The sequence below is a fragment of the Falco peregrinus genome, chromosome 3, assembly GCF_023634155.1.
Source record: "Falco peregrinus isolate bFalPer1 chromosome 3, bFalPer1.pri, whole genome shotgun sequence".
Classification (NCBI taxonomy): domain Eukaryota; kingdom Metazoa; phylum Chordata; class Aves; order Falconiformes; family Falconidae; genus Falco; species Falco peregrinus.
Genome location: NC_073723.1, coordinates 53378889 through 53493922, shown reverse-complemented (window position 1 = coordinate 53493922; position 115034 = coordinate 53378889). Strand labels below are relative to the sequence as shown.

Here is a 115034-nt window from a genome sequence, read left to right as displayed (position 1 = left end):
GGATGAAGACATCCTTCTACCAGCACCTCTGGCTAAAGCACCACTGTGTACTGAACGGCCTGGGCTCTTCATTTAATCTGAGAAAAAGCTTCTCCAGGGGAGAAAGTAGCAAATCTTACAGCCTGATTAGGTTAAAATGGCATCAGGTCATTAGGACCATGAAGTTCACCTTCAGTTACTCCTGTCTGACACTGGGGTGTCAGTCTAGCTGGACTCCCTCAGTCAACGCATGAAAGCTGGACAGCCCCCATGCCCTCCCTTAACACTCTTTAGCCTGCACGGCCTAGTCACTCATTTCCACCTCACTTACCTGCATTCAGACTAAAATCCTGATGTCTGACAGGAATGACAACCAACCTCTCCGCCTGAGCGGGACACATAATTCATACTGGCAAGGTAAGCTGCCCACCACGATATTACTGAATTCATATGAGATCTGATGCCTCCCAAGGGGTCAGATTTAAATGGATGTACACAATATATTCCCCCACTTCCCAGAAACACAGGTCTGACACATATGGGATGTGCAGCATGCACTGTCATGGGTGGAGCCCTTTCCAGAGGATGAGGTAATTCTCAACAAAGCAAATCATTATTTGTAGCACATCATTATTCATGCTACAAATCTATTGCATATACTAAAAGCTCTCAGATTCAACTCCTATAATTCAGTTACCTTCTAGTCAGAAAGCTTCAATTGTTCAAAGCAAAGCATAAACAGCATTCAGTATTCAATTGTAGGACAAGGTTAGTAAAAAGGAATCAAAACTTAATTACTGGGGTAAGATGAGTAAGTAGAAAAGCAAAGCTAAAAAGAGGGGAAATCGTACAACTACTGTTTATGTTCTGAACTTGGTTTCAGCTTTGACAACAACCAAACTATTCCCACTGAATACCTGAGACCACTCCTGGACATCAGAAAACAGAATATTTACAAATATTTACAAAGAACGTAATTCAAACTGTCTACCTTGCTGAAAAAAATTGCATAGTTTAATTCCAGTATTTCTGTAATTTTACAGAAATATTTCTATCTGATGAATGGAGGACTTATTTAACCAGTCAGTAAAGAGAAACTTAGACATTCATAATACTCCACCAAACTTTATAACATACAGTGCACTCGTGAGCAGGGATAGGTTTGTGAAAGCTGATCAGATCACAGGCTACAGTGGTGCAGATACAGAACAAAACAATGACAGTTCAGTGAGAAGTTACAGCAGTAACTGGCTAATTTTATCTCTCCAGAGGTCATAAAGACGACTATTTGCTATACTGCCATGTGTTCTGATCTGAACCATCTTTCCAAAGTTTTAAAAATAAATTATTGGTGTATACAGCGGGAATGTTACTGCTTGCTGGAAAGAAAACTGACTAGTAACAGAGAACTGAAGGAGTGAAACAGTATTGATTCAGGTCCACAGGACATAAATGCTGATTAGGTCACAGGTATCCAGGGAACATCTGAGTCCAACAGAATTCATTTCATCCCTACCTAGTGAAATGGTAGTTATAATCCACACAAACATATGCTGCTCCTGTTATCATTTATGTTTTGACTTAGCAAACCTGGCTATATTGGAAGAGAAACAAAAAGCAGAAACTGATGAGAAAAGTGACCTCATTACAATGGGCACAAAATCCTATCCTCAAACTAGATCTGTGTGAAATGTTTTTGATAAAATTTTATTAAATGGTCTAGTTGACTTCAACATGTGTTTTTGTAAAACACACGTGGTTTTCCTATTGTCCTGGTTCTTAAACCAAAAAAAACCTTAGCATAATATTTTAATAAAATATGTTGAATTTAACACTGTTTGATACATTGTTTCAAGATTTACTTCAATTATATTTTTTTAATATTTGAAAGCTGAACGCTTTATTTCATTAATTTTTTTTAACAACTCAAAATTTTTCAGCCGTTATTTTCCATCACTACAAATATAACTGAAAAAACACTTATTAGGAAAGTTTTTACCTCAGTGTCTGTGACTCACACAGGTTACCCATTATACTGCGTATGGTTTTGCCACTGAAATCAGCAATAAGACAACTCCTTAACACCAGTGTAGCATTAAGAAACATACATTCCTTTATTGCAGCACTGGATGTGTGGGGGATCACTCCACCTAACATGCATGCCATATGTTACATTCAGGCAAGATTGTATAGATCATGCATATGTTTATGCATTATATTTCTGAGAGAAGTCATGCATATTCATTCATTTCCCAAGAATAGGTGATACTATGTTAAATAAGCATCACATATGCTCCTTACAGGTATTCAAGAAAACTTCTGGGGGTCTCAAAGAATAGTCAACCCTCTAGTTACAGCTGACTGAGAACTAAACCTTATTTACCTTTCCCTATATAGGCTTGTCTTAACCACAGTTCAACTTCTTTTGGCAAGTTTGGTTTCAGATCCAGCTTCACAAGCAGATCTTTTTTTTTAGCTGCTTCTTGGAATCATTGATTAACCTTCCCTTAAAAATATAATGTTGCACAACTACTGTTTGATGGTAAGCATCCATTATACTGAAATGAACAGTACATGGTCACCATTTTATACTCTGTGGATGGCTCAATATTTGCTATTTGATTACATGAAACGTCCCTTCCCTCCCTGCGAGAAAGACTTGCCGTAGCAGTGGACTGCTGTTTGTTACTGTCACAGATTGTGTTGGGTCTGGCTGAGCCCCACAGCAGCCCTCCTAGTGCTGTGCTTGTACCGGTAGCTAGAAAGGTGGTGATAACGCACCAGTGCTCTGGCCGTGCGGAGCAGCTCTGGCACAGCACCCGGGCTGTCTGCCCAGCCTCCCCCCTGCCCTCACCAGCAGGCTGGGGAAGGGCAAGGTCTTGGGAGGGGACATCGCCAGGACAGCTGACCCAAACTGACCAAAGGGATACTCCATACCCTATGGCACCTCTCAGATATAAAAGCCAAGAGAAAGGATGAGGGGGCATTTTTTATTACAGCGTTCGTTTTCCAGAGGAACTGCTACATGTACTAAAGCCCTATTTCCTAGGAAGTGGCTGGACATTGCCTGCTAATGGGAAGTAAAGAATAATGCTTTTCTTTTCCTTTGCTTCCACACATGACCTTTGCTATTGCTTTATTAAACTGCCTTAATCTTGACCCACAAGGTTTTTTCATCTCCTCCCCCACATCACCTTCTGCTGAGGAAGGGAGCGATAGGGTGGCTTGGTGGGCACCTGGCATCCAGCCAGGGTCAACCCAGCACATTACTCCAGAGCAGATAAAAGTTGCCAATGTGTTTTGTGTAAGTGGGCTATGACTCTCAAATTCATTTCCCTGTCAGTCTGCCAGCATTCTCAGATAATTAGCCTCTTAGCAAGTTTTGGAGACTTAGAGATGCATTTTGATTGTTCGCCTTTTCCTCCAGACATTTATAGATTAAGCAGGTTAAACAAGATGAACGGCTGCTCATTCCATAAAAATAGCTAATGTGATCACTTACTTACAGTACTAAGAAAATCTAATGAAAATACAGACACTTCCAAAATATTGCATTGTCAGAAGGATAGTAAAAATATCAAGCATTATTGCTAGGCCCTTTAAAAGTAAAACACAAAATGAACTTTCATTTGCCTGTTCAGTGCAGCTATTAATGCTCGCGATAATTTAACTAATGAATTGGTCTGCATTTGCACAAATAGTTTTACTTATTTCAAGGCAGAAGTTTGCATTATCCACATTTAAGATAAAGAATTAGGCTTTGTACAGAAGTTACGGCTTAAGCATCATATGCTCTCTATATCATATAAACTCATGTTAGAAGTGATAAACTGATAGGATGGGACAAAGAAGGTGGTCTGGTCTAGAAGAGTCCCATTTCTTTCTACTTTCTCTTCTTCAGGTAAGGCATCCCCCTAAAGCATGGTTATTTCTCCCTTACCTATTGTTTCTTCTCCTACTTATCTTTTTTCTTCTTGCAGTCAATTTATAACATAGAGTTTACCAGGGAAATTACATATTCCTATTCTGGAAGTTATCACTTTCAAAATTGCTTTATAAATCTTGCTTGTATATGCAGCCAGAGCACAATGAGAGGGGTTGAGACATAAATGCTTTGTTTGTGTATTTCTCCTTTATGAATCAAAAGATAAAGCACTCTCAGGGAAAAAAAAAAAAAGAACAAAAAACCCACAAACAAACAAACAAAAAACCACCACCAAACAAACACAAAAAAAACCAACAAGACAAACAAACAAACAAACTTCTTGGGGCAGCACTATAGGAGAAAAAAAAACTCTTAACCTGTGGCAGGGATGTTCCATGCTCAGCCTAAGAATGCCTTTGAATATCAACTAATATATAGAAGATAATTACTCATCTGATTAAATATTGAGTATCTCAAATACTGTAAGCAGTGAAGGGGCCACCAGCCTCCAGGCTAACCTCCTGAATTACAAAGTGTAAACTTATTATAATTTCTGCTTGCAGAAACTTAGTCATTAATATTGTTAGTCAACATTGTCTAAGAGTTAATTATTCTCAATACATATTTTTTTACGTTTCTTTTCCCATTTATAACCTGAATTTGTCTAGCATCAACTACCAACCACTAACTCACATTGTACCATTTTTCACTGAAAAATCCTCTGGTATCAGGAATGTACTCTCCAAATACATAGTTGCAAAGCATGACATATTCATCACTTGCATAAAATAGAGTTAATAATCTTATGATGGAACTTTTTTTTTTTCCTAATCGCTCTTGAAGTGATTGATTCACTTCACCCTGGCTCCTTCGCAGTTGTTCAGCCTGCATTTCTCCTGCTGTGGCACAAAGCTTATAATCCCAAACTACCTTCATAAATGCAGTATCTAACCTCTCAAACTCAATATTCCCCAACTGAGATATGCATAGCTAGTCACAGCTTCTCAGTCACAGCATCACAGTGGGAACTCATTGGTGAAGAAGCGTAAGTTAATGCTACTGTTAAGCCCTTTATTTTTTCCCTAATATTCTGAGCTCATTCATGCTACACATACCCTTTTGTACTGACTGACCCAACCAACTCTTTCTTTATAACAATGTGAAGACTTCTTCTAAATAATTTTTGAAAAAAAATGAAATATACTCAGCCAGCAAACCTATTTATGATGCTTTTTCCCTTTTTTCCTCTATTTCTTTTCATGTACTTCTAGATAATCCTTTTAGAAGCCTAATGCTTTCTACACTGATTATTTTTTTTAATTCAAGCTAGCATTCTTCCTAGCAAAATCACCACACATATACCACATTATACTACTAAAGAACCAAGACCCTAGTACCTGTTGCTATTAACGAGACAGTTCACTGAGCAAGAAATAAATTAACCTCTGCAAAATTCTGACCAACATGTATTTCTGTTGGAGTGTTTTCTTTTTCTCCCCACAAGCATTAGAGTACTGCAGCGTCTGAAACAAATTCTTAAGAGAAGAAGCATATGAGCTGCTTCCTCAGATGACAATTTCTATAGCTACAGTAGATTACTTCAGTATATTAATTTACCTGCTTGCAGTAGATCAGTGGCAGACCTGGTCAATAAATAAGTTATGAAAAGAGAATTTTTAATTGCCATTTAAATTACAAAATTTCCATTTTATATCATAAAATAGGTATTCCCAATTAAGAATAGGAAAATTCTGCATGGATTATATATTTAACCAGCACAGCATGGACTGTTCTTCCACTGTACATTGACCAAGAAGTATTAGCTGAAGAATTCTCTAAACTAATCTCAAGTAGGAATTTTTATTTTAATATCTTGCAGTCTCCTAGCAAGCAGGAGGAAAAAAATGTCATTTGCCTTTCTAATTATTTGCACTTTGCTGTATCACAAAATGCTAAAAAATTAAGTTTAATATACTGCTTATTCTATTGTTATTTCATTGGGATGGTATCAAATTATGATTTTATTTGTTCATCTGAGCATTGTAATTAATGACAGAATCTATTTGCTTGATAGTGAGGCCTAAAATGATTTCTCTTAGGAAATTAATCTCTCCTGTTTGCCTTCAGGGAAAAGAGGAATTGCTGTTAAATTGTTAAATAAGTAACACTAAATCTTGTTCATTGAACACATGAAATCTTAAAAACTCTTTCTGTTCTAATCAGCAAGTCTGGTCTATTAATGGCTGTGTATTTAGTAACATTTAGAGAAGATCATCAACTCTTGGAAAGATATATAGACATGATCACTGAAGGATCTCTGCCTGAGGAGGAGCGCTTCCCATTTCATACCCACAGCACTTTACATCATAGATGAGACATATGACAAGAATGTGTGAGGATTTATGAATCTATAAGAACAACAAAGCAACAGGCCCTTTAACAAAAGCATTCCCTCAGAGGTCTGATGGAGCTGGAAGAAGAAAGGGCATGTTTTAACTAGAAGAAAAGCATATATAAAAGCTAAAACTCAAGCTGATTAAGTCGTCTGTCATTTCTAGAAGTGAGCTGAAACAATAGGAAATCATTTAAAAGCACAAGATTGTCTGGGGGTTGGTTCATTGCTAAAACAGAAACATCTGTTGAGTGACACAAAATTTATTCAGCAGATAAAGGAAAAAAATTAATTACAGTATTAACAGAATGTAAAACAGCAGGAAAAAAAACCAACCAGACATTTATAATTAATTTTTCAACTCATCAGTATTGCAGTAATATTCTGGAAATGCTAAATGCAGTTATGGCTCCAGCTCTAGAAAAAGTGAGTAGACACCCTCAGCCCTTCGATACAAAGGGATGCTTAAGTGTCTCTTTATAAAGTGATTCACAGAAATAATAGAAATACTGTTGCACAAGCAGCCAGGAAGGCTTCCCTGGAGAGTAACTGCACACACAAGGACAAGTCTGACAGTCCACGTATAAATGAAAGGAATGAAAAGGTGAAGACAGCTGGAAAGCAGCCAGGAGTTGCACCATCTCTTGCACAGAGTAAGTGTTGAAAAGACAGACTTGGACTTTGGAAAGAGAAGGTCTGTCTTCCAGCTGTGTGCAGTCCTCTGCATGCACACTTCGCAAATGTGCAGGGTCATACACACAACATACTCCCAGCCCTTGCCTCCCTTTCCTTCCTTGTGCTGGAAACAATCTGGCCAGATGTCCACATCCAGCCAACCATGCAGCCCCAAGACAAGAAAAGGTTGGAAGTTAGGACACAAGAGTGAAACATCACAAGAAAAGCAAGGCAGCTCCACAGCTGAAATAGTTGAAACACCACCTACCCAACAGAAAAAAATTGAGGCATGAGTAGTTCAAGAAAGATATGTCTGAAAGGGTCAAAGTTTGTGTTTTAACATATCAAAATGTTTCAGTCTTGCCTGTGATACACTGAACCTAATCTCTGCTATCACTAAGCTATCAGGAAGCCTTACAGCAGTTCTCATTCGGGTGTTTCCCGTCCTGCTTCTCCTCTGGCATCTGACTTCAGTGATGGGGACATGCCAGAGCCCAGTCACACAGTTCCTGTAGCTCAACAGGACAGCCATCTGATGACCAAGTCCCAACAGCTGGGGAAGAGTGAAGCACCTGGATATCACCATGTGCTCAAACAAGGAACTTCATTTTGTGATGAAACATGAACAAATTCCAAATCAGTTTTCCATTTGGGTTGACTCTGGAATGCTATTTCTATCTCTATAAAATCAAACAAAAGTTGATGTAAAACTATCATTATATTAGAAGGTTGAAAGGTTCTACAAAATGTGCAGAATCAGATTTCCAGCTGGCACTCTCAGACAGTACAAGAAGGGTACCATGCTCTCTCTGGCAGCAGTGCTGACAGCAAGCAAGATGTGAAAGGCACTGTTTGAAAGGGACCCAGTTACCCTGAAAATACCTTATCACAACTCAGTCCTTTCTAACATCTCTTCAAAAAGGCATTCTTAATTTTTATTTCCCTTGTCTACTTTGTTTTGCTTATTAACATTATACAACATTGCAGCATGGGACACAAAACATAATAAAAAGAGTTCCAAACCCGAAGAATTTACAGTAGGTCATCCAGTGGAACAGTGGCATCGCCTAAAGCATTTACAGTTTACGAGAAAAAAAAGTAAATTATGACAAGTTTATTTCTGTCACTAAGACTTCAGAATGCCTGGAAAAGCATTTCATATATGTGACTAGATACAGAAAGCACGTGCTTATTATAAATTTCTGTAATCATTCCGCAAGGCTAGAACAAGACTAAATTATGTATGCTTGGAAAATGAATCCATTGTCAATCTTGAAAAGCCCTAGCAAGAATAAACTCAGCCTTGTGCTGAGCACAGACAATGCATGGTTTGCTTCAGACACATTAAAACATAGTACAGTCCAAAGGCATATCTATGGGAGGCTGTTACTTGTTAATAATAGGTGCCCTTGGAACAAAGATGATGTTATAAAGTGATCACATAATTTAGTCTTTTCCCTGCCAAAATAACCAAAGAAAAACTTGATCTATGGATTCAATTAATCTAGGCACACTATAAAGAAGCATATTACTATATTGTTGAATATATGAAGTAAATAACCAGCTCTGATTGTAACATTATCGTTGCAAGCCACCAACAAAGTAAGCTGAATATGCAAAAGCTCAGAATCACATAACACAAAATACTGTGAACTGGTGCAGAAATTTTATTCTGCAAGCACTGTTCCTCCAGGAGAGTTCAAATCAAAATGAAATAAGGAGAAAGACAGTAGCTACACGTTTGGAGCTGGGATAATCAAGGCACTCAAGGTGGCTGACAAAGATGCCTGCTGTAGGGACATTAGAACATAAAGTCACAGAATCTATTAACAAATTGACAAGGAAACCATTTTCAGGGGATTCTCTACTCACCTTTACTTTTGTAAAAGCATCAAATCCATATTGTCTCACCGCCCATCGAAATCTCCAATACCAGAGCAGAAAGTGCATCTTCAGATAAACACATTAAATAACAAAAACTAAACCAAATGTTTAACTACAATAAATGAAGAGGGGCATCACTTCTGAAAACCACAATTAAGGCACCAACTACAACCAGAGGACACAGTTTCTGAACTATTTCAACACCACACGTGACATTACCTTTGTTTTCAATGGAAATTCTCTTAGCAACTCAAAAACCAAAACAAAATGCAAGAACAGAGACTAGTGTGTGCCCAACAGCACAGAGCAGAGCATGGCAGGTCAACATGATAGTCAGTTCCCAGAACAGCTGAAGTTCTCCTGTTTTGGCTGGTTATAACTGCTGGTCTTATTCGTTGGCTTCATACTGCAGTTTTGCACCTGAGAAGAGGGGAAAGGAGGCTTCCAACAAATGGGAGAGCATCTTCATCACACAGTTCTGGTTTCATTAGTTAACTGACTATATTTGCCTTGGCTTCCAATTTATCCAGTGAAATTGCTAGAGCATTTGTACTTTTGTTCAACTTGTTTCAATAACTGAAACAGTAACAAGACTCTTTATTTTATACAAATCTCCAAATGTTCTCAAGTACTCTGTTTTGCATCTTATTTGTAAGGCAGAAAAGGAAAGTCAGATTTTCTGTTTTCCATTCAGTTATTTATTACAATGCCTTTGGGAAACAGCTATTTTCCTCTTTTTAGTTTAAATAAGAGCCCTTGTTTGGTTTTGAGAGTCCTTGCCAAAACGAAACCCAATAACGACTGACTTGAAATACAATTTACTTCCACAATGTAAATTCAATGGAACCCTACGTCAAAGTAAGAATAGGGTTTGTGGCCTGTAGGAGAAGCTGAGAGAAGGCAGTTTTCCCTTTCAACAAGAATTTAGTAATAAATGAAGTCTGTTTTCAGGCTTAGGTGCTGCCATAGGAACCTCCTTGAGGCCATAAAGTTCAGTGAGAGGAACTTAGTTCTGAAAAGAGGTGACAATAAGAATTAGGTGGAAATAAGGTGCCTTGTTACTCTTGTGGGAGCTTAGTGCTTTGATTTCCTTCCTTGTGGTGGGAAGGATAAATACACCAGAAATTTCTTATTCTCTCCCTGTGCTGAAGGCTCTTCTGAATTATTCTGTTACTGTTACAGCACCCTTTAAGGAACACAAATGCCATTTTAAGAGACCTATCAGTCTATTACTGATGGATCATCCTCAACTAAGATTTCTGTAGAAATACAGCAGTATTGGATGTTAATTGCCAAATGAAAAAAAGATACCTAGTCTGAAAAACCCTACAAGCAACCAATTAATAACACAAGTGCTGCTTTCTTCATGAAAACATTACGTATCTTATACTTTGCATCTTACAATACCAGTTACACCTCACTCTGATATGCAAATGACTGCATACATCCTCACCAAATGTGGCAAACCATTTCTTAGAAATCAAGAGTTTAAACAGATGAGGAAATCTCTTCTCTGACTTCTTACTGCTGGTCTCTCTCTCACGAGAAGAAAGTTGCACCACTTCAAACCTATGTCCTAGGCTGCCAAAGCAAGACAGGAGGTCAGTGACCAAGCCCACCAGGTCAGCTAGCTAACTAGCAAGGAGAGGATCTGATGGCTGAAGGGAATAAACACGCTGCCAAAGAGCAAAGGTGATACTGGAATGACGGGCTCCAGAATGGTGCCAGCTTACCGGCTCTGAGCCATAAAGCCCCTGTCCATGGCACTGCAGTGTGAGCCTGTGCTTTGATACTGCCAACACAGAGCCACAGTGCTCGCTGACTCTTTGCAGACTGATGCTATAGGATGTTCCATTTGTCCAAGGCAGTGGTGATAAACCTGATTGAGATATCGATTACCCTGATTAAGATATCCCCCTCTGTCTCATACCGAGGGTGTCTAGGTAACTACTTCAGACTAGATTGCTGAAGTGTTAGTTAGCTAAACCGAAATAATATGACTTCATTCTTAACCACACAGTCTACTGTTAAGACAATTAGTATCATCTGAGCCTATCCCCATGATTTTTACTGTCTATGAGATTACTAACTGTGCCATGTTTATAAACCGCAATTCCTTAGCAGTTTTTCTACAGTATTCTGCTGCAAGATATGTAGATGCTCTACCAGTTTGTCCAGTTACGACACACCCTTTCTCAGACTGAAAACCTGCCGTGGAAAATTAATTTATAAAAAAAGAGCAAAGCAATCAACCAAGTTATTACACCACAAAGATGGTGCATTTTACTCAGTATTATTTCTCCTCAAGGCCATGAGAAGATAATCCACTAGGCAGTAGTGCTGGTAAAACGTTGGTATAGTAGAAGTCAAAGTCAGAAGTATATGCAACTATCCTTTTCTCAAAACATTAAGAGAGAAAGTAGTTGTGTGAGGTGCCACTGACTTAAAAGAAGATCCTTTAAAAGGGGAGCAATGGAGGAAAAGTCTGGGAATTATTCCCAGAGAACACACATTGACTACTTGTATCAGTAAAATAATCCATAGCAAGACTCCAGCCTAAATTTTTTAATGTCACAAGAAGCCTTCCTTACCAGATTGCTCTTTAATGCAACAACAACAACAAAAAAATCCCAAGAAGAAAAGCATGATGCAAACACAGCAGGAAATCCAACGAGGCTAATCAAATGTCGCCAACATAATCGCTGTGGCTGCCACTATTTGGCCCTTTCACAGCAGTCATTTAAGGAGCCATAGCCAGGATCTGAAGTGCTGGAGAGTGATCCACAAACACCGAGAGGCTGAGCAAGCTGAAAGGCCAGTGAACATAGACCTGGCTATGAATTTTACCTTTTCTCCAGACTACGGTGCCTGCCTCAAGGCTGTGGTTCGCCTACATGAAGCTCAGAGCCCAGGTGTCTCTCCTGGGTTGGCATCTCAGCTGAACAGATTCCACATTTAAGACTCCACAGGAAAAGGGTGAGAGTACCGGCAAAGCCTGTCTTCTGCACCCCTGCCACACGGCTGCAGGCATGGTCACACTGCAGTGTGCAGCTTAGCGCCTGGGGACTTCTTGTCTTAATGGGAGTCAGGTCAACATCTCCCACTTCCGAGGGGAGCACAAAACCCACCAGGTTACAGCAAGGTGGAAGAAGGGTCACTCTGCTGAAGCTGAACCACAAGCAGGAAAGGATATGACCCATGGAGCTGCAAAGAGCTTGGCTGTGTAACTCAGTGGTTGGGATGTTTGCCTGAAAGAGATGAGGATGTCAGTTCAACCCTTTCCCCACTTAATTCTGCTTACCCTACCCTGATATCTATGCTATCTTCTTTATTTTTTCTTTCTATTTAGTTTATATCTTTCTAATTAAATCCAACGTCGCCCTGGAGTCTGCATAGCTGAGAGATACTGCATCAGATGGCCCTGACCCTAAGAACAATTTAAATAAACACAATGAGCAGAATGGATACAGCAAACGCTACATGGCTCCCGTATACAGAAGACTGTCACTATAAACCCAGTACTATTATTGCTCGTAATGATAACAGAAAGAGATCTCTTTGGTTTTAAAAGTCCACCTCTCCTCCACTTACTGAGACAAAGTTGTAAAGGGTCCTGAGATATCGCAGAGGAGGAAAAGAGAGAAAGGGCTTGTGGCAGACAGGTGCTTGTTTCCTTGCAAACACTAATCTTGTGAAAAAGGGCCAGTGGGTAAGTTCTCTGTTACTAAACAAGCTTTCCTCACAAACATGATGCAATACTAGCTCCATTACAAGAAAACGCTGACAAAGTCTCCGGTCTTGATCCAAAGCTTGACTGATGTCTGGAGTAAGCACCGTGGCAACTCAAGCTACAGACCACAGCCCAGCACAAATGGACTAGGAAATGTGCTAAGCCACATAGCTTTTATGGCCACTATTCTCCAGTGATGGAGCAAAACTGCCTGTAGAAAATGAGAAACCATGGTGAAGGTAACCCTCAGTCTTACAGGGACAGAGGGAAGGGATGATGCAGGTCATTTTCTTTGATAAATGTCAAAACCGATAAGTCCCAGATAAGCTAAATTTCTATAGAAACTAAGAACACTGAAGTAGAAACAGAACCAATTCAAACATATATGCATGCCCTGAATGGGCTTTCAGGTAGTATATTTTTTTACACAGTCCAGCCTGTAGACAGATGAACTTTCCACAGACATATGGAAGGATTTTAGTCCTTTAAAATTAGAATTAGCTGAGAATGGATTCAAAGTATTTCTTCAGAAGTGTTGTTTATCTCCCTGATGATCCCAGTTGCCAGAGATAAACTGGCAATGGAAAACGAATGAAAAATATCTCCTTGCTATTGTTTTAACTTCTCCTCTGAAAAATTAAAGTGGACTGGGTCAGCCTTGTAGCTGCTGGTTTTCTAAGTTGGTGGGGCTAAGATTACATACCTATAAACACTGTCATTTTGAAAGTATTTTATGTTAGAAATCATGACAGAATTTTTCTAGCAGCTAGGAAAAGCTGCATGTTTCTCAGACTAGGACCCTGAGTCTGAGTTAAACAGTGGCTTTAAATTCTTCCTTTATGTACAGCCTTCAGAAAACATTACTGTACCCAACTAACCTACCGGTCAAGCCTGAAGAAAAGGGGGAAGCTATGCTGGGAACATGAATCGGCAAAAATAAGTTTGGAGGGGTTATTACTTCAGCGCACAAAGAGAAAGTGGATAGAAATCAAGACTTGTGGAGCTACATACTGGGACTAGATATGATTTTGTGACTTATGCCAAAGGGATTCTAAAATTATTTTAATACCACAGTTCTGTTCCAAAAGCTTACAAAGTTGATGGGTTTTGCCAAACATCAAAGAACAAAAGCAAGATTACTTTCCAGGAATTTTTATGGCTCCAGATTCTTGCTGGTGTTTGGAATGACTCCTTAGAGGAAAGAAACTAAACAGAAAAGAGGAGGAAACAACCATTAACCAAAAAAAGAGAACACCCAGCAATGTGCAGGGGTGGGGGTCTTCGAATGAAATAGATTCCTTGTTCCTGAAGGATCTGGTAGCATATCTCAACACTCCCAAATCATTCTTGTCAAAGAAAACTTAAATGGCCTTCTCCTCAGGGACAAGGCATGATCTTCCAGCTTGACTATAATGCCAATCAAGGAGCTCTATCACCTCTGTTATGAAAACAAGAGAAAACAAATGGTCACTTAGAATCACCTGGCCCACGTTTTCCCTTAGGCTTTACAGGTAATAATAAGCCGATTTCTTCAGTCCTGAGCCATTCAAATGGAATAGGATGAGAGGGAAAAAGCCTTTGGTCCTCCCACTCCATCCAGATGAAGTGGTGGCAGACCAGACTGTGTGATGCCTGTTCCATCACTCTGCAGCACTGCCCTTTCCCAAAACCTTGGGCCAAGAAACAAGAAACTAAAAGACACACAGGAGCAACACAAAAATATGTCTATGTATTTCCTTACTAATTTAATTTCATTAATACCCTTCTGTGTTTGAGCCACCTGCAGTGTCAGAAGTCTTCCTGGATACTGCTGTGCTGTTTCACACACCACTGTGGCCTGCTTCATGCTACACATTACTTCCTGCTGGTTTTGAATAGTTTGTTTAAGTAAAACCGCAAAAATACTGGTAGCTGCTTGTCAAAGGCCAAGCAATATGTAACAAAATTTCTTCTTCCCACCCTGAAAGAGTAGCATCCTAGCTGCACGTCAGGTCTTGCTAGTATGGCTTTTTACATATATGTAGCTATTTTGTTCCTAATCAATATTCATTTATTTATTACACTTTAGAACAGATTCCCTTCATAAAATGCAGATTTTGCTCCACTGTCAGTTCTTTCCCATTGCATGTTTATCTTTGCTTAACAGCACTACTCTTCCAAAACCTCAGGAAATCTTCTGTCAAACTACAGCTGAACTAGCAAGTCCAGCATCTCTTTTGCTGTTGCTACTATAGCTTAGGCAGAAGGTCATGTCAAAGCAATAAGAAACTATTTTACTTCCTTTTCATTCACAAGATGGGAGCTGGTAACTCATACAGCGCAGCCATTTTCTTCACTCATTGCTCTCTCTGGCCTTACACAATGCATGCCCTGGAGTTACAAAGTGTCTGAGTTTTTATTTATATCTTTACATTTGATCTTTTACCCTAATCCTTTGATGTCATGAATTACGTTAATATCCTGAAGGGGGTTACTTACGTCAATCCAGTTACCCTTCTGCACTGTGAATCAATCCCAGCTTGCATTTCTTATGGGAGTGACAAGTTTCGACTTTCCACTGGAGTTTGCAAAGCACTCTCCCAGGGCTCTACTCCCTGTTTTGTAATAGTCTTGGCAACTGAAACCTGACACACAGTTACAAGGGGAAAATAACCATTTGAATGAAACTACATTTGTGCTTAAATTTAACTTCATTAATTTTCAATTTTGTTTGTTATGTGCAATCCCATTCTGTTTCCCTGCAATTCAGTTTTGGAAGGTGATGGCAGCAAAGAGTCCTTCAGACTCGCAATGCGTAACCATTTTTCCCAGCATATAAAGACAACATCAAGTAAGTTTGGCAAATCTATACCAAATTTGGGTTCAAGTAGTTTGTGTTCAAAGCCTGTAAAACAAACTATTTTTTCAGCAATATTTTCTTTCAAAATCAACTACAATTAAACAGATTTCAGATCACCACAGCCAGTTAACACCAATTCCAGTGAGGTTTTACTGTTTATCCTCTGAAACAATACACAGAAGAAAAAAGTGCAGAGTTGTTTATCTGAAACTCTTATTCTTGTCACACTTCAGACACTGTTACAAGAATGTGGGGGAAACAGGACATTTGTAAGGAGGATTTCAAACTTGTGTCCTCAGACTATATTAAAAGATTTTGTGTTCCTTTGCCTTCAGCAGTTACTGTAATGAATTAAAAATAACAAAAAAAAAATCCCAACCACCCTTGTCCTATTCTATGAATAAACAAACACAAAATTCAAAGAACATTTTACACCAGTAACATTAAATATTCCTTTTTTGAACTCTCTCTGAGGTGTGTAATTCATGCTGCCATTATGATTAATACAGCTGATTGTGTGTGTGTGTGTGTGAATTATTCAGTTCCTTTAAGCAGAGGTTTTGAGGGTTTTTTGTAGAAACGAGCACTGAGTATAACATTTACAAAAACTGCTGCATATTCTTGAGCATCATCTACCATCACATATCCTACTTCATGTTTTTGTTTTGTTAAACATAGAGATCTCAAGAAGTTTTCTTCCTCTTTAATGCCGTAAGGACTAAGACATAAGTAAAGGCAGCACCTTTATTCTAAAGAACCAGAAAACCCACACACCAAGAAAAAACAGGAGAATCAGAGCAAGAATTAGTCATAACTCCAGCACTGGGGAGCATTTGAATCTCCCAAAGTCTGAAAGAGCACATTCAGATTTAAAGGGTGAGATTCAGCTCTTTTTATCTCTTAGGAGAGTAAGCTCTCTTGCCAGGACTCTTACAGAAGAGCTAAAGAGCTGGTGTTTTAGCTCCCACTACACTCGGTGGAGATCTAATGAATGTAATCAGTAGAGCCTTGAAAGCTCTTCATTTCACCCTAAACCAGGCGGGTCAGTAGTTTTCTAGATGCTACTGACTTCAGTCTTTAGATCTCCACTGCCTACCAGTGGAGCTTGTGTACCTAGCATGTATGTAGGCATTATATTTAAGTGTTTTCATTTGGAGCTGCATCCCAACTCTGAGCATGAGCCCACCTCCTCTGCTAGACTTGGAGAAGTTTTAAGGCTCATCAGAACTGGTGGAGAGGATCTGCTTTCATCTGCAGCTGAATCTTACCACAATTTCCTGAGGCAAATCCTACAGCAGAATGCTAAATTCCATCAGGAAGCAACAGCAGGAATTGTCTCTTCCTTCACACATCCTTGTTTTATGCGTAACAAGCTGGGGGAGTCCACAAGCCTACAGCTTCACAAATTCTTGTAAAGGAACTTGAGCATTTCAATCACTGTTTAATCAGAAGACCTGAATAGGGCTCATACAAACTGTGCCTTAAGAAAAAAGATTAAGCCAGTAGCCCAGTATCAGTATATTCAAATAATTATTGACAAGATGCCTGGAATAATCAAGAGCTCTCTTAGTTTTTCCACACCATTAATCTTTAAAATCATTATCAGAAAAATGCTATTGCAAAGGTGAAATATGGTGGGGTCTCATTAGGAGTCTCTGGAGCTAAAAGCATAGTCAGTTTAAAATGACAGCGAGCGGGCTGTCAGTATAGCAGGCATCTGCAGCTCTTCTGCAGAAACACAATGAAAGGTGGATTACACTGTCGCCCCTGTAAAAAGACTGCTTATGAATTCCTGTTATAATACGGATGTTCAAATAAGCAGTATCAGTCTTAGGCAAGTTACATATCTATTACCCTTTGGAAACAGAGTCACTACTACAGCTGAATATTGCATGTAGCTTTGGACAAAGCTTGCTAAATTTTCTGTGATCTTCTGGCTGGCTACTTTGAGCAGGCTCAGACTCAAAGCTAAAACCAGATAATGTCAGGATAAATACAAGAACCTCTGCACTATCTTTATTTTAGCAGGGAATCTCCTTGCTCAGAAGCAATTTTTCCAGGCCGGAGATGTAGAGAAAATTCTTGGTCCCACTGCAGTGCATATTACATTGTCATCATCAAGTCTAGAACCTCCACCTGCCATTTAGCTGATGGAAAACAGCACAAAGTGATTTTCCTTCCTATGACAGTCAGGATTACAACATGTACTTGCTTGGCAAATCCCAAGCAATTATCTAAAAGTTCTATATCTGACAGAAAGCTGGATTTTTGAAGAAAAATAGCACATTTTAAACATGAAATGTCTTGCTTATCAGCAAGAATTTGCTATTGGGGTTTGGGGGATGCCAAAAAGTATATGTGCCATGCATGAATCCAGAACAGTACTGACAAGAACTGTTCCTGACAGACCTAATACTTACTTACTGAACTCATATATTCAAACCTGATAGGCAAAAGGCAAACCCTGACTCCTCAGCTTCAGATAACATAGAAAATGCCAGCATCATTCAGCTATGAGCAATCAAAGGAAACAGAAATACTGCCAGACTTGGTTTTGTTGTTACCCACTTCCAAGAGATGCCACACATACAGTATCAGCACAGCATGACATGTATTGATGATCCCCCTATTCATTACAACATTCCTCTGTAAACAGCCAAACTTTTCAGTTTGGGAAGATACCTATTAAAATCTGGCCAAACACTTCTTAATGTCATAGTTGTCCCTGCTTGTAACCCAGAAGAATTACAATTCAGTCACTTAATACCTTCTTAAAAGCTTCAATTCATTCTAACACAGAAACCCTCAGTATGACTTTACATAATAGCTGAATAGAATATTATCTTTTTTATGGAAAAAAAATATTTTTTCAATTTAAAAAAAGTGTTTCTTGTTTAATTAAAAGGGAACCTATCATTTTTGGTCAGCTCTGACAGCAATCTTTCTTATGCAGGTCAGAAGTACCCCTCAGGCAGAGAAGCATCTCAAGCAAAAAGACAAAAGCTCTTAGCATGAAATTTAGCATGAACTCCTCCTGTTAACCCCCCAGTCCCTTGCACCCCTTCTTAAGATCTCACACATCGATAGCACCTTGGCTTCTCTGTAGGGAAAGATGTGCTCCAGTGCTGTACCGCAGCTGAGACTGTGTGTCTCTGAACATACCCCCCAGATCAGTAATTTGGTAGCTGAGATAGCAGAGAGTGGAAAAAACAAAATTTGCTTTCCACAGTTCAGTTCTTTCAAAAAAAGGCTGAATATTGCAGTTTTTCAGGTCAAACCTGGTATTTTTCTGTGTCTGATTAGAGGCAGATCATCTGCCCCGCAGCCCTATTGCCAGGGCAGCTAGGCCATCTCTAACATAAAGAGCCTAAGCTGGTCAGCCCAAACTGGCTTCCAGCTTGCATGCACCAAGTCATCAGCCTGCAACAGACTCCTTCTCAAAGGCTCCACTGTGCTTGTTCTAGCACATGACACATTTACACATGCAATTAGGGGCAGGAAGAGGTGGTTGAAGGACCCTGGGGAAAGACAACAGCCAAAAGCATGCTTCTTCTGCAAGGCCAACTCTTCTGGGCCATTCCCACCCACTCCTGTGCATGCCTAAGAGGTGCTTGGGAAAGACGCGGTTGCGAAGTGAGTCACAGAATTAGGGTCAAGGTGGGTAGACCGATGGGGGCTGTTGTGGTAAACGTCTGCTACAGACTCCTCAATTAGGAAGAAGTAAATGAGGCCTTCTTCAGACAACTGTAAGGGGTCTCACGTTTGCAGTACCTGGTCCTCATGGAGGACTTTAATCATCCCAGTGTCTGCTGGAGGGCCAATACAGCAAGGGCACATGCAATCCAGGAGGTTTCTGACATGAATTGATGGTACCTCTCTGACATAGGAGACCAAGGAACCAACAAGAAGAGAAAGCCTGCTAGACCTCACACTTGCAAACAAGGTGGAACTGATCATGGATGTGAAGGGCTGTACAACTTTGGCTTCAGTGACTATAAGATGGTGAAGATCAGCTTTGAGAGAAGGGGACAAGGCAAATAGCAAGAACACAGCCTTGAGCTTCAACACTATATAGACCCAGAGAGAAGAGAGGTTCAGAACAGCTGGTTGATTTTTGAGGATCATCTCCTCCAAATTAATTTCCTGAGTAGCAGGAAATGAAGTGTGAATGAACAAAGAGCTCCTGACTAAACTAAAATGGTAGGCATACAGTATGTGGAAGCAAGGACTGGTGATCCAGGAGAAACATAGAGACACTGTCTAAGCATGCAGGAATGGTGTTAGGAAAGCCAAGACCCATCTAGAGATGAATCTGACAAGGGACCTGAAGGGCAACAAGAAAGGCTTCTGCATGTACATTGGCAGGAAAAAGAAGACTAGGGAAATACTGGGTCCACTGCTGAATGGGGCAGGGATCTGGTGACAAAGGTCCTAGAAAAGACCAAGGTACTCAATGCCTTCTTCACCTCAATCTCTACTGGTAAGACCTGCCTTCAGCAATCCTAAGTCCTGGGAGACCAGAGGAAGAGTCTGGAGCCAGGAAACTTGCCCTGCATGGAGGAGGATCAGGTTAAGGAACACTTACACAAACCTATGGGCCCTGGTCAGACACAACCATAAGTGCTGAGGGAGTGGAAGATGTTACTGAGAGGTCACTCTCTATCTTTGAAAGGTCATGGTGATGCAAGAAGATTCCTGAGGACTAGAAGAAAGCAAACATCACTCCCATCCTTGGGAAGGGCAAGAAGGAGGATCTGGGGAACTTCAATTTTATCCCTGGGAAGGTTAAGGAGCAAACATTCTGGAAACCGTTTCCAAACATAGTAAATACAAGAAGATAATTGGGAGTAGTCAACATGGATTTACAAAAAGGAAATAATATCTAACCAAACTGATGGTCTTCTACAATGAAATTACAAGCTTGGTTAACAATGGGAAGGCAGTAGATAATGTTTACTTTGACTTTAGTAAGGCTTTCAGCACTCTGACATAACAACTTCATGGACAAACTGAGGAGAACAGACTGGAAAAGTGGACTGTAAGGTAGATTGAACACTGGCTGAACTAATGGACTGGAAGTCCAGCCGGAAACCAGTTGCTAGTGGAGTACCCCATGGGTCAATACTGACGCCAATACAGTTTAATTATTGACCTGGGCACTGGGACAAAGCAGACCCTCACTAAGTGTGCAGAGTTTGCAAAACTGAGGAGTGGTTGATGCATCAGAGGGTCATGCTGCCATTTAGAAGGAGCTCAGCAGGCTGGAGAAATGGACTGACAGGAACCTTATGAAGGTCAGCAAAGAGAAATGCCAAGTCCTGCCCCTGGGATTGAGTCAGCAGTTTGCCTTTGTGGTGAGGAAGGCCAACAGCCCCTTGGGCTGCATTTGGCAGATCATCATCAGCTGGCTGTGGGAGGTGATCCTCCCTCTCTACTCAGCACCAGTGATGCCACAGATGGAGTGCTGAGTCCAGTTCTGGGTTTCCCAGTATGTGAGAGACATGGACATACTGGAACAAGGCCAGTGACAGAACAGGGAGGTGATTTGAAGTATTGAAGCATCTGGCATATGGGGAGAGGCTGAGAGACTTGGCACTGCTCAGCCTGGAGAAGAGAAGGCTGAGGGATCTTATCAAAGTCTATAAATACATTAGGGTGGAGAGTAAGGAGAGGACAGGCTTTTCTCCGTGGTTACCAGTGACAGGAAGAGAGGCAAAGTCCACTAACTGAAATGCAGGAAATCTTTAAACACAGGGAAAAAAAGTTCTTATGGTAAGGGTGTTCAAACACCGGAGCAGGTTGCTCAGAGAGCTTATGGAGTCTGTGTCCTTAGAGAGATTTAAAAAATAGACACAGCCCTGGGCAAACTGCTCTAAGTGTTCCTACTTGGAGCAAGGAGTTTGAGCAAACCTTTTCCCAGAAAGAATAGTAAAATCCCTTTCCTTGCTCATCCTCTGTATGCAAATGCATAGAGTCTGGTACCTGAAGAAAGATCAGGCAGGTAAGAAAGGTGCAAACAGACTTAGTGTGCTCTCCAAGTACAATTCCATGGCAAGGACATAAGAAATATTCTCCAAGCCTGCTGAAAGAAACATTTGGATCCCAATTTTGGCTCCAAACTTCAGATAAACTGAGTGCCACTAACTTAGTAAATGAATTATGGCAAGCTGTTCACAGAACATAAGTTTTATTTTGCTCCATGCTACGAAATCTTCCACAACAGCCTAAGCAAGTTCCTCATACCAATCAAGCAGAGGCCTTCTTAGGTGAATCTGAGTCTCATCCATCCAAGAAAGTGCCTCAAGCAATAAGCCAAAGACTGTTCTGGGAAAGAGGAGGATGAATGAGAGCATCTTCTCTATTTTATTCCATCGTTGTGAAATCCCAGGCATGAAGAAACTCTCCAGTTAAACAAAAATAGTACAGTTCCACAAAAAAAATCTGGTTTTGAGATTTTCCAGGACAAAAAAAAAAGGGTTTTTAAACATTTTTTTCTTCAGAAGTAAGTCCTGTAGCTGGTAAGTGGGGAAAACCAGTGTTGAATCAGTCCCTGTGTTTTTCCTTTACTTCTTTGGTGCATTTACCTCACTAAGCAGAATGTTTAGCTCAGATTTGTTTTCTTTGGAGATATCTACAGCTTACAAAACGGGGCCTATAAAAATTATTCTAGCTCATTAGCTGCAGATAAGCATTAGGCACCCACTCATGGAAACAAGAATCACAATGCCTATACTTGGAAAAAAGTCCCACTAAAACCGGATGGTAAAAAATTGCCTTCCAGTATGATCTCAGCTAATACGCCAAGTTCCCAAAACTCTGCTTTTGGTATTTATACAGTCTTATGAAAATACTTAATGCTAACGTTAGGCAACATTTAGGAAGTTAGCAGTTAGGAAGCAATGCTTCCATATGATCTTACGGTTGTACTTTAAAACACACTGTACTCCTATCCAGGAGAGTGCATGCGCTGAGTTTGGCAGCACTGTCTTTCAGTAAGTATATTCCCTTGTAACTGCAGCGGCCTAAGACCACTACCTAGGCACATCCTATGAAGTCATCAGGAATAAGAACAAGAAAAAATGTCTTCCAAAACTGTTTATAAACATTTTTTGCACAAATTAAGACCATTTCAACTATTTAGCAGGCTCTGGCTAGACTTGACTAACAAACTCAGAAAGGGTTAGATATAGTTGGAAATTTTTTATTTAAGAAGAATGATCATTAGACAAAAATCGAGCTCTGGAAAAAAAAAAAATCCAACAATACCAGACTTGTTTTCAACTAATTCTTTTTCTTGAATTCCCCTTTCCAAAAGGATTAAAATTACATACTTGAAAGACTTTTTGTGGGAAAAAATCCTGTTAACTGGACCATATTTAGCATGGGTATGAGAAAATCATTTGTTTCCCACCAAAAATGTCTTTGCAAAGAAGAAATAATTTGAAACTTTTGAATTTTGAATAAGTTGGGGGGAAAAAAAAAGAGGAAAAAAAGCATATATACTCTTTAAAAAAACACGCTGCTGATTCACAGCACTAGTTTTGTGCTGTGACACACTGCCACTACAAAAAGGGATTCAGGAGACCTGGTCAGCTCTTCTGAAGAAGCAACCAGGTACCACATAAGTTTCACCCCCTGTTAAAAGAAACTGAAGTACCCCTATCCACTGGAGTGGCCAAATGGAGTGATCAGACATTTACATACCCAAAGTACCTATCAGCAAGGCTGTCTTGGAAAGTATTGCTTTCAGGGGAAACAGCTTTTTTTGGGTTTTCTTCACATCAGAAAGTGCCAGCTTGACTAAGCTGAGACACTGGAAGGTGGTGGCAGCTTCAACTGGAAAAGCAGCTCTGCTTTAGATGGCAATTTTTTATCAGAGTGAAGGAAGGACTGCTGGTTCCAGAAGAACCAACAACCTGGTTATTAGCCCCTCTGAGCTCCCCTTGCCACGTCCAAACCAAGCAGCAGACAGTGCCATTTTGCCAATAGAGACTCTTAGAAGGGTTTTGAAAGGGTCTGAAAAACCTTTTAAGCCTGTTATGATCCCTTCCAGAGTGCTTCCTTTGACTTCAGTCTCCTCTTCTCATTTAATGTTTCCGAGCACTGACTGCAAACACTGTAAGCAACTTTAATGTTAACGTTCATTGTCTTTGCTTCATCAGGTGTCTTCCCTACACCTGGCATCTGTTGTCTAATACTTCCAAACAGAACAGTGAGAGACCGCATTGCATTCCAGTGAAAAACAGCTAGGCTGGAATAAACTTTTGATACTTTTACTACCGGTGGAATGTTAGTTAACACCAACATATAAGCATAAGTGTTGCTTACTTATTTTAAAGCAAATTCAGTTTTCATAGCTAAAACCATGATGCTCCATACAGTTTTCATAGCTAAAATCATGATGCTTCATGTAGCATGAGCATCTTAATCAGATCATTTGTAAAGCAAAGTACATAATAGGAAGAGATGATGGAAGAGTGTAATTGATTCAATCTGCATCACTTATTTAAGTTTCTGGAATGTGCTTTTCCAGGCCCTTAAAGCAAAGATGGGGGTCTCCTCTATGCATTTGGACTTATCCTACTTATATTACTAGGAAACATGATGATAAAACTAACTGCAAAAGGCATCCCTAGCACAAAGTATGACTTCATGTATACGTATACATAGATATAGATATCTCCCAGTCAGGATATCTTCACCTGATAGACATCTTTAAGTACCCATTGTGCTCTTCCTTCACTTCTGTGTAAGAAAGTCTTTCAAAAGACCCAGAAGGGTCACATACTCCAAGACTAGTCCTTGAAGCGCTGGAACTGACCAGAAACAAAGATAAGGAGCTTTCACATTACAGAAAACAGAAAGGTATGATATCAGACCAGCGTTTGCTCAGCCAGCTAAGTTCTTTCCCACATACTCAAGTGAAACCTATATGCAATGCAATGATTACTTATTCTACTTGGAAGGTCACCACCCACCCCATTCCATACACAAAACCTTATGGTTTGGGTTAATTGGGTTTTGTAGCAACAGTCCTAACTTCTGTTTGTTCAGTACGGATCTTATCCACAGGATGACAAAGCATGATCAGCTCTAGTTTGCTCTTCCTGCTAGATGCTTCTGTGGCCCATTTTTAAAGCATCACACGAGGGAGACTGCAGAGTCTCCTATGGCAGTGCTGACGTTCTACCAGGCTCAGAAATAGGTTACTGTTAGAAAGTTTTTCCCAACATCTTCCTGACCTTCCAGCATGGCTACCAAAACAAATGACCCTTCCTCTTTGCAACAGCCTTGAAATAATAGATACAATGCTGTTATATCCCACTGCCACTTCTACCTCCGAGCTAAACAACTCATTTTTCAGTACTTTTAATTCCCTCCTTTTAGGTGGTATTTTCTCCAGGCCCCTAACCCTTCATTTTCTTGCACACTGTACATCGTCCTTCAGTCAATACTCTCAAGGTTGTGGCCATGACCTGTGCAGCCCACAGGCATCCCCTCTCTGCTCAAGCAACTGGACCCCTCAACTGGCCAGGGCAGCACAGAGGGTCCTGACCTCAACAAGGAGCTTTTTGGGGCACAAACATACAAACCTCTGATATCAGTCAGCTATGGTCTCACCACAAGATACAGAATATAGTTTCTCTCAGTCTTTAGTATTTCTCTAACCAACCTACCATTTCAGTGTGGCATCTTGAAGACTCCCATTTATTGCTAAATTTATTGCACCTCTGTCACCCACCAGAACGATCTGAAATTTCAAGAGAGAGATGTGCACAAATTGCTTTACAAGTAATAGGATATAATTCACCTTTGAACCATCATGATATTGCAGGGAGAAGTGATATGATAGATTTCAGGTCATTCTTGCTGAACCACTCCCCCAGTGAGATCTTCCAAGAGAAATTTCACATATTTAACAGTTTGCTCACAAATGTATTTGGCATAGCTGTGACTTCTCCCACTTCAAGAAGACCTCTCCGTTTTCCAGAATTTCCTCAAAACCCAAGAGATAGTCATTATCCACAGACTTCTTTGTGTCCTTCCTGAAAAAAAAATAATGACAAAAAGGCATGGGAAACAAAATGAATTTTCATAGATTTTACTCCATCCAGGCACGCAGAATCAAGCAGATAGAAGAATTTCAGTCCATAATGGAAACACTTTCATAACATTTTTGAAAAACATCCCTGCACATGAGGAAAATAGTGTGTTTTTACCAATTATTTCACAAACACTGGGCAGATTTCTGTAGTATGTACTTACACTCTTCCTGATATGAACCACTAACAAAAGCAAAGTCAAAATGCAGGACATGCTGTGCTTTCTTGTTGTCAACCATTTAAAAAATAACCTGGAATACACAATTGCTTTTTAAAGATGCCAGGAAGCAGGAGCTCCCAATTCTGCAGATACAAAATGTTAATTTTGGAGTTAGTCACCTTCAGTCAATTGCTCTTTTCATTTTACTGCCTTCATACTACATCCATTTGGTCTCTTTGTGCACTATAAAATCCTTGTTACACTGGCACCACTCCTTAACCAGGCACAAATTCAGAAAAAGTTCTGCTTGCTTTTTTATCCTGTTTATAAAAACTGGAATCTCTGGTGGCTTTGGAAATGGGTAGTTTTAGAGATTTTCCACTCTTTCATCAAAAGTTTTTTTCCCCCTTGTTTAACAGAGATCATTAAACAACACAGTGGGTGATAAATGTTAGCACCTCATGCACTGATCAAGTTGCCATCCCTCTCAGCAGTTACACTGCTGACAGAGAAACACCGTGGAGAGCTCAGAGAACAGGCAGAACAGGTGCCTATGGCCCCAACAAACAAGTCCACTTTCTCTGAACAGCAAGGGTTTTGTTGTGGGGTTTTTTTAATCCTTGTCTAAATGAGCCATTAACTCACAGGCCCCACTGGGCTGGTTTTTTCCTTCTATATCAATCATGCCTCAGGAGTGACTCTGTGCCAATACTACTGGTGAGACAAAACTCAACTCTGCAGTCAGTATTGCCTTCTGTTTTTTACCCAAATGGAATATAAAGGGCATGACAACATCCAAATCACCCTATTTACTAACAATGTACACACACCATACAGCCTCTGCATACCGCTGTTCTGTTCTGCCAGGGCTGGGGAAGCTCCAGAAGTGTGAGGGATGGGAAGCACCACAAGAAAACCTAACCGTTCTGGACAGGGATCCGGTACCGTCTCTGTACCATTGCAAAAGGCACTCTTTGAGGACACTTGCAGACAGCACAAATTAATTATGAAGCAAGCCCAGCTCAGTGGTCCACAACCTCAAACCGATGGTTCTTTCTAGAAGCTTCTTTGTTCTGGCATTTTGCCCACGGAAAGCAACATAGACATAAAATATTGAGAAACAGGGCAGAGACTGGGAGTGGAGTTACAAATTCCTTCTCCTCGTAGGGAATTTTTTTTTTGTACCTTTGGTGTTTACCGTATCTTTTCTAGTTCTGCTACACAGTTTTGGGGCCACAGAGACTAGAAAGACAAACAGTACCAATACACTGTGGGACTGCACAGTGAAATAATTAATGCTCTATTTCACTTTTTCCTTTTGATTGCAGCTAAACACTGACTGGCCATTAGAACTACCAAACTTTTTTCCTGAGCTGTGATAGCTACCTAGAGGGTTTTCAACAAGCTTGTATAATTACTTGCTCCTAACTCCACACTCAAAATTTTTAGATTTTAGGTGCTAGTTTACCACCAAGTCTCTCAGTACCATGACATCTATCTACACCTCTTCAGAGCCAGTTTGATTCTCACCATCTACCATTTCCAAATGAAAAGACAAAAGGTTTATTTTGCCTGTCTCTTTTTCTCTCACAGTCCCCTCCTAGGATTAACCTATTTATGAAGGTTGTGGAAATAACCTGTCCTCCTCCCTAACCAGTCAAACTCCCACTCCCATGAAAACATCCTGTACTTCACTGGTTAGCTCAGTGCCAGTATTTTGTCAGAAATTCTGTCACAGTTTAGGGTCACATCTACCTCCTTTGTATCACCACGAGAAACACATTATGCATTCTCTTTCACAGAAGGAAAGGTGTGAATTTATTCCCAAGAAGCAAGGTCCCAACTGCTATCCATGCACTGTCATCACCAGGCTGGTAGCCATACCCAACATAGCTCTTTTTCTCCCTTTACATTAAACTGCAGGCTGGTTTTAGATGGTTAAAAATTAAGACCACTGTCCACAATGCCATGTCACTCTAAATTGAACTTCAAAACTTGAAACACCCATTGGTTCAACCTCAGCAAGGTCTCTCTTTTAAGACCTTTCCTGTCCTGTTAAGTAATTTTTCACCACATAACATCTGTTTTATCCTTCTGATTTTTCCTCATTTCTTTGGAGCTTGTAGCTCTTTTCTCAGAAAAGGTGTTCTTCACGCATGCTTTCACATCTGTCTTTATTGACCCAGAAATACCCTTCCCTGCCTGTAGCTGTGTCACACTGCTCTCACATCCAGTCTATCAGCCCTTCAAAAGACTTGCTTTCACCGAAGACTTAAGACACTCTGTTTTCTGCCTCAAGCTCTTAAGTTAAATAATCAAGGATTTCTTTCGTCTCGATTACTTTGTCCAGCTTCTTGAAAGGACAGGTACAATCCTTTCACCTATTTGCATTATTTCTGTGTCTGTCATTGTCCTCAACTGTTTCTCTTAGCTGCCCCTTATTCTACCTTCTTGCCCACCTGACACATTTTGCATTTTTTTCCCCAGTTGGCACCTTTTTGTACTTTAAAGCCAGATGTGGAGATTACACAACACTTCAGCTTTCTTCCTCACTTTTATTGGCTGTAGTAACTTGACATTTTAGGAATTGCGTCAAGTCACAGGACAAAACCATAAAGAACTCTCCTTCCAAGACCTTCTTTCAGGGCAGCTCTAACAGACCTCCCAGACCTTCTTCATCGTACCAGGCTTAGAGGCATTCGCTGCCTGAAGACTCCTTACTGTACTGAGTCTAATTCTCTGTGACTTAAGGGAGCATTTCTTTTGTCTTGCATGATATGTTCGTTAGTCCTGAGATCCTCCCGGGGTGCTTGGAAAGCTGCTTCGAGGTTTTTCCCGTAAGTAGCAGTTTCCAGAGCTCTAAGAGGCTTTTGAGACTTCAGTGATTCTAGCTACAGTGCCATAGAGAAATGCTACAGGGCACTAAAGGGAACATGCCACAGACCTACATTAAACCACACAATAAATGTTCAGCAAAATTAATGCCATCTGGATTATATCTCCTCCCAGGTATTTCCACATTTATTCCTTGAAGAATTACTTTAACAGTTTTGGGGGAAAAAGAGGATGATGAAGCAAAGGAGGGAACAGCTTGACATTGGGTTTTGTCTCCTCAACAGGTGTCTTTAGCTGCCTCAGCTAATTCTCCTTTATATAGTGGTTCCCTTCCATACCCTCTTATACAAGCTAGGTTCTCTCCCAGAATGAGTAATTTGCAATTCCCTAGCCTAAAGGAAAAAAACTGCTGACAGAACACCCCTGTGGCACCCCGAACCTGCCTGAGGCCATGTGTACCTTAACCAAGGCAGTCAAAGGCTTTGAATCTCACCTCCTGGCAGTTACGCACTTTGAACTGACTCCCTGTCTATAATCCTTTCTAGAGCTCTGAGAAAGTCTGCCCAAATGTGCAAGTAGTTGTGCACCACCGCCATATTTCTCACTCACCCAACAGATCTTGCTTCTCTGTGCAGAAAAAGGTTAGTACTCATTGCTCTAAAAAGTGACATTACCCCTTTACCATATGATAACTTAAAGCAAAAGCCAAGGCAGGCACAATTGCTAGCACTCACACTTTGCTGGTCCTCATCTTTATCAGACGGTTTTAAAATACATACATTGCAGGCCCCTACAGATCTTGCCTTGCTCCAAGGATGTAAACGCCGTGATGACACCAACCTCAGTCAACTAAAAATGGTTGGATTTGCCATATTCCCCCAGTATCTCATAACTTCTGGAAAATCAAACTAGCTCAGAATCACTTAGCAATATCACTGTTAAACGCTCTTGGCATACAGAGTATGTCCGAATCCTGCCAGTCGTTCACAGGGAAACAACCACTTGTTCCAAAGCAGAGATAAGAGAGAGGGCTCCACAAGCCACTAATAATTACAAAGACTGTATCTCACAGCGCTACATAGTGGCTGTATTTAAAAAATTACCCATTTCCCAACTCCCAGTGAAAAACTGAAGCTGGACCGCAGACAAGTAACAGAAACGGTTATCTATTACTGTATGAGAATAAAAGCACACTTCCTGGTGTTTAATTTTCTTTTCATCAGAACTCATCTGAACTGAATTTACATTTTTCCATTCACAAAAAAGCAAGTTGGAAACCCACAGCCGAGATGTTTCCCATAGCTAAGAAACATTTTTTGTTTCAGGTCAAAGTATAACTAATTTATGAGGTGCTGAAGGAACAAGGAACAAATCCACCTCCTGTAGCTTCACTAATCAAATCCCAACTTCCCTAACAAATATTCAAAGACTCAGAGAAACGATTTTCTAAGCTGTCACAAGCAGCAATACATTAAAAATATCTATGTTCAAGGCCACTGCAAAAAAAAGAATAAATTGAACTGGCCCTTCCACCCACCTCAGGAGCACTAAACTCACGCTGGTTGGCTCCCAAGAATAATTTAAATTTTTATAGATCGTGGGATTTTAAGAGAATAAATTCCAGATTTTCATTCTTTGCCTCACGTTTTGAAAAACTAAGAAACAATGCATTCAAGCTTCTGGCGTTGGCTCAGTGGACAGCAGCCTACGGTTTTCCTGCAGCTCCCTGAATCCCAGATCTGACGTTCTGAACACGGCAGGCGCAGCAGCATGGAGCGAACGAACGGCTCTCGGACAGAGAAGACGCGTGGGATGAGCGACCGCTCCAGAGCTCCGTAGCTTCCACACCTACACCGCAGGCAGAAGGCACCCGACGAGCGGCGGGAATGTCCCCCGACGCCCCCCGGCAGCAGCGCCTGCGGCGCCGCCAGCCTGCGGACCCCGCGCACGGCGGGGGGCAGCCCGGGCCCGCCGCTCCCGTCCGCCCGGCGCCCCGACGGCTCCGGGCTCCCCGCCTCTGCGAGCGGCCGGCTGGCGGGGGCTGCCGGAGCTGAGCGGCTGGCACCGTGCGCGGGCCGCGGGGCGCCGGGGGCGGGAGGGGAACGGCCCCCCGCCGCGGAGCCCCTGAACCGGCGGGCGCCGGCGTCCGTTCCCCCGCCGGCCCCGCTGCCCGTGCGGGCGAGCCGGGCAACCCCGCCGCGCACCCCACACCTCCGCCCGCCGCCCGGCAGCGGGACCTGTGCCCCCCGGCCGCCCCCTCGTCGCCCCTCACGCGTCCTCTCACCTCGGCGAGGCAGAGCCCGGCTGCCGCCGAGCGGGACGGCACGCAAAGTCCTGCCAGCTGCTGCGGGAGCGGGGCGGGGACGGCAGCCCGGGCAGGGACCCGCCGCTGGCAGCCGCTCCGGCCCCGGCTCACCCCAGACGGCCGGGGTGCCCCGGCTCCTGCAGCCGCACGGTGTGACACGCGTGGCACAGAGCTGTCGCTGCTTCTGCGTCACGGGGAAAAATCTCGACCCGGGACTCCGCAGCACTGGAGTATAAAAAAGCCAAACCAAACCACAACAAAACCGCCACAGTACCCTTTATCTCCTCCATAAAAGCTGGTGTGTTGCCATTACTTCTTAAAAGCCCATCCCTCAAAATCTTCTGCGTGTGTGGAGGTGGAGGCAGCCTGTCGGGTTGTAACCACCGAGGCAGATCGAAAGCGCTGCGCTCAGGCTTGGTCTCCCTGTTGCCACAAACAGCTCCGGGGCTCCCCACATCCCAAGCCCACTGCAGCGGACCCAGGGCTGCTCCACAGCCCCTGCGGGGATCCAAGGCTCCGCAAGCACCTAAGGAGCAGCAGCCCGGCACCTGCTGGAGCCAACCTCTTCCAGCTTTCCCAGGCTCCACAGGAGGCCACCGGGTCAAACACGAGAAAGCTGTAAAAGTAGCGCTCACGCATACCCACATCTAGCACCCTGCGTGGCTGGGTTTGTCACGCTTTCAGCACAAGCCAACCCCAAAGTGTCCCTGCAGACAGAAGCTGCCCCTCAAAAAGCCATGCATGGCTCTGAGGCACAAAGCAGTGGAGGGTAGGTGTCAGCAATGCTGCCAATCACCCAGCATCAATTTCTGTGTGTCTTCTAAGCCACAATTCACAGGCACGGAGCTGAAATTCTTGCTCCTAATTAGCCATATAGTTCCAAGAAAGAAAAAAAAAAAAAAGGTCCAAATAAAAAACCTCTTTACCTAAAACCATCCCTATGCAGATTTTTGTCTGCAAAAAAGAGTTTTCTTTACAGTTCACGTTTTTTCCCCAACAAAATAAGACAGTGAAACAGGGGAGGATGCAAATCAAAGCCTTCTCTCCATTCTTTATTTTCCCTCCACTGAGAAACACATTTATATTGATTTATTCTGGTTCCTACAAAACAAGAAGTCACATAGACTCCTGATGTTACAAGCATAATGATGGCACAGTATACAATTCCCACATACAAGCACATCTCCCAGAAAACTTAAATGTTTTTTTCAAAGCTGATACGTGCCTGGAAACTGCTCTGACTTGACCAACTCTGTCAACCGACCTCCAAAACATAACCAGTCTCTAACTGCACCTTGCAGATATGCAAGCACTCTTTAGCTGCTATTTATAGAATACAGGCATGCTAAATTTTTCATTTCTGTACCTCCACACCAGTTGTCACCAGAGCCTTTCCAGATTTCTTGATCTCCAAGACTACTTCTCCTTACCTTAGTAACCCTTAGTACGTGCTCCTGCCACAGAGAACCACGTAGCTTCCTCCTCAACCCCTGCAGCAGTCACTATGTGCCTCTCCGTATTAAACCTCAGCAGGCAGAAGGTGAAGTGTGGCTGCTCAGGCTGTCAATAAAGGACAACTGGATGGAAATCCCTGTATGGCAGTAGTCCATTCTTGCTATCCAACAAGTGGATTAGCTTCTGAAAAGCTCTACCAGCATTTTCCTTAGGTTTTGCCAGAAATGGCCACTAAAGCCTATCAGCCCCCACTGTTTTTTCCTGATATTTCTACAGGAATCTGAGGGAGAAGAAGCACAAGCCTTTTATGCTCATGTCCTTTTCCCATCCAAGCTGAAGAATGATGGCTATATCTTTGTTTCTTCCATTCTGATAACAAAGTGAGAATAAGTAATATCAAATAGTGAATCTACACCATTTTCAGATACCATTTTCCAGCCTTTTCTCTTCCTAAGATGCCAGATGTGACCACTGCTCAGAGTTCTCATTTACCTTATCATTTCCTCTTAGATCCAGTATCAGAACCTTAATTGATTTTTTTTTTTTAAATGCAGAATAAATATTTGTTTTCCCCCAGACCCTTTTCAGTTGCCTAGTGACAACTTGCCTTGTCTCAAGAATCCACACACTAAAATGAGAATTTCAGGAGTGGCTTGAAGACTGTTATAATCACCGACCTATACATACTATAAAAGAAACAAAGAAAGTTACTCTGAATTAAAAATATACTGTGTTTTAACTAAAATATGTCACATTACTGTGTCTTTGCAAAAGTTAACACCAAGTATAAACAACTATAATCACATATGAACTAAGAATTGGCAAAAGACAGGTCTGTTTCAGGAATCATATGTCGTTAGTTGGACATTTGTATGTTTTTAGCAGTGTAACATTTAATAAATACAATGAAGTATAAAAATGTGTTTTCTTCCAAAAAGAAAAAAGGCAATTAGGGATAAAAATTATAGTCTAAGCAATAGATTTGTCTATTTTATAATTTATGTGCGGAATACTTTGTGTGCTTTGTTTTAATCTTGCACAGACAAGAACTTTCATACGAAAATTCTTGGTTGCAACAACAAACCACTTTTCCTCCAAAATCTTATAAATACTATGGCTGATTTTTTCAGAGAGACTCATCTGCTCACAAAGTTGGATCCCCATACAACATGAAGAAAAGTGGTATAAGCTGGTGAAAGATTAAAAGTATTTGACTGTGATGATCATCCTCCTTGTACATTGACAAAAAGAAGGGCTGTTCGTATTGTTTTGCCACTTAAATCATGGATTGGAACCATGACAAAAATTAAAAATATAACAAAAATGAAGAATTATGAGCAGAAAAAAAATTTAAAGATATTAGGGAAAGAGAAAGACAGTTGCTGGAGGGAGGAGAATGATCATGTCTGCTTATTAGTCCAAAACCTGAAGATTTTATTCCATTTTTATTCAATCAAATCTCCCCTTGACTTTGGCAAAATGTGAACCCAAAAGGACTTGGGGATTTTTTCTTTGCTGCTTCAAGAAATGTGGCAAATTTCAATTCATTTCATACACACAGAGACTCTACTAATCAATGGTATCCAGTGTCAAAGCACAGTAGTGTGTCAAACAGTTGCTTTTGTACTCCTCATGCATAAAAGCAGCATTTTGAAATGAAGCTATTGACTTTTTTTTCTCCTGAGCCAGGAGCCAGTGCCCACTGCGGTGCTGTCAATGCTGGATCTATTTCTTATTTTGGGGTCTTTGGAAACGCTACATTGGTCAACACATCCATCATATAGCTACTGTATAAGTAATACCATGCTGAAACTGTATTACCATTCTTAAATAGCCATCCCCGACTAAACAGCCCTGATGAGAATAATTGCCCATTTAACAAACTTCACTGTCTACAGCAGCATATAGGATTGTTACTAAGACAGTTGATGTAGGACATTCATAATGAGCAGGGCCAAAGTCCTTCAGGACTTTCAGGAGACAATTCTGATCAAGAATATAGAGAGCACAGTCCCTTTTTCATTTACCACCAGACAGCATAGGAACTCTTTCAGCAAGCAGGTGTTTCTGGATTGCTGTCCCACCTGATCATGAGGATGCTAAGCTGGTGTGTTGGTCCCACAGCTGGCTCTGGGATTGTTTCACATGATGAGTGAAAGAACAAAAGCTTGAGGTCTTGTTCCAGTCCTCTTCTTCCAGAGCTGCTCAGCACTGCAGGGATTCCATGAGGCTGGCACCTCCGCGTCACACAGTGCCCTTATTCACACTAACATACAGAGCACTGGCAGCTCAGGCAGAGCACCAGCTCACAAAGGCTGTTGGTTTCAAACCCATACACTTAAATTTACAAGTTGTCATTGTAAAGATTCTGTTTAAGACAAAAAAAAAAAAAAACAACCCAAAAAAACCCCAAAAGACAAAGTTACTCTTTCACAACTGCCCCTTGTTTCCACTAGTGCCTAGCAGCCAATGTGTGGAAGATGGCAGCACAGTGAAGAAGGCTTCCATTACACGCCTACCTCTCCACTGTCATCATAACACATACATTCTCTTTCGTCTTGTGTAACAGAAGCATATCATTGTGTGAAGCCCTTCAATGCAAGGTGTTTAAACATTCCATTTTTAATGGGATTTTCTCAATTGTAAGAAAACAAATGTATTCTCATGGCAATCTTCATCAACGTTAGGTTTCACAGCCTCAAAGGGTATTGTAAAAATGCTAAAGGTACCTATGAAGTCTTCAGAAAAATTCTAGCCAGTAGCCAGTTTCATAACATACTGAGCAAAACTACAGTATTGCCTTGGACAGAAGAAAACTTTTCTGAGGAGTATGTCAGCACTCACTCCTGTTCTCTGAGCCCTAGCTTGCAAAGAAGAAGAAAATCTTCTCTGTTAGGGAAAAATATGGCGACAAGCAACAATAAAACATTCCTTATCTCCTTGTAATCTTTTACAGCTCTGTTACTGAAAAAGTTCTACATATTACTCTAAGAATACATGTATTTCTAAATGGCATTTCAACAAGTTAAAGAAACATTCTGCTCTAATTTGCATCTATAAAATCATAATTAAATTTAATAGTGCTTTTGTGTAGCTGAGGATACAATTAATCCAGAATGCTTAGGGCTGCTGCTTTATTAAACTGCCTTTATCTTGACCCCCAGAGAGTGGATTTGAAAAGCAGTCAGAAACATAGCATGAACCTCTAAGGCAGTGACATCTCCCCTCTGTGGTCTGGAGAATACAAACTGTGATCCTTAAGGACAGATGTTAAGATGAAAAATGGTATTAGCTGTGGTTCCTGAGCCTTGTCCCCTTAACTCAACTGATGTGTTCAGTTGGTTCTGTCACAGTAGGAAAGCTTTCTGGGGTAGTCTTACCCTCAAAGACCTCCACTGCTCCTCCCAAGCAGAGCCAGAAGTGCTCTGAGCTGCCACTGCCCTTCCCTTTTATTTAGCATTCCCTTCAGTTGCCCATGGCATTGCAATAGGGAGGGATTTTTTTAAATCCTTTTTTTAACTTGCATTACGCTGCAGAGCCTTTGGCACACTCAAATCACATTTTCAGTGATTTCCCTGACGTCACGAGAGCTAGCAGTGTGTATTACAAAAAGCTGAGAGTCTCAGAGTATCATCTGGGTCCAAGAGCTCAGGCTTTAGCTGCGACAGCAAACATCATTAACACAACCCTGGGTGTCAGCAACCACAAGAAGTGGAGCTCATGGCCCAGGCACATGCTTGTCTCTTCCTCTGGAATGCCCCTGACAATAGCATCCACAGGGAGCAGGGGAAAGCTGGGCGTATTGCCTGATGGTTTCTTCACAAGGACAGGGAGAAGAAAATATTATGCCTGTGAATTTCAAGTAGTATTTATTTTCTTGGTCAGAAATGGCTGTCATTTTCTCTGCAGTCTCCTCAATATACAGAAATACCTCCTTCATCCTAGCGTTTCAAAATACTTAGGGATCATGAGGCACCTGTTTAAAGACTATCAGCGAGTTATTTCCTTCAATAAGTAAAAATCTACAGTTACAGTCTTTTATTTGAGCAACATTTTCATCATCCTGGAGGAAACAGGGTAAGGACCTATGCCACAGTTATCAGGAGGAGAACACCACATCTATTCTAACTTAAAAACAGGAAGACCCAGAGGAATAACGTTTGCAAACATCAGTTGAATTGATTTATATACTGCTATAGTTTATAGGCACCATTTTTTTTAAACAATGTGAATTTTTCACTTTTTCAGCTGCTACTAAAGCAATTAGCAGAACTCATTAACTGAGTGACATTTTACAAATTAATGATTTACTCCTGTAAACTGATAGAAATGCAGAGTATATAAATCTTGACTTAAATGGGATCAGGAAATCACTCAGTCCTGGAATATGTTTAATCAGCATGCATGCTTTTAAAAACAGAAGTGCTGAGAAAATTATTATCTTCTGTTCCAGTCTAGTTTTTACTCTATAGAAGTAATTTTGTCCATGAAATTATTCAAGAATAGTTTTGAACAGACAGCAGACATTAAGATTTCAAGTGACTAAATAATGGCAATGTCTGTATGAAAAAAGGCTGAAGCTCCCTTGGTGGATTTCCATTACTGCAGACATCTTTATATTTTAATATACTCAGAAATAATCTCGTATTTCACTGGAATAAAAGCAGAAAAAGTAAAACACATCCAGAAGTGTCTACTGCATCCATTGCAGTTCAGAGACCTGGTTTTTGATACCTGGGCTAGGTGACAACTTAGTGTAGACAGCTCTATATTCACAGTAGATACTGAATTAGAAGATGAGCTTTAAATTTTTTTAATTTTTTTTTAGTAAAGTTGGAATCCTGACTTCATATTTCATTATTATCTTTGGGAATAAAACTGAAGAGAAATTCTGTCCCCATTAATCTGAACATAGCTATGATTGTACCACATATGATTCCATTCTCCTCCAAGCTGGATGGATCAGCAAGGCAGCCATACTTGCATTTTACAACTGAAGAATAATAGAAATGTTGATTTTGTTGTTCAGTCAGTGGAGGGAAAACTTACTTTGGATCGGTAAGAAAGCTTTGGTATATTACTGAGCCTCCTCACATTATGTAGCTATTGTGATCTGAAGTTTAAATATTGAAAACCATCAAAATGTTTTTTCCATTTCCACCATATTATTTGTACACTATCCTCCTCATCCCCAAGGCACATACATACAAGAAAATACAAGGTATTTTCTACTCACTCTAGCACTTTGACAGAATGTTTCTCAGAACCTAAAATAATGTATTGTATTTCACTTTTTGTCTTAAAAAACATGTTATACATAAATGACACTGTGTTACACATGGAAAGAGCATCAATTTGATAACAGCTCAAAATACAACCTTATGGAGTGGGACCCACACAGGCCATGGGTACTATTTCTACTGGACAGAAGCTCTCCCTCAACAAATCCAAACACTAAAATTCTTCCATTTTTATATTGGCACCTAGCGCATTTCCTCTGGAGCAGCATGCTGTATTGGGTCTGGTTCAGATAGAATTAATCTTCTCCACAGCAGCCCTCCTAGTGCTGTGCTTGTACCGGTAGCTAGAAAGGTGGTGATAACGCACCAGTGCTCTGGCCGTGCGGAGCAGCTCTGGCACAGCACCCGGGCTGTCTGCCCAGCCTCCCCCCTGCCCTCACCAGCAGGCTGGGGAAGGGCAAGGTCTTGGGAGGGGACATCGCCAGGACAGCTGACCCAAACTGACCAAAGGGATACTCCATACCCTATGGCACCTCTCAGATATAAAAGCCAAGAGAAAGGATGAGGGGGCATTTTTTATTACAGCGTTCGTTTTCCAGAGGAACTGCTACATGTACTAAAGCCCTATTTCCTAGGAAGTGGCTGGACATTGCCTGCTAATGGGAAGTAAAGAATAATACTTTTCCTTTGCTTCCACACATGACCTTTGCTATTGCTTTATTAAACTGCCTTAATCTTGACCCACAAGAGTTTTCACCATCTTATTTTCTTGCCCCCTGCCTTCTGCTGAGGAAGGGAGTGATAGAGTGGTTTGGTGGGCACCTGGCATCCAGCCAGGGTCAACCCAGCACACACACAATGTAAGTAACTGTCAAAGGACAGTCACTTTGAACCTCTGCATTCTGCTGCTGAACTCAGCAAAACCCTATCTCAAAAGTGAAAGCAAAGTTCTGTTGAATTTATGTTTCAAAAAGTGGTATCACTTCCTAACATTAAGACCTTTTCCCAAATATCAAGAAATTGTACTCATAGTTTGGAGACCTTCCTTGTTCAGAGGGAAGGCATATAATTCCATGAGGAGTCCAAAGCTACTCAGCAAACAAAGTTAGGACTAAAGTTTTTAAAAAGCCTGTTATCCAAGGAACACATAATCCTTCTCATTACAGAAAGGCTGATGCTTCAAAGCACAAGTCACCAGAGAAACCAGTCACAGTCAGAACTGAAAACGAATGGGTGCTTGTTTCCTTTGTTAGCTTCAAGTCTTGAATCCTAAGTAGCATTTATCTATGACACGAAGGATAATAAAGAATACTATTCAGCTTTCTGTGTAAGGACTCAGTGGGGGAGAAACAGATCTCCAACACTTCTGTTGCCAAGTTTCTAATTCTAAAACTGAGATCTCCCTACATCAATTTTCCCCCTGCTTCTTTTACCTGAAGTTTTGAACAATACTGAAATGATGTCAGGAGGTGCTGAATCTGTCCTGGTAGAGGTGAGGCAAGGCTGCTGCCGCTCTGTGTTGTTGGCTTCAGTCAGCAGTGAGGTTGGGCACGTTTTTGCTCTAGGCACGCACACGGGCACGCGCATATAGTGCATATATGTATGGCCAGCTCCACAAATCAAAACAGGAAGAAAACACAGCAGTCGCGCGAACGGCTGATAAGGATGAAGGTCTGCCTGCTAGTGGGAAATACACGCAGCGTGGACCCCTCCAGCAGCTGGCCTCACACACTCGGGATGCCCAGTAGCTGCCGCCTGGATCCCAGGTCTCCCCAGTTGCTGGCACAAGAATAATTACAAGCCCCAAAGGCCACAGCCCCACTCCACTTGCCGATGCAGACCTTCTCACTCCCAACCACATGCACACTCCCAGAGTGACACTACAAATACTGCAGCAAGTGTCTTGAGACACTTGGTTTACCCAGTAGCTGGCCTTTGCATCCTTGGTGTCCCTCAGCTGCGAGCATCTAGGCAGGTGAGCACCCAATGCCTACAGCCCTACACTCCAGCTGCCGGTACACAGGAGCCCTCTTGCTCACACCAGCACGCATACAGACACACACGCACACTCTGTGGATGGCTCCAGAAAGTGGCTGTCCCAGTTTCAGCTGGGATAGCTAATTTGCTTATTAGTAGCTGGTACAGTGTTGTGTTTTGGATTGGGTGTGAGAACAATGTTGATAGCACACCGGTTTTAGTTGTTGCTGGGTAATGTTTATACTAAGTCAAGAGGTATTCCATACCATGGGATGTCAACGTTTGGAATATAAACTGGGGGGATTGGCCAGGGCTGGCCAACCATTGCTGGGGGACTGGCTGGGCACAGGGCAGTGGACAGCGAGCAGTTGTATCGTGCATCGCTTGTTTCCTTTCCTCCCTTCTCTTTGGATTTCGTTCCTCTCCCCCTCACCTTCCTTTTCATTATAACTCTTGTTGTTGTTATTATTGTGCTTGCATTTTTATTGTATTTCAACTATTAAATTGTTTTTATCTCAACCCTCGAGTTTTACATTCCAGTTCTCCTTCCTGTCCCTCTGGGTGAGGGGGGAGTGAATGAGCAGCTGCGTAGCACTTAATTACTGGCCAGGTTTAAACACGACAGTGACCTTAGCCTACTCAGAAGCTGACACTTAGATCCTCTCACCTCCAGTTGCTTTGTGCACAGAGACAGACAAACGGGTCTCTTGGTCAACTTCCAGACCCTACTGTCCCCACAGCAGCAGGCCTGGAACTCCTGGTCCCTCCAGTAGCAAATTCACGCAGGTGTCTCACACACAGAGGTTGGCTGAGACACTCCGACATCCCACAGCCTCTCCTGCAGCTGGCTTGGACCTCCAGCGTCCAGTTCTGAAGACTTTTAAAAAAAAAAAAAGTGATGTCCGCCTACTGATGAGCGCTAGGTGGCAGCAGCGCTCATCTCGTTTACTTAGGATACAGACAGCGGTCACCTACATTCAAGCAGTGCAATTTCGACGTATCTCCCATGGCACCTAAAATAGGAATTCAATGCTAAAAGCAACATGGATAAATCTCACAAAGCTGTTGATAAAATGCTCAGTGAATACAGTAGGCAACAGCAGACTCAAACAATCTTCCAACTTCCCACTATGATAAGAAAATGCGTGAGAAGTAATAATGTAACAGAACTATATTTCTCAGCATCAGAGAGAAAAGTATTACCGGACTAGAGGGATATACAGCGCTCCTGCCGCATGTCCCACCGCCTGCGGGGCTGGGCAGTGGCAGTGCCACCCCTTTCCCCTGCCTGCCACAGCACTGGCCTGCTACTGCCGGACAGAGAAACACCCACACTGCCACAAACTGCCCATACCTTCTGTGCCATTAACAGCAATAGCTAATGGTTAATTTGGGCAAGGCTTAAGCTTCAGATGGTAGAAGAGCAGCTGACATCATAAGACCCAGTAAAAAGGTGTGGTTGTGGGGCATTCCCTTCCCCTCCCCCAGTAATTAATATCATCTAGGTCTCTAAATTGTATCTGTTCCCTTGCACTACCCGAGCATTAGATACGATCAAAAACGGCTCAGCCTGCCTACAGACAGCGAGGAAAGGACACACCCCAGGCCACCTCATGAGAGCCCTGGGATGCAGACCCCAGCGCCCCTGGTTAGCAGCTGTCCTGCAAGGGCACAGCGAGAACTCAGCCTACACCCAAGCTTGGATGGCATATTTATGCAGATTTAACTTCACATGGAAAAAACCTGCTTACCACCACCCAGAAACGAAGCCATACAGCACAGCTGCTTAATGAGAACACCTTCCCTGTGCTCAGGCAGTAGCCGAGAAGGTCAGCGAGGAAACCTGCCTGCTGACAATGGCCCTTTTGACAGCAGCCCCTCTTCACTGGAAGTTTCCTCCCCTCAGCACATCCCCACCCCAAGCCAGCCATGTGCCATGGCCAGCTCTTCGGCAGCACCCCAGGCAGCTGCCATCTCTTCCCCTGCCTTTGTCCTCCACAGCCATTAGCAGAAAAGCCTCTCAGACAGGTGACAGCGGGCTAACCACCATGCGGCCCCATCGGGGGAAGCCCCAGTCCCAGCCCTTCCGAGTGGCCCCCAGCCAACACGGATGTGATGCCTCGGCCCTGCCGAGCACTGGTGGCCAAGCTGTGTCTGTGGCTCTGCTCCTGGGGCCACGGGGGCGGCTCAGGCGGCAGCCACACACAATTGGCATGTTCAATGAGTTTTGGCCACGACACAGTGAGCAAGAGGCATCCACGTGAGCTGAGGCGGTGGCAGCCCCGTGGTCCTACAGCACCCCTGGCAGCCACGTAGCTGGGGAAGGATGTTTTCATCAGCCTGGATGCTTCTGAGAACAGCCTCTCCCTGCTTTCCATCCCAGAAGAGCTGGAGGTGAAGGAAGCCACTGTCGGTGCCATTGCCTTCGTGCACAATGACAGGGTCTCGATGGTGATCAGCAGCTGGGTCTGTGTATTTCAAAAGCCTTGACAGGTGGGTCCTATCAAAGGGAGTCACAACCCCCACGTCCAAACTCTCAAACACCCATTGCTGCTACAGAGGAGCAGACCCCCAGTGCAAGGAGCTCAGCTGAACCCCTTTTGCATATGACACCAGGTGCTTGGTCTCCATCAGCCCCCTCTTCCCTTCCCAGGAGAGGGGTTACACTTTGGCACTCAGTGAGACCAGTAGAAGAGAGCAAGGAGTGCTGCTCAGGGGCTACAATTTCACCTTCTTTGCCGTGATCAGCCTGCTGATGGGCAGAAGCAGAGGAGATGGGGCAGGAAAGGCAGCACGGGCCTATTTCATCTTCAACGGTACTGAAAACAGCCGTATGGCCAACCATAGCTCTAGCACCTTCCACATGCTGCCCAAAGGCCCTGCTAAGCTTTGGAGTATCCGGAATCTTGCGCCTTGAGGAGTTTCATCATCCTCTGAACAACAGATACATCCACCAACAATGGTTTGATCATGAAAGAAGTGACAGTTGTGCTGTCAGAGACCTTTCAAAGCACTACCTTCCCCGACAGCGGTTTTAGTTGCGACTGCTAGCGACTCCCAGGTTGCAGCCCTGATCAGAGACAGACACCCCCTCCATGGCAGCACCAGCCAGGTCACTAGCACAGTGCACACTGCCAAGGATAAGAGCATAGGTATGAAAGACAGAGGGGTGCTGTTTGAAGAAAGGGGGTGGCTGACCTTACTCAGCCCTGTGATTAACAATTTCACTCAGCTGTATGACTTCAATGAACACAAGCTCAACTTGCAGTTAGCAGGCTGGAGATCTCAGTAGTCCTGCACTATGGAGATCCTTACAGGAGACTTCCAGAACAAGTTCTATTGCATTGACATGCATGAAAGTCTGATTTTGAAGCCCATATTTGTGCCCAAGCCAGGCAAAAGGTGACAGTGAGCAGCCCTCATATGCTGGCTTTCAGCACATACGTAATAGAAGTGGGATTTACATATGATGGCAATACCATAAACCTCTTGCATATAGTTCTGGAGCAGCAATATTTCTCTGAATTCACAGATGCTAACTTCTGCAACGGCAGAAGTACTGAAAGATGCCTGCTGTCACAACCTGTTTTATGGATGTGACCCCCTGGCTGCACTTGTTGCACTGTCCTGCCCACCTACAAAGCACATCAGCATTGTAAAAATAAAAAATAAAAATAAAAAAATCAGTCTGTGACAAAGGCCTCATTCAAAAAGCAGCACTGAGAAGTAATTTCAGTTATACAATCAGCTGTAACATAGACTACTCACCCTTTCTTGCCAGAAAACATATATGGCAGGACAGTCTACAGATCAAATACAACTTTACGAATCTGGGATGTCCTCTTCTGGTACATTATAAAAATCTTTGTGTCCAAATTTTTGAGTTATGGGAAAACAATAGATTTTGTTTTCTAGGAGCATGTCCCTGCTGAATTTGTTCTGTTTGAAATAAATGCATAACTATGATTATCTTTCAACGGGCACGATGCCAACTGCATCTCAACCTCAACATTGCACTCCTTTGCTAAAGGAACGGGAGTCTCTAGACCCACATACTGCATGGACCAGAAGAAACTGTATGAGCTGTAAGGATAGAAATGGACCTGAATTAAAAAGTGGCCTTCAGTCAAGTATCAGGCTCTTGACAGAGATAAAAATAGGATCATTTTTTTCCCCTATAATGGACTATGCATCTTTAAAGCCATTGTAGTGGATACATTTTACAGTTCTTGCAGTCTATCCATAACCTTCTCAGTACATGTCTACGGTGCTTTTCCCAGGAGCTACCTACATTATTGGGCATCCCTGACAGTCTTTCTGATTTTACTTTTGATTTTTACAAGATACTGTCTCATTTATCACTCTAACAAGTGAGACGCAAAAGTTAAAACGCGGAGTGGAATTTTTGAGAGTCTCTGGGAAAACTAAAGAAGTTCCCTTTTATTTAGGAAATTTTATTTAGGAAAAAATGTTGTTATAGAAAAGTGACCAAGAAACTAGCTCAATGTCCTTTTCCTTAGTGAAAAGTTAAAATTTTATTATTTTGAAATTTTAGAAGGTAGTTTTACTACACACACACCCCTTATCTTTCAGCCTAAATTTCTCACTGGCCACAACCATGTGCTAGTACTACTTGTTTCACTGTAGAGACAGTTTAAGACTTTCCAGGACAAGTGCATGATTTCAGAAACATGGCATCTTTCAAACTTTATTTTAGGGAATAGCTCTGAAATAAAGTGGACTTCAGAGGATTTCTTGCTATTTAGTATCAAACCAGGCTGTGTGACAAAGACCAATTATCACCAGACTTCTAAACTTGAAGTCGTAACCAACTCCTGCAGGGAGTACATAGCTTTTCACTCATGAAGTGAAAATATATGAATATATGAAGAGAATATCACCTCCCAATAACCAGACTGCAAAGGCCCAGCATTCTGTAGAATTCTAAACCCCTTGTATGGATGGATTTTTTAACGTATTTAAAGTAATTTGGCAGACAGTAGCAGTCAATTAAAATTAAACCAACCACAAAAGTATAGAAATGGCCATTTTGTCTGCAAGTTAGACAATTAGTACTGCTTTTGCTATGAACTATTTCAGACAACTATGTTAGAACCCTGTGAATTTGCAGTATTTATGACTTTTAGGTATTTATTGCTAGTTAAGTCCTTACTCCACTACACAGAATGTTTAAGCAGGATTTCAATAATGTAGTTTAAGAGACATTAAAGATGAGTTTGCCATAAATAATTTAAACTTTAATTTAAAGCTAAGATTATTTTTCCCATTTTGATGCACAGAAGAGTTAACTTTAAGTTAAGTAACTTATAAATTAGGATGAGGCAACAAGTTCTGTTGTTGTAAAATGCCACAGCTTTATCAGAATAAGCAATCCTCCTAAAAAAGTACACAATCCAAGGGGAATACTGCATTTAGTATGATTTCCACTATTTCTGAGAAAGTAGATTGAAATTGAGACCAGAAAAGGCACAAGATCTTGCTATATTGTCATAGACATATTTTATAACAGCAAGAGGAATCAAAGAAAGCTCTGTTCAGGTAAATACTACAACCAAAACACAAAATGGAATCTCTTCATGAAGCTTATGTAGGAGATTCTGGGCATTCCTCCTTCTGTTATAACAGTGACCAGTCTAATTATGTACGAGTCATTAAAAGCAGTCTTTACTTGCTCCCGGAATAATTAAAGGTTTCATCTCTTTTAGCAACCACCAACTATAATTACTCCAGAATTTGTGGCCAAGAGCCTGAACAACAAATGGACCTTCAAGATGCACACAGACTTTTACCATTTTTTGTGAATGGGCATTGCCTGTGGTCTCCTGGTCCTTTCCCTTGTGCTGCTCTGCTCAGCTTCTTCCTTCGTCTGGTTTCAAACTGTGAGATCCCATCTCTCTCCTTACCATAGTTTCTCTGCCTCTTCCATTTCAATCCTTCTACTAAACTTGCATGCTTTCACTACGTTTGCCTGAATCACAGCTATCATCTTTTTTTAAAAGCCAAATTTTGCTCCTTTTGGTTCAAAAAGAGCAACAGTTGAGTTTATTCCCTTGACAATCACTCTCCCTACAGGCACCATCTGGACACCATCATAGTTTTTCGTCACAGTGAAGGCCTCTAGTTTTCATTTTGAAAGCCCCATCCTACTCTGCTCCTCCCTTACTCCTTGCCCTCCCAGTGGCAGAGTTTCCTATCCGGAGGCACACAGCCCATTCCCTCCGCACGATTTCTACATCCCTCTAACTCTCCGTGGCATGCAGCTTTCTCAGCATCTTTGTCGGATAGTGTCATAACCAACTCCAAGTGCTCTGGAGACATGACAGTTCATACAAGCAGAATGCCGCTAGATATCACCTGACGTCACACATACTAATGAATGCATACAAGTTCTGTAAGCAAACTATAAATATATGGAGCACTAGTCATCCCACTCCAATGTGCACAGGAAAACTAAACAAGGAAGATTATTTCTGCTGCTTTATAGGACAGACCTAAAATGAGAATAGGCTGGCTGAATTACAACAGAAAGAAGTAGCAGCACGCAAATAAACAATTTAGCTGTACATGAATGTCATTACAGACTGATAATAGAATTCGCTCTCAAAGAAGTGATGTAAAGCGTAGAAGCCATCAGCTGCATGACTGATACTACCTTCATTCTCAAACTATGCTTTCACAAAACTTTGCGTGCTTTCTACACCACATTCACGGCCTACTGAAGACGCTATAAAACCTTATTACTACAGATTTGCACTGCACAAAATAGCAGTCAGCCAGTGCAGCGTCCCAACAGTTTTTGGCAAAGCTGCCTAGAACCACCAGAATTCCCATAGCACTGGATGGCGTAGTGCACGCCCTGAAGAATGAAAGGGATGGCAGAATTCACCAGAATTTCAGGAACAAGGTCATTGGTGACACAGCTCAAATAAAAAAGCCTTTTTTCAAGTCTACTAAAACACAAGTAATTCCATACATTAAGTAATACAGGATTAAATTATTCCCAAATTTCCCACCATGCCCAGAATGAAACTGGGTATTTCACTTTACACCAAAACACCCAGCTTGGCAAGTTTCATAGTTTTATGTTACAGAAGTAGTAAAAAAAAACACAAACAAAAATTCACTGGATTCCTAAAAATGACAAAGATCCCCTGGATTTAGTAATTTTTGAGGGCTCTTTCTAGCCATCTCAAAGCAAGATGTGATGCTTTCATCTACTCTGGGCTGTAACATTCTTGTGACAGACACCTTAGGATGCTCTTGCACCTTACAGGAGGTTCACAGGATTCTTCTGAAGGAATATCGTTCTGCAGGTAGTAGAGTTTCAGCCTTTGCAGAGATACTTATTTGCTCAATAGCAAGACCAGATTAATTTTCATTTCAACACAACTGGTTTTCATCCTTTGTAGGTCCACAGACGGGCACAGCCTTCCATATGAAAACTCATTAAGGAGCCAGGCGTAGCTGCTAACTCCTCTAAGTAATCACATCGTAAATGAACCTCTGTTCTGACATGCCAATGATTACCTTTCAAACCCATTTTGAACAGCTCCATGCTTTTTAGACAGCATAACGTGCATAATCAGCAACACACCATGAGAGAACCAGTGCCAATATGGAAATAAAGGATGTTAATGATTACAAAGATAGAGTCACAGGAAGACAGCGGCCTCCTCTAACAGTATACCAAGCTTTAGAAGTTCGAATCACAGATACTGTTTTTCAGTAAATGGTCTTAGGATATGACAAGTTACAAACATCAGCATTTTTGGAATCACCATGTAAAGAAAGAGAATAAAGGGGAGATTTTACTTAAGTGTGAAGAGAAAGCAAATTAAGTTTGTTGGTTGTTTTTTTTTTGTTATTTGATACTATGTCCTTAGCATAATCAAAGTCTGGCTTATCGTTGGTTTGACAGCCCATACTGCTGAGCTTCGCAGAACTCCCTGGGAACACTTGGTATACATACAAAAGCATCATGTGTAGAGACACAGACATAGAAACATATCTCAAAACCGCATGCTAGGGAGGCTGCTAATTCTACCCATGCTGAATAAAACACTACTCCCACTCTTTTAGCCTCCTGTCACGTCATTAGCTCACCATAATCCTATGAACATCCCCAGAAACATAAGGGTCCATGTAGACAGAGTACTTCCTTCAAGCCAAGCTACATAATGTGTGTTACCACATTTTTTATCTAGATTAGTACTAACAGACATGGCAAGTGCTGGTTTACTTCACATAAGAGTTAGTATCACTGACAAGTAATACACCAGCCAACGGGACAGCAGTCTGGGAGGTTCTGTAGTTAGTCAAGCTTGCAGCAAGCTTGCTCTTTATAGCAGCGCAACTTCTAAATCAGAGGAACCCATTTCTTACCAGTTTCTTCTGGTAAGGCTGAAAAGCAGTTAAACTTCTGACCCATCTCTCACAAAACTCTTGTTGAAACATCTGCTATCAGAATAATGTGGCATTGTGCTACTCAAGTATTTGAATAAAAGTCTTAAACACCAACCGTGATTAGAACGTTACAGCCTACCTGCTGGCTAGCTGAAAGGCATCAGTAATGACTATTCCCCTAAGAGTACCAAGTCAGAAAGAGGACTAATGACATGGCTTAAAGAATGCCAAGAATCATTTAGAAAGATTAGTAATCCAATCTGCCTAACAGCAGAAAAGAACAACCCCTGAAGCAACATATTCATTGTTAGATTACAAGCATTCTATTGATTTACCAACAAGATCCACAGTCATATATAGTACAACTATGAAAGGCCACATGCTGTGAATGGGTTTTAAGACTTCTCAGGAAGTCTTAAGTCTTGTAGACAGTCATACAGTAGTACTGAATACGAGTAAAATTGGAAACCTTACCTAAAAAAGAAAAAAATCCATCTGAAGGCAGATGTACCTTTTCATAAGCCTATTGTTGCCCTATGAAAAAAAATTTCCTTCAGCCACAAAATAAAGAAACGTAGGACTTCAAGCACCCAGAGCAGATTGCCAGATTTTCCTTGTACTTCACTAACTCATCATAAACCATAACTCCTTACTCTTACCTGGTTTTGCTGCACTTGATTGTTTCACATCGCCTTCCCCACGTTCAGAAGCTTTTACTCAAAATTCCCCAGCACGTAGCCAATAAGTGAGATCTCCTACACAGCCGAATTCTGCGTTGCTCCTGGAAACACTGGACAACTCAAAAGGCAAATACAGCTGCCACTATGAGTTTCAATGCACACCAGCACTACACATAGCAACAGGACAGGAACTGCACCTGAACAGAGAGGGCCACGATGAAGACAGTACAGAATATGTATACAGAATCAGCACCTGTAGATTGCTATAGCTATATAAAAAGGAAAGAAAAGGCCACAAATCCATACAGTGAATATGGTGTATGTTTTATTCTATTTACAGTACATTTGTTATAAATATAATACATTTCTTGAAAATCTTGAGTAGATTTTTTTAAAACAGATCAATTGTTATAGTTACATAACAAAGTAAGTGACAATTTAAATGACAATCTCATGGTTGTGAAATAGTGCATTCTGTGTTGAGATGAATGAGAAAATACTCAAACTGGCTGAAGAAATTATTTTTTAAACACCTTAGGTGGGACTTGTATGTAAACCTCGAAAGGTCACTAGTTTCCATAAACATGAAAACTCAAAACTTTAAACTAAAGAACTGAGAAACAGAAACAGATTTGAGAGACCTTACTGAGCTTCACAGTAAAGTTGGGGTTTATCATGACTAATGGCTTCAGACAGGAAAGAGCCAACGAGGGTTTCTTCCTGAACCATATCCTAATACAGCCACAAATATTAAACACACCATGCTGGAAGTTGTAACAGCTGTCAAGCTGCATTTTTGACAGGGCATAGGGCATACAAATATGTTCAGATCTGGAGCTGAAGAGTATTTTGTGTTATGAATATCTTAGTTACCAGAGAAGAAATACATTATAAAAGGATAAATGTATTTTCAGTCCAACGTGCATTGCATTGAGAAACAAACTGACAAGTCACCTGAATATTTTGCTATTTTCTTTCCTACACAATCTTTAGTAACAAGTTAGATGTCTGAGGTGCTACTTCCAAAAACTGCAGCAATATGTCAACCAGCAATATCAGAAAAGAATCCCATTTTATTTCTCATTAACTGTGATTTTTTTCAGGAAGCAGTCAGATATTATTGATAATAATCAGTGCAGGCATGGAATTCTGCTGACTCGTTTCGAACAAAGTAACTTGGTCCACTAGCTTGGCAAATACTCTGGGGGTTCCAAGATTATAGACACCTGTATGAACAAAGCAAGCTTTCAGCTGCAAGCTATAGACCTCCTGGCTTTTAAGTTGAAGCTTGTACTGTGTTTGCCCAAGCCACGTAAAAGATCCATGGATTTCTAGTGCTTCTGGGCTGAAAAAGAAGGTAGCATCGTTATTTCTCTGCATTCGAAGCATGTATTACCAGTTTACATGATTCCCTCCAGCCTCAAGTTTTCTCAAGATTTTAGAATGTACTATGTCTGTCACCAGCCCATAAAAATATACATTTGTTTATGATTTCTGAAAACTTATTTTTGAAAAGTCAGGAATTCAGAAGTCCAGTTACTACTCTGGCAGTCTCTGGATGCATGAGTGCCTACTGCCATTTGTCTTTGATGTCTTTGAAGTTTTTAAGTCTTTTTGACTGGTTGCCTACAATAATTTCCCTAAAGTCACTGCCTTTCCCAGATTCATCATGCTCTTTGTTTCACATACACACCCACCCATTAAGACGTTAAGGTTTTTCTAGCAAGACAAAGGTAGACTTTGAAAGGACAACAGTTGCAATCTAAGATACTAAATGCAGCTTCAGAAAAGGTCATGTCTATATGTCCTCTTCCCTACTACATCCACACACATGCTCATCCTTGCAAACATACACACACTGAGAGTAGCTAAGGTATCTTCACTGATCCTTATGTCCGACTATCAGCTCAATTTAACTTTGGGTCCTTACTTCCTATCAAATATGTTTTAATGTTCTCTGACTCACACTTAACACACTCTTTACAGTGGTTCTCCCCTTGGCTCAGATCCATCAGTAGAAATCTTTAAAGCATTTCTTTGGTTCCTAGTATACTGTACACTATATACAGATCCTCACTAAACATATGGATAGTGAGGAATTCCAGTGTGTTCCCAGCTTCCTACAGAACCTGCACATAACGCTAACAACTGACATAGTAACAAAGATCCAGAAAGTTTTAGGAATTCCTACATAAGGTATTCTTAGGCCTGCCCCATGAGCTAGAATCCAATCAGAGTGCATATCCACAGAAGTAGTCCACCTACTTTAGAGGTACTGCATTAATAAAGGGGGGGGAGGGGGGAGGGGGGGGAGTTTGTTTTTAAGAAGTTTCAAGGCACATGACTACACTGTTCTTCCAAAGACATGTCATACAATGCTATTACAAAACATGGCCATCTTGTGAAAAGACCGGACCAATGAATAGCTTCCTAATGTTAACTGATAAGTAAAACATATTTAAGTCTTCTGTCCTCTATTTGTGAACCTGTTTCCCATGCCTAAGCCTACCTCAGTGTCTTCACAATCTGCTATCTTGCCCCAAGAATATACAAGTCAAGAATCCCAGAGTCTATTTTGTGGTAAGCGGACCAAGTAGCATTATACCTGGTGGCAGGGTGGTATTTAAGGCAGGGGAGAGGGAGTGTCACCTGAATTACACAACCACTTCCGTTAAAACACTACTATTAACAATGGTATACCACGGTACTGAATTATCTCTCTCCCACAGAAATCCTTAGTAAAACTTTTAGAAGCAATTCACAAAACATTTCCTCAGTGCTGATATTTTTGCACATAATACTACAGTTCTAAGCAAAAAGCTAGTCATAGGAATCAGTTGATAAACCTAGGGGAAGTCTTAAAAATACCTAAGGTTCTATGACATTTTATACTAAAGCCAAATTGCAGGAGGAAGTACTTGTTTAAACTTCAAAAGTGTTTTCTACAAATTACTTTGTATTTTAAAAATGACAACGCGACAACATACGTTTAATAAAGTAAGGTGGCTGAAGCTTGTATTTCAATAGTTCAAAAAGAACTTTTCCCTAAAAAAGATCTGCAGAGTTTAGATGCTCAAGAGTCACAATTCAAGGTCCTGTCTTAGCAACAGTCAGAAGCAAATTATAAATTGAGCACTGACTGGAGACTCCCATTTGGCTGTATGAAGCCTTTACCACCTTCCATTCTTTCAAAGAAGCCACTGTTGAGAAAATCCTATTCTAGATATTCAATACAGTTAAAACATTACATGATTCCCCAAAACTAGGAAGCATTCTCAGAAAATAGTTTTATTAACATTCACACATTACCTTGTTGTTTTATGCCGCAAATCAATCATCACATCTACAACAGCCTGGGAACAATTGGAAAGTAGAAGAGTGACAGGTACCAGACAGAGGCTGCAAAGAGAAATAGTTCCATAGTAAAGGAGAAAAGTCTTACTTTGAGTAGTCTTAATTATACTCTTAAATAGTTGAAGTTAATTTCAAGAAATATTAATATGTAGTTGTCTATTATGCAGTCAGTGTACACTGCAATATGATCACTTACATTGACTAGAGTTACTTATAATAAAAGCTATTGAGGCAAACAGCATTGGCTCAGTTGAGCCAAATGAGTTACCACCTTCCTTCATCCAGCTGAGACAGGCCAGCAAAAGCATAACTAATGCCTTACTTTACAGGAAATCCACCGTTATGACAAGAGACTCCTCAGAATGCGGTAACATCATCCAGTATGCTACTCTTAATAACCACTGTTCAGCAAGTTTTGTCTACTTTTCTTCTGCATCACCTCCTCTAGAGGAATTGCTAGCACCTGGCCTGAAGTTTCAGCCAGAACAGTGCCCCAACAGAACAGATAGCACATACATGTTTGGTGTTAATTTAAGCCTTTACCCTGAATAAAACTAATACAGTTAGTTGATATTCTGCTTTTTCAAAATTAGTGTAATTGTTTTTATAAATAATGCTGCAGAAAGAAAGACCCCAAGATATTCACAGGCAGGTACAGAAAGTACAGCAGCTGAAACCACTTTGTGTGCACAGTAAGTGATTTGTGTCACTGAAATTCCTTGACACTGCTTAACAGTTTAATTATCCTAAACTTGAGTAACAAAAAAGAACAATCAGCATTATAACAAATAAGATATGAACTTGTTACTGGAATAATGCATGCTTTGTAACTGTCACTAAAATATGCCACCTTATAAAATGTTTAGATGTTTGATTTTATAAAGAAAGAAACATCTTTCTTTCGGCAATTTATATTAACTGAAATTTTAGGGAAAAAAGTGTAGCAGTTCTCAGATAAAACTACTCAAACCTGAACAGGTATTTATGTTTCAAGTACAATTCATTTCATACCTGGAAGTTAATCCAGAGGGCTTTGTTAGTATTTTAATTTTGAAGATTCATGGATTTCACAGGCTCCAATCAACTCACTCTAGCAGTCTGCTTTTTGGCAGACATTAATTCTGATACCCTTCCAGGAGACAAGCCCCAGTGATCTAAACTTACCACCTTTCCTTCTGACATAAATCAGAACCACAGGCAGCTAATCTTGGCAAGTCAGATGCTGTAGACATAACAGTTCTTTTGACTTAAAAGTACCTCTTGCTTTCTGTCTAGCTTCTCAAAGTAGTAACATTGTTTACTGACACCAAAAACAAAGGCAGCAGAGTATTTACTTTTCTTTCAGTGTGTTTGATAACATTACTAGTTAACATTAAGCCTGGAACTCTGGTATTACATCCTGCTTCTCTACCTGAAACTTTCATTTTACCTATGAAATTCTGAAGCAGTGACTTCAAGAATCGAGCAAGATTTCACCCTTGCCTAACAGACTATCTTATGTATCATAACCCACATAGCATCTCTCAATAGGATTCATGTCAAATTGACAATATTTCAAAAGTTTCTAAAGAAAACGTTGCACTAACCTTTTTTGATGAAAAGAATGATTGAAAGACTCTGGATAATGAAGACTTGTCTTGATAAGATTAGAGAGCTGCTCTGGTGTTGGTCTTGCAGGTGCTGGCGTGTTTTCTGGTCGAAAAAACTTTAAGAGAACCACTTCTGGTAATTCCTGAAACACAAATTCAGATCAACATTTAAAATACTGACATTAGGTGCTGTGCAATGCAACAAGAAAAACCCATCACAGAAGCTACAATTTTCCATTATGAACTATAATGCCAGGGAAATAAGTTTACAGCATCATGAAGCTTAAAGTTCTCTCTGATGTGCTCTGTATTTAAACATGCTAGTGAAGAACTGGTATGACTTATTTATTACCTTCTTCTGAGACACTTCACAGCTGCTTATGAAAACACTATCTGTACAAGTTTCACAGAAGCAGCTATTGTCGCAGTGATTTGTTAGTGTTTGTTCTTGTTTGTTTCTACAAAAAAGGGACAGCTTTTATACAATTCCCTATTGAGCAGCTGTACAAAAAAAAAAAAAAATCAAAAAATCCATTACCTGCCCTGGGAAGTTCACAACAGGAAAACCAGTACCCAAGTTTCCCAAAACAGATCCAAAGTAAAAGCAAAGAAGTTTATAGGAACATGCTAACGATGATGGAAGGATTTAATAATGCAGAGAATCTTAAAAATTGTATAGCAAGCTCTTGCACATATGAAAATTACCTTTGTACCCAGCTGAAAGCCCAAGTCAAGCACTGACACACTACCTGGGATTCATCCTAACCCTGTGGGGAGAATCAATCTCTGAAGCAGAAGAAATTAGATGATTCACAAAGATTGCAATGCCAAATGAGGTAATAAGGCTGCATTTGGTCCAGCATTACAGCACTACTGTAACACTGTCCAACATCATCTAATCTGTTTTGCGAGCAGGATTTATTCAGGAAGGGGCTGCCTTTTAGTATTCCCTTATGAATCTATTCTGCAAAAAGTCCACCTTTAGAAGAGAAAGGAATTTGCAGCAATAAGTGAGACCGACTACTAAAAGCATGTGAAAGAAAATTTTTAAAAGCCACCAATACATCAGTACAGTGTAGCAAAGCAATACTTGTTCATTTAAGGGTGATGGATTGCACCTTCTAAGTTGAAAATAAAACTACAGGCAAAACCTGACTCTCAATAACAGACACACTAAGCATTCTGTAATATGTATTAACATCTCAGTCACTGTTTGCCTGTGCTGGAAATACAACGAAGACATCACATGTTTTATCAGCCTTGCAATTCTCTCCTCTCAAAAGGAACGGCAGTTTTCTTAAAAAGTAATGTGAGAAGAAAATAAAGATATTTGACAGTAACAATGAAATATATTTTGAGCATTGAATGAATTTGGAATTTCCACCCTACCCTATAGGTATCCAACTTGATGAAAATTGACAGCATGAACCACACCACAGATGAGATTATATGTTTTCATTTAAATTGATCTTTCCCCTCAGATTATAATCCAACCAATTATTCAATGCCCTCTGCAACATACCGGTATCCTACACACTGTAGTTTGCCCTAGAGTCAATTACCTGTTCCAAGTCCTCCCAATCAGAATTCCCGAGTATTTTTTTAAAACCCTACAAAAGACAAATATGAAGGTTTATCTCTACAAATAGAAAGAACATCATGAAATGCAGCAGGAACATATACTGGTGAAAGTGCAGAGTGCCATTAATATTTCAAAACTTTAATTCTAATATTACACCTCCATTGAAGGACTTGTAATTAGTAAGATTAATCATTTGCCATCACAGAGCTAAACCTTAATTCCAGCCAGCCTTTGAGTGTCGGATTCAGAAAAAGATGTTTAGGTCTCCAAGTTCAGCTGCTCAAAGTCTAGGGGCTTTTTTTGTAATTCTGTACCTAGAACAAAGGCTAAGACATGACATTTAGTACATGATTCTCATACCTAATGGTTCAGGACAGAAGTAAGCACTTCCAAAAGGTAACCAGAAGATATGCATATGGATTAGGGAGCTACCTAGAGACAGCTAATATGTGCTAAGTTTAAGGATGCATTAATCTCCTGCCCTACTCTAGAGCTTAGGAAATTGGATCAAGGCTACAGAAAAGATGCCCCTGCCCGCTTGGGCATCTGTAGCCTTCCCTTCAAGAACATGCACCAAGCAGATAACCTCAAGACTTTTGCTTATTTACTCTTAGAAACAAAAGCAAAACAAAACAGAGAATTGAACAGGCCGCATTTTGTTGCTGAACCCCTAGAATATCAGCCCAAACTGAATATTGTCTTTCAAAAGGCAAATATGAAAGTTCTGACACTTAAAAGTCTACTTGTTGACCCATTACGGTTCCTTCAAAGCCTCCAGAAGTGCCATGGGCTCCAGTGTACAGCAAGCACCATATATTGCATACAAGAAGATAGTCCTTTAAAAAAAAAAATAATCACAATATAATTTGAAGGTCTCATCCAAACATACTGGTAGAGGTACAGATAAGCTTGCCTGGAAGAGCCTTTCATCAAAAGAAGAATTTGGAAGAGCTGTATGGGAGGAAGTATTTATTTTTATTTTTAGGGTTTTTTTTTAATATATTTTACAGCTGCATTTTTAAGCTTTTTGGGTTTTGTCTAGAAACATGCAACAGGCAGTAGGCACCAGAACCATGCTGCTCCCACAGTTACCTTTCAAGAGCTACAAATTGTGCAATTTGTGCTAGGAAAATTGTTTCTATTTTTAGAAAGCTTTTTGCTGCCCAAAGCCACCTACAAAGGCCAGCTTCAACAAATATACTTAAAACTTGACAAGCTTGCTGTTCCAAGTAGAATAATCTCAACAGCTTCACTTATTTGGTAGTTAGGAAAAAGCCAGAACCTTTGAAGTCTGATGTTTTGCTACGTTGAAACAAAGTTTATATCATCCCTTCTTACACTTGTGAAACTGGGTATTAGTCATTCACACTGGTTTTAGGTATCTCTTGCAACTGTACTAAGCTAGAAGTTGAAAAAGTCAAAATTTAGACCACTCAAAGCATCCTTTGCGTTATCTGATAGATGTAATAGGTCTGATCACAATATATGTTCCTCAGTCTCTTAGAACACACTTTCAAAGTGAAAACTTCTTCCTTTCCATCAGACAGGTGGAAGTGATGGTATCTTCACATGCAGTCATTTTAAATGATTTTTTCTATGTAATATTAGACAGTTTCCAATTTCAGAAACAATCTCCTCAGTGAATGAGTCAATGTGCTCTTAAACAAACTAGAAAAAGCTCAACATCACAATTTGATTTCCAAGTTGTATGGAACTTCAGCCTATTCACCCCACAAATCACCAGTTACACATAGCCAAAAGGATTATTAACATGCTCAGTCAAGTATGTGGGACCAATACGCACAGCACAGAAGAAAACCTAAACAGGAAATTTACTTGTGCTTTGAGTTGTTCAAAAGCAGAATATGAAAGCAACAAAAAGTGAGACAAAGGAAGATCTTAAGCGATGTTTCTTTCTTCCTTCCCCATTTTAGATCAGAGAACTCCCATTTTAAAACCTCTGTTTTAAATTTGTTTCCTTCACCGTGTGACTCATCTATATTAATTCTAGCTCCTAACATCATAGAAATGATGACTTCAAGAGCAGTATTTTACTAAGACAAGACAGCAGTAATAATGCATTTGAAAACTCAAATGTTATCATCAGTTCTGCAGTCCATCCAATGGGTAAAAAAAGCAAATACAATTTTTCAGCTATTTGGAATATCTCATTCATGATAAAAACATAAGCCAGTCCTCCCAAACTGGCACAGTAACTAGGACATTGATACAAGAGTGAAAAACATACACTTCAGCTCTTTATTTACCCTTAGAAATTTTGCTTTCCCTCTATCAATCTGGTTTAAAGAAAGTCTTAAGCCCATTCCAACAGTCTGTGTTTGACTCAAGTACCCCTGCCCAAGTATTCTGTAAAAAAAAAATCTGAACTAGCGCCAAGATATCACTTCCAGTAATTCAATTAGAAAAAATAAAGCTATGTAGACCCTACACACTCTTACCTTTAGGAAAGTCCTACTTCCAACCAAACTGTTGCTGCCTCACTAAATTGCACCTGTATTAACAAGCAGTGTTACCAAAAATTAGTCTCTTAAATGAAACAATGCCAATAAGCCTGCATCCATGCTGCATATATTTTATGGATTTTACTTCTGGGCTGCTCATTCAGTCCTGTGGATTAGACCAGTGCTAGTCCAAATCATATCATATGCAGTCCTGAAGAACATCTGGATTAATTCTGCCTGGAAAGCATCCACTTTGTGCATTACAAGACCACTTCACAATGAAGCCAGAGGGCTCTAAATGGGGACAGCATCTTAAAAAAAAACAGTATGCCTGATCTAAAACACACTTGGACACTATCTCATCTAGACTTCAGTCAAAAGTAAGTTTACACTCACATGCTAGTGTGTTTCAGAAGTATGAATGCATACATGCCAGCGTAACCAAGTGACAAGCCTCTACTAGACTGCTTCTCACCTTCCATCAGTGTGGCAAACGCCTCAGTCCCACACCACTACTGCCATCCCACCATACTACTGTGCTTCTCCTTTGAATTCACCAGATTAGAAAAATATGGGAGGCAGTAATAAGAAATAATGTTGATCAACGGCCCTGACTGAATGGATGTTTAAAGTATTTGAAGTTTTTGTTCTTTCATTAAGTGAAGGTAGAAAGATCAAGAACAAGAGACAGAACAGCTGTCTTTCTGATTTCTGTATTCTGATCAGTGTTTCTGATGCAATCAGAAGTTGACCTTCAGTTAAAAGAACCTTCTTCCTGAAAGCAAGTCTCAAAAGAAACAAAACCCATAGCAGTATCGTTGTCAAAAGAACAGCCTTTAGTTACAAACACCCAGCTAATTTGTATTAGTGAGCTTCTACTACTTGGACCTCAACAGCCGCTGCTAACACATCTGTTCAGAACTATTCACTTTAACACCTTCCATAATTTATTCTTTACATATTGTTGCTAGTGACTACAATGTACCACTTTGTAGCACCTTGTATTTCCAGTTCAAGGAAATAAACCACATTTAGCATTTTTCCCCTACCTTTAGCAAAAGGTCTTTTTTTTTTTTTTTTTTTTTTCCAAAAATACAAGTGAGAAAGATAGGAAAATAAATGTTTTCCATATTATTCAAAGAGATTTCTATATGAAAGATTCCTTCAGCATACTGTGTTATGATTCCATACTTCCACAACATAGTGATGTAAGTAGTTCATCACATGACCTGGTAAGTCTACTGTACAGTACTATACAGTAACCTATGCTCAAAAACAGTGATATTAAACAAATAAAGAGCCCTGTAGTGTGGAAAAAAAAAAAAAACAAAATAAATGTATTCAACAACAGAAAACCAGTAAGCCTCAGTCAGTTATCATTGTCTTTTTCAGAAAGAAAAATGTTTAGAATTCATAATTCTTTTGAACAGACATAGGGGGAAAAAAAGGAAGCACATGCATCTGTGTATCCAAGTAGGATTTGTATAGAATTTTACTGTCATTTTCTTTATGTGAGTACAGACAGAAATTTTCCCCAGAAAAAGATTGTCAGCCTCCCTCAAGCCCTCTATCTCATGTTTTATAGAAACCAGAGGTTTCATCTTGAATTTATAAATACCACGGCAAGTTATGCTACTGTGATACAGAAAGACTCAGATCCTGCTGTCTGTTCCACATCCCTGTTGTAATGCATTACACATTCCACAATGCACCAAGCAGAAGTAACCGCCTGCCCCTGCATCTCAGTTAGCAGTCTAACAGCTTAGCTTAGACATAGATGACGTGGTACTAGTGCACCCAGCTACGAGAACCTGAGAAACATTAAGTGCCAATAAATACCAATCTACTGCTCTTCTACTACAGTGCTTCACTGCAGCTTTGCTTCCCTGGACACTTCTATAATCTAGCCTCTATAAATCCAAACTAAAGCCTTAAAAGTTGGCAAAGAATTAGTCTGAGGCACCACAGCTGACAAAGCAGCAGAAGCCAACCAGTACGTACATAGAATTTAATCAAAACATAAAGCAAGCAATCTTGACTTGTTCAACGTTGTTTGATGAATTCAGCTAAGATTCGAGACATTTCTCAGAGGGCTAAAAAAAAATAAAAGCGGATGCAGAGAGAAATCTTGTTCATGTTTTCTCCATGTCTATTGTGAGACTTCTCAGTTGGGAATGGCTGTATTGACAGACAGAGAAATTCCTTTGCTGGCTGCCACAGCATGAAGCAGAAGCAGCTCAAGTCAAGAAGAAAGTCGCCCAAGAGCAACAAGCAAAACACAGCAAGAAACACAAGACTTTCACATCCTAGGTGACACTCTGTTCAGAATTTGTGAACAAATTTATCATTTAAGAACTGGTAACCAACATGCATTGGTAAAAAGCATGCATCTCCATCTCCCTCTGCTGTCTAGACCACAGAAAACAACTAACTTCTACACTGTCAGCACAAGATATTTCAGGAACAGTCCAGAGTTTCCAAACCTGAATAAATACAGATTTACAAAGACACACTATTTGAATGTTACATTATAAGTCTCAGAGCTATACACTGAAAATCTTAAGTTAGAAGTAATGTTTGGGCTTGGTATTTCTCTCCCCCCACCACAGCTTTTCACTGTGTAACTAATGCAAGAGCAAGATAACTCAAAGACAATGTGCAATCCTTAATATATTAAGTATATTCTTTTCTCTACCTAGCCTCATTTAATCCTATTTTTGGGATTCTTTTAATTCTTAAATGTGGAGTGAACGAAGTAGACTGCTGCAAAGTCTCAAATATTTTTTTCTATACCTCACCTCCCATCTCAGAGGGGTTTATCTATTCTCTTCACAGGATAAAGTACCAACTAAAAAAAAAAAGCTAGTACAGGAGTATATGAAATTTCTCAAGCCTTAGTAGTCCCAAGATAACAGGCTCTTAAAATCCAAGTTACATCTGGGCTTTGGTTACCATGAGGACATGGAATCTACACATTTAAAAACAACCACTGCTACTCACACCAGATTTCAACTGTGTCACAATACAGATGATTTTTGCTTCCCATCAAGTTACAACATGCTTCAAAGGAAGTGTGTTCCTTATGCTGAAGAAAGTGAATACAATAATCAATGTAGCATCTATCTGAATGTAGCTGTAATACTGATGAGAAAAATTATAGACAAAGAAAGATAATATAGTAGCATGTGTTCCTCAAAACAAATTGAGGGTGCATCTGGATCTTCCATGTTGCCGGTGGCAGGATTCCTTTTAGTTTGAAGCTGAATTTGATGCACAGAACTAGAGTTCCAGTGCAGTCAAATGTAAACTTCTACCTCTAGCATGTTCAGTTATTTGTTTACTTTAGTGTAGAGATCTGACTCATTCCTACTACTTATCCTCCCACTCATTTGCAAGAGCCTACTTCTGATCTCACTGAAATCTGAAGTCCGCAGTGTCTTCTCCTAACTTTAGGTGCATACAGTATGATCTACTGCTCTACACATACCTTAAGACAGGAATGGTAATACCAGAGTGGGCAGTTGTCTATAATAGACTAATAGAGCCTATTATAGCTCAGCATAGCTTAAGCCCACAAGTGCAAAGGATTTTTTTGGGGGTGGGGGGCTGTTAAGTGGAAAAAAAAGAAACAATTGGAATTTAATTTTCCTGTTTTTCAGTACCAATGAACACCAGCCAGTTTAGCTTAAACTGCATGCCCCTTTTGACTTATTCCCATCTACCTCATAGCACAAAGAACTAAATGGAAAAAACGATACAAAAATACTTAAAGCCTTATCAACCAAAGCCAAGTCCACAACTCAGTAATTCACTACTTACGTGATAGCATAGTATTTACAGGAAGACATTTGCCCTGTATTGTTTTCTTGACAAAATCAACATATAGTAAGATTTGCTGCAATTTTGAGTAAGAGCTCACTAAAAGTTATATACAATGTTTGCAACATTGGTAAAAATATAAGGAGAATAGCACCAAAGCCAGAAGGAACAGCAATTTACTGCTCAGCAGAAGACTGAACAGGTACAAGACTTGTTTCTTTTTTTATTTTGCACATTAGTAATATTCACACAGCAAGTGACACCTAGCATAGATGTTTTTACAGAAATTTATCTATAGCTTCCACAGTTGTTACTGATTAATGTACCAGGAGACATTCACCAGTTTCTTACATATGCTATTTTCTTTGATCAAACAGGCTATGAAACTTCAAAGTGGAATAATATGCTATTAATTGATCAATTCCAATAGAGCTTTCAATGTCTTTTGAACTGCTCCAGTGTTTCTGCTGTTCTAACATTTTACAGTAAAGGTCTTCAAAGTTGTGCATAGTAGAATTTATAAAATTGAATTTATTAACACTCCATTCTACCATTTTACTATTAACTTCATTACGAAATAACTGTTAACTTTGACTTAATACCATTAATAAGCTCCTAGTTCTACTCAGAAATACCACAGAACAGCTTACTCCAACTGCATAGCAGCATACTTACTTGCAGATCACTTATCTTTAAACTGAGCCTAGCTACTTCACTATAGATGACTAATCAAAGTTGAAGTAAATCTGAATTATTTAATAACAACACATATCTGATGTTAGATTCTACAAAAGCACCTAAAGTGATGCCATTTTTTTTACAGGAAAACACAAAGTTTATTTCAGGAAAGAAGCAATTGTAAAGGAAAGCTTTGCACTAGATTACCTGTTTCTGAGGAAACGAAAAAGCCTCCTTCCCAACTGTATTAAGAGCAACATGATGCTGGCCCTCCAGAATAAGCTGTTTGTTGTCTTCTACAACATATGCCTACAGAACATAGCACAAAGACATTAGCAGACCAGAAACTATCACAAGCTTCATAATCACAGAATTACTGATTTCCCCCTAAGTTCAGTGGAAGATGTTGTGCTGTTCAAAACCTAAAAGGCATGACATTTATGTGTATGCTTTTAATTTTGCAAGCACGACAACTGCTGAAAGTTAGACTCCAATTTCCACTACTTAATATTTGCACTCTGGTAAGTAACATCTTCTTCAAAGCAGACTGGGGTCAGTCTTACAGATCTATGATAAAAACATGCATTAAGAAATCTTGGTTTAATATTTCAGAATTTCACTTTTAAGAACAGAAAAGAACTAGATGCATCCAGAGTAATGTAAAACCATTTAAGCATACTTATTACAGTAACAGCTACTAAGATTGTCTTTGCTTCCTTTGCTTCCTGACACCATTTTAGTTCATTGGTCTGTTTTCACAAAAAAAAAAATCCATAAATTTTCTATGAGTATGCTTGAAGGTTCAGGAGGCCATATTAACTTATTTTCTAACAGTCATACTTCATGCCCAAATTAACACAAAGGACACAACCATACATACCTTCCACAGTACAACAATGTTCAGATCAACTTCACTGCACCTTTGTATCAATCTGACTGTCTCATCAAATGATTGTTTTGCAGCCCTTTGAGATGTATAAGTATGAGATTGCACATGTGTTCTTTTAAATTCAGAGGATAAGCTTTGAAAAAAAAAGTCTGCACAAGGACTGGCTGAACTTATTATCTGCAAGAAAAAAAAAAAGCAAGAAAGCGTTCTCAGAACAGAATGCAAGCTGACACAAGTTACTCTAACAGAGCTTATCACCCCTGTAGTATTTCAGTTCCTTTGTCTTGCTTTGCTTCCCTTTGCAAACCTACAGAATCCTATACATCTTTGTTTCCATGATTGCCCTGTTAGAGATCAGCCCTCCCTAATAAGCAATCTAAGGCAGGGATCCTCAAACTACAGCCCGCGGGTCGGATATGGCCCCCCATGATCCTCAACCCGGCCCCCGGTGTTTACAGACACACACACCCCCCCCGCCTCCCGGGGATTGCGGGGGGGAAACCAAGCAGCCGCAGATGACTGCCTGCCACTGCATCCGCGCGCCGGCCCCCTGGTTAAAAAGTGTGAGGACCCCTGATCTAAGGTAACATGGGTAAACAGAGCTATAGATTATTGGTCTAAAACTACAAATACCAAGCTTAGAAATCAGGACTTTGATTACTACCACCAGACAGCCTACTGTGATATATGAAGTGTAGCAGAGGGAGCTGAAGTATCCAACTCACAAAATCACATGCAAGTCATTATTGCTTATTAGTATTTTCCTCAAGTTAGGCAGAAATATCAAAGGTAGGAACATATATTTTGCTACAATACCAAAGATAATGGATTGCACAGCACATTCCCCATGCCTAAGTGGCATAGCCAGAAGTACTGTGCTGTTTGTCAAGTTTGTCATCATTTGTGCTGAGCTTTTCCAACACCAAAAGGTTGATAAGGAAGCAGTAGTTGTAAGACCAACAGCAACAATACTTGGAGACAGCAGGGTAAGTAAGAATCTTCAGCTTCCTAAACCTTTGCTTTCAAAAAGTTTAGCCTTTCCAGAATATGCTGTCGCAGAGCTGCTAATCATTAGAGTAAAACACACTTCTACTGAGGCAGACAATCCACTTTTGCAGTAACTGTCTAGAAGAAAGGGCACCCTCCCCAACCCCCCCATTCGAGAACGTTTTCTTACAAGAAAGCTGAAATCTATGCAGCTCATCCAACTTTAAAAATGTAGAGGGATCATCTATCTCAGCTTTTTAGTCCTAACTTCAATTCATATGCCTATAAAATGAAATGGCAGTGAATGGGTTTTCTTTGGCTTCTAAAAGCTGGATACATATATGGAAAACATACACTCAGCATAAAATAAGCAATCTGACATCCAGCTAAATCCACTATGCTAATGCAGATTTCTCATCTGATGCAAGTGGACTACTTTTCTCAGGGTTTGGAAAAGCTTTTGCTTACCAAGGTCATTTGCTAAAAGGATTCTTCTTCAGACAATGCCTGTATACTTAAAAAGATTAGAAAAGCATGGCAGTCCAGAAACTTAAAACTAAGAAGAAACAAACAGGCATCTTGAATGGACTGCAACCTACATGAGCAGTTTTGATAATCTGGTACGTACATACATTACAAGTTTCCAGATTATTTGTAATTATATTTTTACGAAGTTAAGAAAAAACAATATAAGAAGAATCTGACATCCACAGATCTCTACTAGAAACCTAGAGGTCTGGGAAACATTCAGAAGAACTGCTCTAAAGGGTTGGAAAGGAAAGAAAAGTATTAGCAAAAGTTAGCATTGCAACGTGCTCCCTAAGTGGTTCAGCTGTGGAGATAGGAACTTAAATTCCAGACTATCCACTAGTCTATGCTTTCTTACTTTCTCTTTGTAAAAAAAAAAAAAAAGCTGACCTAGAAACCCAGTATTTTTTGCCATGCAAAACTCACCTTTCGAACTACAAAAAGCACTGTTCCCATTTTTAGTTTTTAAAAAAGGTTTTCACTGAAATACTTCCACATGACAGGGATACTTTGCACAAGGACAAAATATGCAGTTGTACCAATTCACCTACCTGTTCATTTCCAAAGACAATGTCTGCAAATGTGTAATTTTCTAAGGGATAAAAAGAGAAGGCATTGTTTCAGCATCATGAGAAGTCACAACTTCAGCAAACAGTATTTTCTTCAGTAAGTTACCACATTCAGGGGACAACCTACCTTCTGAGTTTTTGCATCTTACTGCTTTAAAGCATAACTTCGCTCGCTCTCTGCTAGCAAGTTTAGTATCTGAAAGAAAAAGGTTGCAAGATTTATTTCCTCCCCTCAACATAATCACAGTCCCTCCTCATTAGTCAAGCCAGCCCTCAAACTTCACAAATAAGAAACACTGACAATATTCAAGAGGCATAACTAATCAAATAGAGCAACTGCATGGTAGTAAAGATGCATCTTCTGCTGACTCCTTCCATCAACATCTAGAGCAGAAAATGAGCCATAATACATGAGGGAGATACAGACAAAGGAGGAAGGAGCAGAAGACAAAAGATTCAGTTTATCTGACTGGTTCACCCTCAATATTAATGCAAGAGGAATACATGTCTAGACTAATTTTTAAGTACATAAAATATTAGCATACTAACAAAGATAACATCCATTAGATACAACAGTTGTCCAGGTTTTTTTTGCCTGGGATAGCCTTTTCATGAATTAGCAGCTTGTATTAGTTAAGGCAGGATACAGCACTAGCAATTCTGGTATATTTCTAATAACTGAATGGAGGACTTGTTGATCACTTTAAATACTGATAAAAATAACGAAAAATAAAGGAACACCAAAAGATATTTCTTGTGAGCCAAGTTATCAGCCAACCCAGACATGGATTTCTTTACATCACAGAAATAGTTTACCTGTAAGTTAAGCCCATTTTTAAAATTAATGAAGTCTGAAATATACTTTTCTTGAAACACTGACAAAAGACAGGCTGTAGCATGCTTGAAATGGACAAAGTTCTCAGAAATTCATTATCCTGAAAGCCAAATTCAACTCCTTGTAAGATTTTTAACTGTTCTTGTCAAGTAGAAGCTGGACTTGCCATCCTTTTGGTGAAACAGATACACACCTTTGTCTTCAGAGACGTTAACAGATTTTTGAAGCTTCCAGTGCTTGCTATTGCTTGAAACCTGCACTATATGAAATTCTTTAACACCAGTCTCGCTCTACGGAAGAAACACAGATTATGTCAAACAAGACAATCACAGTTGTGATGTTCTACATTGCATCGTAAGTGTTCATTGCAAGACGGCACTGTTAGAATCTTAACTAATTATTCACACCATCTGTAATACAGTACTGAGAGACAAAGAGAGATTTAAGATCCACTGTAATGTGAAACAACAGTCCCAGCTCACAGCAACTTCCAATTTCAGTAAACAAAGCCACATGAAGAAGCAGCAAAGATCCCCCAGAAAAAACACCCACAAGCTAGTATTTTAGATTAAAACAACTATAATAAAACCCATGCTTTTAACTCCAATGCAGAACACTGTCCACAAGGCCACTTATTTTCTAAGATTACTTTAGGAACATTGCTAGGTCATAAATCCCAAAAATTCAAGAACCTTTTTTACATACGTACACAATGAAAAATAGCTTTTGGGATTGGTTTTCTTTCTTGGAAAGAGTGGTGGTAGTGGAAAACTAAGTCTCACACAATGTTATCTGTTAACTTGGTAACTACTTCATAAAACATTCCTTTCTCCTCAAAGAAACAGTGGACAATATTCATTTTAGTAGCTGAACTAAAAATGAAGCGTACACAATTTAAAAACAAAATGACGTATCAGCTCAGTGATTCTACTACCACCTAAGCATCTAGGAATTCTATAAACAGAGCATTCAATTACCTTGCTTTGTGGTCGGAAAAATGGGAGTAGCTTTACCAAAAAAAATGACTAGATTTCAGTTAGCATGGTATGAACGACTAAAGTGTTTTTATCTGCTTTGCTAAGTCAACAGATCACAACAGACATCTCTATATGGACTGTGTTTGCAAAAACATCTTTTAGAGTTTAGTAACAAATGTAAACACAGAAGCTTCCCTCAAGTTGGAGTTAAATTTTGGCTTCACATTACCACTATTTCTAGCAGTGTTTTCACTGAAAGGTTGCAGGAGGCACAGGTTGTCGAATTCAGAACTGTCTTAAAAGTTGTTATCATCAAGAACATTCATGGATTTGGAATAAGACTTCCTAAAAGAAAAAATTACTCCAAACTACAGTACTGCAATTTGCTTAGGATAGAGATAGTTATAGTAGACTTCCAGAGAGTTGAAATATAACTTAATGTTAGTACTCTTTCCAACAGTAACTGGAATTATTAAATATGCAAGGTTTACTTAGTGCTTGCATAGTTGTAAAAAACACTTTTACTTAAGTCTCAGTTCTACTGGTGACATATCTGCTGAGCTTTAGATGAGTATTATTAAAAATAAGAACTTACAGTATTGGTATTTTCTACATCCACAAACACCAACATATTGTCCCCTCTGCCTTCTTCATCCTCAAGGGCATTACTTCTGCAGACAGTAGCTCGAATATGCAGAGATCGGCTAGTACAAATAACTGCAGTGTGCCTTAATACCCTATGACTAGGAAGGGGCAGGGAAGGGGGAGAGGAGAAAAAGAAACACACATGCTGAACAACCAGGACTGCTGTCCAGATCCTGTCATCAAGAAGTTTAGCTTTTATGGTTGTCATCAATATTATGGCCATTAAACAATTTTTTTTTTTTCAGCTAACGAGACAGTTTTTTTTTTTTAGCTTCCTAACAAAATTATATTATTTTTAAAAATCATGCTGCATGGGTAGGTGCTGTTCAAACATGCAATCTCTCAGCCAGTTCGGAATACTGGAGGAAAAGGTTTGTATGCTACCATGACAAAAAAATGCAATCAGAAATATTTCAGACATAAGACAACTAGCACAGTGAAAGCAAACAGGCATATATGGGCACAAGGATATCATTAAGGTATTTAATGCCACCAAATACTTTGGAAAATAGCTTTGAGTAAATAAACCATAGGCAGCCCACTAGTTGGTCACATCTCCTGTGTAAACATTTACTAAAAAGCGTTTAGAGAGAATACCACTGCTTTCAAGTTCCCCTGAACTAAGAATCTTGAAAGTTTACTTCTAGAGCCATCACTACTATGACTTTTTCCAGATACACTCAAACTCCAGGCCAACAAGCCCTTTGTAAAATTTACCTTCCTGCTTTTCTAAAGATGAGTAAACTTCAGTTCTTGGACACCATCAAAATACATCAGCTTTTCCCACATAGAAGAAGCTCTGTGATACCCTAACTTCCACTTGGAAACATTAGAGAAATGTAAAAATTTGGTACACATTACCTACTAAATATGCTGAAACACCACACAATACTTGCTTTGGAGGGGAAATCAGTGGTCTCCTAAATTCTACTTCACATAATGTCACAATCTACAGAATAAACTTCATAGTTTGCAGTTAATCTTCAGACAGATACATAGATTCTGTATAGCTTTCAGGTGGCACAAATAAATATTTTTTTTAAATTTAAAAGCTATGCTCAGTCTACAAAAGAGCACTTTTGAAACAAGATCACTTTGCTTAAGTTCCCCCGGAAACTTCAATATAGTAGGGAAAAATATATTCCCCAAGCAACCACCTTCTATCTCTAGAACACCTCACTTTCTGAATAGTATGAACTCACAGGAGAAATAAGTTCTGTTCTTAAAAAAAAGTGGGGGAACAGAACAACTACATTGTAAGGGGACAAATTCCCCGTTCCTACAGGCTAGCTCACAGGTAAATGAAAAGTTAACTTTGGCATTTCAGAAGCTACAAAAAAAAACCACTAAACAAAGTGCATTTGCATGACTTTTAGTTTGACTCCACAAATATGCTGCTGATCCATTCTCCTCACTGTCTTCAACTTACTCTGCTTTGGTTTACATTACAGAGTAGTCTCACAGCACATGAACTTTGTTTTTTTCTCAGAACTAGCCTGAAAAACAAGCTACAGTCACAAGCAAACCTGGAGTCCACGTGACTAGAGCTCATCTGAAGTAGCCCCGCTCACCACCATCATCCTGCATATGCATAGCACAGAGACCAGATGTGCTGGTTTTGGCTGGGGTAGAGTGATTTTTCTCCACAGTAGCTGGTAAGGCACTGTGCTTTGGATTTGTGCTGGAAACTGCTTATAACACAGGGATGGTTTCATTACTGCTGAGCAGCTTACACGGAGTCAAGCAAGGCCTTTTCTGCTCCTCACACTACCCCACCAGTGAGCAGGCTGGGGGGGGCACAAGAAGCTTGGAGGGGGACACAACTGGGACAACTAACCCCAGTTGACCAAAGGGATATTCTATACCATATGGCATCACACTCAGTTTATAAAGCTGGGGGAAGGAAAGAAGGAAAGGGGGGGGGGGAATGTTTGAGTGATGGCATTTGTCTTCCCAAGTAACTGTTACACACTGAACCCTGCTTTTCTGGAGATGCTTGCCAATTGGAAGGGGTGAATGAATTCTTTGGTTTGCTTTGCTTGCCTTTGCAGCTTTTGCCTTACCTATTAAACTGTCCTTATCTCAACCCACAAATTCTCACTTTTACCCTTCCAATTCTCTCCCCAATCCCACCAGAGAGAGGGGAAGTGAACAAGCAGCTGTGTGGTGTTTGATTGCCAGCTGAGGTTAAACCACAACACCAGGTCCCCAACCCTGATTACAGATCCACTCCTAGTCTGCACTGCTTCTTAAAGTGGACAGTGATATATTCTCCAGACAAACAAATCCAGCACATGCAGCTCTAATAGATTTCTCTCCCTGAAAATTAAGTATTAACATTTAGGTCTTTGACCTGTAATCTTAGTGAGCTATAAACTAATCTAGATAAAGCCCAATTGCAGCTTTCTCTCAGCTCTAGCTATATAGCAGTTAAAGCTCGAGGTAGTAACGTAAGACTAGTATTTGCAAAAGAGTAAGAGAGAGAGGTAGTAAGAAGAGCCTTCTTTTCTGTATTTGGCCATTTGCTAGATTGCTACACAGGCTTCCTGAAGGCTGATCTCTTCACTTCCTGAACACAATCTTATTCACCTCCAGAATCTTTCTGGAATACGTTTCTCAAAAAGTTATCTCCTGAGCCTTCTTAGCTGGGTGGGACTTGGGAATAAGCAACATAAGTCAACTTGCTACCTTTCAAATAAAGTTCAAAGAATGCATTATTTCTTAGCTTGTGGTGTCAAACTTGACTGTCCACTGTCTCGACATGGTCCAAAAAGGCACTATACAACAGCATACAAGTCAAACTTGGTATTTAACCCCCTTCAAAGAGAATAGCTTTCATCATAATACAATTACTAACCACATTTTAGCTAAGAACAAAATCTTTTGTTCAAAGTACCCAAGATTGGTTTATAACACACAGAAACAAATTAAGTCATGATTTTCTCCCCCCCTATGCCTCAGAACGATGTGCTTCCAGAGAAACTACATACAGAGTTTGTATTAACATCATTCCATTAACCCTCCTATTTTAATAATTGCCACTGATAGAAGCAGTGTAGGCTGTGTAATTTCAGATGGAAATCAGATCGTGTAACAAAGATCATTGCTTAGAAGAGCAGGTAACAGGCATCTTCTTTTGTATTATCATAGCCACTGTAAGCATAAACGTAAATCTTAATTTCTCTCAATGTTTATAATGTATCTATTAAGCGTGACAGAAAAAAGTAGATAAAAACTTACCACATTTTCGAGTGTCTTTTAATACTTTCATAGTAAAACAAAAAGTTAATTTCATGAACACCTTCTTCATCTGGTCCCCGTAACCACATTGGCAGCTGCACTGAAGCCCCAGGAAGAAGAACAGCATCAGGAAGCGGGACATGTATTACTTCAGGCTGACCTCCTGTGCCAACCCCAAAGTCTGCAGAAGAAGCTGAAGATAGCAGTGCTGTTCGCACAGAGGTAGGGTCTGTCACAACAGTCTTGTACGCACTACAGTTTTCAGAAGCTGAAGGACTTAGTGGCGTTAGAACAGCAGTATTTCCACCAAAAGTAAAAAATTCTGGATGCTTGGACACAACTTTCAGTGCCGTAAGAGGACACTTGCTTACGTTCACAAATTCTACATATGCTTTTCTAATTTCTCCACAGAGAAGCCCTGTAGGAAAATTTATGAAGAACACCTGTATGGGAGAGAACAGGAGAAAAGAAAAATCTGAACAGAGTCAAGTTACAAACATGCATGAAAAACCACCACCAATGTATTTAAACTATATTGCTCTGTACAGCTTCCTGAGGAAGGGAAATGGAGCAGCTGGTGCTTATCTCTTCTCCTTGGTACCCAGTGATTGAACCAGTCCCATGTGTCCTACGCTGCACCATGGGAGGTTTACACTGGACATGAAGAAGCATTTCTTTATCAAAGGCATGGTCAAATACTGGAACAGGCTTCCTAAAAGGAGAACTAATGCCCCAAGCCTGTCAGTGTTTAAGAAGCATTTGGACAATGCCTTTAACATCCTTTAGCTTTTGTTCCACCCTGAAGCGGTCAGGCAGCTGGACTAGATTATTGTAGGTGCCTTCCAACTGAACTGTTCTATTCTAGAGAGTGTTGTCATTAACCAGTTAGTCAAACCACTTTAACAACCGTAGTAAAGAAAACCACTAAGTTCTAATTAACCAATTTGAGGAACTATTCTAGATAAACGGCAGGCAAACAAAAGCTTCTTTGCCTGTTTCCCCTCACCTTGAAATGTGGCTACAAAAGCTGTTGCGAACTAAAATTCTGAAGGGAATATAACAATTTCAGAAGGATGTTAAATTTGGAGGCTTCAAGCTTCACTTGAAAAAAACTCACCAAGTTTGGCACTGACAGATCAGAAATTAACTGGAGATTTAGGCATTAACAAAGTCTAAGACTTCATTGTTACAACTACATTTATAAGCTCCAGATTCAGCTATTTGCTCAAAACTGCCTATAGAAAGTAGTTACATACCTCCAACAAAGGCATTTCTTCTGTAATAATGGGATCTAAACGTCGGTCAGGTCCATATTTAATAGATGTTTTTTCCTCTTTTGTGTTATTAAGTCGAGGCCCTTGGATTTCTAAATCTTGTCGTCCTCGTACAGATAACCCATTGGAGACAAGTTTTCCTGTAAAACAATTTTAAAGTTTGACTTTTTTTAAAGCTATTCCTAACTTTTTTGGGGAAGGGATCCAAGGCTTCCTACCCAACCTCAAAAGTATTTTTTTCTGTTACTGGGTACACACAGTGTTCACTGATTAAGTAGCATCACTCAAAGAACTATTCAAAGCTCACTGTCACACATAATGCATTGCTTCTGTGAGTTCAAACAGCCAGTTATCCACTGTTGTGGACTTACTCTGCCCTTTAATAGTTTGACTACAACTAGGGGGGAGGCACAGAGCATGAACATGATTTATTTCGTTTCCCAATTTCTGCCAAGCTGGAAAAATCCCCAAAGATTTTTATTTTCTTCAAACACAGGCCACCACTCTTCAAGTGTTCTTTATTCAAAAAGGTTTCCAGTTCACAGACAGCTGAACAGGCATCACTATTTCTTTTAGACACTTTCAAACATGTGCTTTAATCCCCATTTCCTCCCACAACTACCTTTTCCCTGTGAGAGTTTCAGATTAATGACTCAACAAAACAGATGAAGTAATATGCAATAAGTCATTTATATGTTAATATTTTGGTTCTCTTTCCTTTGTAAAGTGAAGATGCTAAAAACAAAAACAAACTGTATCAGCCAAACTTAAGTTTGGGAATCTATGCAAACATCATTGCAACAAAAAGTTGAAAGCTAACAAAAAGCCAAAAGACCCAGAGGAAAAACGAATGGCAAAAGAGTCAATGGAAGTTGTTACAGATTCAACATGGCATAGATATAAGTTTGTGGGGTTTTTTCATCATTTCAGAATTCCCACAGATTTAAAAGGAAAAGTATGGACTTCGCAGAGGTTACTTCCTTTCTCATAGGCTTCCTACAGGTCCCAATTAATTTTTTCCCTGTTTCAGTTGTTTCCCTTCTTTCTATATCCTCACCTGAAGGAAGGCCTCGCATGATGATAGTCAAACATTAAACACTACAATTTCATTCTATTCTACAGACACCATGTCTCCCCCCTTCCCCAGACATAGCACTTCAGGGAATAATACACTTACCTGTCTGTAATCCAACAGAAGGATCTATCCCATCTAAAGTCACAGCACCCTGAACAGTGCCAAGATTATAAACGACTCCCAGAATATGTAGCTCCCCTGTTTGATGGGGAAAGAGCTTTAGTCTTGCCTGTGGAAATATGTTAAATTTTTGTTGTTGTTGCTACTAGAAAAAAGTATTATTACATTTAAATGTCCAATCACTAAAAAACACTCACAGCTACATTTACTTTATGGTTGTGTCATATGTAGCTGCATACAATAACTACAGGCCATTTACTGGATTCAAAATTTCATATACACAGAATTTACTAAACCAGCCTACAGCTGACAGATGCTCATTACATTCAGAAAGAATCCTAAATTATAACAAAAATTAACAGAGGCAGAATGACAGAACTATTGAAGTTGAGAAGGACCTCTGGAGGTCATCTTGTCCAATTCACCTGGTCAAGTAGGGCAACCTACACCCAGCTAACCATTACTATGTCTGAACAGCTTTTAATATCAGCAACAACAGAGGCTCCATAATCTCTGGGCAGCCTGTGTCCAGTGCTCAGTCACCATCCCAGTAAAATAAAAAATAAAAAAAAGTTTCCTGATTTTCAGAAGGAGCCTCCTGTGTTTCAGTTTGTGCCCATTGCCTCTTGTCCTGTCACATCCTCCCTTCAGATATTTATACATGCTGATGAAATTCAGAAGTTCCAGTGTTTCATATATCATTAATGTCTTCTATTGAGTTTAGTATTGAGATCATAATATCTGAACTTCATCCTAAAGTTCAACACGAAGTACAGTACTTACCACTTTTGTCTCCTCACTATTAATTAGAAATTCTGCTATTGCTTCAGTTCCTATCATACCATCATCACACATTCCCTGAAAAGAAGAAACAGCTTTTCAGATACTATTACTCCTAGGCAGAGAAAGTGCCATAAATATTACTTCCCACACCCTTCCTAAACTGTTCAAGGAAAAAAGTATACAAATTCTAAACTGCAGACAGTTAGGACCAACAGGTGCTGTATGCCCAGCTTCTTAGGCTTTCCGAATTGAAGCAGCAGCTAGAGAGCTCAGTAAACATTGACTTGAGAGAAATTTAAGATTTATCACTATAAATCAGAACCATTCCCAATCAGTTTCACTGATACTCACAAAAGTATTTATCATATTAAAGTAGCAGTTCAGACCAGAACAGAAGGAAAAAAGGACTGGTAATCCTTGAGGCTCAGTCGTATGAAGCCATGTTTATAACTGACAAACACTTACAGTACCTTTAGAGACCACTATGTTCCAAATCCTTCTGACCAGGAAACCAAATTAAAAAACTTACTACAATATTCAGTATTAGAACATACTAAAACCTTAAAAATATGAATGCGGTAACAGTCCTTCACAGGAAATTTTGACAGTATTAGTTGTGTTTAACAGTAGTACGTGGTTCATCTAAATAATTCAAAAAAATTTTTAATACAATAAATTTTAATTTTTCTTCTAATAGAGGTATTCCTATGTCATACCAGCACAGTTTTTCAGAATATATATTTCACTATATACAGTAGCTTGTGTAAGAAAAAGGTATTCGACAATAATACCTATTGACATTTCAAGACATTTTTGCTGGTCGAGGCTAGTGTGACTAAACAGATGTACTACACATACAGTGAAATGTTGGCAGTATTTTGCTCTGTAATGTAAAGCATTAAGCTTTACAATATATTTGTTACCTTGGCTGCTTTGTGTGCTACAGATCTAAGAAAATCTAAACATCACAAAAATTCAAGAGCTACTTTTTTTTTTTTTAAACACACCTGAACCATCTGTTTTCATACTACCAAATTTTGAAGACTGAAATTATATATACACATACACACTCCATAACTAGCTGTTTGGGTTTGGTTGGAAAAGGATGAAGCTTGCCTTACCAGCTCTTTTGTTTCTCCATCATGCTTTGCATTGAAGTCTTTAGGTTGAAACTTCCACTGCAATGAAAGGTCAGTCAAAAGAACTGGGACTTTCAGAGGGTTTCGGAAGGACACTTCTACAGTTATTGGTTCTATTAAAAAAAAAATATCACAAAAATAATGACAGCCTATGCCTACCACAATCTAAAGGTTCACCTGACTCAAAGCATTCTTGTGCTAACTTGCACAAGAATATTGGTTTAAATCTACAATAACACATGAAATATTTTATGTATTTATCTAATTCACTTTATTTCTGAAGTGTATAAATCTTAACTTTACCTTCTATCACAGCAAGTGGAAATCTAGAGTTATCCGAGTAGCGATTTAAACAGAACTGCGTTGGTTGGAAGTTTGAAGGTATTATTCCTTTATTTATCACAGAAACAACCTGCTCCTCAAGTTCCTTCCACTGCTGTGATGATTCCGAGTCATATTCCTGATCCAGGCTTACATGCGTAGCTGCCTGCTTTTCACCTGGTATGAATAAGGCAGTCTTAGAAGATGAGAACAGTGGCACGCAACAGTTGCAACAGAAGGCTTGATTGGTGATTTGGTAAGTATTGTTAAAATATTTTAAGTTCTCAGTCACTGTCATTTTATAAATATTATTTATAACACTGTCACGTTATAAGTGATTTAAGTGAGCAAACTGCAAGACATTTTGAAATACACACATGGAAGACAATACTGAGGATAATTTGAGTATAATTCTATTTGCAAATTGTGGAACTCCAAGATTTTAGCATGCTACATGGTATACTCAACTTACTTTACATTCAGGCATTCAGGAATCAGTGTTTCAAATACTTCATCCAAGAGAAAGTTCACTGTGAAGCTAATTTCTAGCACTGGCACTAGCGTCTAGCATTTGCTAAAGCATTAATAATCCAAAGTTTGTTACAGACTTTCATAGCTGGAAAGCTTCAATGTAAAATAGTGGAAGTCAGCACATCCACATACGCAAATTTCATATTTACACAGGAAGCCTAAAAACGTCTAGCAAGTAGATACTAAGCTTAAGCTTTTATTTTGAAACCGTATTTAAGAAGTTAGCATGTCACATTAGTTCTACATAATGATATTTTTTTTTTTAAATGACACTAACTCTTGCATATATGTTTGTTCCATAAATAAGGGACTCCACCTCTGTTTACATAAAAATTTCTAACCTTCTGCTGGTCTTCGATCATGCCCAAAGAAAACACGGGTTGCCGAGCTGTTAATATATGGTAAAGGAAGCTGTGGTAATGGACCGTCAGGTGATAGCTGGGTTACTTTCTGGAGCAAAGGAGGAAAATAGAGTGTCATGACATTATGCAAATACATAATGTCCATGCTGTACGTTACCAATGACAAGGAAGCCAAGTTATAAGCACTCAGTGTTTGAGCAGGTAGTATTTTTAAGATGGAATCAATAATTTCAATTAACTGTTTTGATAATTTCCTCTGCTTTGACAGACTTATTTTTTTCAATAAGTTAAAGTTGCAAAATCTTTATGGAAAAAGGAGAATAATGATTTTAATCTAGCAGTCTAATGACTATTGTGCCTGCATGGCTGTTACAAGCTTTATTTGATGCAAAGCTTGACTCCCTAACTCAGGATTTTGTAAACTACATTCACTACACCACCACCGTTACACAAGACTCTCACCACAGCTGAGCTGCAGAATTAAACAGCGGTCTTAAGTAAGGTCTACCCTAACTTAGCAAATCCACAGAAATTCTGTTTACAAGCTTTAGAAGACAGTAACTAACTACACAGCTACAACATACTTGGTTTTCCTGAAGCCTAAAATAAAAAATGAACACATTAACTAGATAGAACAACCCTGGAACAATGCAGGTATGACAAAAAATTGTTCAAAGACTTAACAGAAAATTACTAGTAATAAAATAACTAATTACTCAAGGAATAAAGACAATTGAAAAGTCATATTTACCTTATAAACGTAAAGATATTCTCTTAAAAAAGCTCCTTGCTGAGCTGGGGGTTGTTTGCTATCATTGATCAAAATATGCCTGAAGGCAGACACAGCATTGTCAAGCTGACGAAGTGTAAAGGACTGGCGACCAATTGTGAAGTTAATATGGTCTTCTGCAAGAGACCAGCCTTTCCCTTTGTAAACCTGCATGGCTTGACAGTAGCAACGTAAGGCATGTTTCTTCTGCAAGAAAAAAAGAGTTAATTTCTCAAATAATCCCATCAACCACTCATTGTAATTGTAATATCAGGAAGATTGACCAATAAGTCAGGAAAGTTACTGATGTTTTACCATCACCACCCATTATGCCAAGTGTAACGTTTGCAGAACTATACCTCACAGCAACTGGTCAACTTCAAACACAGAAGTGTTGGTTCCTACAGTACAGAGCCTAGCCTGCAGATTAAGCTCATGTTTTCAAAGACTAGTGTAACAGGCAGTAAGTTAAGAAAGTAAGTAAGAGAAGACTGCTTCAAAGTAGTGTTCTGTATTGCTTTAGGACTGACTGCTACAATCCACAGAGCTCTACTGCCAAGCTTCAGGACATAAGCTAGATCTAACACACTTCATTCCGCTTTTGTAACTGAACTTTCAGTGTGACACTTCCAGTCAACTGCTATTCTGTAGACACTTTGGACAAAATCCATGCCAAGGAAACCAATAAAACACAGCCCTGCAGTGCATACAATACAATTACCGATCGCATCAGCCACTGGGAGACAGATGCTCTGCTCCCAGTCAGCTCCACAGTTCCTTTCCTCTACATATATCAGGACCTGAGCATTAATCCCAAGCCCAGGTACTGAACATCTGCATAGGCATTCACTGTACAGGCAAGTATCAGCTTCTAGAAAAAGGGAACAGCATTGCCTTATTTACAGCAGTAATGGGGAAATTTGAAGATATGTTTAAATTGGTATGGTGATGACAGAGTACAAGCAGTAAATCCTTAACATCAGCAAGTATTACTGACACTTTAAAATATATTACAGTATGCAGTTGAGTAGCCTGGATGACTTCCCTTTGGTAGAATTTAGTATTTTGGTGTCTTTAAGGCTATGGAAAAAGTAACCTACATTTACTGTAACACTGAAAAAGCATCCCTTAGAAACCAGAATATCCGTAAGAATCAGACAAACAATGAGAGCTGTAACGTGAAGATAAAGTCAAAGCTTTACCAAATGCATAAAATCTCCAGGCAAATGAGTGAGATATACAACAATAAACTAACACCTCCAGTCAGTAGCTCCCTGTCAGTACTGTATTGTCATAACAATAGACTGGGACACTACTGCAAGAAAAAAAACAAGGAGGGAGGGAAATAGTCCTACTATTCTTCACATCTGTGGTTTTAAATGCAGAAGCCCAGAATACACCACTTTCTTTGGTCCTTACTAGGATGATACAAATGAGATTGGGTGGAGTAGGAACACTCCCCCAAGACCACGGAATTCCAGTGCCTGGGTTCTCCTGCATTATTGATTTGCAATACAAATATACTTCTATTACAGATTTACATTTACAGCTTATTAGTAAACCGAAATTGAATGTATTCCAAGACAGCTCCATAACTGAACTCCAGAGGCTAACCTCAGCAAGAATCACGCACAAACTATCTTTAGAGAGTCTATCCCACAACTGAGGCAGAAATAAAGCACACAAGTTACATCCAACAAACTCTGAGTTTATGTACCACAATTAGAGCTGCCTGCACAGGAGTGTGAATGGAAGTAAAAACAATCTGATTTGTATTGGTTTAACTGCTACTTAAGTCTAAGCAGCCATAGAGACACTTTAGTTTGTTTTGTAGTAACTATTCATACACCTGCACAACCACTAAACACATGTGGTTAAAGCACCTAAATTTGCTATTATTCTGATAAATTAAGAGTTTAACAAATCCTTAACTCCTGCAACTCACTTATCTCAATAGTAAAATACTCCTTTGCCCAAATAAAAAGCTTTGTATTTTGCTGTGTATAAAAATTGAGACTCAGAAATGAATACACACATCACTTCAGTTTCAAGTCAGTGATCTTCAGCATTACTTCAGATACATGAATAAAAGCCTAAGCTGAATAACACAGATGTCATTTTCAGACGACCAGAGCTGAATACTTTTGACTAACACAAAAGTATCCAGAAGCAAAGCATCTTTTTCCAGACTAATGACACATTTAACATGTTTTTCAGAGTATCAAATACCAAGCATATTTTCCATGTGGAAAGATACTACTTACCTGGCCTGCTTTACTAAACCTATGGCCAGCCAGTATCATATGAAATGCAAACTTTCTAACCATGGGACTTTTCATATTTATAAAGCAATGGGCTGCCTGCTCCAACAGAAGTGCACTGCGAAGATCTGAATCCTATTTAAAAGTGAAAAGGAGAATTAGCCTCACAGTTGATTACAAAGATAACAGCAGCCTTGTTTTAATGCTAACAAGGACAGTAAGCCCTAACAGCGCTGTAAAGTTGAAGATTCATTTATATACAAACTTTAGATGTACATGTGTGCATATAAAAGAAGATTAGAAGTATTTTTCACTTTGTTATATGTAGTGTTCAATACCAAACACTGGGTTGTTTTTTTCCAGTGGAGAGATTTATATATCAACCTGTTTCAGTATAACAAAAGAAATATTTTCTGCTTTTTCAGTTAGTCGGGCTACAGTTTTAACATTTACCATTACCTCTGAAGCACTCCGCTACCTTTCCCCCTCCCCACCCCCTGCATGTATTAAGGCTAGAAACAAAAAAATAAGAGGTTTAACAGGATGAAGGAAAAACAGAGGGAACAATGGAACTTAGTGAATTTGTATCACAAGAACCAGGTTGATTTCTTAATGACATACAATTTCTCATTACTGTACTCTTCTCATGCCAAAACACAGCTATATTATTTTAACCAATCAGACCAGAATCTACTTGATTTTACCACAATCAAACTCCATGCTACCAGTGATGTCCAAGTATGCATCTGGACTATGTACTCTGAGACGCCTACCTACATAGTACCCTATAAATATTTCCCTTGCAACTGCCAAAAGGCACCAGAAACATACTAAATACAATTTTAAGTCATAAAATGATTGTGCAGAGCCAAAAGTATTTAAATTCCTTGTTTAAATAACTTGGTAACCGATTTTGGTAGCAAGTTTAAGTTGAAAGGGCAGGAAAGAACGAAGCTACAAATATACTTGAGAGCAAAACTTACAGAAAGTTTATTCCATGTTTAATCTGTCACAGGAAAAGTCTCAGAAGCATCACATTCAGTGCAGCTGGCCACAAAGCAAGAACTAACTGCCAGTTAGACTTTCCTCCAAGCTACACAGAAGATGCTACATTATAGTATTACACTTGTTTCACTCCTTTTCAAGCAAGCCACTTTCTGGCCATTAGAAGCCAATTCCGTGCTTGATTTCCACCAATTAATATCACAGAAGTGTTCAAACTAGCTTTCACTTACACTGTAAGATTCTAATGATTCATAACAGCTAAGCTACAGTATTGCCTTAGTTACTTAAAACTATAGAGAACTACCGATTTTATGTGGGATACTATCCATTATGGCTCTGGCAAGACATGTTGATAATTTCAGTTTAAGAACTTGGGAGTTAAAAGTATGTCATACAGGAGTTAAGCAGATGTCAAAGAAAATAACTTATAAAGCCAAAGACAAAAAAATGCACATTTAGCACTTTTTTAAAAGTCAAGCAAGTCACTTGACTAGAAAGAAACCAAGTAACAGTATCAGTTTCTTCACTTGCAGTGTAAACTGAGTTTTCTTCACTTCATACCTACTCATTTGCTACTTTTGGCTAGAGAGTATCATAGGACAAGATTTAGAATGTAAGCTAGAAGTGCTTGTGTAAATAAACAAACAGGGGGAGGTCAAGACTGGAAAAAGCTGTTAAGTGTTTTACCTCACTGGTTAAACGAATCAAAAGAGCAGCTGCCTCTGAATATTTGCTTTGACTTTTTAAGATTTCAGCACTAAGCAGCACACAGCGTTCAGCCAGAACCATGTTCCTAAAGCAAAAACATACATGTATTAATAAATATTTATGAAAATAAGTCACAGAAATCTTTTCACTTCAGATCTGACAAATTTTCTCCATGTTTTATCAGACTGGTTTTCTGTTGTTTATCTTACTTAAAGTAAAATATAAGAAAGCTCATCCACTGCAAAACAGCACCACACAGATTGATACATTGTGTCCTATCCTACTGTAGCAGCAGCTTTTTGAAAGTCAAAGCTAGAGCGCATTTTTGAATACAGTATTTTATTTATAAAAATACCAATAATCTGATAAACAAGAGGTCCAACAGCCACAAACAAGTTGTCCTGGGCTGACCTTGGCAAGCACCAGGTGCCCGCTAAGCTGCTCTGTCACACCACCTCCTCAGCAAGGCAGGAAGAAAAAAAATCAGATTAAAAAGCTCATGTGCTAAGATAAGGGCAGGGAAGTGACTCACCAATCAGTCACAGGCAAAACAGACTTGGATAGTGATAAATAAAAAACTAAATTAAATCACCTTCCCCTAACTCCTCCTTCCCAGGCTCAACTGCACTCCCAACTAGGCAGGGGGACAGGGAAGAGGAGCTGCAGTCAGTTCATAACATTTCATCTCTGCTGCTCCTTCCTCCTCACACTTTCCCCTGCTCCAGCATGGGGTCCCTTCCACAGATACAGTTCTTCAAGAATTGCTCCAGCATCGCTTCTTTCCACAGGCTACAGTCCTTTAGGAACAGACTGTTGCAGCGTGGGTTCCCCACAGGTCACAGCTCCTGCCAGGAATGTGCTCTAGCATAGGCTCTCTACAGGCTGCAGTGATCTTCAGGGCATATCCACCTGCTCTGGCACTGGATCCTCCACAGGCTGCACTGTGGATCCCTGCTCCACTGTGGTCCTCCATGGGCTGCAGGGGGGCCAACTGGCCTCACCATGGTCTTCTCCACAGGCTGTGGGAAAGCACTTCCTCACTGACCCCACCTTCCTCACTGACCTTGGTATTTGCAGAGCCGTTTCATTTTCTACACCCCCCTCACAGGTGCTGCATAGCAAATTTTACCCTTTAAGTATGTTACCTCAACAGCACCACCAGCCTTGCTGACAGGCTCAGCTTTGGGCAGCAGCAGGTCCATTTTGGAGCTGGGTGAAAACTGGCTCTGGGCAACACAGGCAGCTCCTGCTGTTTTCTCACAGGAGCCACCCCACTACCAAAATCTTACCAAGTAAAATCCAATACATAAGTTTAATGAGTACTCTCTTAAGAGCAGCATAGAACCCTTTACATGTTATCCTAGACCAACTAACATCTCGCTCTTTAAAAGTTACCATCATTCTGTGATTTTAGTCATCTGGCACTATCACTGTGCAGGGGAAGAAAGTTAAGCCACCTTTCATTGGATCAGTACAGAAGTAGACAACGTACTTGCAGATATCTCGATAGGTCTGAATTGCTGTTTCCATATAGTGAGCAGGATATGGTCTAGGAGCTCCAGGCTGAAGAAAAGCAGATACTGCTGCCATTTCCTACAAGAGAAATTCAGCACTGTCACTGTAGGTTGTTTTCAACAAATTGTAAACCTCAAAATGCTGAGGAATACATTTCAACACCTGCTAGTTCAAGACCTTCATCTAATTGGTTACTGGCATGTAAAAGTGTACACAACACATTAACTGATAAAAGTTTTAATGCAATAGCCTACTTATCGGTCTGCCAGACAGCAGCCAGAGTGTTACACACACAGAGAAGGTTTTCAGCTGATGGCAGCCCCAACATTATGCAGAAGCATTGACTGAGCACCGCTTTACAAAACCAACAAATCATTTCCTATTTCAGGAACAATTTTTCTCATAAAGTAGCACTAGGAACTGATTTCTGAGACTTCCTTAAGTGAAGTTACATCATCAGCTTCCAAGGAAACTCCAGCAAACCTGGACTCTGAAATTTTACTTTTTTCCCTAGGGGGTGAAGAGAGGATGGAAAAGTTTTTCTGCAGTAAATAGAGACTAATACTTGTAGGTTGAAAAAAAATCATCATTAAGACATACAAACCGTTAATTAAGAAATTAAGATAAATTTTCAGATTATCCAAATGCAGAGCAACTGTCTGTACTGCAAACATACATATCAAGGTGGGACAGTGTACAAAGCTGTTTTACATCAAGATGGGACAGTGTATAAGAACACTTCCATAGTTCTGCAAAGTAAGAGTTAAAAATTTTATCAAGTCAACTAAAGTCTACAAAAGATAGCTTCCAAAAATTGTTAAACAAGCTTATTTTCCAGTGTTCCCATTTATCTTGTTGAAAATTGTTTTAGTCACATATACCTTCAGTTTCAAAACTAATGAGTATGTGTTTACAGTGAAGTTCAGCAGTGACATACTCAAACTATATTGCTCAAGAGCCTTAAAGAAAAATAGTACAATACCATATTTATAGTGACATAGTCTTGACTTCCTGGCACATAATATTCTGCCAAAGTCTAAAAAAAGCTACTATAAAATTATTTTGCACCTGGTTTTGGATTATCAGACTAAAAATCTAAAGATCCATTCTGCTGGAGTTGGCCTTCTAGGTATTCTCCTTTCGTATTTTACATTTTAAGAATTAACTCTTCAATTTTCATTCACACCTTTACCCCCTTCATAGAACAGCAGCCAATACATTTGAGAATCCTTTAGGATTTGCTAAAGATATGCAGCAGATTTGGCAAGACCCTTATAAATTTGGAGATGGAGGGAAGAGATCATATATTGTTACCTTCAAACAAGTGTTTAGAAATTATTAGGAAAAGTTCACAGAATGTTTATGTTATATGAAGTACCAACCAGTGCTCCAGCTGCATAAAGCATTGCCTGATCATTTAAGAAGTCTTTCTTTGCTGTATGGTAACAGCTATATGCAAGTTCATAGTGTTGCACCAAAAAGCACAAGTCTGCCATTTTCCGGATTTGAAGCTCTGGTGCTTCTGGTGGATACCTATAAATACAAATATTTAAATTTAAAGTTATTTTAATAATTAGAGCAAGGTATGCTCTATGAAGTCATGCCCTCTCATCTTAATTCCTATTCACAAAGTAGGAATAAAAACTGCATTCCTTCAGCTTTACCCAAAAAATAGCTAAGAAAAGCAAAGCTGCTTTCCTTCTGCCAAGAAATACTGGGAAAAAATATGCAGCTAGCACTGAAACTCCTCAATAAGATTAATTGTCAGAGCTAAACAGAGCTATATGTAAACAAACAAAAAAGACACTGGTCATCTAGCCATAATTGTTACTTCTCCCCATTTCTCTGGAAAGAAAAAAATCCACTAAAAAACTGTCTTAGTCCTGGACAAGTTCCTGTCCTCTACAAGCATCAGTAACTTTTGGTTAGCCAAATACATATGAATCACTTCAGTGAAGATTCACAAACAAACACTTATTAGTCAAACTTTGTCAGCATGGTTTGCCTCCTACAAGTTCAATACAGAAAGCTCAAATTAACATTGATTTTGAATCCAAAGACACACAACATACATACAGCTTTAAACTTGTAAGTGTCAAGGACATTAATTTTGGCTTAGTGATATCCAAGAACTATTTAGACTTCCATGGTTAAAATAAGACAGTTGAAGAGAGAGCACTTTTCATAATTATACATCCTCATATATAGAGGAATACTACAAACATACAGAATGTATGATTTGGTAAAATTCAAAACCTAATTCTAGTGTAAAAAACAGTTGCAAAAAATATGAAATTCCCCTTAATTCAGCTCTCAAGTGCACTTGCAAAAGCAATATACTTATATTCAACTGCAGTAAATTATGTAGTTACATGAACAAAACCACTTCTACATCGCATTTGCCTTAAATAAGAAAAGATAGTACTAATTTAAAAATATCCCTTACAGCAGACCATAGCTTATTTTTACTACTATTACTTTTAAAAATGTACGATTTTTGTAACTTCGAAAGCTTCACTGTAAATATAGCAGAAAGACTGCTCTGTAAACAGGTTTTATCCCCTTTTTCTTTAGGGTCTGCTACTCCTTTACTGTATGTTTAGGCACGGTACTTCTCATGATTTCTATGCTCATTTAGTTCACTTGGTGGAACACTATCAAATAAACACAGGCTTTCCCTCCCTCCCAAAAAAAGGTACATTTTCAGTTTGGATCTAAAGATAAGGACTGAAGTTACTTACAGCAAACCAGAAGTATTCTTCAGTTCATTTATACTTTTCTCTGGAACCTTGCTGCCGCTAAACCACTTTTTAGTAGCGGAAAACAATGATCGACTCAAGCCTTTCCTGGAAATTAACTGCAAAAAGATACTAAGTTAGAGCAGTACACTGCAAGAGAAATACTAATACAGGTTAAACTTGTATAAAAATCCAAGCTGCATTAAGGCTTCCTAAACTCTTGTTTTTTCCATAAAACAGAAACAGTAACATAACCAAGAGCACACTCCTTTAGAATGAATCACTGACACTGACAAGTTGCAATTCATGTATTTGTTCTATTTGAGACAGCTGAGGTTCACTGTTTTTGCTGTAAATTGAAGATATCTCAGTCCTATGAACTGAAACATTTGATGTGTCTGCTTGAAATCTAATAGAGTATCTAATTTCAGTCTTAGTTTTAGGCTGGACCAAGTACATACTTCAAAAGAGAACATTCTCCCTGTCATCACCCACATAAAGCACTACCACATTGTGAACACTGATTTCAAGTGTAAAGGGTACTAGTCCTATGTGCAAGCAAGGTCACACAACTTTATTCTTTTACATAATTTCCACTAACAAGGATACTTCCACAGCGAATTGCCATTCCCAGGATTTAAGGCAAACTACATCCCTTTTTAAAGATAATTTTAAGGATAGCAACATCATGCTTTTCTTACCACAGCTAGGAATGTATTACTACATTCCTAATGGCAAAGCTGTTTGCCACACTATTTATGCACTTTTTTTATGGTTCTTCATGAAACTTTCCAAGTATAAACATGGACAGCATATACAAACTCCTGAAAGTCAATTCAGGGAGAGAGTGTCCCTTACAGAATATGATTCTTAGTACCAAACCCCCCTCACACTTAAAACTATGACCTGAAGAGAGAATTCAATCAAAATACAGAGTTAAGATAACAGAATTTGGGTCCCAGTCTAATGCTAAACACAGTAATTTGATTGCACTAATGTAAGTCAGTCCATCTCTCTAGCCGTTTAAGACCATATGGAAGTGAAATACATAATAAAAAAGGGCCTTACTGTAATGGAAATCACTTTAACACACATCCTTTTTAACATGGGCATGATACTTAATATCACACTGCTATAAAATCCTAGTTTAATAGAAGAATATTCCATTGCAAAAACTGCTGACATCAAAACAGAATTGCATGACTCAGGGTGGCCATGCATTTCTCTTCTGTCAAGAAACAGCAACTGAAGTACATAGCTCTTTTGCAGACAATTACTGATGAAAATATACTTGTAACTTCAGTTGTGCATTCTAATGTTGAAACATAAAAAGTACATTTTGTAAATACTAAGATTTTAAGAGCAAGGACAGATATCCCCAATAGCAGTTCAGATAGGCTTTCACCAAGAAGTCACCTTGCACCGAAGCTCTTTTGATATAAATTGAGTTTTGTTTTTTCAAAAGACAAACTGAACAAAAATGGTAACTTCAGCTATCTGTCTTATATTTATTTACAGTTTTCAATAAGATCATTGAATCATTAGATGCAGAAGGAAGTAATAATTTCAAAGCAGGTTTTTGAATAACTGGATTTATACCTCTATTGTTTTTCATTATTATGGCAAAGTGGTTTTAAGAGTAAACTGACCTGATCATTAAGTTGCCGAATTGTCTTCTCTATATGTGGTAAAAGTCCCCTAAATGTGAATTCCTGTATGAACTGCCTAATTCGATCGTGATCTGTCAGTGTTAAACAAGCACCATGAGGCGTTCCAGAATTTAATTTCTTTGGGTCTTGCAATGATGCAGTAGCCTTCGTGTAATCAGTGCTATCCAAACTGCCACTGGGATGATCCAGTTGAAGGGGGTGAGTCTTAAAGTTATTTGACAGACCATCTATGGAAAGATTGAAAAAAAAAGTTAAATATTTTGGGTTTTACATTAATTTTTAGTAACCTACTTTAAAGATTTCCTTACTCAGAACTCTGTTAAGCAAAGCTGTTCACCAATTATTCTGCACTATAGATCGATGCTAAGCAGAAAGACAGCAGCAGAGCACTACTCAAGTATGACATCACTCCTGAAATTCTTCAGAAAGCTCAAGTAATCGCAGGAACTACAACATGGCTAAATATGTACATTTTTGGTTCTCAACTACAGTGCAAAGAATCTCCAAGTATGCTGACCAGTACCAACAACACTGAAGGAAAAAGTATGAAAACATTACAGATGAAGTCAAATATTCATGAAAAGTTGCAAACGCAGGCAATTACAATGGCTCCATTAGATCCACTCACTCTTTTCTATTCATGTTTTAAGATTAGAAAAAGAAAAAACTCACTCATTTTCCAAGCCCTTCTGAGCAACCATGATGTAAAAACAATCTCCTACGAAGTCCTCGTAATTCAATGAGAGGAGCTGCTGATATGACTATTGCATCTTACTACCCAAAATAGACACTTCTGCTCTAAGACTTAAATAGTTCTTATTATTTCCTTTCTATATAAGAAAGTCAGCTTGCTTTATCTGGCCCTAGCTAGCACTGGGCAAAGCTGAGCTGTGGAAACAAATTCTTAATGGAGTTTACTCGTGAAGTGTAAAGCTGGGTACGTAACGTTTAAACACCAGCCTGCAGGCTACATCTGGGCTGTAAAGCTCAAGAAAGCCATTTTTTTTAGACAACTGCAGGCTCCCCTACACACACCAAGTCTCCTCGTGCCTTTAGAGTCAGGTATGAAAGATTTGGGCTGAGTCAGGTCAAACAGCGTGGGGTACCTTCACTTCTTCCCTATTTGACCATGCTTCTCATCTGAATCCTATACAACTGCCTTATAATTAAAGAAGCCATGCACTAATTTGACCTCAATTTCATTTACTGTCCTCTGCCATCCACAAGCTCAATTGCAAGGCAAGTTCTTCCAGCCAACTTACTTTGAAAGTCACTACCCTGTCATTTCCAGATTTAAAAGCAAACAGACAAAAAAAAAAAATCCCCTCAGCTTCAAAGCTACATCAGACCCCACTAAGTGAAACTTTTATTACCATGAGAATTAACTATTTAATCCTATGTTACTTTTAATTAATTGTCAACAACATGCTTAATCTTACAAAAGGTGAGCCAAACACATCAACAGCCATCTCATTGAAGATTCATCTACCAATTACCACCAATGCAGCAGATCAGCACCACAGAATTTCTTTCCTGACACCAGGTTAAATTATCTTTGAGCTTTTAGAAAATAATTACTTTGAACTCCCTAACAAATAACTCAAGTGATTACTGTCCAAGATGAGACAGCTGTATAAATGCTATCGTTTTGATAGAAGTTTAAAAAATACCTTTAATTTCACTGTCTAAGCCATCTGATATCAAGTGATCTGTATTCTTGTTTGAAATGACAGTATAAGGACAATCTTCATAGCAATCCTGACCAAAAAAAGAAAAGTCAGAATTTTAAGAATACTAGAGCACACACGAAAGTCAGTCAACAGCAGCTGTTTACTTAAATAACAGTTAACTGAATTATAAAGAAAACATGTTTGTTCATATATATTCATTGTTTCAGTAAGTTTGTGAGGCTTTAAGAACCTGTCCTATTGCACAGATGAAAGTTACTTGCTTCATTTGGTGAATATATCTCCTGGCTTGCTCAAATGGCTTCACTGTCAACTAAAGCAAGCAATGCCAACTCTTACACAGCAATGTCTACAGCAGTGAAAACATTCCCTAAAGCAATTCCTGAACAAGCTCATACAAAAAAAAAAAAAAAAGTAGTTATCTACAATGGACAGTTGATAAGGGACAGAAAAAATAAAGGTCTAATTAGTTCATGGTGGAACATTACTTCGCTTACAGAATATGAGTTATTTTGACTTTCCAGTACCAGCTAGACTTGGTAAAGAACTATGATTCCACAAACAAATCTTTTAATCAGATGCAGTTAAAACTGCAGGTCAGTCAAAAGCAAACTCAAGAAGGAATATTTTCGGTCCTGAAGCCTGAAATACAGACATTTATGGCAAATTGAACTCAAGAGTCTGAGCTAACACAATCATTTGCAGTCCAGTCTGGTCTCTCATCTGCTAAAATGGCAAGGAATTACCAGAAAAACCACACATGCCCCCAGAAAACACACCCCCACTGTTTAGTGAAATAAAGATGACCTGGAAATAAAATAAAACAACTTTTAAGGGTGAAGAAAGTTAATCAAAATGAAGGTAGAACATTACTATGAACCGGACAGACTTCTGAGTTTACCTGCTCTTGTCAGTGCCTAAAGTCTAATTATTTCAGTGCTCCTGTCAGTTTATTTCAGACAGTCTAGTATTTCAGTGCTCCTTACTGCCAATTTAAGTAGCACAGAGGACAGTTCTTTGAAAGGACTAATCTTATGCCGTCAAGAAGTCATAGGTAAGTCAGAAGTATCTTAACTGCCTATTAGCCCACTCTGTAGCAACATATTCATAATACTAAGGCAAAATGTAACACAGTTAAGGTGCATATGAAATCCCAATTTATAATCATCTTTAGAATACTTTAATACCTGGTTCTGGATAGTGTTTTTCTGAAGGTACTGACTCCAAGGATCTGGTATCTGTTCATCTGTTCCTCTGTTAGACACCCGAGAATTTATTTTCAGTAAATAGCAACCCTGGGTTCCATACCTCTGCTTCATCTCTTCATAAATGGAGTCAGCTCTGAAAAAAATGAAACAGCATTTACCCTGTCTTGATATCAAACATATTCTATTCTAAACATGTATTGCAACAAACTATTTTAGACTATTATCCATAGGAATTAAAAGGAAAATGCTCCTATTTTTAAAGCAGTCTTTTATGCAAAAGTGAAACAGACTCTTTGAGAACTAATCCAGCAAGCCAAAGCAAGCATCTATCACAAAAAGCTAGGACTGATTCTTTTTATTTTATATGAACACAAGAAGTAGATACTTCAGAAAATCTGCCTTGTTAATAGCTGGCTTACTAGTTAATGGATCCTGTAATCTTAACAATTTATAAATGCAAATGTTTCAGTCAGAGTTCATCGGTAAGTTCACTGAAGGTAGAAAACCCACCTTTGTTCTTCTCCTGTGCTTACATCATGCAGTAACACATAGTATTTGAGCGTGTTTGGTATAAACCACTTTGGATACAAGTATTCACTACTATGCTGAATGCGATGTTGCTCTTGAGACAGCTTCAGAAATTGCTCCACAGGCTCTGGTTCACTAGAAGAAACTACAAGCATACCTAAACTCATTGTTAAGGGCATTTATCAAAGAACCCAGGAACAACCACTGATCACAAAATACAAAATGTATAAAGTAGATTATATGATGTTTAAGACTGCAAAATGCACTACCACAAAATTATGTGCAATTAGAATTTGGCCTTAGTCTCAATAAAAAAAAGTGTTTAAACAGTCAGTTAACCAACATCCATGACATGAAATGAAACAGGAACTTGCTCCAGTTGTGACGTTGAATTCAAGTTTAAGCCAATACATAATAGCAAATAGTTCATTTAAGATTTTAAATACAGACCAACTGTTCATATAGCCAACATATAACTGAAATTCACTCCCAGTGTACTTCAGTTTTCAACTTCCAAGGAGAGCTGGGACTTTAAGTTATCACCTGAGCAACAATAACAGTTCATAAACACAGCAACATCTTCTGGTTTAAAAGCAGCAGCATTCAGATTTTTCTCTCATGCAACTACACAACCATTAGTAAGGAAAATCCTGCCCTGCTACATCTCTTCACTAAATCAAAGACAAATTCAGAGAAGCCAGAAAGCAAGTTGTACTTTAAGCATTCTAAAATTCCTAAGTCAAAAGCCAGAATCAACATTATGCCAAGTTAATTCTGTACAAATGGTTCTGTCTAACGGCTAATAACAAACCTGTTCCACCATACTGAAATGATGAAGTACAGTAAGGAGTTAGGAATAGAGTAGGTGTTATAAAGCCTGAAGCATTATAATCCTTGTAGAAGCTAAACACCAGGTACATCATGAAACACTGCATATTTTTATTTTCCCTGTAGACAAGCAAATTGGGCCCAAGTTTTGGTGTAAAAAAAGTGAAAGCATTTGGGCATCTTTCCAGACTTCTTTTTGTCCAAAATAGCTTAAAGTTCACCAATTTTCCAAAACACCCTCCCCAACCTTCCCCCTCCATCTGCTTGAAACAGTTATAAAAAGCAGCAGGTGCATCCCAAACACACAAGCCTCTGTTGTACCTAAGGGACAATCAACAGATACTTAAAGAGCTACAGTAGAAAGCATTTTAGGATGAGGAAGTTTATTTTACAGGTATTAGCTTAGAGTTCAGTTTGACACAAAGCATGATTTAAAAAAAAAAAAACAAACAAAAAACAACAAACAACCACAAAGAAAATCTGACCCCCTTATGAAATCAGTCTCCATAGTTAGACATATTGAAAAAGACATATTTCAAATCATAATGGCAAAAAGTTACCGCAAAATTTCAAAGTCTCCTATGTTACATTTCTGCAGCCAGCTGTAACAGCCTCACTAGAGGTCTGTAACACTCAAAGGATACACGCTATATAGTGGTTTAAGAATTCATGATCTGATGCAGGCATTGACTGAAGAAAGCACTCTCTGTAAGATTCAAACCAAGGAGTAGTAGCTGGAATACACAATAAGACAGAACGAATTGGAATATTCAGCAAAATTTCCCTGTTTACTCGTTCATGAATAGGAAATATGAAAGACTACACCTAAAAGTGACACTTACAAAGTCTGACAAGGTTTGCATGGCAGGGGAAAGAAGGGGGGAAAAGTCTAGGGAGAAAGCATATAAAATACACACAAGTGGGAGAAACAGTAACACTTTGAATCAAATGGGACACTGAATAGCATCTAAGCACGAACTGCCTCAGTATTGCCGGCTCACATGTATTCAGTCCTTTTTAGATTCATTACTCCTTACCACCCTTTTAAACACGGACACACACACCCGGAAAGAAAAAAACAAAAATTCTTCTAACAGTCATTGAATTTGCCTCAGCTAGGGATATAAGAATTGACCAAAAAGCAAAATTAATTTTTGACTATGTAGAGGAACTAATAATTACCAAAACCTTATCCTGCCAGTTTTGTCCAAAGCTTTTTGCAAGTTTTGTGACTTGGCTTGATAGCAATCCCTTCCTCTGCTCTGCTAAAAGAGTTCAGCCATCAGCTAGCAAAGGAGAGATCCAAAGAGCTAAAAGCTCAGATCCAAGTTGTGCCATATATGCTTTATAATGTTAACCTGCCACATTCAATTGCCATTTTACAGTACAGATTTCAGTTTTCTGAGTCACAAACCAAGGGAAGCCAAGTATGTCTGGGGCATCCAAAGACGTGAACTTAGAAGTCTTGTCCATTTCTTTCCACTCCAACTATCAGTCAAGCAATGAAGTATTATTTTTTCTTTCAAGCCTGTTTTATATCATCTCAGTTCTGCAAATCCTTCCCTTGGGTGGGAAAGAGACCCCTGAGCAAAATCAGTCCACTTCCAATAACCTGATTTCACAGTGAAGTTAGCTTGAAGCCAGTGTAAACTCACCTGCAAACTAGAAAACCATAACTAGGTACAGAAAAAAATCCAATAAGAAATCCTGAATTTACGTTATTTTCTTTCCATGGCCCCAAGAAAACACATTCCTTGATTTAACTCACAGTAAAAATTTCTAATGCTTTGTAAGCCTTCCCCATTCCCACAAAAAAACACACCACCTTTATTTCTTAGCCGGCATTAGGAAACTGAGTTCCATTTTTATGTTGGAATTATCTCTTAGTGCATTAAATTAATGCATTTTGTTTAATCCTACATTGCCAGACCATCTTACATCAGTTTCATCCACACAGAAGTCAGATATAATCATGCTTCGTAACTGAACTCAGTAGCAGTCAGCACATCTCACAAAGATCAGCAGGAGGCAAACTTCTGGCTTTTGAATACAACCTTTCTAGCAACTGCTCTCTGAGCATTCATCTAGGGCAGGGGTCCTCAAACTACGGCCCGCGGGCCGGATACGGCCCCCCCAGGGTCCTCAATCTGGCCCCCAGCATTTACAGAACCCCCCGCCGGGGGTCAGGGGGGAAACCAAGCAGCCGCAGATGACTGCCTGCCACTGCATCCGCGCACCGGCCCCCTGGTTAAAAAGTGTGAGGACCCCTGATCTAGGGGCATAAGACTACGTCCTACATGTAAATATGCCAACTATTTAAATTAAGGAAAACATACTTGTTATTAAAAAACAAACCATGAGAAAGTGACTCATGCATATTTTTCACATGTATAACAAGGCCTTGTAGTAACACAGGTTCAAACCAAACAATACTAAACTACTTAAGGCAGAAATTTCAACTGCATTTTGGTTTCAAGCTCTGTTTTCAGTTTTCCATTTCTATTTTGCAGTTGAGCCACAAAAAAAATCTGACACAGTTCGTTTTGTGGGATGTGGTTTTTTTCTTCCCCTCACCTTTCTCACTCTGACTATTAAGAACCTTGGAAGTTGCTACAAAGCCAACTTGTTTCCCTCCACACAACTAAAACATACACTAACAATATTCACTCAACCGCATTTAGAGGGCTGCAATCAATTAGGGTAGATATTTAGAATAATAAACATGCACCATATTCAAAGCAAAAACAGTATTTGAAAAAGTTTTCACAGATGTAACATTTTATAACACATTATAATAGTGCACAGCAACACTGTTATTTAGGTACACAGACCTGTATGTTTCTCATTTTTCCAGTAATACGTTTCCAGTACACTAAACAAGCAGAACTGAAGTTTAGGCAAACCTGTTACTGTGTTCAGAAATGGTTAAGAAGAGAACTGCTAAGTAATATTCACACGTAACTGTTTAAGAATAAGAAGTCTACTTCATGAAGTTTTGTACTCTTTTGCTACCTGACCAACCAACATGAATTTCACAGGTACACTAGCACATTAAGAAAGGAAGGAATTTAGCAGCATCTGACCAGACACTACTGAAAGGATAGCTATTATTAACCAAAGGCATAAACTTTGTAAATATCCAAAACTGAAAATCAAAATGTGGCTCAGACCACAACACAGAGCTTCACTAAGTTGAGAGTCCAATTACCAATACATTTCAGTAGCAAAAAGTCTTATAAACTACATGAAAATGTATTAGAAAGCTTTATTTTTTTTGAGAGCCATATTCCAGAAACAGTATCAATATAGTAGAAGCATATGCGCTCTAAGTACAGTCAACATTTTAGTTGCAATTTGAAAACTGCTACTATTCGCCTGAGAAGGAAGTTCTCTACAGAAGCAGAAAGTATTTACATTTGAAATACAGAACAGTGACAGTATACAGTTCCGTAGGATCAAACAAGACAGTGCTTTTATAGCATCAGGTCATTTCCCACCACCACTCTGCACTTATTGACTGTATGGAAAGACTAAATGATTTAGATTAACAAGAGTAGAAATATGACTAAAAGAAAAACTAAACAACCATCACCAACAACTTTTCATTTAGGGGGAAAAAAATGGAGGAACACACACCTAGGCCAAGAGAAGTGCTAAACAGTTGTAGCAGATGGTAAGGAAAGGTGGATGGGGCACACGGAAAAGGAATAAAGGGCAATTTGGTAGATTGGCACCAACCACAAAAAAATACCTGAATAAAACGTGGATGTGTTCAGTTCCATCAGTGTCTCTTTCCAATTACTGTACCAAGGAACACTAGCTTTAACTGAGCGATCTGATAGAAAAAACATGGTATTATTATACTAAAAAGGGTCAGGTGCAAACACACTATTGGCTTTTACGCTCTGGTAGCATAAAGTAGAAAAGCTATACCATGCAGGCCCATTAGGGACTAAAGACACTTGGTTCCAGCTAACCTTAATCATGAATGTTTCAGGCTCCTCAACGTTTGACAGTGTACTTTAATAGAATTCAATATTAATTTCTAGTTCAGCCCTAATTCTGGGCTTGAGTAAAAATGGAAGTCTGTAAAGTAACACAGAATTAAGTCTTATTTGGATATTATTTCTATTTTTCTATTTGGAATACACTAAAAATGGAAGACACTAACTTTGAGATTTCTCAGCCTGTAGTACTAAAGTAACTGAAGATGTTAGCTGTTGAAAGTGGTTGTCCCAACATTCCCCCTTATCTCTACCATATTCCTGATTGCTACATGCCAGCATTAGCATCATGCAGCCCTGAACAAACATAGTCAGGGAAGTGATCCAGCAGAAAACTTACTTGAGAGAAGAAAAAATACGTCTTTAGTGAGATCACTTTTCCTCACTATCCACATGTGCAAGTACATGGGAGAACAAGGCATGGCTGAACATAAGCACCCTTTCAGCCACCAACCATGTCTCTCAGTACAAGATTATGGAACTATGAGACTATGAAACAAGAAGTATTACAAAGAAGGATTACAAACAATTGAACTGATTCACCACAAAAGTTCCAAAACTTCTCAAAAATGACCAGGATCATGATCCCTATGCTGGAAACATACATGAGCTTCTTTATGTTTGTATCATCCTTCAAAATCGACTGCACTTGATCATCATTAAAATTTATGCAAATATGTTTCAATATTGCTATCCTAGACTAATCTACCAAAAGAAAAAGAGCAAACTGAAGAACAGATGAGAGTAGTTCACATTTCCATGCCAAAAGATTGCATTTTGCTGCCAGGAATGAACACTTCCATTGGTTTTCAATAAAATGCTCTAAAAGTTTCTTGGTAAATATCATCGTTTCTAAGCAAAAAGTGAACTCTACCTGACAAGCTAGGGACTTCCTCATGTCCTCCTACAAGGTAATGGGATCCAAGTTTCATCATTAAGGACACTATGCCAGTGTTCTGTGCTAAAGCCCTAAAATGGGGTACTACAAAGTTGTTACGATTTTGTCCACCTGCATGGTCTTAAACAGCTTATACATCTCTCCTTCTGTCAAAAAAGCATATAGCCAGTCTGAATGGAAATAAGACCCTTATCATGGAGAAGCTGAAAACAGTCAAGTATGATAATTTCTACATCTGAGGCTCCAGCAGCAAATAAGGAAAACAAAAAGGAGAGTTACTTGCTTCGACAACTACAAAGCATAGCTTCATAGTGCCACTATTTCTCTTTGCTTCTAACACCTCACTTCTAAAGAGAGATCATTAGAAACATTAGGGGAAAGTCTCTTCACTGAAACCATTCTGCTTTCTTAGGATCTTCTAGTCTCTAGAACTGAAGCACTTTCCCTCCAAAAAAATGGCAATTCACCAATTCCACAGCTAAATGAGGGCATGGAAACAAAAGCGTGTCATTTTGAACAGCATTCAAGAATCAGAACTTCCAGGCTCTTTTCCTTTCCTATCAATATTTCACATCAAGTTGAAGATGTGGCTTGTAAGTGAGGTATTGAGGATGTAGAATTATGCAATTTATCATAAACGTAAAAAAATCAACATACTACAGCATCAGTTACTAATTCTGATAAAGACTTTTCATCAGTCCTTTGCTATAGCAAAGTCAAATTTCTCACTGCATGCTGAGCTTTAAACAGGAGTAATTTATTGTACTTAAGTAGGGCAATGTATACACACTGAATTAAGTATGTACTCAAAGGTTTTAATGGATTAGGGTCTTAATTGGGAGGAGTTTAATCTTCTCAGCTCTAAAGATCAGGTCTCATTTAGTGTTATTCACAATGCCTCATCCCTTGGAAAGCTGAAAAAAATTTCAAATATTCTAGCCATTTTGACAGTGAAATATGAAGCACTGAGTTTCATGGCAAAAACAAAATCAAGACCTGAAATCACACACCTTTCCTCAAAACTTTTTTTTCCTTAAACTTCTTATGACAGCTATGTGACCTCTATGCATTAGCAGTTAATTAAAAAGAAAAACAAAAAAAGCCAGGGGGACTAACTTCAACATAAAGCTGTACCAACATTAAAAGTATGTTCTGTTATTTATTCAGCCAAGTGTAACAAGTGTATAAGGTTGCTAACAAGAAAAAACTCATCAGTTGAGACATTAATACAACCAAAGCATGAGTATTTTCTACATTAAAATAATACAGTGACTTAACACAAGTAGAGAAGAATTACAACATTAGGAAGCATTCAATTAAGAATAATTAAGTTCAACCATTTAGCATTATATAAACCCAAAACTATTTGGTAAATTGGAGGTTTCAATCAACTCAGTGATTTTAATACGTGCAATGAAGTTGAAATCAAGGTTAGACACCTTACAGTAAATTCCAGTTTAAGTTATAAAAAATACAGTATCATTACATACCACTGATGTTGAGATCATAATCTCCAGCTGTGATCACATTAGCTACTAGTCCTTCAGCAGGCTGACTGACAGACACAACATCGTTCAAAAGTTTACGAATGGCACCAGGCTGAGGTGGGTGAGTAATAATGTTGTTGACAGCAATCTTCAAGTTTTTAATTATGTGAAGCTGATTATTAGGATCTCTCATGTGAACTAAAAAAAAGTGGAAAAAAAAGGCTTTGTTGAGTAAAACAGAGTTAAAATAGTTACCACAAATCAGTATTTCCCCAATAGCTGCTTCTTCAAGGATTACTTCTTCACTAAACCTCTTCATCATCCATTTTAGATCACAGTCCATAATAACTGAGTATCAAGAATGGAGGGGTAAGGCAAGAATGAAAAGTTACTTCATGTTCAACATTAGGCTCATCTAAGCAGACTGATGAAAACATAGCATTGGAGTGTACCTTGTAAAAATATCCACTCCTCAGAGCAAAGTGCCCAAAAACGTATGACCTACACTGCTGCACCCCCTTAATTGTGGGATGTACTCAACTTGCACAGCCACCCTATAGTAAACATACAGATTTCACATAACTTCTCACATTCCAAGGAGTCATCAGTTTCCAAAAAGCCCCAGTACACAATAGCCATGTTCAGGAAACTGGACAAGGATAGCATAGTATTAGTTCAAAGATGAACATAACCTTTAATTTTTAACACTACTGGGTTATTATCTTAAGTTCAGTTGGGTTTTGGTTTGGGATTAGCTTTTTTTTGTGGTTGTTTTGTTTTTTTAAGAAATGGGTTTAGAACTCTTCTGTTCTCCAAACAGCATCACACAATCAATTTATCTTAAAAGAACGTTAAAGTTACATTCTTGATTGACAAACTTGTGGTTAAAATTAATCATCTAAAAATAAAGTCAATATTAGTAACAGCATTCCTGACTCACTTTTAAATGTTTGTTCAAAAACCAGGAAAAAATCTTGCAAGCATTAAATACTCATTTAGAATTATGCATGAGACTTTTGCCTGACCAGTAGCACATTATTGTATGCAGGCTCAAAAAAAATCCCAACAATGCAGTGAAAGTGTCCATGACCTAGTGTTTCTGACAAAAGTAGAAACAGCTGGCAAGCATGTAAGTTGTTGGTGTGGATAGTTTGCTTATTTAGAAAAAGTGAAGTAGACCATTAGCAATGAAAATAATATTCCAAAAAAGAAACAGATTTGTTATTAAAACAAGCCTCAAAAATGGTGACATCAACCTTATGTTATCAGCACACAGTAACTTACACTGTTTTGGTTTTGTGTTACTTATCCAAAAAATGTAAGACCAACTTCCCCAAGAAAGCCGTTAGACAGAAAACAGCCCAAGCCCATGTAAGGGAGTCTATACCAAGCCTTAAGGAGAAAGCAGCAGCAGAGTCCAGCAAGACAATTCATGAGCAATGGTATTAAACTGAACGTTAAAGCTGAAATTCCATATAAACGTTGACATCTACATGTGGGGTGCCTTTGTTTTCTATGTAAATAAAAACACTATCACAGGGCAAATTTAACTTTTTTCTGTAATGATATGTGATTGCTTTTATTCCCTAAGTCCTTGCTTTTGTTTTGTTGGGTTTATTGTATTTTTAAAAAAGCTTTCGTCTTCTGAAAAGCAAAAAGTTATTAATTACAAGAAAATGAAGGGTTTTTTCACATTTACATGTATTGGATCACCTTTCTACTTAAGGCCTTGCTCCGTGGTATTTCCACTAAAATTTGACCAGGCAGCAATCCCTTTTATATCTTACAAAGTTCTACTTTACCATAAGCATTAATTTGAACTTCACACGACCTGTAAACCCTTTGTAGAATCTTTGAGAAACTTGCTCCCTCAAGCCATCTGTTTTTGAAAAAGTATTCATGAGATTTTTCAATGGACATTACAATTCTATGTCTGCTCTGATTTTTCATGTAATTTTGCCTATTTCAAACCAAAGCACCATCAAGACAGCCAGACTAAGTGCAGGCAGGACACTGACTAACAGCTACCTAAGACAGTTGGTGCTACCACATGCACCACAGTACAGTCCTCAACTCCTTTGCATTTTATTTTCACAAATCAGTGTGTAGCACGTAAAGAATTTTCCTTTGTGCTGCCCTTTAAGTTCTCCTCATCTTGCAGCTACCCACAAAATTCACACCATAAAAGGTCTGAAGCTGAGGCTTCTGTTCCCTCCAGCCTGGAGGGCACTCCACACCTTTTCTACAAGACCCTTCAGAAGTAACAACGATGCAGCCTGAGCCAGATCATGAGATGTGTTTACAGTCCATCTTGGCTGTTGAAGCAGATTTCTATCACAGCTCAAATATGGACTGGTGCAGTTCTATCCTCTTCATCACACATTCACTCCCAACCCTTAGTCAACACTGAAGCTCATAGGAAAACACAGTGAAGCAGTTTAGAGAACAGATCCTGCCCAAACCAACTTAAAAATCTGTGGTTTTTTTCAGCTATAAGTATCTGATTGAGCTGGCTCATCATAAGGCAATATCAACACAGAGAAGGGCAACTGTGCTAGTTAAACTTAATTCATCCAGTTCAGTGTTTCTATCAAAAAGCTGAAGGGGGGGGATTTTTTTTATTCCTTCTTATCATATAGGTGCATTAGCAACCTACTGCCACATGATTACTGAGAAGATCACACATAAAGAAAGGAGGAGGGACAAACAAGAAACATGTTTGCCTTTACCAGTGCAGCTTTAACACTAAAACTCATCCTTAACTTTTCTCCTAAAATACAACAGCCATAATAATGAAGAGCAAACACATTCCCATACAGGACAGGGATGACATTTCTGGCACATGTGCAATGTTAAGGACTGATAAAGGATGTACTTGAAACCCCATAAATCTCTTGCCTTAATCCCTAGTAAAGGATTTCCAGTGTTCTACATTTCCTTCAAGTGTTCGTAAGATCATTTCAGAAAGTATTTTGCCAAAAGTGGAAGTAGGAACATATTAGAACAAGATCTTTCTCATCAGAAGTTGACTAACATTTTTAAATATTCTTAAAAACAGAATGCTATTTTAAAGAAAATTACCTATACAGCCTCAATTGTTACTAACAAACAATAGACAGAGAAAGACTGTCACTTTGAGAATAAGTGTGAAGGTATAAAATACACAATATACTTTTGGTTTCCTTTATCAAAGAAAAATGGGAGTTTTGAGGAAAACAAAACCCTTCCCAAAGTCAAGACTTAGTAGGAAAGTGAAGCTGTTCTCTCACCTTTTTAACCAATCCTCCTTCAATAACAAGAAGTGCCTTACTTACGGAAGTCAAGAAACTCAAAATTACAGTATGGAGCACTTTGAACCTGCGCTTCGGATTTTCTACCATCACAATTTCCTATATTGCAAGGGTATTTTCAGCTATACCAACATTAGCAAGTCCCTCATAGGCAAAAGTTGATGAACAGATTAATACTGATTAGTGCAGAGGCCCCACCACCACATCTGCATTATGTATGTTGGTGGTCTTCTACTTGAAATTAAATACAATCTCATCTCCTTGGACTGAGCAACCACAAGAAGCACATGGTTTAAGACTACCTGAAGAATCAAGCAGTGGTCTGGGCCTTCCCATCCCTGCTAATGCAGGAAGGACAACTGAATCATGCACAGTAGAAAGACCAGCTTAGTTTCTGTGTATCAAAACTGGTCTGCACATGAAATGAATCTCCTAATTTGTAACTCCACTACTTCTCTAAGCAAGAACACTGATGAACATGCAGCCTTCAGCAGGCTCATAAACTATCTAATTCCTAAACTTCAGTAAAAAAATCTGCATTTAACAGGACTAAAAATGCAGTAGCAAACCAGTGACGGATCTCTTGAAATTACAGCAGAGTTTATAAAGTAACGCTACTTTAAAGTTTTGTACAAGAGACAGCTTATTTCTAAAGACAGGAGTATTAGTAAAAAAAAAGGACAGCATTTCATGCTCCATTAAGAAAAACTCTGTTTAAAAGTGAATGCATCAAAAACAGTGAAACACAGTTGTGGATGCATGTACATGTACACATTCTGCTGTACCATGATCAGATCATTAATCATGCCTCTCTTCCTCTTAACTGGACATGAAAAGCATCATGGAAAAATTTTACTTCTAAGTCTGGTCAAACCTACTGAGGTAGAGCAATTTAAGAATTTATCCTGTTTCCAGATCTCCTGCACAGGATACGGTTAAAAATGTCACTATGCAACAGTGTTTGTACAGACTAACAGGCATGTTACCCTCTCATAGAGCTCCACAAATGCTGGAGCCAGAGAAATTGCTTACCCTCCTTATACAAACTCACAAGAAATTTTACTGCACTGAACTACTCTTCTGCCTGAATAAAATGGCTTGTACTGCTTCTCCTAGCCTCACGCACACTGGCTTCCACCACAAGAAGTTACATATAGCATGCCATAACGTTTTTTTCATGAAGCTAGAAAAAGAGGAAGTCACACTTGGAGCTAATAACTGCAGGCAGGCTTGCAGCCTGTTGAATCCAAATACACAGAGAATAGCACAGCAACAAAACTCACTGTACCAAGCTTCAGCTTCTTGGCTATCTGACCCTCGGTTCAGGTTCTGAACAAGATGGATTCAGACTGACAAAATTACACAGCCTACACAGAACTGCAAGGGTGCCCCTTCTCAAAGATTCACCACAATGCCCACAGCTGCAAAATTAGGAAATTAAAACTGTATCACGGGGATTTAGAGGCTGTTCATGAGGTTGTTCATTTATACTAGTACATGGCAGAGCTTGCAGAAAACCAGTTACAGAAACACCAAAAATTACTAGGAAATTACGAAAATTAAACAGTGGAGCTTTCCTTCACAAGCTTAGAAGATTGCCAAAATCAAGTCAGTATAAGTCTCTCAAGTAACAAGCTCAAGGCCTTACATTTATATCAAGGGAGGAAGTCTAATCTTTAGCCATAACTATTTTATCGCAAGAGGGTGAAAATTGGTTTTGTAAGCATCGACACACTATTGAAGTCTGCATTCAAATGGGGAACACTGAGGATGATTCACATTTGCAAGTTTAACTATTACAATAGTTGGAACAAAAACGGTTACAACTAAGAGAGAACGGAATGAAGTACTCTTCAGAGGGAATGCTTCATTTTGAATAGTCTGCCCGGTTTGCTAGATGCATTTTGAAAGCTTTTCACCAAAGAACCTAAAGAAATATCTAGGTAACTTCACAACTGCAAGGATGTGAGCTTCTTGATTTTATTGGTTGTGCCTCTCCTGCATTCTCACATAGCTCATGAGTGTTGCTAAACAAAGGGGAAAACATCTATAAACAAGTTACATAAGTTACTAAGATTTGTCACAGAATTAAGGCAGATTTTTAAACATACTAGCTTTTAAGTCTATGCCATTTTTTAAGCAGCAATGCAAAAATCTAACTCAAGTGACAGTACAAGCTTCATTTTCTTGCACTGTTTCCTCAACACAACATGAAGAGACTGAAGTCTAAGTGTCTGTCAGAAACCATAACAGACAAATGTCACTGCATTGCTATTCTGACAAGCAGCTCTATTCCAATTGCTGTCTTGCATTCTATTCTGACCAGAAGTAGCTTGGAGAGAATGGCTTACGTTGAATTTAAGGAAAAAAAAACCCACAAAAAACCCCCACAGATAGCAAGTTAAAGCATTACAGTAAAAAAATCCTACTGTTTCTCTTAAGTGGTCAATTTCCAGTTTTACTGCTATTTCACATGGTCATTTCACCTACACCACATAATCAGCTCAATTCCCACTGTCCCTTTGCACAGGTCTTAAAGAAACACCAACAAAAAAGTATATGTGATAAAAACACAGGTGAGAGAAAGTAAAGACTTGCAACTGAAATGACAACTAGTGTTTCTGACAGACTGGCCACATCTTCAGCGACCAGGTACTTTATGAAAAGCCTTACCCCAGTGTGAAATCCCAGGCCTACAGCAATACTCAGGTACAAGTATTAGCCAGACTAACTGTAAAGTCGTTCTCAACGAAGAAAAAACCCGCTTGGAAGAGCTAGATTTACAGACACCTCTTTCTCTTCAGCCATGCGCTCTGCGATGCCTCCAGGAGAAGCCTAACTTCCAAGGCTCCGCGGAGAAGGACAAGATCGAGTAACGTTACAGGGACTTAACAGGCACGTGGGGAGCCCCCGGCAAACGCGGGCCGCCTCCAAGCCTGCCCCAGCTCCGGAGAGCGCCCGGCCGGGCGGCCACCACCGCGGCCCCGACAGAGGAGTCTCGCCTCCCGCTCCCGCCCCTGCTCGGCTCGCCGGGCAGCGGGGCACAGCAGTCGCGGCGACGGCCGCCCCGGCCGGGCGGGCGGGACCCCGGAGGCCGCCGTGCGGAAGGGAGCGGCGCCGCCGTCCCCGCCCGCTGTAAACAAGCCGCGCGCCCCGCGCCGCTCCCGGCACCGACCTTCCGAGGTGAGGCGGCAGAAGGGCTTCACCAGCTCGGCGAAGCTCAGGCTGTTCTTGCGGGTGAGCCTCTCCGCCTCCTCGCTGCACAGCGCGGCCACCAAGGGCACGAACGAGTCCTGGATGAACTCCTGCACCGACTGCACGCACTGGGCCATCGCCGCCAACGCCGCTCGGGGGCCCGAGCCGGCCCCGCCACCTTCCTCCGCTCTTCTCCGCCCGGCTCCGCCGGCTCCCTCCCGCGTCTGCCCGCCGCTGCCTCTCCACGGCGCCCACTCCGGCCGGCCGCCCGCCCCGACGCCGTGGCCACGGACCGCTCAGCACCCTGCCCGCACCGCCATGTTGCGCCTCAGCCGAGCCTCTCGGGTAGCGCCCGCTCCCGGCGGCCCCTGCGCTCGCTCATGTGATTGGCTGAAAGGGGCGGGGCCGGGCCGGGGCGCGCGGGCGGAAGCGGCCGGGAGGGGGGAGGCGACGACGGTCAGGCGGGGGCGGGGCCGGGGCCGTGCGCGTCCTGCAGGCAGTTGGCGCGTTCCGAGGGATGAGCGCGGGGGCCCGGCACCAACCGCAGCCAAGGGCCTTCGCCTGGCTGAGGCGGCGGGCAGCTGCCCGGGGGGTCGCGCTGATGCCGGGAAGCTGTTTCGCGGTAGGCCGAGGGCTGGCGTTGGGCCCCCGCGCTCAGCCTCCGCACTCCCCCTGCCCGCGGGTACCCCGGGGCACTGCGCCCTGCGGTGCCAGCCGCAGCGCGGGGCAGGCCGCTCGCCAGGCAGGCCGCTCGCCTCACGCCCTTGCCACGGCTGGGCAGCCGAGGCCGGCTCTGTGTTCGGCGGAGGCGCTGCTTATTAAACCAAGTGCGGGAGAAGGGGGAAGTTGAGTCAGGCAGGTTTCTGGAGGGCTTTGCTAGGTAGTGAGCGTTCCTGGGCAGGGGTGGGGGGTGGGGTTAATGCAGAATTCCTACACACACGCGCACACACACCAGGAAAACAGTTCTGGAGTTTTTATTTTAAAAAAAAGTGAGAGTTGAGTTGTTTGGGGGTTCTGTGGCAGACCTGTAGCTGCTCAGTTGTATGCATGAAATGAAAATCGTGCAAAATCACTTCATCGAGGTTTGTTTTCGGTGACGAAGACAACAGTGATGATCTCTGACAATTAAGAACAAGTAAATTTGAGTCTGTTCTTTAGAAATACGGAGTACTGTCGTAGGGCAGGGTTTTAACATGCTTTCAGGGACAGTCTTTAGGGCTTGTAAACATCAGAAAAAAAGTTCTTAGGCCTTTGGAAGTCAAGGCTTAAGACTATAATAGAGCATGATTTCAACAGTAAGGTTTGGAAATCATTAGCCAGTTTCTGAGTGTTTGACAGGCCTGTCAGAAGCAGGAAGTTTTCACAAATTACTGAAGTGTGCTAGGTAACTACAGGAGAGACCTTAGTCTGAGGGAGGACGTAGAGCATGAGATCACTCCTTCCTAAATGCAAATTTCAGAGTCAGGGATGTGCTTATTGCTTAGGTTCAATGGGAGATCACACGCTATTTTTGAGGTGCATGATTACAAAGGCATAAAAAGCTGAGCCTCATTATTTCTCCTGCTGCCAGAAGTACTCTTTTATGTGCAACTAATTTCCATGGTAAATCTTCAAATGTAAAAACCTTTTTAAAAAAAAAAGCAAATGGAAGATGAGGTTATTTTTATAGTTGATATTACAGAATTAATACATCCCATTTGAAAACCAAATAAAACTTGGGAAAATAATATCGATCTTCCCTAAGAAATTCGGTAATTTGGAAATTAGTGTTAACCAATTCATCTACAGCAATCAAATCAGCAACTTCCTCTGTGAATGAAAAATTAGTTATTAATTCAATGTAGGCAGTAAGAAAAAAAACAACAGGCCATGCAAGTTGCTGTTTTTCAGGATTGAGTCCTGGGAATTTTATCCAAAAGCTAATAAATACTGCAGAAAAAAATATTTTGGCTTTGATAGATTTTTAGAATAAGGTGAAGACCAACATTCTGCAAATATTTATGACTTGTGTACTTTTGGAAATTCCCCAGAGCTATTCCAAATAATGTTTTCATGGATACTTTAAAGTATGACCTCCACATGGGCACTTTGGAAGAACAGTGCTTCTCTCCCTTTCCTCTTAAGCCATTACTTCAGAACAGTATACAAATTACATCTGGTAGATTGAAGTGGATCAGAAGTCCCAATCCTGTTCACACATGATTTGATATTAAAAATTGTTTTTAAATTCTGATCATCATTATGTCTTTCTGGCAGAGATTCGAGTTTTTATTCAAATTTCTGGAGAGATACAAATTTCAGGTGGCTATTAGCAGTCTTTGGTAACCATTACGTAGCGAGAAATTGTTCATTTTTATTGCCAGTGGGTTGGGGTTTTTAATTAGAGCAGCTCTGCATTCTAAACCTACTTTTGTGTGCTCAAAATCTACTCTCTGTGTACAAAAATACGTTGTGCACATTTTTCTTTCACCCAGTATTAGGGATTTGGTCCTTAGAATTTCTCTCTTTGGTGACATTCTCTTACAGCATGGACTGCTTCCATCGCAGTAGTTTCATATAGCTCTGCCATCTCGTGGGCTGTGCTGTCTCAAGACAAGGTAGTTTTTCCCCAAGACCTTTAATGCAGCCTCTGACTCACCTGTCCTACTAAAGAGGGATAAACAACCCCATCATCAATGAACACAGTAGCTCAGGGTGTTGTATCCCAGATATGTTGCTAAAAACAGTGTAGTCAAAGAGGATTCAAATAAGACTGTTTTTATTTACAAGACAAAAGGTGCATTAGAAGGACTGTAAAATATCATTGTTAATTGTTAATTACTTATATCATTCCCAAGCCTGCCAATTTGTGCACAAAATTTTGCTTTCAAAGTCTGACAACGTACCAATAGGTAGGACAGATGGCAGACAGAAGTACAAAGGGATAATACAAAATCATGAAACCATGCTTGACCCATCTGAATTAGTTAACTGAATATACTATTTTTCAGAGGAAAAGATGGATCAAAGGAAACAGCAGGTGAACAAAGTGAGATTGTGCAGACAGGGGTGGGAAAGGGGAGGCCTACTCAGAGTGAATAGAAAAAGAGAAAATATAAGAAAATATATAAAAGTGTCTTGAATAGACCAGAACAAAAACATCACTGAGACAGAAAAATATGTCCACTGTTTCAGTTGTAAAGAAATAGAATATGACTGTAAAATTTGGACTTGAAAGTGTTCAGTGCTGCTTCCTTGCTGCTGCCAGGAGTGTTTTTTCACTCCCTCAGGCTGGAACCTTCTTGAACTTACAAGTTCTGTGATGCCTTCATGCAGATCACAAAGCCAGAGAGCATGAACTTTCTGCTGAACGAAGCTGCTGCTGAGGAAGTTTATGTGAAAGGCTTTTTTCACCTGTTAATAAACCAATATTTGTGTTACTGTGTAGGCTTAAGACAGAGGAAAAAGAATACAGAATTGCAAGTGATGCAATCTGAAGTTGAATCCAGCGCTTTCATTTCCAGTTATTCAATTATGGAACATGTCTGTTTCCCTGTAAGTTAGTTACAGGTTAAACTATATCCTTGAAAGTTTACATCACAGACTCCCAGCTCCCTGCAAACTTCAAGGGCACATTTGAGTTTTGCTCAGTTCAAGCTTCTGCAGAGTTAACAGGAGTGGTGTTTTGCACAGCAATTCACTCCAGCATAACCTGAAGTAAGATTTAAAGTTCAGCTGAAACCATGCAATAAGCCACATATGGGGATGTTGGTTGAGGTTTTTTTTTAATAAACCACACTGGACACAATCACTGCAAGTTAGGTACCAGTGTAGATTTACAGCCAGTTAGCTGTCATGTTGTAACTCCTTAAGGTCAATCTGTGACCCTAATTTCTTGACTTTTGGATTTGCATATGTCCTTCACAAACTTCCTGGACCATGTGATCCTCTGTGTTAGCTGCTCTGCACCAGGGTCACTGGTATGGACAATGACTTGCTGACAGAGAGTCTGTGGTGTCTGAGGCTGTGGTCCCTGCCATCTGCCATGCACAAGTAGCCCTCTGACTTTCACTGCCTTCCATAGATCAGGAAGAGCTTTTGAAATGCACTTCTACAGCTTGCAAGATGAACAAGAAAACAACCCAGGCAGACAGAAGAAAGAGCAACTCATCTTGTGGTGAATCAACACACATTTTCCTAAAAGGCAAGGAAAAAAACAATTCTGAAGGAAAATTTTACACAGCAAGGCAGTGTGAATTGTGCCAGGGGCATCAAGTGTGTACCAGACCCGGACATACCAAGCCCATGGTGTCTGGAACATGGCCCATGCAATCCTCTGACATGCTGGCTGAAGCTGCAAGGGTTAAACGGTAAGCTTTGCCCAGCCGTGCCTCAGGGTGGGTCATAAAGAGAAGTAGATGGTAGCAGATTGTCAGTCTCCAGCTCTTCTGAATCAATGGGACACTCTAGCATCCCAATGTTTTTGATGGCATGGGATGGGAATGCGTGGTCATGCAGTTTTTCTTCCAGGCTTTGTAATAAAGCTTCTCTCGTGAACAATTCCCAGTACCCAGAGATAGCTAGGAAGAGATGGTACCTCTTGACAATCCTGCCGTGGGTGGGAATTCCAAGGTTACAGTTCTCTAGAATCTCTCTTTTGTCCCCCATAGAAGCAGCCATATACCACTGCCCTGACTCAGCCCAGGATTAACAGCAATATTTTATTCTTTGTCAGTATTGCTCCAAGGCTTTTAAGTTAAGAGCCTCTTTTTATTAACAGATGGAAATCTAAAAAGACTTCATAAGAATCAATGTAAGTTTTTCATATAAGTATGGGGCCTGCACATAACAGAAGAGAGAGAGAAGTAGAAGAAAAGAAGAAAGGAGGGAAAGCAAGTGGGTCCAAACTCATCACTGGAAACCTTGGCTCCACTTACCACAAAACTCAGGGACAGGTATAATTCTTCTCACTTTCCTGGTAAGAAAAAGCAAAGGTTGCTCACTCTCTCACTCTCTCTCTCTCTATTCATACTCTCTCTCTTACACTTTTCTTTTTCTAATGATCTCAGAGACTTCTCCTTTAAGAGTCATCCTTGCTGTATGTTTCTTTAAACTGTGGTTGAATAATCTTCCAGATCCTGATGGGCCCTTTGTCAGAGGAATTCCTGGGGATGTTGCTCCCTCTTGATGAAACTAAGTCACTAAATTAACAAACGGCTGAGTAACAAACTGATTCTTAATGTGTAGGCACCATTTGAACTAATTTCCCCAAACCTGTTTCATTTTTGTAGTCTTAGTCACATGCAAAAGACCTACATGTAACATGGCCCTATATCAACATGCATACTGGCATATATGGCTTAGTATATGGGTAATACACAGCTTTGACTTGTAAGTGATCAAAAGCAAGTAGGATGCGAGGCAAGCTCTGGTTACAGTATACATACACAGGAGTGCAGAGAAATAACTGAAATTATTAATTAAAACCAGTTAATTAAAACCAGTTCTGTAGATTCCAATCTGATTTCACTAAGCTTAGCTGTCAGAGCGATTATAAATTTAAGCAATCTAAAGAAAAAGTCAGTGGGGCAATAACTGGAGAACTTACATGTGTAGACAGCTGGGGATATGAAAATGCATTGTCAAGTGGATTTGTTATTTCAGAACTTTTCATGATGTAATCATGAGCATACTACATCTGTTCACCTGAGGTGAATTCACACAAAAGCCTCTAAAATAAAGAAAAAGAAAAGCTTTTCCTTGCTGTGCCATGAAAATAAACTATCTTCTAACATAAAATTCTCTCTTTTTTTATACCAGGCTATATAGCAAAACACTAAATAAATCCTGACCTGAAGCTACCTTTTTACTTTAGATTGCAAAAAATTTACAGTAAATTAGACCATACCATGTCATATATGAAAACCAACCATCCTATAAGTCATTGCAAGGCAATTTGCAAACACACTCCGTCAGCAGCATGGTGCTGGAACAGGACTGGGGGCTCATACTGAGGTGGGCCTGTTGCCTGTGAAAGCCACTGCTGCCAGCTGGGACTGATGCCCCTGCCGCCCTGGATCACTGCAGCCACTTCCAGTGGTGTTGCTGCCTTCTGGCCCAGGCAGCAGCAGGGCGGGATTGAGAAGCTGTCACATCCTCAAGTTACTTTTAATGTAGTTGCATTTGATTGCAGTTTAAGACCAGAGAGAAGAAGCACAGAAGTGCCCAGAGAAGCCCCATCCCTGAAAGTGTTCAGGACCAGCTGGATGGGGCTCTGAGCAACCTGGTCTAATGGAAGGTGCCCCTGCCCATGGCGGGGGGGGTTGGAACTAGATGATCTTTAAGGTTGTGTTATAAATACTTGACCCACCAAATGTAGGTTCAGAAATCTTTATTGTGAGGCAAAGTGCAAAAACCGCAGCGCTGAGCATGTGACTGACTTCTAGTCAGAGGAGCACCAAATGAGCTCAAATATGATCTACTTATACCATTAAGGTTGCTTCAGCCATATACATATTAATTATTTTCTCACAACTATTTACAGTATTCCTTGAAATGATTTAAATAACTCCATCCCCACTGCGCTTGCGCTTTTCTGTCGTTGGGGTCCTCTGGTGGTCGTGCAAGGATGAAGTCAGATGTCTTCCTCGCGGTGAACGTTGGTCCCGAGGAAGGCGCCTTATTATGTCTAGCACAGCACTCAGCAAAAAGCCACTATCTGTTAGTTCATTTCTCACTTCCAGCCCAAACCATTTTATGACTCTATGAAGACCAGATGCAATATTTCTAGCATATGGATTTTTGTTACTCATGTCCACAGAGAAGCTACAAATTTTCATGTTACCTGTGCAAGTTGTGTTATTAAAAATTCTGAGATACTGAATTCACAAATTGTTGCTATTCAGTTATTGTTTTAATTTTTTGAGTCAAAGCAGCAACCTTCTTAAAGCAGAGGAACACTAAATTTTTCTCATCTTTTTCCTTACAAGGGAATTGTGGCACATTAGTGTTTTATTCAACGGGGGTTTCTCTTCTGCTTTTCAACATATTTAAGTAGTTACTCTTGGAGACAGAAGGAGAAGGTGAAAATGAGCCAAACAATGGATTGTCACTCAGCAATCAGTATTTTCCTGGCCCCTAAAGAGTATTTGTCCCAGGTTTTTAGTTACGTAAATACAGTGCTACACAGTGCAAAGTCATACAATAATAATAAAATGCCTTGGGATGATATCAAAGTTTTCCATTGTTCACCAGATACTACTCCAGGGGATAAAATCAAGTTTAAATTTCCTGTCTTTTGTATAATTAGAATCGCCTCTCTGTTTTTCCACAGTCAGATTTCTTTTACCACGTTTAAGAGACTGAACAAAGCAAAAAGACTAAACTTTTCCTCATCATTAAAGAAATTAAATTTTTAATTGATAGTGCAGATTTTCACTGCAAAAGGTATTTCAGTGCATTAGAAACAATTAACTAGCCACAGAAAGGCCATCTGAAGCTTGCTAGAGTAGCAGTCACAATAGTCGAGTAGATGCAATTCATCTATGACACCACAGGCTGATTGAATAGAATGACATTTTTAAAACCGCCTTTATTGTATGCAAAAAGGTGTGATAAGTAATATTTACAAACCAACATTTTGTTAATTGGGTTCTAATTAACAGAATTTGCAGTATTCCAGGGAAGTTCTCTGTTTAGATTCTCTGTGACTATAAATTATTGTGGTTGTCAAAAAAATTGAAGAGCAGGAGAAAAGCAAAACAGAAATACCATTCAAGAGATTTATTTTTTTTTTTTTTTTACTAATTGGCACAATCAAAAATTCTCTTGGGAAAGGTTTCTTCGAGTTACATATTCCTTTCATTCTGTGTGTCTGGAGAGTTTACGGAAAGATGAAACTGTCCAAATAACATGCAAAATCTATGAGTTTTACTCGGTTTAATTATTATTTCAACCCCAGTGCTTACTGAATAAAATCAGCAATAAAAATAACTACGGGCGTTTTCTGTTTATCTTAGGAGCCATCATGTGGCTGTCTTCTCATGGAATAGTTTCACAAGTAATTGAAGCCAATTTAAGCCTCAATTACAAGAAAAAAGCAGTTCCACCCTCCCCAATCGCTCTCCACTCTGTGCTGCTACCACTTTGTACCTCCTAAGTCTTTCTTAAGTGGACACATAATCACCTGGAGCAATGAACTAACACATCTGAAAATTAACCCTATTTTTAAGGAGTGATCCAACTGACCGCTTGGACAAAGCTGCAGAATCAGGAGAAAGGGACCATAGCTCGGGACAGGAGGTAGGACCAGCCCTTTCAAAGGAAGCCTGGGCTCCCAGTGACCTCAGCCATTTGCAAAACCACCCTAGAGGTGATGAAATGTGCCTTAGATGCTGTGAACTGGACTGTACAGAGACAATAGCAGAACGTAACTGGTCCAATTTTGGTTTGGGTGAGAAGCACACTTGCTCAATGACTTGGGGTTCATATGAAGGAGCGGGTTTAGATATAACTGATCTAGAAAACAGTGTCCATGGACACAGCTACTTACTCAGACTGCTAATGGGAGCCCAGTTCACAAGCCCAAAAATGTCAGCTGCTCCAGTCTGCAAAATCCACTCCTATTAGGACATGCTACTTGCTGATGTAGACATAGCCACATATTACCTGCTCTCAGCTCCATTTTGGGAGTAACTTCAATCATCTGCTACTGTCTGCACTGAAAGCACCAGAGCTGCTTCTTCGGTAATGGTGAGGCAAAGGGCTGACAACAGGGAAACAAAGAACATGTAATTTTGTTTCTTGAGATTCTTCCTGCTGAATATAAGAAATACTACTTCTATTCTGCAATATTATTCAACTTCTCAATTGCTGCATTATCATTTGAAGCATAAAGGAATTAATTCTGATCTGAATTATACCAAGAGTCATTGAATTTAGTGTACAAGATGCGATTGTTCCTCTAGTATTTGTAGGGATATAGTCCTCAGCTTGGGAAGAGATGGGCAGCAAAGGGGAGACAGCATCAGAGTATTCCACTCCAGCAGCTTCTAGACAGCACAATGCCAACAGGAAAGAAAACCATTCTCCGTGCTAGGAAATAGAAATATTTTTGCTGTTTGGGAAAGAAGGGAAATGGAGGAAGGAAAAGGAGCGTTAGATTGAGTCTAATAGTGCTGCCTCCCAAATTGGAAAGCCATGACCACAGGATGTAATCTCTTTCTTCCACATCTTGTGTCCTGTACCAGCCATGGCAAGGTGAAGTCCAAACTTTCCAACCACTTCCAAACAACTTGCTTAATTTTTTACATTTAGTAATTCCATGTAATTCAGAAAGGTATTTCACATTACAGTATAAATTACATACCAAAAGCACGATGTTGCCAAGTCAAAACAGAAGCTTCTTTAAAAGTAAACATTCCAGCTGACTTCAGACAAAGTTTTTTTCTTCCCCTCAAAATGCCAGTTGGTAGGAGATTTCAAAATTTCAACTTTTGTTCCAGTTTGAGGTAAAAAAAAATAATTAGGTCATTTTTTGAGGAACAGAAATTACCTGTTAGATCTATACCTACTATACTCATCAAAGTCATCATGTATTCCTCAGGTGAGACTGGCAAAGAGGTGTAGTGCCTCTAATCTGAGTGTGGTTTGTGTGGCAACACCCTTCATAAATAATTTAAAGATTTTGTGCTAGCTCACTTTCCAGAAGCACAGCCTGGTGGACAAGCTGTCTAGATCCTTCAGCTAGCCACTGACTCAGGCCTGCTGGCCCCCTTCTGAGGGCAGGTTTTTCAGGGGAAAAGTGCAGTGCAGTTACACAGAAAATGAACATTCACAGAAGCATGGATTCTTGCACAGGAAAAAAGCTTTTAAAAAAAGAACATTACAAATAATTTCTATTTCAAATTGGTCAGGAAAGCAGTGAGTGCTACTGGTCAGGCAATACTACATGAAAAAGCAATAGAAAAATCTAGGAAGCTAAGCCAGCAGACAGGGGTTAATAGCTTGCAAGGAAACACTGGAGGAAAACACCACATCGGTGTACAAAGCTGGACCTGGAAGGGCAACACTGCAAGGAAAAAGCATCGGACACAGATCTCAGTGCAATGAAGAGGACAGAGCAGTAGTGTGAGGGCAGGTGAAGGCCAGGCAGGAGGGAAGGCCCTGATGGCTGCGCTGGGATGGTCAGGGAATCTGTGTGGAAGCCGCAGCTATAGACACGATCAGAGCTGGAGGGAAATATGAGGAACAGGGAAATCAAAATACCAAAGGAAGTTTTAAAAGTTATTTGGCTTCAAATAGATTTTTTTTCCTATATGTTGATAACAAAAAATAAATTTCAGGCACTGTTTTTTCTCATTGCCGCTTTGCTCCATGCCACTTTCCATGAAAGAAGCATGGAAGCTAAGTAATTTCATAAATTAACAGAAAGATGTTAAACCTTCTCTTAAAATGCTAACCATCAAAGATATCTGTGTTTATATGGCTTATCTTTTTAGCTGAATTCACAAGGTTTTTCCCTGGAGAAACTCTATTGTTCCTCAAGGTACAAGGGGAAATTAGAGATTATCCCATGATATTAGAAAACCAGCTTCATGGCAACACATGCTGTCACCAGGCAGCACGTGTCTGCTTCAATTGACCTTACTCAATCACTTAATTTTTTGACTCACTCTATCAAAGGTTAAGACATTAAGGTTTTAGAAAGCTATACCAAATAATATTATTGTCAGAGATTACTTTCTCATATAATAGTTTCATTAAAATCAGGTAAATAGATGAATGTTCATCACGTAAGGAAGCTCACTGAAACTGAAATTCACATTTCAAGGCAACAGCACTGCCATCTGACATACGTGCATGCTGTAGCGTCTCCCTTTTGGGAGTGGGAAATGCCTCGT

General features: G+C 39.8%; 1 protein-coding gene across 4 annotated transcripts; it reads right to left on the bottom strand.

The window, feature by feature from the left end:
- Positions 1–48906: 48906 nt before the first annotated feature.
- TRAPPC8 (trafficking protein particle complex subunit 8) lies at positions 48907–104516 on the bottom strand. Of its 4 annotated transcripts, XM_055799294.1 has the most exons (31): positions 104135–104516; positions 97673–97867; positions 95032–95115; positions 91925–92014; positions 90435–90609; positions 89904–90057; positions 88699–88786; positions 87008–87255; positions 85362–85477; positions 84003–84153; positions 82598–82698; positions 81085–81190; positions 79396–79527; positions 77114–77338; positions 76342–76450; positions 75452–75646; positions 75131–75261; positions 74010–74084; positions 73209–73335; positions 72014–72171; positions 70758–71200; positions 67468–67615; positions 66089–66185; positions 65188–65256; positions 65043–65083; positions 62968–63153; positions 62295–62396; positions 55109–55156; positions 53544–53689; positions 51913–52002; positions 48907–49948 (listed from the first exon to the last, which is right to left on the bottom strand). In XM_055799294.1, the coding sequence occupies exons 1-31, from the start codon at positions 104289–104291 to the stop codon at positions 49714–49716; spliced, it is 4422 nt and encodes a 1473-aa protein (XP_055655269.1). In that variant the 5' UTR covers positions 104292–104516; the 3' UTR covers positions 48907–49713. The 4 variants fall into 4 exon arrangements, with proteins under 4 accessions (XP_055655269.1, XP_055655271.1, XP_055655270.1 ...); XM_055799296.1 differs by lacking the exon at positions 95032–95115; XM_055799295.1 differs by lacking the exon at positions 55109–55156 and having other exon boundaries at positions 104135–104515.
- Positions 104517–115034: the final 10518 nt, after the last annotated feature.

Bases quoted from the DNA above. Each gene is read 5' to 3' on its own strand.
- TRAPPC8 (XM_055799294.1), bottom strand. From the start codon at position 104,291: ATGGCCCAGTGCGTGCAGTCGGTGCAGGAGTTCATCCAGGACTCGTTC. The intron at 75,262-75,451 runs GTAAAGTTAAGA...TTTTTTTAATAG, and splicing joins TCCACTTGCTGTGATAGAAG to AACCAATAACTGTAGAAGTG. The intron at 66,186-67,467 runs GTAAGTTCTTAT...TTTCTTCCGTAG, and splicing joins ATGTAGAAAATACCAATACT to AGCGAGACTGGTGTTAAAGA.